Source organism: Schistocerca cancellata, chromosome 9 (assembly GCF_023864275.1).
Source record: "Schistocerca cancellata isolate TAMUIC-IGC-003103 chromosome 9, iqSchCanc2.1, whole genome shotgun sequence".
NCBI lineage: Eukaryota > Metazoa > Arthropoda > Insecta > Orthoptera > Acrididae > Schistocerca > Schistocerca cancellata.
The window spans coordinates 361,569,036-361,713,214 of record NC_064634.1 but is presented as its reverse complement, the minus strand read 5'-3'; the positions used below and the strand labels follow the sequence as shown (position 1 = coordinate 361,713,214).

Here is a 144,179-nt window from a genome sequence, read left to right as displayed (position 1 = left end):
ACTATATCTCATAAAAAATATTTTTCCCTTTATGGTCCGTCAGTGTGTCAGTCATTTAACACTCTTTTTTTCTCAGGAACGAGTGAAAGTATTAAACAAAAATTTGTGTTAAATACTGAACTCTACCATCCCTTATCGGGATAAAAAATATAAGTCAAAAGATACGTCCATTTGTCACTCGTTTTGATACTCCCTAACTCACACATAATAAAGCTATAAATTAACTAATTATATAAATAAAGGAAATGGAAATGAGCGTTTGGCGTCATTGGTGGGAAGGCCCTTTGCAGGGCAGGTCCGGCCGCCTTGATGCAGGTTTTATTACATTCGACGCCACATTGGGTGACCTGCGCGCAGGATGCGACTGAAATGATGATGAAGACAACGAAACACCCAGTCCCTGAGCAGAGACAATCTCGGACCCAGTCAGGAATTGAAGCCGGGCAATTCGTCACGCTGACCACTCAGCTATCGGGGCGGACATATAAGTGATGAAGTTTGTACGAAGCCCTCATAGCGCGAGTCCTCCTCACGTGTGCCCAGTTTTCTGTTGCAGTAAGTTGGCACTGAAGGAACAGAAAGACTGTTACACAACTGAAAATGGCAACGAATGCCGAAAAAGCACAAACCTTGCTCTTCAGTGAGGTTTCCATGCAGAGTGCCACAGATACTCTTCCGATACCAAGAGAATCAAGGCGAGGAAAAGAGCATTATAAAAGGTAGGATCTGTAGCTAAGAGGCGTGGTGTTGGACAATCAAGATCATCAGAGGAGACCGCCAATTTCATTTCAGGCCTACGAAAAGCGTTCGTATGGGTCAAGTTACACTAGTGTCCCAAAATCATCTATCCAGAATGGCACAAGCTACAAAGCGTATGAGGTGGATTCCGACAATAAACATAAACCCTTGCCGAAGACATTCTTCAGCACACCGAATTAGACAACAAGTTTCTGGCTAGGATTACGTTTCCGATGAGGAAATATGTCACTTCAGTGGAAAGATCAACGTTCAAAAGCGTGAATTTGGCGTAGTGAACTCCCTCATGCGGTCATGGAGTGTCAACGAGACATGTCAAAGGTCAACGTGTAGTGTGTCTTAAAGGAGCATGAAAGTATTTGACCACTTATCTTCGCAGAGAGGCCATTCATGGCCAAGAGTTTGTGTGTGATAAAGGTGTGATGAGGAACCAACAGATTTGCCGTTGATATAACGTGACATCCAGCTCGCCATTATGGCCCAAGATGGTTAGTACCACAGCCTCTAAGATCACCTGACTTCATTCATTTGGATTTCTTTGTCATCTCAGAAGTGTAGAGGATATGTAGGAATGAAGAACTGCAACACCGAGTGGTATAGTCTTGTCAAAATTTTCGAGATGATCCGGTGGTGGTGGAAAGAACTCGTAACTCACTACAGAGACGAGTGACTTTAAATGGTAAAAGTGTACTACACAGTGAGGGGGCAGAAGTCATGGGATAACTAAATGCACATGTACACATGGCTGTAGTATTACGTACACAAGGCATAAGAGGGCAGTGTATTGGCGGAGCTGTCGTTAATACACAGATGATTCATATGAAAATGTTTCCGACGTTGTTAAGACGGCACGACAGGAATTAACAGATTTTGAAAGCGGAATGGAGCTAGACGCAGTGGATATTCCACTTCGGAAGCCGTCAGGGAATTCAGTATTCCTGGCCGAGCGGTTCTAGGCGCTACAGTCTGGAACCGCACGACCACTACGGTCGCAGGTTCGAATCCTGCCTCGGGCATGGATGTGTGTGATGTCCTTAGGTTAGTTAGGTTTAAGTAGACCTCAGAAGTTAAGTCCCATAGTGCTCAGCGCCATTTGACCCATTTTGAAATAACAGTTTGTATAGAAGGATACCGCCAATTGTAAATTTACACTCACAGAAGAGCAATCATAAGCAGACGTCCAGCTTAGATAATAAATAGTCGATTGCCTCTTGGGTCGCCATTAGAAAATCCTGTGGGTCACCCTCGTATGCCCTTAGTGGGCATTCCTGCACGATGTGTTGACCGTCTGTCTCTCAGCGCCACAGTCGCAAGCGGCCGAAAGAAGTTTACCCCATCTGTGTAAGGAGTCGGCGCATCTCCCACAGTTGGTTCTGATGCGATTAAGAGTTGACCAAACTTTGCGAGGGCAATCAAATCATTTTGGTTTACTAAAGATGCATGGCATACTGTGGCAGTTTACTGCTGTTCTGCTCTCCCATTCCTCTTTCCATCGGTCATTTATTTTAAAGTTGGTTTGGTGCAGAGCCTGTGCGGTCTTTAGTGGAGGATGCCTACACCGGAGTCGGTTTCCTTGGATGTCGTGAGTATCTTCATGGATTTGTAATTGAAGGTTGGTCATGATTTTTTGAAATTCTCTAACCAGAGCGTGTTCACGGCACAGGTTAGGAGGGGCTATGTTACTGAGAACAGGCAGCCACACTGTAGGAGTTGGCCTGATTGTGACTGATATAATACGCATTGTTGCATTAAGTTGGCTATCTACCATGTGTGTGTGTTTGCTGTTGAGCCACACTGGGGCAATTCCAGAACTTGGACGTCTGCGTCAGAGCCTTGATGTGGTCATAAACCATTCATGTAATTGCGTCAGGCAATGTTTTGCTTCTACCGAAATGTTCAAATATGTGTGAACTCCTAAGGGACCAAACTGCTGACGTCATCGGTCCGTAAACTTACACACTACTTAAACTAACTGAATATAACTTATGCTACGAGGTGCATTCAAGTTCTAAGGCCTCCGATTGTTTTTCTAATTAACTACTCACCCGAAATTGATGAAACTGGCGTTACTTCTCGACGTAATCGCCCTGCAGACGTACACATTTTTCACAACGCTGACGCCATGATTCCATGGCAGGGGCGAAGGCTTCTTTAGGAGTCTGTTTTGACCACTGGAAAATCGCTGAGGCAATAGCAGCACGGCTGGTGAATGTGCGGCCATGGAGAGTGTCTTTCATTGTTGGAAAAAGCCAAAAGTCACTAGGAGCCAGGTCAGGTGAGTAGGGAGCATGAGGAATCACTTCAAAGTTGTTATCACGAAGAAACTGTTGCGTAACGTTAGCTCGATGTGCGGGTGCGTTGTCTTGGTGAAACAGCACACGTGCAGCCCTTCCCGGACTTTTTTGTTGCAGTGCAGAAAGGAATTTGTTCTTCAAAACATTTTCGTAGGATGCACCTGTTACCGTAGTGCCCTTTGGAACGCAATGGGTAAGGATTACGGCCTCGCCGTCCCAGAACATGGACACCATCATTTTTTCAGCACCGGCGGTTTCCCAAAATTTTTTTGGTGGCGGTGAATCTGTGTGCTTCCATTGAGCTGACTGGCGCTTTGTTTCTGGATTGAAAAATGGCATCCACGTCTCATCCATTGTCACAACCGACGAAGAGAAAGTCCCATTCATGCTGTCGTTGCGCGTCAACATTGCTTGGCAACATGCCACATGGGCAGCCATGTGGTCGTCCGTCAGCATTCGTGGCACCCACCTGGATGACACTTTTCGCATTTTCAGGGCGTCATGCAGGATTGTGTGCACAGAACCCACAGAAATGCCAACTCTGGAGGCGATCTGTTCAACAGTCATTCGGCGATCCCCCAAAACAATTCTTTCCACTTTCTCGATCATGTCGTCAGACCGGCTTGTGCGAGCCCGAGGTTGTTTCGGTTTGTTGTCACACGATGTTCTGCCTTCATTAAACTGTCGCACCCACGAACGCACTTTCGACACATCCATAACTCCATCACCACATGTCTCCTTCAACTGTCGATGAATTTCAATTGGTTTCACACTACGCAAATTCAGAAAACAAATGATTGCACGCTGTTCAAGTAAGGAAAACGTCGCCATTTTAAGTATTTAAAACAGTTCTCATTCTCGCCGCTCGCGGTAAAATTCCATCTGCCGTACGGTGCTGCCATCTCTGGGACGTATTGACAATGAACTCGGCCTCATTTTAAAACAATGCGCATGTTTGTGTGTCTTTCCAGTCCGGAGAAAAAAAATCGGAGGCCTTAGAACTTCAATGCACCTCGTAAGAACAACACACACACATGCCCGAGGGAGGACTCGAACCTTCGGTGGGAGGGGCCGCGCAATCCGTGACGTGGTACCTCGAACGGGGCGGCCACTCCCGGCGGCGCCGACTTGTATCTGTCGTACACTTACATTCGGTAATTCACCCATGAACTATTTAGACATACAGTAGACTGAAAGAAGCTGCAGAATCACATGCCACGACTTACTTCGTCGCGACACGATGTAACAAGTTTTATAGGTAGGTAAAGGTAATATCTATGGCGGAAGCAGGTGACCATGCTGCAGGCAGAGTGCAGCCCGTCTATTCTCCTTGGTATTAGGAGGGGGTGAGGTGGCGAGTACTCTGTCCTGGCAGCCTTTTACACCTGAGAAAGGACCGAGGTACTCGTACTGACAGCAGGTTGAGTGGACAGGGAGGGACTGGAACGTGGGAAAGTGGCCGCCCTAATCTGAGACTGAACCTGTGGCCTCCAGAGGCAGACTGTAGTGCGCTACCCGCTGAATGACCACGGCCACAGACGCAGCGTAGTTGTTTTCCCTTTAGTGCAGTTTACTTCATCATGAATGGGAATGACTTACGAATGGGACCTTAAAAACACGATATTAAAGTAGAAACGAAATCAAGTTAACTCTCTACTAGGTGTTCATTTTATCTGAAGGCACTGAAATACACTGAAGAGCAAAAGAAACAGGTTAACTTGCCTAATATCGAGTAGCGCTCCCGCGAGCACGCAGAAGTGACGCAAAACGACGTGGCGTGGACTCGACTAATGTCTGAAGTAGTGATGGAGGGAACTGACACCGTGAATCCAGCAGTGCTGTCCATAAATAGGTAAGAGTACAATCAATAGAGAGCTCTTCTGAACAGCACGTTGCAAGGCATCCCAGATATGCTCAATGATGTTCACGTCTAGGGAGTGTGGTGGCCAGCGGAAGTGTTTAAATTCAGAAGAGTGTTCCTGGAGCCAATCTGTAGCAACTCTGGACCTGTGGGGTGTCGCATAGTCCTGCTGTAATTGACCAGGTTCGTCAGAATCCACAATGAACAAGAATGAATGCAGGTGATTAGACAGGATGCTTATTTAGGTGTCACTTGTCAGAGTCGTATATAGACGTGTCAGGGGCCCCGTATCTCTCCAACAGAACACGCCCCACATCATTACAGAGCCTCCACCAGCTTGAATAGTCCCTCCCTGACTTGGAGGATTCATGGATTCATGGGGTTGTCGCCTTACCCGTATATGTTCATCCTGTCAACACAATTTGAAACGAGACTCGTCTGACCAGGCAATATGTGTCCAGACATCAACAGTCAAATGTCGATGTTGACGCGCCCAGACGAGGCGTAAAGCTTTGTGTCGTGGAGTCTGCTTCGAAAGCCCACATCGATGATGTTTCGATGAATGGTTCGCACGCTGATGTTCGTTGATGGTCCAGCATTGAAATCTGCAGCAATTTGCAGAAGGGTTGCACTTCTGTTACGTTGAACGGTTCTCTACAGTCTTCATGGGTCTCGTTCTTGCAGGATTTTTTTCCGGTCCCAGCGTTGTCAGAGATTTGACGTTTCACCAGATTTCTGAAATTCACGATACACTCGTGAAATGGTCATACGGGAAAATCCCGACTTCATCACTATGTCAGAGGTGCTGTGTCCCATCGGTTGCGCGTCGAATTTGGCATCATTTTCAAACTCACTTAAACCTTGACAACCTGCCATTGTATCAGCAGTAACAGAACTAACAACTGCGCCAGACACTTGTTGCCTTATATAGGCGTTGCCTAGCGCAACGCCGTATTCTGCCTGTATATATACTTCTGTATTTTAACACGCATGTCTATACCAGTTTCTCTGGCGCTTCAGTGTATTTCGAAAACTACACATCTGATCAAAAAAATTTATAATTCGAATTTATTTGCCTCGAAGAGCGATACCCAACGATACCACACTCTATCCGCCTCCCCATACCGTGCATGGGCAACTTTGAAATCTTCAATGGAACGACGGTTTTTTGCGGATTACGATACTACGGCAAATTTACATGCGTTTTATTTAAAGCAGCCGCGCGGGCTAGCCACGCGGTCTCAGGCACCTTGTCACGGTCCGTGCGGATCTCCCCGTTGGAGGATCGAGTCCTCCTTCGGGCGTGGGTGTGTATGTTGTCCATAGCATACGTTAGATTAAGTAGTGTGTCGGCTTAGGGACCAATGACTTAAGTAGTTTGGTCCCATAAGACCTTACCGCAACTTTCTAATTTTAAAGCATTTTGTTAGTTTCACCACAGATGGCGCTGTAATCGGAGGAGTACAAATGGGTACACAATAGTAATTTACGACATGCTACCGAACGGCCCCTGAATATCCATTGGCACGCGGGACAACACCTCCTTGCTGCGAAGTTGGGACATGACAGTATTTCATGACTCCTAATTGGAAACGCCGGTCGCAGAGTTGTACTCCTCGGATACATCGAACAGGGACCACATGCGCCACCATGGCCGTGTAGTGAGCTACGAAATAACATGACATGCAGTCCACTGTGACCAGAGCTCACCTATCGTAGAAACGTAGAACAAATAACGGCTGTTAACATTACAATACATGCGCAGTATGCAGTATGCATCTATCATTTCGAGAACAGACGTGGAAACTGACGATGAATGTTACTACCACAGAAAAAAAAATTGAAATGATCCTGATTTACGGAGAAAGTCGGAAATATCTTGAGGCTGCTGTTGCCTTTTATGCTGAGCGTTTTCCAAAGGAAGTTTGCTCTCGCTCGTTGTTTTACAAGGTTGTGAACGCCTTTATGTCCGATGGCACTGTTCAGACCGGCAAACGGTAACGAAGCAAATGTGTTACAGGAGAAGCTAATGAAATATCTGTACTAGAGGCAGTACTCCACAACCCACAGATACTTGCCCGACAATTACACCACGATTCAGGTATGTTCGTAGGTCGTATCGTCACAATATTGCATCGCCATATGTATCATCAATACCACGTGTCACTGCATCAACAGTGTCATGACGCCGGTTCCCATTACCGGGTAGTAGTTTGTCAATGAGCGCGTCAACAAATGCAAGCGACTCCTATGTTCTGTGCGGGAGTGCTGTATTCCGATGAGTCTACATTCACAAACCATGGTAGTGTTAACCGGTATAACATGCATTACTGGAGTATAGACAGTCCCACCTGGTTTCGGAAAGTAGACGGCTAACGTATTGTATGGCATCGTGGGGAACGAGTGTTCAGTGGACAGTATTTTATCGACGGCACGTTGAATGGACGCAAATATCGAACGTTTTTGAACAAGAATGACCAGTACTAGGGCAGGATGTTGCCCTAGACGTTCGGCAACGTATGTGATTTCAGCATCATGGTTGCCCGGCGCACTTCGCAACTGAAGCACGGGAGGTATTAGACCGTACCAGGAAGTACCAACAGACCATGAAGACTTAGTCGACCGCATCAGAAACGTCTGTGCTGACCTTCCCACAGATATGCTTCTGTCCAGTGTGAGGTTATTTAAAAAGCGGATCACTAAGTGTATTGAAGTTGGCGGTACTACGGTTGAACACTCACTCTAGTTGGAAATGTAGAGAAGCGTTCACTTTGAGCCACTGCCACATGGTGCGTCAAGTAGTCCCCTGTTCAAAATGGTTCAAATGGCTCTGAGCACTACGGGCCTTAACTTCTGAAGTCATCAGTCCCCTATAATTTAGAACGACTTAAACCTAACTAACCTAAGGACATCACACACAACCATGCCCGAGGCAGGATTCGAACCTGCGACCGTAGCGGTAACGTGGTTCGAGACTAGTGCTTAGAACCGCTCGGCCACCCCGGCCGGCAGCCCTCTGTTCGATGTGTAGGAGTGATACAACGTTGTGAATGGCGTTTCCAATTAGAAGTTATGAAATACTGGCCTGTCCTACCCTCGTTGCATGGAGGTGGGGGTCCTATGTGCTACTTGATATCCAAGAGCCATTGAGTACCATATCTTAAGTTACAACTGTGTACCCACTTCCATTCCTCCGATTGCATGCCATCTGTGGCGAAACTAAGAAAATGACTCAGAGAAAACGTATGTAGTTTCTGCCGTAGAATAGTAATCTGCAATAAAAAACGGGGGTTTCTATGGAAGATTTCAAAGTTGGACCCCACCACCCACGCACAGGGTGGGGTGGCGGCTCGAGCATGGTGTCGTCGGATGTCCCACTCCGAGACAGATAAATGAGAATTACAACTTCTTTTGATGTGGTGTGTAGTTTTAGAGATATTTTAGTGTCTTCAGCTGAAATGAATGCCATGCGTATACAGGGCGTTTCCGTAAGAGAGTGCAAAAGTTTAACAGGACATAGAGGATGCTCCAATGAACAATTTGAGGCAGGGAACCTGGGGTCGGATGAGCCAGCTTAAGGAGATAATAGGAATAAAATCACATTACTATATCCTTTTGTATTTACATTAGTTAATTGCAAATACCAACACTGACACAATGGCCGTGCTGTTTCTACTCTACCTTACAAAATACTCAAACTGACGGCTGTCAGCTAACATGACATCGGCGAACAAGTTTCTGACGCACCCTGGCAAATATCCTTGGCGTGTTTCGAGTCGTATCACAGGCAGCCACAATTCTGGCAACTACCTCCATCTTTGTATCTATTGGGGTCTCATACAGAAGTGACTTTAAATGGCCCCATAAGAAATAATCGGGGGCATTCAGGTCAGGTGACCTCGCAGACCATAGAATAGGACCGCCCCTTCCAATCTAGCGACTAGGAAATACTGTGCCGGTAGTGTTCCGTCGTATTGTACTGTAGTGTCTGAATAGCACTGAGTAATGAAAGGGTCTGTCCTCGATTCACAGCACGTACTGTCATGGGACAATTTAAATGCGATAAAACAGAGCCACCTTATGGACAAGTAAAGTAAACAAAGCCTGCGTCATGAATTCCTGGTAATTAGGCTCGTCCTACATGTTTCCTTCCAATAAATAAAGAATGTGCACGTAAATAAACAAGTAAGTAACTGCACAGTCCGTGTAAACCTTGTCCCATGATAGCTGTAAATCAGCCGAAAAACAGTAATGCTAGACAAAGCGGTAGACCAGTTTACTTCCATATCTCATTAAGCTGGCTTCTCCGACCCCAGGATCCGTATCTCACATTTTTTCATGGTGTTACATAAGCATCCTGTATAAGGGAATCTACTGAGTGATTCGCTGCCTGATAATCACCCCATCCCAACCGCTAAGGATAGAACCTTGAGATTTGGAGAGGGGGTGAAATCACACTGCGCCTTCCTGGTCAAATGTACGTAGCAAAACTATCGTGAATACAACAACGTAATTGAAAAGATCTATTATAAGAAGATAATGCTTTTACTACTGGGAAGTTTCCAGTTTACTACTACGATGCTGTGGTATTAAACTATGATATTCAGCTTACATATTACAATGTTCGCAGCTTGGTATCATGGCCAACAGTTATTTTACAGAATGTCTGCTAGAAGAACTTCGTTTTCATCTATATCACTAACGCAGGCTTAAAATATACACATCAAACGTGCTAGCAGGGACTGTATTGACTTGGTTTAGTTGTCTAGACATTAGTATCGTGAAGTTCTACGGACACTGCTTAATTAGCTGTGACGGTCATGCTCGCTAAGGAACTTCAAGGATTGTTACGACATTATCACGTTTCAGCAGAGACGCTAATGTCAGATATGAACCGCTGTTTCACAGACGACTCCGCTACGGACTCATGTGTACTGGAAAGCTTTTGCTCATAGGATCGGATACTGTTATACGTGTCAGAATTCTCTACTACACTGAAGCACCAAAGAAACTCATATAGGCATGCATATTCAAGTATGCAAACAGGCAGAATAGGGCGCTGCGGTAGGCAACACCAACACATAAGACAACAAGTTTCTGGCGCAATTGATATATCAGTTACTACTGCTACAATGCAAGGTTATCAAGATTCAAGTGAGTTTGGACGTGCTACTATAGTCGAAGCACGTACGATGCGACAGTATCTCCGAGGTGACATCGCTGCGGCCGCAATAAGATCCTGCAAGAACGGTACCAACAACGACTGAAGAGAATCTTTCAACTTTACGGAAGTGCAACACTTTTGCAAATTGCTGCAGATTTCAATGCTAGGCCATCAACGAATGTCAGAAAGCGAACCATTCAACGAAACATCATCGATACCGAAAGACTGAAGGGAGGTGGCCACCAACGTACATAAGAAGAAAGAGAAAAATCAGTGAAGAAAGAGTTGCCGCGCGGGATTAGCCGAGCGGTCTAGGCGCTACAGTCATAGACTGTGCGGCTAGTCCCGGCGGAGGTTCGAGTCCTCCCTCGGGCATGGGTGTGTGCTTGTCCTTAGGATAATTTAGGTTAAGTAGTGAGTAAGCTTAGGGACTGATGACCTTAGCAGTTAAGTCCCATAAGATTTCACACATATCTGAAGTGAAGAAAGAGAAAAGTCAGTGAAATATAACAGAGGCGCTCTGGCGCGTCCCTATGCTGTCTGGAGGCAGAAAACTATTGCTGGATCCAAAGGATGTCCGATCTGACGAGAAATGTAAAAAAGAGTGTCTGACTACAGTAACGAGACACAGTGGAGCTACACAAGGAAATATACTATCTAATTGCTCTCCAAGAGTCTGTAACCCTAACATTATCATAAATAAGTGGAGGAGAATTAGTAATAGTTTTTGCGTTAGTAACATAATTTTCAGTAATAGCTCTAATTCCTATGGAAAAACGATCGATGCCGTGGTTGTAGTAACTGTTATAGTCGGAATAGTTCAGCTGTTTATTATTGTAATGACTGTAGTAATGAACAACAATCGACACAAAACACGTCACTTTACAACATGTACCAAACTGAAAATTACCAACAGTTTGTTTTTTAGACTTATGTGTAGAGTAACGGGCTGTAGATAGAGTACTGGCCGTCATAGTCAACAGAAAGCTGGATGACTATTGCAAGATGTAAGAGAACATACATACATAGATCGTTTTCTGGTGACTGCAAAGACAAACACGATCACTAGATAGAAGAAAGAAACTATTACGAGGAGTGATCTGGAAGACGAAGTTTTTAAACTCTATCTTCCGCAATAAGTCAGTGTATGGAGTCTATTTCAACAGTGACCCGCGCATTGTTTGCAAAACAAATTGACAGAAAATTATGTAAATACAGAGTAGGAAAACGTAAAAGAATGAGTGAACGAAGTGGCGATTAGGCAGCAGGGAACAAAAATAAGTTTACGATGAAAAAAAGTGTGAAAATGTGGAATGAAGATGTAGCAAATGCTGGAGAGTACAGCGGAAAGACGAATTAATATATACATATTTGGAGGACATTTCTAGACAACGGTAACAATAAGTTAAATAAGGGAAAGGCTATACTCTTTGCTGAAGACCGAAAACTTTCACAAAGACCGTTCATGATCTAAAATCAGTTGGATATAATATTTTAAAAATACCAAACAATAAACCTAGTGCTATGGCTTTTAAGGGAAGATGCCATGCATGTTTTAGAATAGTGCTAAATTGAAAATCATTTGTACTGATATGTCACTTTCAGTTATTAGGACGTGATACAATGTACTAGTATGATAACTATCACCTTCAACAAGTTAAACAGGTTTCATATTATATTGAGCGCTATACATAGAACATTAACCAATAACACCAAGAAAGACACAAAGACAGAATTATTCAAAGTCATGGCAACACCTTTGCTCTCATACGGAATTGGTACCTGCACAATAACTACGAAAAACCAAAGAAGGATACAACCAGCTGAAACGAAAGTTTTAAGTAAAATGATGCACTCTGAAAGATCTAATAAAGAATTCTGAAATAAGGAAGTAAATAAATATATTTGTATAAATGAAAGAAAGGAATATGGGATAAGAAAATGGAAACGTATCTTGAACGAATGGGGAAGAGAGAATAATCAGACATATATTATAGACCTAAAGAAAAGAGAAATACAGTAACACCAAGGAAAAGTAGACTTTTTTTTGTAGAGGCAACAGGCTACAAATCTGGTTCTTGAAATTAAGAGAAAGAAGAATAGTAAATTCTCTTATAATTGTAATAATAACAGTAGGTACAAAGATGAATGTAAAATTAGTCATAGTAACTTGAATCCACTAAAACCTATGGTTCTTTCTCTGCCGCAGTAAAGGAACACCAAGCTGAGAGTGGAAACAGATGTCATAGGAAAAATACATGCAGCAGAGTAACACATAGTTAATCATCTACGTGTTAAAGCGGTAGCATAAGAAAGAATTAAAACAATAATATTGTAATAGGAACAATAATATTGTAATAGACACTGTAAATTTAATTTAGTGTTTAGAATGAAAAAAAAATGGCCAGGAGCGAGTATGACTCGCATATTGAGGATTCATGAGCCCACTCGAAGCGTAAATGGTTTGCGAAAGCATACTTGATCTCTTAGCAACAAATAATCCTGGACAAATAATCCAATAGTCATGACGAATACAAGGAAAGCGACCACAAGGCAATACCTGCTAGGCTGAATACCGTAACTCCTACAACCATCAAAAAGGAACGCGAAGTATATCTATTTTAAAAGGCTGATAAAAGTGCTCTTAACGCCTTTTTAAGAGACAGTCTGCACTCCTTCCGATATGGTCATGTAAGGGCAGAAAAGTTGTGAAATGAGTTAAAAGAGATAGTATCGACAGCAATTGAGAGGTATATAACACATAAATTAATAAGTGATGGTACTGATCACCCACGGTATACAAAATAGGCCAGATCGCTGTTGCAGAAGCAACGATAAAAGCATGTCAAATTTAAAAGAACGCAAAATCCCCAAGACTGGAAAAGTTTTGCAGAAGTTCGAAATATAGCGCGTACTTCAGTGGGAGATGCATTCAATAATTTCCACAAGGAAACTCTTTCTCGAAATCTGGCAGGAAACCCAAGGAGATTCTGGTCATACATAGAGAACACCAGAGGCAAGACGCAATCAATATATTTACTGCGCTATAACAACGGTGAAGTCATCGATGAAAGTGCCACTAAAGCAGAGTTATTCAACAGGATTTTTCGAAACTCATACACAAAAGAAGACGAAGTAAATATTCCTGAATTCCAATGAAGAACATCTACCAAGATGAGAAACATAGAAATACATATCCTCGGTGTCGGAAAGCAGCTTAAATCACTTAATAAAAGCAAGGCTTCCAGTCCAGATGGTATACCAGTCAGGTTCCTCTGATAGTATGCAGATGCAAAAGCTCCATATTTAGCAGTTATATACAACCGCTAGCTCACAGAAAGTTCCGTACTTACAGACTGGAAAGTTGCTCAAGTCACACCAATACCCAAAAAGGGAAATAGGAGTAATCCGCTGAATTACAGGCCCATATGACTAACGTCATTTGGAGTAGGGGTTTGGGACGTATACTGTATTCGAACATTATGAAGTACCTCGAAGAAAACTATTTATGAACACGTTGTCAGCACGGATTCAGAAAATATCGTTCTTGCGAAACACAGCCAGCTCTTTATACTCATGAAGTAATGAGTGCTATCGACAGGGAATGTAAAATTTATTCCATACTTTTAGATTTCCAGAAGGCTTTCGACACCGTTCCTCACAAGCTCTTCTAACCAAACTGCGTACCTATGGAATATCACCTCAGTTGTGCGACTGGATTCGTGATTTCCTGTCTGAAAGGTCACAGTTCGTGGTAATAGACAGAAGGTCATCGATACAACAGAAGTAATATCCGGCGTTTCCCAAGGAAGTGTTATAGGCCCTCTATTGTTCCTGATCTATATTAACGACATAGGAGACAATCTCAGTAGCCGTCTTAGATTGTTTGCAGATGATGCTGTCATTTACTATCTTGTAAAGTCATCAGATGACCAAAACGAATTGCAAAATGATTTAGATAAGATATCTGTATGTTGCGAAAAGTGGCAATTGTCCCTGAAAAAAGAAAACTGTGAAGTTATTCGCGTAAGTACTAAAAGGAATCTGCTAAATTTCGAGTACGCGATAAGCAACACAAATCTTTGTAAATTCAACTAAATACTTAGGGATTACTATTACTGTTAACCTAAATTGGAACAATCACATAAATAGTGTTTTGGGTAGAGCAAACCAAAGACTGCGATTCCTTGGCAGAACACTTTAGAAGGTGCAACAGGACTACTGAAGAGACTGCTTACACCACGCTTGTCCGCCCTATTCTGGAGAATTGCTGTATGGTGTGGGATCCGCATCAAATGGGACTGACGGATGACATCGAAAAAGTACAAAGAAGTGCAGCTCGTTTGGTATTATCGCGAAATAGGGGAGATAGTGCCACAGACATGATAGCTGAATTGGAGTGGCAATCATTAAAACAAAGGCGTTTTTCGTTGCACCGGGATCTTCTCATGAAATTTCAATCACCAGCTTTCTCCTCCGACTGCGAAAACATTCTGTCCGCCCCCCCCCCCCCCCCCACCATACATAGGGTGAAATGATCATCACGACAAACTAAGAGAAATAATTGCTCGCACGGAAAAATTTAATTGCTCGTTTTTGCCGCGCGCCCTTCGAGAGTGGAACGGTAGAGAGACAGCTTGATGGTGGTTCATTGAACCCTCTGCCAGGCACTTTATTGTGAATAGCAGAGTAATCACGTAGATGTAAATGTAACTTTATTAAGTATGTAGGCAGTTCTGCGAATCGTGGATCTCGATAATGTTTGCGTGTTTTCGACACTGATACCGGTAGGATACAGGCACCAGTGATTCAGAGAGTTCGTAGAATGTTTTAATTTTTCACGTTTGGAGACGGATAACAAATGCAAAAGAAATAATTTTTCCGTGTGACAAAATTAGAAATCAACTATTTTCTAACTTTTCCTTTATTTCTACAATGAAATAAACTTCATTGTCGCTAAATTTCATCATTTTACGCCAAGTTGAGGTACCCTACAGGTTTTAATTCGTGAATTTGAGAGTATCAAAATATATGACGTAAATGGTTATATCGTTTGACTGCAATGATTTAGAAGCTAACTTTTATTACACCGCCAAGAGACCACAGATCTTAGTATGTGACACAAATTTAAGTTGATACGTCTGTCTGTTCCTGAGAAAAGTAGTCTTAACACGTGGACGGACAGACAGGCAGTCTGACAGCAAATGACCAGAACATTATACTTCGTGTGATATAATTATAAACTGACCATTCTCGGTTTCTTTTACTTTGGCTGTAGTGTGAAACCTTGCTTTGTGACAAATTTCATGGTTTTAGGTCAATGGGAAGTACACTGCAGGGTTTGCTGAGTGAGTTTGGAAGTATCAAAATATTTGACATAAATGGCCATATCTTTCGATTGCATTACCTTACAGACTTCACTTTTCTACATTGCATAGGGACCGTAGACTTTAACATGTGACATAAAATTATATTTGATTACCCGTTGCTGAGAAACAGGATTTAAAACAATCGAACAGACAGACAGACCGACGGACGAACAATCAAGTGACGCTACAACGGTTCTGTTTTTACCGACTGAGTTACGGAAACCGAAAATGAAGGAAAAGTAACTAATCATAAAGAGTTACAGAAATGTAATTATTCTGAAACGGTTCATTGTTTTCATGAGCGAAGTGGATTATGACGAATACACATTTAAATAAAACACTCTCTCTATTGTTGAACCGGAAATGACTCTAATACAGTTTAGTGATTACCTCTGTGTTTTGCTAATAGTCCTTCCAATTTAGCGAATTCCGAGAAGTAATGTGTTTCTGCTATATGAAACTTACTTTCTCTGCCATGGGACTGAAGCAAAAAACATTCCTCTAAAAGAAAAAGGTAAGTGCTCCCTTTTTCAAAAAAAGGTAAATATTAGAGTAGACTATAATGTCTTTCTACCAAACTGAAGAAACACGACACAGTTTGTAAAGTTTCGACTTCGGATGAAGTTTATTGATCCCAAGGAGCTCAAACAAAAGTCATCTCGTTCCAAATGTCATTCACAACGAGAGTACATAGTTTTCTAGTGTGTGTAGTGGTCACTAATAATTGAAATGATCGTTCCGGTAATTCTATCACAATCTGTTTATGGCTTGCTAAGCAAAGTATCAACTAGCTGACTATTCCGTGAATAATATTCAAACAGTAAATCAACTTGCACTTGCTTTAGGCAGCAAAAACACTTACTATCCCTTCCGATAATTCTATGATACTTATTATTAAGTTAATGTCAATAAATCACAGTCTGTGTCACTTAATCCTTCACGCGACTATAACGCGCTATGGCCTACCGCGTATCTGATACTTCGCGCCGATTTGTTTGTAACAATGTTTGGCCGTGGTTCCATAGAATATTTTCTAAACTAACTCTAGGTTATGCATTATCAGTTATATGTCCATTCATAAAAATTACAGAGGACCCGCACTCGATTACAACTTGTCCGCGCACTCGAGCAACTCAGAAGGTATCATCCTCTTCAAAGAGAAAAAATATCGCGCATAACGCAGCATTGCGATCTGTTATGTCAAAACACATTTATATACCTCATAAAGACTCATTACATATTGATTATAAAACCCATTCTACTTAATTAAATTGTTTACTCCATAAATAACTAATAAAATTTACAAATGATTTACATGTATACTGTGTCAGTCACTCAGCAAAGATTTCACAACAAAAAAAATCTCGACTTGAGATGAAGTCATTGGTTACTACCTGTATTGACTCTCCTACTCTCACGTGACACAAGGCATTCACGACTGTAATGAACATCACCACAAGATTATTTCTTAAAGATTTCGAGGGCTATACGGCCGATTACCCGTTTAATGCTGCAATTGGACTGCGTAAAGGAATTGGTGTGTGAAAAAATTGGGACTTTGTATGGACTGTACTGTAGTTCCCTCTATAGATTGTCGCACAGATGACAAAATGGTAGATATCAAAATAGACGACAGAGGAACAGGGAAACAATTAAAATCGCCCAAAAGAGGAAAGGCCGCTGGATCTGATGGGATACCAGTTTGATTTTACACAGAGTGCGCGAAGGAACTTGGCCCTCTTCTTGCAGCGGTGTACCGTAGGTCTCTAGAAGAGCGTAGCGTTCCAAAGGATTGGAAAAGGGCACAGGTCATCCCGGTTCTCAAGGGACGTCGAACAGATGTGCAGAACTATAGAACTATATCTCTAACGTCGATCAGTTGTATAATTTTGGAACACGTATTATGTTCGAGTATAATGACTTTTCTGGAGAGTAGAAATTTACTCTGTAGGAATCAGCATGTCTTTCGAAAAAGACGATCGTGTGAAACCCAGCTCCCGCTATTCGTCCACGATACTCAGAGGGCCATAGACACGGGTTCTCAGGTAGATGTCGTGTTTCTTGACTTCCGCAATGAGTTCGATAGAGTTACCCACAGTTGTTTAACGGACAAAGTAACAGTATATGCACTATCAGACCAATTGTTTGATTGGATTGAAGAGTTCCTAGATAACAGAACGCAGCATGTCATTCTCAATGGAGAGAAGTCTTCCGAAGTAAGAGTAATTTCAGGTTTGCCGCAGGGGAGTGTCGTAGTACCGTTGCTATTCTCAATATTTATAAATGACCTTGTGGATAACATCGGTAGTTCACTGAGGCTTTTTGCGGATGATGTTGTAGTATATCGAGAGGTTGTAACAATGGAAAATTGTACTGGAATGCAGGAGGATCTGCAACGAATTGACGCATGGTGCAAAGGAATGGCAATTGAATTTCAATGTAGACATGTGTAATGTGCTGCGAATACATAGAAAGAAAGATCCTTTATCATTTAGCTACAATATAGCAGGTCAGCAACTGGAAGCAGTTAATTCCAGAAATTATCTGGGAGTACGCATTAGGAGTGATTTAATTTGGAATAATCATATAAAGTTGATCGTCGGTAAAGCAGATGCCAGACTGAGATTCATTGGAAGAATCCTAAGGAAATGCAATCCGAAAACAAAGGAAGTAGGTTACAGTACACCTGTTCGCCCACTGCTTGAATACTACTCAGCAGTGTGGGATCCGTACCAGATAGGCCGGCCACTGTGGCCGAGCGGTTCTAGGCGCTTCAGTCCAAAACCGCGCTGCTACTGCGGTCGCAGGTTCGAATCCTGCTTTGGGCATGGATGTGTGTGATGTCCTTAGGTTAGTTAGGTTTAAATAGTTCTAAGTCTAGGGGACTGATGACCTCAGATGTTAAGTCCCATAGTGCTTGGAGCTATTTGAGCCATTTTTGAACCAGATAGGGTTGATAGAAGAGATAGAGAAGATCCAACGGAGAGCAGCGCGCTTCGTTATATGATAATTTAGTAATCGCGAAAGCGTTACGGAGATGATACATAAACTCCAATGGAAGACTCTGCAGGAGAGACGCTCAGTAGCTCGGTACGGGCTTTTGTTGAAGTTTCGAGAGATACCTTCACCGAGGAGTCAAGCAGTATATTGCTCCCTCCTACGTATATCTCGCGAAGAGACCATGAGGATAAAATCAGACAGATTAGAGCCCACGCAGAGGCATACCGACAATCTTTCTTTACACGAACAATACGATACAGGAATAGAAGGGAGAACCGATAGAGGTACTCAAAGTACACTACGCCACACACCGTCAGGTGGCTTGCGGAGTATGGATGTAGATGTAGATGTAGACGCTGATGACCGCGCAGTTAACAGCCCCTCAAGCCGAACATCATCTTCATTATATGAAACTTGTATTTCAAAAAGATATACAAAGTGCTTGTTTATACCACAGTTTAATCCGCTATCGGAGCGGGCGCGATTTTTTGACAAGAAAATGATAGTTCCTCAAAGCGCTGTCGAAGTGACAAAGAGGAGCACACTCATTATCTCCAGAGCAGTGGACACGCATTCACTGCGGTTCGCGAATGCTGCAGGCGATGGGGACGCTATCCCGGTGATGAAGGAAACAGCAAGTATCGTTCCGGATTCACGTTTGCCTTTCAGTGTGTGGCCCCAGCAGAAATCAATACCGCGTGTCCGCCCAGACGCGGTCTCAGTGCATCACGTCCGCGGGGAAATCTGATTCGGGAAGGTCCGCAATGTATTTCTGATCTGCTTCATCCGCTCCGCGGGAAATCCATTTCCGGACGGCGATTCTTTCCACCTGGGAGAACAGCGGAAAGTCATGCGAGCCGCACTGGGACTGCACGGGATGTGCGACGGGCGTTTTATGGGCGGCGGCGCTGTCTGCCGGCTCCGTGAGCAGCTAACCGTGCCGGCGAGGACGGAAAACGCAATCATTTTAGGGCGCAGGTTTTGTTTCGCGTATCGTTGCTTGCACGAAGAATGGAATATCAGAGCGCAGTCTGCGTTTTCTTTTTTCTCGGTCCCTGTGATTCCGAATAGTCTGCCGTGTACGTTATAGGGAAGAATCGGTCGTCCAATTTCCATTTTCAGCTAATCCTTTGAATATTGAAGGATTACTTTGACAAGGTAGAGGAGGTGTCTGATAAAAAGTGTAACACAAGTAAATAATTATAATAGTTGTACGTTTCATACAAATGAATGTATGTGTGTGTGTGTGTGTGTGTGTGTGTGTGTGTGTGTGTGTGTGTGTGTAAGTTCTACTCCTCTTCCTAAACCACAGGACCAATGTCGCCCAAATTTGGTACACATATACGTTACTGTCAGGCAACCCGCAATGTAAGCCGAGAACGCTAATGCGCTTCTTCGTGGACTCGGGTAGGGGCGCCGGCCCCAGATCGAATCCGCCCGGCGGATTAACGACGACGGTCGGTGTGCCGGCCAGCCTGGATGTTGTTTTTAGGCGGTTTTCCACATCCCCCTAGGTGAATACCGGGCTGGTCCCCAAGTCTCGCCTCAGTTACATGGCTTGCAGACATCTGAACACTTTCGCATTATTCCATGGATTACACTAGTCGCAGTTGGGGTACACTAATTCCATCCTGGGGGGTATGGGTTGGCGGCAGGCAGGGTATCCGGCCACCCCTTAATCTAACAGTGCCAAATCCGATTAACCATGCTGACCCTGCATACCCGTGGGACAAAGGCACAAGCGAAAGAAAGAAGAAAGAAATGTACATTACTGTCTGGCGACCGTCGCTGTAGGTATAGGAACCACCTACTTCTCAGAGCGGTGGGGGTGAAGAAAAAGCGTAGATGGCAACACGTGAATCCCCAGACTTTATTCAGCATTTGTCAAAAAGAGCACTTAGCGACTTGCGGTAAACTTTAAACATAATCTCAAACCTTTACGAAACTATTTCTCACTGGCAACCCCTACAAAATAATGAAACTAAAAATGTTTTTCGCATGCTACATTTCCACCGTTCATGCGGTAAAAGCACCTTATTACTGCCTGCCAACAGCCTTGCCGCAGTGGTAATACCGGTTCTCGTCAGATCAGCAAAGCTAAGCGCTACCGGGCTGGGCTATGACTTGGATGGGTGACCATCCGGTTTGCTGAGCACTGTTGGCAAGCAGGGTGCACTCAACCCTTGTAATGCAAACTGAGGGACTACTCTATTGAGAAGTAGCGACTACGGTCTCGTCAGCTGACGGCCGGGAGATCAGCGTGCTGTCCACTCGCCCCTCCGTAGCCGCATCCAGTGACGTCAGTGGCCTGAGGATGACACGGCTGTCGGTCAGTACCCTTTGGCCTATTAGGGCGGAGTTAAGGTTTTTTTTTAATTATAAGACTCTCATTATGTGTAAAGATTATTGAAAGTCACTAAGTGCTCTTCCTGACAAATACTGAATAAAGTCTGGGGATTCACGTGTTGCCATCTACGCTTCTTCTTCACCACCACACCTTCGACAAGTAGGTGGTTCTTATACCCACAGTGACGGTCGCCTGACAGTAACGTATATGTGTACCAAATTTGGGTGACATCGGTCCGGTGGTTTAGGAAGAGGAGTAGAACTTAGACACACACACACACACACACACACACACACACACACACACAAAACATAGTTTAAGACATATGGCGTCATAAACAATAATATGTGTAAAAAACTGACGCATCATGCATGACGTTTCAGTTTATCCCATCTTTGAGACTATTTCTATTCGCAACACATTTCGCAGGCACTATCCACTTATACCACGGAATGTACCTACATAATGATATCATTGTACGACAAATATTTCAGGAGATGCGAGGTAGTAAACATTAAGCACATGGCCAGAGACTGTGTGGATCGGGCGTGGACACACAGTTATAAATAAATACCTGGGCAACGCTGGGTTCCTCCGCTAGTATAATAGTAAACCATCTACAGAGGCTGGACAACAATATGGAAAGACCGCGGGAAGCGCATGCTTAACATAAATGCAGATGGTGACCAAGACGGCAGATTATGCCGTGCTGTATGGTCGGTGTCTTCGTAACTCAGATAACCAAATTGCTTGGCTTTCCATGTGGCGCCACGTCAAATATTTATATCGCATACAGCGAAGGCGAAAAAACATCATCAGTCGTCTTACAACGCGGACGAAAATGTGTGTTGAATGATCGTGACAGACGGCGATAGACGGGGATTGTGATGAAAAATAAGATGACAAGTGAAAATGTCAAAAAATGGTTCAAATGGCTCTGAGCACTATGGGACTTAATATCTTAGGTCATCAGTCCCCTAGAACTTAGAACTACTTAAACCTAACTAACCTAAGGACATCACACACATCCATGCCCGAGGCAGGATTCGAACCTGCGACCGTAGCAGTCCCGCGGTTCCATACTGCGGCGCCTAGAACCGCACGGCCACCCCGGCCGGCAACTGAAAATGTCACTCAGCAACGAAATGTCGCACTCATGAACACTGCCTGCATGGAAATAACGCAAACCGTGCTCCTTAAGCAGGGAACTCCTGGGCGAGCTGGATTCCAAAGCCTCTGCCGGCCGGTGTGGTCGAGTGGTTGTAGGCGCTTCAATCTGGAGCCGCGCGACCGCTACGGTCTCAGGTTCGAATCCTGCCTCGGGCATGGATGTGTGTGATGTCCTTAGGTTAGTTAGGTTTAAGTAGTTCTAAGTTCTAGGGGACTGATGACCTCCGATGTTAAGTCCCATAGCGCTCAGAGCCATTTGAACCATCTGGACCAAAGCCTCTCATCAGTGACGCAAATGACCCAAAGAGGAAATTGTCTTGGCAAAGCCGTAAAACATTGATTATGGAGTAAAGGATAGCCTCAGGAGGACATCTAACAAATCTATCAACCAATGTCAAGCCGAATAACTGCTTGCATAAGTGCTAGTGGTGAACCATAGCATAACGGACTTACTCAATTTGAGAGATTCCTTCAGTTGAGAATCTCATTCCGGAAACATTCCCCAGGCGGAGCTAAGCCATGTCTCCGCATATCCTTTCTTCCAGGAGTGCTAATTCTGCTAGGTTCACAGAGGAGCTTCTGTGAAGTTTTGAAGGCAGGAGACGAGATACTGGCACAATTGAAGCTGTGAAGGCGGGTCGTGAGTCGTGCTTGGACAGCTCAAATGGTAGAGCACTTGCCCGCGAAAGGCAAAGTTTCGAAGTCTCGGTCCGGTACACAGTTTTAATCTGTCAAGAAGTTTCATTTATTTGTCTGTACATGTGACACATCATATCTACCGATTTCCATCCCATTCGGATAATTTCTTTACGGCGCATCGCTTTTTTCTCTTAAGAGTGTATTCAGGGTGTTTCATAAGTGACGATCAGTATTCAGGGTTATAACAGGAACGATCATTCGAAACAAAACATTCAAGTAAACAAGGGCTCTATAACGGATACCGTAAGAGCTATGATCTCTTCTACTGCAGGCTCTGTGCTTTCAATATTTTGGGCAGTAGTACTATGGACCAAAACAAGAAAAAATGTCCAGTAAACACGTGCTCTAAAACGCATACCTTAAAAGTTATGAGCACTCGTTCATAATAAGAGTTGTGCTTCGAAGTAGCGAAGATGAAAAAGTACTCATACCACTTAAGGTACGCATTTTTGAGCACATGTTTACTGGAAGCTTTTTTCTTGTTTTTCTCCGTACTACGACTCCCAAAATACGGAAAGAAAAGATCTTGGAGTGGAAGAGAGATGTTTCACAGTATACAAGATCAATAATTCCTCATAGTTCTTAAGGTATGGGTTTTACAGCCCATGTTTACCTAACATTTTTGTTTCGAATGATCATTCCTGCAATGTCCCTGAATATTGACTATCACTTCTGAAAGATCCTGTGAATTCCCGCCCATATGTATGAACCATATATATGTTAGTAGTACCTGACTTAGCTGCAAGTAGAACTAGTGAAAATATTTGCGTTTGTTTCATGTCTTAACCGTAGAACATTAAAGGGGTGGGGTGCTGATGTAACATTGCTGCTACATATTCATTATCGAATTATCAGTACTTCTATTGGTATGTTACATACGATATTAGTGCAAAAAGTCCTATTTCATACCCTACTGCAACTGTAAATTTTACCAGGGTTCAGTAACCTAGGGCTACTCTTCTCTGTCGTAGCTTCTTTAGATGGCCGCTGTAGATTGAAACCGGATATAATTTGTCATAAGTGATCCATGTTAAAAATTCTAAAAAGTCTTAAACTATTCAATTACGATCTCCTTAAATGGAAGGTAGTTCTTTCCAAAGTAATGCTTTCGTGGTGTCTCGAAATTTTAGTGCACTCAATGTATCCTTAATACAACTCATCATTCCTGGAAAATCTTATCCCCAAATCTGTACTAGTACGATCTTACCTTCATTTTGAGGTCAAAGTCTTGCTCATTATACACCGTCATTCACTCACTTCGTCAGAGAAGCAAATGCCAAGTTGCGGTATGCAACATGGAAATGAAACTTTATTACTACGGCGCTAACGTCAGCTGATAGTGTGTGAATATTACATTATGAAATAATGTGTGTATAGTGTGTGGAGTGACTGATGGTGAGACGTGAATGAACACTGTAGCATTAGTCTTTTACTATATTAAATAACTACTTTGCGAGACGGTATTGAACACTAGGATAAATTCAATGTAGAAGCACTATCAGCACACTTGATCAAAGGAAGTTGTAGGACCCCCCCACACCACACCACTCCACGTAAGCTCGCTGTGTGGCGGTAAGATGGTCTCTGAGTGTTGAGAGATTCTATTTCCTTTGTTCGAGAGGCGCGGCAGCTTCAGTTGGGCGTTAGTCTACCAGGGCATTTTAACTACCGTTATTGCTATCAGGTGGTTATAACTGATGTGCAGTTACTAACAGAGGCCCACAGTGGGTTGTTAGTATCGTATTGCAGCGAAACTTGGTACATTTACTATTGCAAAAATGTGGAACCGATTTACGCTGGAAAAAAATTAGTTACAGTTTTAGCCAGCAGGTGCAAATCTGGCGCTGTGAACGCCACAATGACGTATTTAAATGTTTCCATATGTAGGCAGAACAGGTCAACCAAGTGAGAAAGGCGTGATGTTGATTTTATTATTAAACACTCCTTACACAATTTGTCAACTAGATGCTGTACAGCGCCAGATTTGCACCTGGCGAACGATATTGGAACCATTTCTTTCCCCGAGTAAATCGGTTCCGCATTAGTGCATTAGCATATCCACCAAGCGTCTCTGCCATACGATAATTACAGACCACACCGGACCTCCTTAAATAGCTGCACTTTAATTATAACCACCTGGGAATCTACATTCGCCATGTACACTGAGACACCGCAGTCTCGAAACACTGTTCTGCAGAAAGACGCGAATGACGGAAATAAACTTGCTTTCCAGTGCTGGGTGGTCTCACGCGACGGAATGGCTCTGAGCACTACGGGACTTAACTTCTGAGGTCACCAGTCCTCTAGAACGTAGAACTACTTAAATCTAACTAACCTAAGGACATCACAAACATGCATGCCTGAGGCAGCATTCGAACCTGCGACCGTAACGGTCGCGCGGTTCCAGACTGTAGCGCCTAGAACCGCGCGGCCACTCCGGCCGTCCACACAACGGAATCCCCAGTACCTCTGCATCTCTCTCTCCCAGTCGCTTCGCAACTACGTGAAGAATTAACAAAACCCGCCATCTGCAGGGGCGATGTTATCACAGGCAGCGGAGAACCTCGAACTTATTAAGCAGTTAAGTGCTGCAGCTATCGCAAAATCAGTTTGAAAGTTCAAGTACGTAAGCTACTGACAAGTTTAACACATAAATAAAGTTGAATGAATGTTTTATGACGGTTACTTTGCCGTTAGAATAGATAAAGGTTGCATTTCCAGATGCAATAAAATGTTTCATATTATTACTTACCAAACTCAGAAATTTAAAATACTGCAATAATCTATTATTTAAGAGGTATAACTTCACTTTAAAGGCAATTAAGTCATGTATGTATATGTTTGGAGCTGTTTTATCCATGGAAGTTCGATTTTTTACAGAATCGTGCTGAGGTTGGGGTACGGGTGTACCGGTATTTATTAAACCAATACTAAGCCAACATGACGCTCGAAATTACAAACTACTCATTCAGTAGGCCGACTGCTGTTTTGATGGATTGAACGCCTTCGTGCTGTCACGGTTCGTACTTCATCTACACCGAGCTTTTGCTGTGGGCTAGCAGTTTCCCAATCAAATATGGCGTTTCATATGTCTTGATTTTCTGTAAATGTATTTCGTCCTAAAATAATGAGCATTACTTACGGTGTGTAGGTGAGGTATTTTACTGCTGCTATCCGCCATTTCCTGAAACTTGATCAGCCTTTCCCGTGCCTCCTCCACCAGTGGTCCAACTGTCTGAAACATCGGCCAGGAACACAATCAGACGCACGATCGACTTCTCCATTTTTTATTGCTGTACAGATAAATAAAACAGATCAAAGAAACAAAAAAGCGGTAACAAAAACAAAACTGTTGAACCATTAACTTTTAGCTTTTAAAGAAAAAGTTATGATAGTAAATATTAATTCATTAGAAAGACCTGTTGGTTCGTATCTTAAATAAGAGTATTTTTCACTCAAGATAGTAAGGAAAATTACATTCAACACTCAATTATGGCATGATGGAATTCTTTCAGCTTGCTGGTTGGACTGAGAAGACAAAATTGAAGCTATCATTGTTCCACTGGAGGTCTCTTTCTAAGTACTGTATGTCAACACCATTTCATATGAGCATGTGATACTTTTCCACCATGAACTGCGTCCATGAGCTACGACAAGCTCAGCTTCGGTGACAGTGGACAAGTACGCTGACTAGAAAAAAGAAATTAACATCCTCGGTGGGACGAGAGACCTAAATGAAATTTCACGGGGTGAGAGGATGTGTGACGTTGTTGGAATGATTACAAATTCAAGATAAATTTATGAAGAAGGTGGCAAAATCAGCCACCTTATCATTATCACGTGGAATACCCTCTGGACTGAATGCATACACTGACTCGGGTGGGAAGGGTGTCTCCTGATACAACATGACCTACAAATGTTGTAACTGGTCGTTGATATCCTGTATACTGGTTCTGGTATGCAGTTGACATCCGAGTTGTCTTCGCACATGTACCGGGTACAGGTATCGAGAGTTTGTTGACCATGTGAGTATAACACATTACCCAAACACTTTAGATACCATATGGGGACGAGCATTGTCCTGTACAAAAATTCACCAAGATGCTGCTACATGAGAGTGAGACATGCAGAATGTCTGTGATGTACCGTCGTGTCTTCATAGCTCCCTCAATCGCTACCAGTCGTTAATTGCACCCAGTAGCTCTCCACAGTATAACACCAGAAGCAACAACACCGTGCCGCTCCGAAACTTTGTGCTGCACCGTGAATAAGTACAGGTGTGGATTTGGGGTATTCTTGTAAATTTGGCACTGGTGTGGCTGGAAAACAGTAATTAGGGGACCAACTGACACTTCGGAGGGCAGGCACGAGCAATATTGACATTTAGCAAATGATTCTGCGAGGCAGCGCGAGAAGGCACGGTCCAGAGGGCACTGTATACAAGTGTGAAGTACTCAAGGCAGCACAGGGCACTAACATGTTGTGAAGAACCCGTACATTGCAATTAAAACAGCGCTTAGTGACCTGTGTGTAGGGGTCGAAGTGGACTGACAAGGGAATGGACCAATAAGACATTGCGAAACCAACCATGACATTTTTTACACGAGTAGAAGACAACTAAAAGAAATGCACCGTCAACATTTTAGCTGCCTGGAGGTACTGCAAGTATTTAAAAAATAGCTGAAAATTGACGAATTCGTAGCACCTCAGGCGGCGGTAGAAATGTACACCTCTGCTGGCGCTGTAGCAACTGCGTATGCGCAACTGGGCACACACACACACACACACACACACACACACACAGAGAGAGAGAGAGAGAGCTGAGGTCGATGGTACATTTGTAAATAGGAAACACGACGCAACCCAATCGTAATTTGTAAAGGACGTTTCAGGTTATCGTTCGTTGATACTTTCTCTGACACTATAGTACACAGTTACTATTCTCCCGAATTAGCCACTCAGATAACATCTATTACAAATTATCAATTGCTTTTTGCTGTGTTGGTAAGTATTGACAATACAGAAAAGCTGAATTAATATTTATTGTGCTTTCGTAAGGCATGGCTGCTAATAGTACCTTTTTTTCCGGTTTCACTGTAATGTATCCAATTAATGTTCTCAATTTAGCAATGTTGAAATATGAAGGCTATGGTTTCCAGCCGAAATCACCTACTTCTCCTGACGACGTACATATGTGTCATTTGTTTCTTGATTTCCTTGACCTTCATTCAATGATCCCGATATTTCGCTTGAAACTGTGCATACGTTAGAAGAAATATGAATTAACTGTGACGATTCTATGAATTGTGGTTCGGTTCTGATGACGTCAATTGTGCCAGTAAAATTCTGAAGAATATCTTCCAAGCTAAAAAAAGAAAAGGAAAAAGAAACACGTACTGCAACAGCTTTCAGCGACAAACAAAAGACAGTGAAATATTGGTTAAACGAAGGAGGGAAAAACGCTTGAATTTACGCATTGTGCACAGGCGTTTTCGTTGCGTAAAATCGGAGCATGAACTGTAGAGATGGAAGAATTAATTACATGAAGTGAGAGGTATGAGCCAAACGGAAACCCAAAACCATCTGAATGAAAAACTGTTCGAAAGATTTAGAACTGCTCGTGGGAGGCTATAAACCGTTACCGATGGAGATCTACGAGACTGGGCCCTCCGAATTGCATCTGAAACGAAAATTGCAAATTTCCAGGCTTCGTCGACATGGCTACGCATGTTCAAGAAATCATACACAATAGGTTCAAATGATTCAAGTGGCTCTAAGCACTATGGGAATTAACATCTGAGGTCATCAGTCCCCTAGACGTAGAACTACTTAAACCTAACTAACCTAAGGACATCACAGACATCGATTCAAACCTGCAACCGTAGCAGCAGTGCGATTCCAGACTGAAGCCATTAATGGGAAGTCACAAAATTACCAAGTTTACGTTACGTAAACGTGTAGACCAGTTGCCAGTGATAGACAATGTTAAAGAGAAATTCCTAACTATTCTCCCCGCAACTGCTGTTTGTAATACTGATCAGTCAGGTTTCGTGCACAACGCACTTTGTCGTATCGGGACGAAGAAGACGGGATCGGTTGCCCAGTCTATGAACGCAATGACACATTCATAGCTGATAATGCCAGTGATAAGTATGAGTGGTTTACTGCAGCTGGATATCTGTCTTCAGGAACCGCAAGGCAAATGAGGACCGAAAATAAAAAAAAAATGACTGTTTAGTTGCAAAAGTCTTGTAATCGACGTATTACAATCTGGAAACGTGGGAAAGAATAGTTTTCAAGATTTCGTTCTAATTGTATTCTTACCGTCTACAGAAACTACTCCATTACTTTTGGTGGATTCATGGTCTGGACATAACGAATCTCTGTTTTTGTGGAAGACGACGAAATATCAGTATATGTAAAGTGGATTCCGCCTGGAACTACTAGTGCGACTCAACCTCTCGATAAAGAATATTTTCGAGAGTGGAAAGCATTTTTCAGGAAATTATCAGACAACATAATTTCCGATACCTCTCTCATTTCAGGTTTATCAGCAGAACAGTATTCTGAAGCTCCAGTCATTTGTGCATTACCAGTTTTCTTCACCATGCTTTACGAATTTGATCAAGTATGCCTGGTATGCAGCGCAATATGCATAACATCGGCCGGGATCATTTCTGACCCCATCCCAGTTATGTCTAAATAAAACTGGTGGTTACTGCGAAGTGCTTGACTACATCAATTTTTCCTTTGTTCGGTGTGCTTGGTGCAAGCAAAATGTTCGCTTTTGTCGTTCTAGACACTGCATTTTTGTGACGCCTACAGGGAAAAAACAAAGAACTGTTCCACTGATGGTCAAATGTACAACATTCAAAAATTATCATAAGGAATGGCCAAGAGGAACTGTTATAAAATGTAGTACTGCAAGAAAAAATTTCATATCAACGCATTACAAGTCTGGATTGATAGAAGATATAAAGGAACTGAGAATTTTTTGTTGATAAATGTATAGATAATTATTCAACTCTAATACCAAAGACTCATTTAAAAAGACGGAGAAAGGAAGAAAAACGCTCTTCATTTGTTAGTTTTGGTAATAGTTACCTTTCGTTGTTCTCATGTCCTGGTGATAAGACGTGCTATTTAACTACTGGTGAAATTGTGCTAAATAATGAAAGCAACTGCTCAAACAAAGCGAGTTTCCCATTTACGATACCATGGATACCAGCTCCTGTAACTCTGGAAGATTATTATTATTTTAATTTCGTATAGAGAATTTAGATGGAGGCGACAATCTTCACGACGGCGCTGCCCAACAGTATAGGTACGTGAATGTGTTCATCTCTTTCCCATGGTGGCCGCCAATATTGATTTCAATGTTTAGGCCATATTTTCCGCGACATTCAGAACCTGCAATCTTTCTTTTCATTTAACTACGAAGTCCGATTATTTTCTTTCTTAGATGAATAAGGGCAATTTTTCCACAATTCTTTTTACCCAGGCCACAGGGAATGATATTACTTAGAACATACGGCCTCTATCCCGATCGTACGTTCTTATACATTTGAGTGCATACCAAGGTAAGTATACTTACGACCCTTTTCCTTTATAGTATTAATTCTTTTTTGAACCAATCATTCGCGAATATACGTGCACTCTTATTTTGTGTAGTCAGTCGGGTGTATCCCTTAATAACATTACTTTTAATATGCAGTGGCTTAGTTTCCACAATTGACCTTTGCCTGTGTCGCAAAGGTGCTTCACGCGAAATATTTATTTCGTGACATTCATACTATCTCTCATTTCAAAATTACAACACCGACTGACTAAGCTTCTAATAATTTAACGAGGGCGGTTACAATGGTGACCGAGTGACTGCGCCTTTGTTTAAAAAATAGAACAAATTTGAAGTTGAAATATTTATTAATTTTTTCCATCCATTATTGTGACTACAAACAACTGTTTCCGTTACATGTTACTCCAACTGCGTACCAGATAAGAAAATTACTACAGAAACCAGTCCATAATTTTTTGAAATATCTATCCTAAAAATTTGAAAGAGAAGGAAGTTTTGGAATGTTAAACGTTAAACCAACTACCAAGAAATCCGACCACGCTTTTAGTTGATCGTAAATGTGGAATAGAATTGCATTTTTGCTACACCCACTGCGTAGCACGCATTTTTTCCAAAATTTCTTTTTCAGTTAGTTTTGTAGACTTTTTTAAAATATATTATACGTGAGTGTATCACAAAATGGCGGATAATTTTCATGGATTGCGCTCGTAGTAGTCACTTATTAGTCCAGAGACATATTTTAGTACATTGAATTTCACGAACGAGCGCGACGTCATCTGTGTCATTCATATAATCTTATGCAAACCGTATTCTTTCCAACGAGAGTGCAAGGGAACAGTAGAACAACCATAGACAATATTTTTGTTCATTCGTCATTACTAGAAGGGCATTCTGTTAGCAGAATTGTGAATGGCCTTTCAGATCATGATGCACAAATTTTAAGTCTAAAAGATTTTTGTGCTGCAACACAGGTTAAATATAGTTACCAACGTTTTAGGAAAGCTGATCCAGTTGCTGTAGAGGCTTTTGTAAACCTTATCAAGGAACAAGAGTGGCAAGATGTTTATAGCGCTGATACAGTAGACGATAAATATAATGCTTTCCTCAAGACTTTTCTCGTGCTCTTTGAAAGTTGCTTTCCGTTAGAACGTTCAAAACAGGGTACTAGCACAAACAGGCAGCCTGGGTGGCTGACTAAAGGTATGAGAATATCTTGTAGAACAAAGTGGCAATTATATCAAAACGTTAGAAACAGTCACAATCTAAATGCAGTAGCCCATTACAAACAGTATTGTAAGGTGCTTAAAAAAGTTATTAGGAAGGCAAAAAGTATGTCGTATGCAGATAGTATAGCTAAGTCTCAGGATAAAATTAAAACCATATGGTCAGTCGTAAAGGAAGTGGCTGGTCTGCAGAGACAGGTCGAGGATATAGAATCAGTGCGTAGTGGGAATGTCCGTGTTACTGATAAGTCGCATATATGTACAGTATTTAATAATCACTTTCTGAATATAGCAGGTGAACTAAACAGAAACCTAGTCCCAACAGGGAATCATATAGCGCTCGTAGAAAAAAGTGTTCCGAGACTGTTACCTGAAATGCTCCTCCATGATACTGACAAGAGGGAGATTGAGTTAATAATTAAATCACTAAAGACCAAGAACTCTCATGGATATGACGGGGTATCTAGCAGAATACTAAAGTATTGTTCCATGTATGTTAGCCCAGTACTTAGCCATATCTGTAACTTTTCCTTCAGGAGTGATCGGTTTCCTGACCGATTAAAGTACTCGGTAGTGAAGCCACTTTATAAAAAGGGAGACAGGGATAATGTTGATAATTATAGACCTATTTCTATGCCATTGGTGTTTGCTAATGTTATCGAGAGGGTTGTATATACAAGGTTACTGCAGCATTTAAATTCACATTATTTGCTGTCAAATGTACAGTTTGGTTTTAGAAATGGCATAACAACTGAAAATGCTATAGTCTCTTTTCTCTGTGAGGTTTTGGACGGATTAAATAAAAGGTTGCGAACGTTAGGTGTTTTCTTTGATTTAACGAAGGCTTTTGACTGTGTTGACCACAAAATATTACTGCAGAATTTGGAACATTATGGAGTAAGAGGAGTAGCTTACAATTGGTTCGCCTCTTACTTTAAGAACAGAAAGCAGAAGGTAATTCTCCGCAATATTGAGAGTGGTAATGATGTTGAGTCCCAATGGGGCACTGTTAAATGGGGCGTTCCACAAGGATCGGTGCTGGGGCCACTGCTGTTTCTTATTTATATAAATGATATGCCTTCTAGTATTACAGGTGGTTCAAAAATATTTATGTTTGCTGATGACACCAGCTTGGTAGTGAAGGATTTTGTGTGTAATATTGAAACATTATCAAATAATGTAGTTCATAAAATAAGTTCGTGGCTTGTGGAAAATAATTTGATGCTAAATCACAGTAAGACTCAGTTTTTACAGTTTCTAACTCACAATTCAACAAGAACTGATATTTTAATCAGACAGAATGGGCATGTTATAAGCGAGACGGAACAGTTCAAGTTCCTAGGCGTACGGATAGATAGTAAGCTGTTGTGGAAAGCCCATGTTCAGGACCTTGTACAGAAACTAAATGCCACTTTATTTACCATTAGAACAGTATCTGAAATAAGTGACATTTCAACACGAAAAGTAGTCTACTTCGCATATTTTCATACGCTTATGTCATATGGTATTATTGTTTAGGGTAATTCTTCTGATTCAAAAAGGGTATTCTTGGCTCAAAAACGGGCTGTTCGAGCTATGTGTGGTGTAAGTTCTAGAACCTCTTGTCGACCCCTATTCAATAGTGTGGGAATTCTGACATTGCCCTCACAGTATATACACTCCTGGAAATTGAAATAAGAACACCGTGAATTCATTGTCCCAGGAAGGGGAAACTTTATTGACACATTCCTGGGGTCACATACATCACATGATCACACTGACAGAACCACAGGCACATAGACACAGGCAACAGAGCATGCACAATGTCGGCACTAGTACAGTGTATATCCACCTTCCGCAGCAATGCAGGCTGCTATTCTCCCATGGAGACGATCGTAGAGATGCTGGATGTAGTCCTGTGGAACGGCTTACCATGCCATTTCCACCTGGCGCCTCAGTTGGACCAGCGTTCGTGCTGGACGTGCAGACCGCGTGAGACGACGCTTCATCCAGTCCCAAACATGCTCAATGGGGGACAGATCCGGAGATCTTGCTGGCCAGGGTAGTTGACTTACACCTTCTAGAGCACGTTGGGTGACACAGGATACATGCGGACGTGCATTGTCCTGTTGGAACAGCAAGTTCCCTTGCCGGTCTAGGAATGGTAGAACGATGGGTTCGATGACGGTTTGGATGTACCGTGCACTATTCAGTGTCCCCTCGACGATCACCAGTGGTGTACGGCCAGTGTAGGAGATCGCTCCCCACACCATGATGCCGGGTGTTGGCCCTGTGTGCCTCGGTCGTATGCAGTCCTGATTGTGGCGCTCACCTGCACGGCGCCAAACACGCATACGACCATCATTGGCACCAAGGCAGAAGCGACTCTCATCGCTGAAGACGACACGTCTCCATTCGTCCCTCCATTCACGCCTGTCGCGACACCACTGGAGGCGGGCTGCACGATGTTGGGGCGTGAGCGGAAGACGGCCTAACGGTGTGCGGGACCGTAGCCCAGCTTCATGGAGACGGTTGCGAATGGTCCTCGCCGATACCCCAGGAGCAACAGTGTCCCTAATTTGCTGGGAAGTGGCGGTGCGGTCCCCTACGGCACTGCGTAGGATCCTACGGTCTTGGCGTGCATCCGTGCGTCGCTGCGGTCCGGTCCCAGGTCGACGGGCACGTGCACCTTCCGCCGACCACTGGCGACAACATCGATGTACTGTGGAGACCTCACGCCCCACGTGTTGAGCATTTCGGCGGTACGTTCACCCGGCCTCCCGCATGCCCACTATACGCCCTCGCTCAAAGTCCGTCAACTGCACATACTGTTCACGTCCACGCTGTCGCGGCATGCTACCAGTGTTAAAGACTGCGATGGAGCTCCGTATGCCACGGCAAACTGGCTGACACTGACGGCGGCGGTGCACAAATGCTGCGCAGCTAGCGCCATTCGACGGCCAACACCGCGGTTCCTGGTGTGTCCGCTGTGCCGTGCGTGTGATCATTGCTTGTACAGCCCTCTCGCAGTGTCCGGAGCAAGTATGGTGGGTCTGACACACCGATGTCAATGTGTTCTTTTTTCCATTTCCAGGAGTGTATTTTCTTTAATGTCGTTTGCTGTTAGCAATATTAACTTATTCCCAAGAGTTAGCAGCTTTCACTGAGTTAATACTAGGCAGAAATCAAATCTGCATGTGGAATGTACTTCCTTGACTCTTGTGCAGAAAGGAGTGCAGTATTCTGCTGCATCCATTTTCAATAAGCTACCACAAGAACTCAAAAATCTTAGCAGTAGCCCAAACGCTTTTAAGTCTAAACTGAAGAATTTCCTCATGGCTCACTCCTTCTATTCTGTCGAGGAACTCCTGGAAGAGCTAAAAAATTAAGCAAATTCCAGTGTTACATTCTTGATTTTCTTTATTTAAACTAATGACCGTGTTATAATTTCATGTATTGACTCGTTCCATGACCATGGAGACTTCTCCTTAATGTGGTCTCACGGATCAATAAATAAATAAAGAAATAAATAAATTTACGTGTAGTACGAGCCGCAATAGTACTGAAGTTCGGCTGCGCGCTGATTTACAGCTATATACAGTTGTAGTGAAATTAAGTTCACAAACCAAAACGATACATAATTCATACGATGAGGAATCAGTTGCTCAACCTATGTCTAACACAGAAGTAGAAAGCATTGCAGATACTGATAACGCAGTCGCAACAACTACTGGTACTCAATCGTAAGCGATAGACGATAATATGTCATGACTCCATAAAAATGTTGAAACTGGAGATATGAGTACACCTTAGTTCAGTCAAAGTATCGCTTTCATTGGATAATTTGCGGTTGCTTTCAGAATCTCTTAGAATGGTCGGCTAAGCTTGGAAAGCCGATGTCATTCAGTTTATGTCATCCAACTTTGAAAAATTGAAGGCATGACAATAACTCAGTAAGTCCATTACCATTATCTGATGTGAAGTTCCGTAAACAACCAAAGAATGGCACCTGATATCAAAGTTCGGTAATCAATCACAGGCTTTCTGCTAGTTAATTTTTTAGTAACCAACATGATTCTCTTATACTTTTGGATTTTTTTATTTCAGATTTTGATCTAACTAGCATTATTAATATTTGAACAAAATTACCTTTACCGAATATTTCTATCTTTATTATCTCACTAGTCGTACGCATTATATTTAATCATATAGGGATACAATGTTGAATGTAAAAGTAGGAATCTATATTCATATTGATAAGACAACAAGATGAACGTAATTTTATGTTGTTAAATCGGAAGGTCGGTATCTATTTCCTTATTGGTAATAAACAAAGAGATGATTTGCATACACTAATGAAACATTTTCACTTTTTAGGTATCAAATTAATCTACCGGGAAATCGATTAAAAAGCAGACCCAGTCTCGTTGTTAATCAACCCGCAGTATTCGATTCGGGGCCGGCAGTTCTCCGCGAATCTCCGAGGAGGAGGAGGAGGAGCAGGAGATTTGCGTTTAACGTCCCATCGATAACGAGGTCATTAGAGACGGAGCAGAAGCTCAGGTTAAGGGAGGATATAGAAGGAAAGCGGCCGTACCCTTTCGAAGGAACCATGCCAGGGTTTGCCTTAAGTGATTTAGGGAAATGAAGGAAAACCTAAATCAGGATGGCCAGACGCGTATTTGAGCCGTCGTCCTCCAGAATGCGAGTCCAGTGTGCTAACCACTGTGCCACGTCGCTCGGTAGAAACTTGGAAGTGTCGAGCTAACACGAGTGTCTGACTGGGTGAGTTTCAGAATATAATGAGTCAGACCTGTGACACTCAATACGTTTGGTAAATTTTGTATCAAATTTAGTTTTTAAACTTACATGTAAATATGGCAACCTCAAAAACTCGCCACCACTCGAATAAATTTCTATGGACGCTGATGCACTTGTTTGTCAATTTTTCCTGCGGTACAACGAAGACCGTAGTGTGTAGTATTCGTATGACATCAGACGAATACTTTATCACAGGAATCTAGGTGCAGATGAAATACTGATTGCATAGCCATAGTTTTCTCATTACTAACGTCTGTCACTAAACTTAAGATGTACAGAGTTCAGCCTGGTTTCAATACAGTGCCTCAAATTCGTGTTGTAATGTAGGGTCGGGCCGGCCGCGGTGGTCTAGCGGTTCTGGCGCTGCAGTCCGGAACTGCGGGACTGCTACGGTCGCAGGTTCGCATCCTGCCTCGGGCATGGGTGTGTGTGATGTCCTTAGGTTACTTAGGTTTAAGTAGTTCTAAGTTCTAGGGGACTTACGACCTAAGATGTTGAGTCCCATAGTGCTCAGAGCCATTTTTTTGTAGGGTCGGTGTTTATTAAAGAAATGAAAAATACAAACATTTCAACATATCCTAGTCACTGTCTAACCCTTAAGCTCGACATAATCGAAACATAAGTTTCTAAACATTAATTCTGGGTTGAAAATGGCTACTTTATCATCCTCACGAACTCAGTAAGCTTTTCACAGGCACAGTCCATGCGGTCACTTTACACTTATGGCTAATCAGGATCCCAAATACAAACTGCACAAACCTGAAGCCATCATTTCCAAAATACGATGCCTATCACCACTTATACTATCCGTTTCCGAACTGGGGTACCTTAAAAAATTCCCAGTTTGATATCCCACGAATCATACTAACCATTGCTTGGTGTTTTTCTTGAATCAAGGTATATGCGGTTATAAGTATCATAGCTGAATATTCTAACAGGCAGCATAAGTACTATCAGTTTGGTGTTTACACTGTATCATTGCGCATCATAAAAGTTCTTTAAGTATTAACAACTGTTACATGTACTTAAACTCGATTTTCGAGGTCAAAATGCGGGTCAAATAAATTTTCACATTTCTATACTGTAGAAACAAATTTTTAATGAGCACCAATCTCACTGCTGATGCTTTACCAGCTTGGGCAGCCCTGGTGCTACAACGACCATACTTGGATGAGCAACAACCATGGCATGAAGGATTTGGTGACTGCCTGGCGTCTGCAGGTATCGTGTATACTAAGTGACCTGCTCCCTTTTGTGGTGTTGCCGTCTTGGTCATCACAACTACAGGTTTGGAGCAGCTTCTACTGGCAGTTCTGTTTCTGAAAAGCAAGCACCCTGCTGAGGCATAACTCCACTTGGTGGCCTGGAACACGCACAGCGCCAGCTGGTACCCTGTTTCATAAGTGGTAAATGTGTACTTTCTATCACGTCCCTATTTAGACGTTACCAAGGTGGGCAGCATCTATGCCACAGTGGCGTGGAGCATAAGCATTGCTTTCAGGTAGTCTGGTTGCAGAGAAAAATCTCTCTGCTGGTGAGGCCTTAATTAAGTGGGCAGTCACTACAGCTCAGTGGCTTTCTCTCTGAGCAACAGTGCCAACAATCTACTTACTAAGTGACCAGTTCCTGTTCAGGCACTACCCGTGTAAGGAACCCCTGTCCATAGTTGCTTACTATCAACCTGCTTTCCCAGTGATTAGCTGCCTACTGAGGAGTTCCGTTTGTTGGCGGTGAACGATGCTGCAACAACCTAGCGTGTGAGTAACACCTGACAGAAACTTGCTTACCAGGTGGTAAGCTCTCTTTTGAGATACTAACTGCACCAGCAGTGCCTCCACCGGGTGCATTGGCAGCAGTGTCAGCAGTCTCCTTATTAACTGACTAGTTTCCCAGTGAGCCGTTGTCTCTTTGAACAGCCCCTACACCGTGCCTGCGCAATGCCTGCAGGCTGCCTTCTCACTAAGGAAACAGCTCGTTATTTAGATTAAATATGGTCGATTCCACATACAGCTGTCACTTAGAATTTCAATTTTTATGTATTGCGATTTCTGTTTGGAGTATTAGTGACTTCCAAACAGCTGCAAGGTTTTTGGAATGCCACTGGCAGAGATATTACAGTCTGAACTATGAACATTTGCCAAGTTAACAATGAGACGCCTGATGTACTTCGTATGCATGTTGCTATTCATGTTACGGAAGTACACAGTGCTCTTTTAGTACTGTGCCTGTCGCCATTCAGACACTAAAGTTCTTGTGGTGCTACCATTGTACTGAGCGATTATACCGCCTCTGACATTACCTGATTGTTTTAAGGTGCCATGTGTTTGTTTACTAAGTAGTCAGTTCCCTGTTGAGTCGTTACATACATAGGCATTCCCTGAGATTTCACCACCTTCACGCCTGAGCAGCACCTTGTAGTGGATTGCCTCTGGAGCCCATTATTATTTTAATCAGTAAGTACATGATTTAATTATGAATACGTTTATATAATATTACTGTTGAGAGGTCAACAATCCACTGGTATTATTTTTATCTATCCTAATATATATTAAAATGTTGTGGAATTCTGTCACTTGCGTGAGTTGTACTGTCATCAATGCAGATGACAGACTTATAGCATTGGGCTATTGGCAGTGTGCTCTCTGACATCTACAAAGGATCACCTGATTTTATTTTCTCAAGAAATGGAATACATCATATTATTATAAGACAGTCCAGTACTGAACTTTACAATGGAAATGCATATGCGTCACAGCAGATACATACACTCCTGGAAATGGAAAAAAGAACACATTGACACCGGTCTGTCAGACCCACCATACTTGCTCCGGACACTGCGAGAGGGCTGTACAAGCAATGATCACACGCACGGCACAGCGGACACACCAGGAACCGCGGTGTTGTCCGTCGAATGGCGCTAGCTGCGCAGCATTTGTGCACCGCCGCCGTCAGTGTCAGCCAGTTTGCCGTGGCATACGGAGCTCCATCGCAGTCTTTAACACTGGTAGCATGCCGCGACAGCGTGGACGTGAACCGTATGTGCAGTTGACGGACTTTGAGCGAGGGCGTATAGTGGGCATGCAGGAGGCCGGGTGGACGTACCGCCGAATTGCTCAACACGTGGGGCGTGAGGTCTCCACAGTACATCGATGTTGTCGCCAGTGGTCGGCGGAAGGTGCACGTGCCCGTCGACCTGGGACCGGACCGCAGCGACGCACGGATGCACGCCAAGACCGTAGGATCCTACGCAGTGCCGTAGGGGACCGCACCGCCACTTCCCAGCAAATTAGGGACACTGCTGCTCCTGGGGTATCGGCGAGGACCATTCGCAACCGTCTCCATGAAGCTGGGCTACGGTCCCGCACACCGTTAGGCCGTCTTCCGCTCACGCCCCAACATCGTGCAGCCCGCCTCCAGTGGTGTTGTGACAGGCGTGAATGGAGGGACGAATGGAGACGTGTCGTCTTCAGCGATGAGAGTCGCTTCTGCCTTGGTGCCAATGATGGTCGTATGCGTGTTTGGCGCCGTGCAGGTGAGCGCCACAATCAGGACTGCATACGACCGAGGCACACAGGGCCAACACCCGGCATCATGGTGTGGGGAGCGATCTCCTACACTGGCCGTACACCACTGGTGATCGTCGAGGGGACACTGAATAGTGCACGGTACATCCAAACCGTCATCGAACCCATCGTTCTATCATTCCTAGACCGGCAAGGGAACTTGCTGTTCCAACAGGACAATGCACGTCCGCATGTATCCCGTGCCACCCAACGTGCTCTAGAAGGTTTAAGTCAACTACCCTGGCCAGCAAGATCTCCGGATCTGTCCCCCATTGAGCATGTTTGGGACTGGATGAAGCGTCGTCTCACGCGGTCTGCACGTCCAGCACGAACGCTGGTCCAACTGAGGCGCCAGGTGGAAATGGCATGGCAAGCCATTCCACAGGACTACATCCAGCATCTCTACGATCGTCTCCATGGGAGAATAGCAGCCTGCATTGCTGCGAAAGGTGGATATACACTGTACTAGTGCCGACATTGTGCATGCTCTGTTGCCTGTGTCTATGTGCCTGTGGTTCTGTCAGTGTGATCATGTGATGTATCTGACCCCAGGAATGTGTCAATAAAGTTTCCCCTTCCTGGGACAATGAATTCACGGTGTTCTTATTTCAATTTCCAGGAGTGTACTTTATGCTGAGTGTAAGTGAATTCAGATTAATCAGGGAACAGTCTGATGCACAGTCTGTGCAAGAGAATATCAGAATATGCAAAATATTATGTGGCAATAGTGATCTTCTAATTTGTAGTTTGGAGACGACAGAATTTTAATTGTGATTAATGCATTTGGAATTTAAAACTGGGCAATTTCATTTTATTTGAGTGAAGTTTCTTAGGTGAATTCACTGTGAGGAAGTTGTTCCTTGGAAAAGCTGTATATTCTATGTGAACTGAAAATATAGCAGTCAAATGTAGTCACAGTCTCTCTACTCTGATCCTTTACTGTTAGAAACATTAAACATTTCAGGGCTTGTTAGCTACAGTAAATGGCGATTGTGAGGGGATACTGTATACATCCCTTGTGTCTGGTATTTGACTTGGGTCAATAACAAACTGTTAGTACACATGCGCTCATGTAGGCCATTTGGTGGACTCTAGATGAATCACCAAGAATAATTAAGGAATGCTTGAGACAAAATTTGCCACAACCTGTTTACTAAGTGGTCAGTTCCTTGTCCAGTCATTAATTGTGCTGGGAGATACCCCTTCACTTGAGTGGTCAGATACCTGATCATAGCCTTTTTAATGAGTATTTAGCTCCCTGGAGTGCTATTATCTGCCTGGTTAAGTCCTGCACTTGGTGGCTGGGTGACTAAGCAATTTTTTTGTTACTGAGTGTTCAAGTCCTTGCAATACAATTACCTTTGTTGGCAGCACCTGCAACTAGGTGGCCTGGGGCCTGATCAGCTCCTGGTTATGGAGTAGTCTAATCCCTGCTGAGCAATTACCTGTGTCGGCAGCTTCTGCACAGTGTCTGAGCAGCACCTGTTTACTAATTGGTCATCTTCCTGTTGCGCAATTACCTGTGTTGGCAGCTCCTTCTCCTGTTTACTAAGTGGTGAGCTCTCTGCTGCAATGTTAGCTGTGCTGGCAGCTCCTGTACCTGAGTGGCGTGGTACCTGAGAAGCACTTGTTTACTAAATCCTCAGCTCCCTGCTGCACCATTACCTGTGTTGGCAGTTCCGTCGCCTGTTTACTAAGTGTTCAGCTCCCTGCTGCGCCATTACCTGTGTCAGCAGCCCCTGCAGCTGGGCAGCGCGGTGCCTGAGCAGCGCTTGTTTACTAAGTGGTCAGCTCCCTGCTGCGCCATTACCTGTGTCAGCAGGCCCTGCACCTGTGCAGCGCGGTGCCTGAGCAGCGCTTGTTTACTAAGTGGTCAGCTCCCTGCTGCACCATTACCTGTGTTGGCAGTTCCTTCGCCTGTTTAGTAAGTGGCCAGCTCCCTGCAGCGCCATTACCTGTGTCAGCAGCCCCTGCAGCTGGGCAGCGCGGTGCCTGAGCAGCGCTTGTTTACTAAGTGGTCAGCTCCCTGCTGCGCCATTACCTGTGTCAGCAGGCCCTGCACCTGTGCAGCGCGGTGCCTGAGCAGCGCTTGTTTACTAAGTGGTCAGCTCCCTGCTGCACCATTACCTGTGTTGGCAGTTCCTTCGCCTGTTTACTAAGTGTTCAGCTCCCTGCTGCGCCATTACCTGTGTCAGCAGCCCCTGCAGCTGGGCAGCGCGGTGCCTGAGCAGCGCTTGTTTACTAAGTGGTCAGCTCCCTGCTGCGCCATTACCTGTGTCAGCAGGCCCTGCACCTGTGCAGCGCGGTGCCTGAGCAGCGCTTGTTTACTAAGTGGTCAGCTCCCTGCTGCACCATTACCTGTGTTGGCAGTTCCTTCGCCTGTTTAGTAAGTGGCCAGCTCCCTGCAGCGCCATTACCTGTGTCAGCAGCCCCTGCAGCTGGGCAGCGCGGTGCCTGAGCAGCGCTTGTTTACTAAGTGGTCAGCTCCCTGCTGCGCCATTACCTGTGTCAGCAGGCCCTGCACCTGTGCAGCGCGGTGCCTGAGCAGCGCTTGTTTACTAAGTGGTCAGCTCCCTGCTGCACCATTACCTGTGTTGGCAGTTCCTTCGCCTGTTTAGTAAGTGGCCAGCTCCCTGCAGCGCCATTACCTGTGTCAGCAGGCCCTGCACCTGTGCAGCGCGGTGCCTGAGCAGCGCTTGTTTACTAAGTGGTCAGCTCCCTGCTGCACCATTACCTGTGTTGGCAGTTCCTTCGCCTGTTTAGTAAGTGGCCAGCTCCCTGCAGCGCCATTACCTGTGTCAGCAGCCCCTGCATCTGGGCAGCGTGGTGCCTGAGCAGCGCTTGTTTACTAAGTGGTCAGCTCCCTGCTGCGCCATTACCTGCGTCAGCAGGCCCTGCACCTGTGCAGCGCGGTGCCTGAGCAGCGCCTGCCTGCAGGTGTCGGCCGCCGCCTGCCAGTCGCCCAGCTGGGCCCGCAGGCGGGCCAGCCTCAGCAGAGCCCTGAGGGTGTCCTGCAGGTGCGCCGCCGGGTCCCGCAACCGCTCGCCGTCCAGCTGCGTGCCGTCCTCGTACACCTGCGACGCCTCCCGAAGCCGACCCCGTGCCTCCAGCAGCTGCCCCAGCGACACGTACGCCGCTGTCACACCATCAGGTTACAAAGTCTTACTACCTGCTCACTGAAAAGTCCTATATGTATGAATATACTAACTATGGATGCTCTGACAAAATGTGGCCTAACATATACACCTATATGCACACATGCCACACTGACGACCACGTGTCAGCCATGTGGATGGTGCTCTTATCCCATATGGACATAACTTTTCCATTTATTGAAACATGTTTTCCCATATGCTACACGAGTGCCAGCTGTAGGATAGCCGTAGGAGTTCATATTTTATCCACTCGATGCAGCAGAAGTTGTCTTACAATTTTGCCTTCATTGAAAATGTTAGAGTAACATCAAATACTAGCTGTCGGAACTATCATGAAGAACAGAATGGGTCCATCAGGCTTCAAAAAAGGAAGTTAGACTGCACAAATTTTTCTTCTTTTAGAGGAAGGGAAATGTGTTGTACTCTACTGGCCATTAAAATTGCTACACCAAGAAAAATGCGGATGATAAACGGGTATTAATTGGACAAATATATTATACTAGAACTGACTTGTGATTACATTTTCACGCAATTTGGTTGAATAGATCCTGAGAAATCAGTACCCAGAACAACCACCTCTGGACATAATAACGGCCTTGATACGCCTGGGCATTGGGTCAAACAGAGCTTGGATGGCGTGTACAGGTACAGCTGCCCATGCAGCTTCAACACGATACCACAGTTCATCACTAGTAGTGACTGGCGTATTGTGACGAGCCAATTGCTCAGCCACCATTGTCCAGGCGTTGTTATTGGTGAGAGATCTGGAGAATGTGCTGGCCAGGGCAGCAGTCGAACATTTTCTGTATCCAGAAATGCCCGTACAGGACCTGCGATATGCGGTCGTACATTATGCTGCTAAAATGTAGGGTTTCTCAGGGATCGAATGAAGGGTAGAGCCACAGGTCGTAACACAGCTGAAATGTAACGTCCACTGTTCAAAGTGCTGTCAATGCGAACAAGAGGTGACCGAAACGTGTATCCAATGGCACCCCATACCATCACGCCGGCTGATACGCCAGTATGGCGATGACGAATACACGCTTCCAATGTCCGTTCAGCGCGATGACGCCAAACATGGATGCAACCATCGTCATGCTGTAAAGAGAACCTGGATTCATCCGAAAAAATGACGTTTTGCCATTCGTGCACTCAGGTTCGTCGTTGAGTGCACCATCGCAGGCGCTCCTGTCTGTGATGCAGCGTCAAGGGTAACCGCAGCCATGGTTTCCGAGCTGATAGTCCATACTGCTGCAAATTTCGTCGAACTGTTCGTGCACATGGTTGTTGTCTTGCTAATGTCCCCATCTGTTGACTCAGGGATCGAGACGTGGCTGCACGATCCGTTACAGCCATGCGGATAAGATGCCTTTCATCTCGACTGCTAGTGATACGAGGCCTTTGGGATCCAGCACGGCGTTCCGTATTACCCTCCTGAACCCACCGATTTCATATTCTGCTGACAGTTATTGGATCTCGACCAACGCGAGCAGCAATGTCGCGATATGATAAACCGCAATCGCGATAGGCTACAATCCGACCTTTATCAAAGTCGGAAACGTGATGATACGCATTTCTCCTCCTTACAAGAGGCATCACAACAACGTTTCACCAGGCAACGCCGGTCAACTGCTGTTTGTGTATGAGAAATCGGTTGTAAACTTTCCTCATGTCAGCAAGTTGTAGGTGTCGCCACCGGCGCCAACGATGTGTGAATGCTCTGAAAAGCTAATCATTTGCATATCACAGGATCTTCTTCCTGTCGGTTAAATTTCGCGTCTGTAGCACGTCATCTTGGTGGTGTAGCTATTTTAATGGCTAGTAGTGTATATTGCCACTCCACAAAACATCAGCCAACTACTACAGAAGTTTCTGTATGTTCAAAAGGAGGTTTTATGAGAATTATAAATCCAGACTATTAAGGACTATGCCAATCAGCTTTACAGCTCCACCCATTAACAAGAAAAGCAATCAAGTGTTGGAGAAATTCTTCTTTCCCGTTTTCCTATTATCTGCCGTGAATGATTTATTTTGTACATGTATACCATCAAGCAGAAGATATCTCTAGTGGAATTTATAAATGAAGTTGGAATGGACTTGGTAGCTGCAGGAGCAGATATTCGATCATTGGAACCAACCCCAAACACTAGGCTAGGTAGAAATTTTGGTCGCCATTTTATAGAAAAGGAGCCACAAACTGTCAACAATGTGAATGTCACGCACTTCTGTAAATTTTGCTCTGACTAAGGAAAGAAAGAAACTGGCAAGAGGATAAAGAAAGGAAGCAAATTGTATTAGCAATACTGCGATGTTGAACTTTGTGTACCACAGTATTTTGAAGACTAATATTTGGAAGTAAATTATGTGTAAATTACATGTACTCAATTTTTGTTATAAAATTAATCTGCACTTGTGAAGTTACTTTTTGTTTTAATTTCTACTTGAAATCTTTGAGGCGAAGCGTAAGACCTTTACCAGGAGAGAGTTCATCCATGTTTTTGGCAACACTAATACACCGGTACTAATGAGAACATATGGGTATGCAAGGATATCTCATAATCTATGAGTATGGGCCTTGAAATGATGCTAGAGTTGGACCTCTAAGGCCCTAGACTATTGAGTAATTATACTTTAAAACTGATATAAAATCGCCAGTTCACCTACGAAATCAAAGGGGAGAGGTAGCAGTGTTGAATGTGTTAAATTCAATGAAGTAGTGTCCACAGCAAGTGAGAGATTTATACCAAGTAAATTAATAAGAGGCAGAACAGATTCACATGGCCCCAAAAACAAGTTAGCTTGCTATTGTTTACAACGAAAACATTATGTCGTATTTAGAAGATTATATGTCCTCTACGACTGACAACGTTTTACCTAAGTTCCAAATTTAGTGTGGACATCTATGCGAGATGTCTGTAATAGTTTCCGCAGCCAACCTCTGTCTCAGAATCTGGTACAAGAGCCGAAAAGATTTTTTTTTTGGTCATATGTAAAGTATACGTAAACTGCAAACAGATCAGGAATCGTCGTAAGTGTCACACTGAAAGTGTACCATTAGCGAAAGCTAGACAGTCTGGAAACACAGCAGTGTCGCTGTATGCGTAGCGATATGGTGAGATACTCAGCACTTCATACAGCACGGAATAATGATTACTTACCGCCTGGCTGGTCTATATCCGTGTAAGAGGCGTGGAGCGCATGGCATGTCAGTTCCTCCTCTTGCAGCAGGAGGCGACGGCTGTCGTAACGATGTTTTACATCTGTGGCTAACTATGGTTACGCTCTGTGGGTGAAGATACTAAACGTTTTGTACTGAGACGCGGCTGGATGCCTGCACTAAATCCTGAGACACGACTGAATGCCTGCAGTAATATCACAACAAGATGTGAAGCTAAGATGAAATCATCTAAATTGTTTACCATGACCCTTGATTCATCATAAAGTGCATTGAGATGGATCGAGCTAAATTTTGCACTCTCTACTGTTAACATAAAACTTTCTTAGCGTGGTCAACTTAGTAATTCAGTTGTAAATTATTTGCGATTTTGAATATTTATCCGACAAATAACTTGGGATCCTTGCTTAGGTACAGCCACGTTCCAGTTGAAAGCAGCATGCCTCGCTAGCTCGCAATGCGAGCAAAGAAATTGAACTCGCAATATATCACGTGGACAGCCGAAACAACTAGCTGTTAATGGCACTAAATGAGAAAAGAATGACACAAGGCCCACGAGAAAGGCAGGCCGTGGCACGTACGTCACAGCACGTGACACTGTACGTCTTACAGCAGCCACCTCCGGCGGGGAGCGAATAATTATTTCAGTCGAGTTTAAAAATACTTGACTGCGTTTTTAAATACATGCAAGTTCTGGACAACACACGAGAAAATTAAGACCTTAAGTCGGTATCTATTCAGTGAAATTTTGATTTCACGTGGGTACAGCACGGAGCCGAGCGTTCACGAAGTGTGGCGGACAAGCCGGACTAGTGTGACGTCACAAGTTCACTGCAGGACCAGTATATCTCGTTGGCCGCGCGACTTATAGTGCTGAAGGATAAGGTGAACGAATGAAACAAAATTTTAGTGTTGAATAAGTCGATGGTATGTAAATTACTCGAGTAGCCACTAAAGTATCCGCCACAAAGAGAGAGAAGGAAAGTGACAACAATAAATATCCATTTAAAGATATGGACCATGAAAATGCTTTTTCAAATGGTTCAAATGCCTCTAAGCACTATGGGACTTAACATCTGAGGTCATCAGTCCTCTAGAACTTAGAACTACTTAAACCTAAGTAACCTACGGACATCACACACATCGATGCCCGATGCAGGATTCGAACCTGTGACCGTGGCAGCAGCGCGGTTCCGGACTGTAGTGCCTAGAACCGCTCGGCCACAACGGTCGGCAAAGCGCTATTTCTGGGGCATTATAAACAGTACAAAGAAATATCAGTTTTGTCAAAATTTCACAGCTTTGTCTCACAGAACTGGCCTTCAAGGCAAGCGAGAAAATTCTGAAAAATTAATGTGTATGATATTTAGATTAAAAATATTCGGGAATAAACTTGTCATTATGTGTAAACGAGACTAAATTGGATGGCTTCGAAAAACTGAAGCATTTGAAATAAAAAGAGTAGTTATTTATTCAGACGAAACATGGATTCATAGACATAACACCGTCAATAACTTTTGTGACAGTATATCGTGCGAACCGTGATTTCTAAGAGAAATAACCTGTCGGTGCTTACGTCTTGAGCTAAACAGTTCAAAATGGTTCAAATGGCTCTGAGCACTATGGGACTTAACATCTGAAGTCATCAGTCCCCTGGAACTTAGAACTACTTAAACCTAACTAACCTAAGGACATCACATACATCCAAACCCGAGGCAGGATTCGAACCTGCGATCGTAGCGGTCGCGCGGTTCCAGACTGAAGTGCCTAGAACAGGCTCGGCCACACCGGCCGGCAGCTAAACAGTGCACCGTGTACAGATAAACAGCGCGCACGTACTCCACTTGTACAAATACTGGAGTGTGTAATATTACTTTCTTTTCTGTTTCGTGGCAAAATGTTTGAGCGGAAACAAGTCTTCCTAGGGATGATGCAGTGGAATTTTGTCAGACGTTTCATAGCCAAGCGAAGAGTGGGAAATAAATTGGCCATTAAAAAGACCACCCTGATGTCTAAGTTTGCAAAAAAAGTGTTCAGTAGCTTGAAATTTAATTAGTGAACAGATGTAAATCTTTGTAAGAATTTTCAGTACCAAAGATAGAATGGCAGTGCCCAGAAGGGGTGTGAAATCGACGAAGTGATGTCTAGTCTTACCGAAATACATCGTGTTCAAAAAAATTGTCGAATTCTTTAAGAGGTGGTAGTACTCATCGAAACAAGAAAAATAAGTTCAGTAAAAGTTGGTCCGGAAATGCATACTTTCTGCGATTAACACGTGTTTACATGAGGTGTTCAATGTGGCGACCATTCATGACAATGCATTCCTCTGCCCTTCGGCATAAGAAATGTCGCGCCCTTCGAAGTACACCATTTGTTATTACACCTGCTGCTACGCGTTAAAGACACGACCATGTAGCGCCTGCACATCGTTCATTGGTGTGTTGTAGACCAGTTCCTTCAAGTGTCCTCAGAAACAAAAGTCTAGGGGCTTCAGGCCCGCAGAACGAGCAGGCAAACCAGATGTGCCCCTCCCTCCCTCCCTCGACCCTCAACCAATTCTACGGTCCTGAAATGTCTGCGTCAGATGTCCGCACGCCTTGTGACGAAAGTGTGCTGGTGCACCATCAGGCGTGAACCACATTTGCATTCGAAAGTCCAGATAATGCCACCCAGTTAACCTTCATATTACCACGTACCAACCTATTAATCTACCGCCACGTACACTGATTGAGAATCGGTGTTGATACTCTCTTCCTGAATTGCTTGGGGTTTTACATATGTCCATACATGCTGGTAATGGAAATTCACAACACCAATTCTTGTGAAGAATTGTAAAGTCTTCGATCTGAACAGTGGATCTGCGGCACACTTTTGAGATCTAGCTATTTTCACCTTAAAAAGGGACACTGACGTAGGGATTGTGAAATTCTTTTTTTAATGTTGAAGAAATAAAATAGAAATCAAACTACAGATTACACTGAAGCTTCTTTGCTTTCTCTTGATGTATGTAGCTTTAATAATAATAGCATACTTACAGATAGTTAAATATATTATGTTTTATGCTTTTATATCTTTATAAAAAAACTCTAAACTTAAGAAAATCTAAAAACGTAACGGTCAGTAATTCTGTGAAATGATCTTTCTTAAAGTAAGAAATAAAATAGCTTATAGAAACTTTAGGGACACCTGATTTGCTGTACATGACTTCGAATATAATTTAAAGTCGTATGAAAAGTTTCTTATACTTATTTTATTACTTAGTTGTAGAAAACCATTTCATAAAGTACACTGAACTGCCAGAGAAACTGGTATACCTGTCTAATTTCGTGTAGGACTACCCCCCCCCCCCCTCCCCACTCCCGAGCACGCATAAGTGCTGCAACAAGACGTGGCATGCACTCGACTAATGTCTTAAGTAGTGCTGGAGGGAAGTGACAACATAAATCTTGCAGGACTGTCCATAGATCCGTAAGCGTCCGAGGGGTAGAGATCTCTTCCGAACAGCACGTTGCAAGGCATCCCAGATATGCTCAATAATATTCATGTATGGGGCATTTGCCGAAGAGTTTAAACTCAGAAGATTGTTCCTGGAGCCATTCTGTAGCAATTCTGGAAGTGTGGGGTGTCGCGTTGCCCAAGTCAGTCGGAACGCACAATGGACGTGAATGGATGCAGGTGATCAGACTGGATGCTTACGTACGTGTCATCCATTAGAGTCGTATCAGGGGTCCCATATCACTTCAACTGCACATGCCCCACACCATTACAAAGCCTCCACACCCGTACACGTCCATCAGCTCGATACAATTTGAAACGAGACTTGTCTGACTTGTCTGACCAGGCAACATGTGTCCAGTCATCAACAGTCCAACGTCGGTGTCGAAGGGCCCAGGCGAGGCGTAAAGCTTTGTGTCGCGCGGTCATCAAGGGTACACCATTAGGCCTTCGGTTTCGAAAGCCCATATCAATGACGCTTAGTTGAATGGTTCGCACGCTGACACTTGTTGATGGTCCATCACTCAAATATGCAGCAATTTGCAGAAGGGCTGCCCTTCTGCCACGTTCAACCATTCTCTTCAGTCATCGTTGGTCCCGTTGTTGCAGAATCTTTTTCCGGTGGCAGCGATGTCGGAGATTTGATGTTTTACCGGGTTCCTGATGTTCGCGGTACACTCGTGAAATGGTCGTATGGAAAAATTTCCACTTCATCGCTACCTCGGAGATGCTGAGTCACATCGCTCGTGCGCCGACTATGACACCACGTGCAAACTCACTTAAATCTTGATAAGCTGCTATTCTAGAAACAGTAATGGATGTAACAACTACACCAGCAGTTGCCGTCTTATGTAGGCGTTGCCGACCACAGACCCATATTCTGCCTGCTTACATATCTCTGTATTTGAACACGCATGCCTATATCAGTTTCTTTGGCGCTTCGGTGTATTTGACTTTTTTTTGTGCTTGAAGATAACGAAGGTGCCACCCCGGCCCGGTCTTCTGTTTGCTTGCCGGTAATACTTGGCCAGTCTGTTCGTGTACTGTAATCGCTTCGTATACGTATAGGATTGTCGCTGTACCTGCGAGAGAGGGCCGGTAGTGGATCGCGTGCCGGTAGCTGCGCTCCGCCTCCTCCGGGCGGCCTCTAGCCTGCAGTAGGTTGCCCCTGTAACACAGATAAACAAAGGGGAAAGTAATGGCTGGAAATAGAGAGAAGCTAGCTGATCGACACTGTGTATACTTCTGGATAGCGGCAGAAATCCCTGCCCAGTTGATTACGTCAAAGTTTTCGCAGCTGCAGTGACAAACTACACCATACGAGACATTTCCAGTATGTTATCGTACTACTAATGCTATCAGCAATTCCCTCTGTAATTTATTAGTGCTAAGACGGCATATGTATATCACAAAGTTACTGAACAACCTAGTTGGGGTGTGCAATAATTATTAATTATTTAATATGTCATAAGTTTGTTGGTTCACCCTCAGCTCGCCAATACGCGTTCGATGCTTGCTGCAGAACTTACAAGAGCACAGGAACAAACGGCAAAACGGTATGGGTAACTAAAATATTCATGCTAGCACCAAAATTTACTGAGCACAATGTGGATGATGAGGCAGGACTCTAATGCGAAACAAGGTTTTTTATCAAATTATTTATGTATTCTTCTACAGAAGGCACCATTTCTCAGTCGTAACATCCGACTGTAAAATCCACGAAAATCCTAACATCCACTCAGGTGAAGAATGAAACTCCGTAAAAGTTTATAAACTGTATGCTCGCCATAAAACACTAATGCTCATAATCGTCTGAAATGTGTTAGTGTCAGCACATGGTTTATATACACTCCTGGAAATGGAAAAAAAAAACACATTGACACCTGTGTGTCAGACCCACCATACTTGCTCCGGACACAGCGAGAGGGCTGTACAAGCAATGATCACACGCACGGCACAGCGGACACACCAGGAACCGCGGTGTTGGCCGTCGAATGGCGCCAGCTGCGCAGCATTTGTGCACCGCCGCCGTCAGTGTCAGCCAGTTTGCCGTGGCATACGGAGCTCCATCGCAGTCTTTAACACTGGTAGCATGCCGCGACAGCGTGGACGTGAACCGTATGTGCAGTTGACGGACTTTGAGCGAGGGCGTATAGTGGGCATGCGGGAGGCCGGGTGGACGTACCGCCGAATTGCTCAACACGTGGGGCGTGAGGTCTCCACAGTACATCGATGTTGTCGCCAGTGATCGGCGGAAGGTGCACGTGCCCGTCGACCTGGGACCGGACCGCAGCGACGCACGGATGCACGCCAAGACCGTAGGATCCTACACAGTACCGTAGGGGACCGCACCGCCACTTCCCAGCAAATTAGGGACACTGTTGCTCCTGGGGTATCGGCGAGGACCATTCGCAACCGTCTCCATGAAGCTGGGCTACGGTCCCGCACACCGTTAGGCCGTCTTCCGCTCACGCCCCAACATCGTGCAGCCCGCCTCCAGTGGTGTCGCGACAGGCGTGAATGGAGGGACGAATGGAGACGTGTCGTCTTCAGCGATGAGAGTCGCTTCTGCCTTGGTGCCAATGATGGTCGTATGCGTGTTTGGCGCCGTGCAGGTGAGCGCCACAATCAGGACTGCATACGACCGAGGCACACAGGGCCAACACCCGGCATCATGGTGTGGGGAGCGATCTCCTACACTGGCCGTACACCACTGGTGATCGTCGAGGGGACACTGAATAGTGCACGGTACATCCAAACCGTCATCGAACCCATCGTTCTACCATTCCTAGACCGTCAAGGGAACTTGCTGTTCCAACAGGACAATGCACGTCCGCATGTATCCCGTGCCATCCAACGTGCTCTAGAAGGTGTAAGTCAACTACCCTGGCCAGCAAGATCTCCGGATCTGTCCCCCATTGAGCATGTTTGGGACTGTATGAAGCGTCGTCTCACGCGGTCTGCACGTCCAGCACGAACGCTGGTCCAACTGAGGCGCCAGGTGGAAATGGCATGGCAAGCCGTTCCACAGGACTACATCCAGCATCTCTGCGATCGTCTCCATGGGAGAATAGCAGCCTGCATTGCTGCGAAAGGTGGATATACACTGTACTAGTGCCGACATTGTGCATGCTCTGTTGCCTGTGTCTATGTGCCTGTGGTTCTGTCAGTGTGATCATGTGATGTATCTGACCCCAGGAATGTGTCTTTATTGTTTCCCCTTCCTGGGACAATGAATTCACTGTGTTCTTATTTCAATTTCCCGGAGTGTATCACCGAACTCAATACATACCATGATACTGAGAGTGCCACAAATATCTGATGCAAAGAAACAGAAATCAGTTCTATATGCTTTATAAGCAATAATAAGACGTAGGTAGTAAAAGATAAGTGTTTATTACGACCACAGTAGAGAGATGTAAAAAGAAAGGAAAAACACCTATCAATAAAAAATAATATAACCTTTCAGACACTAAGTGACTTACGGCTGGAACACACAGTGAGTAGTGGGACGCGAAGACTATGCCACTGATAATCCCTAACAACAGAGGTTGAACGTTCGGCGTAGTTGGCCTACAGGTACGTCTCGGGATATCGCTGGACAGTCGTAGGTCCCGCTGAGGCGACTCCCGTCTGGGCTCTGACTGATGGGCTCCTAAGAACCGGCGTATTAATTTTCCCAGAGATTCGGCGGAGCGAACTGCCGATGTTTTTTTTTTTTCTTTATTGTGATTTTGGCACCTTATAGAAATGGTGGGCTGGGAGCGGCAATATTACGCCGCTCTTCAGCCACAGTCAGTACAAAGAGGAAACAATGAAGACACAGGAAAACATAACATAACGGTGGACAAAAAACAGTAGACATATTAATTAAAAAACACGAAGCCTTTCACAGGTGGAGTAAAAGATAAAAGAACGGTCAGCACTGTACACAAACACTGACGACTGAGAGAACACACGTGAATGATGCAGCATAGGTCGGTGAAAACACTGAAACACTAACATGACGGCACACACACAGAACCGATGACGATGATCTCCGGCGCGCGAATGTTCACTGTGACATGTGCGAGTCCGGGGACCTGCCAAAAGAGGAAAAGGTGGGGGAGAGGGGGAGGGGAGAGCGTAGATGCCAGTGGCAGTGGAGATGGGAGGGGGAGGAAAGAAGGTACGGGAATAGGTGAAGCCGGGGGGAGGAGGGAGGGAGGAAGGGAGGAGGGAGAGAAGGGAGAGAGGGTGCCCTAAGGAACCAAAGGGAGGGGAGAGGGAGGACCAAAGTTGATAGGATGGGTATATGGAGGGGATGAGAGCATCATCAGGGAGTGGGAGTCGGTGGAAGCCACCTTGGGCGAGGGTATGGAGAGTGGAGAGATGGAGAGCAGGTGGGACGTGGGAATACAGGCGCGGCAGTGGACGGGGGTGGGAGGGGATGGGAGAGACAAGCGGGTGAGGGGGATCGTTTACGGGAGGTGTAGAGGATCCGTATCCGTTCGAGGAAAAGGAGGACGTGTAGGAATGGAATAAGGTCATACAGGATCCGCGTGGGGGAGGGGAGACGGATTCGATAGGCAAATCAGAGAGCATGGCGTTCTAGGATTTGAAGGGATTTGTAAAAGGTAGGAGGGGTGGAGATCCAGGTAGGGTGGGCGTAGCAGAGAATAGGGCGGCTGAGGGATTTATGGGTATGGAGGATGGTGGAGGGGTCCAGACCCCATGTGCGGCCAGAAAGGAGCTTGAGGAGACGTAGTCGGGACTTTGCCTTGGCTTGGATTCTCCAGAGATAGGGGGATCCAGGAGAGGCGACGGTCAAGGGTGACGCCTAGATACCTAAGGGTGGGGGCGAGGGCTATAGAACGGCCATAAATGGTGATATAGAAATCAAGGAGACGGAAGGAAGGGGTGGTTTCGCCTACAATGATCGCCTGGATCTTTTGGCTTGCACCGCTCTGTATAGCTGGGACGCAGAGGAATTCGTGCAGATCCAGTACCGCACACGTGACACGTGACATGACGGAGGAGGTAGGTCCCTGGCGAGGAGGCCCTCTGGTGGTGTTTCCTGTGCCGTGTGTCGTCCTGTTGTGGCCGACGCAATCCGGGGAAGCAACGCCTTGTGCTTATGCAACCCAGTTATGCTTCAGCGCCTAAGCGGTTGCTGACTCCTGCATGCGAACGTCGAATACATGGGACAAAGTCTACCACATGTATGAAGGTTAAAGCTGGCCAAAATAATTCGCAACCACGTTACGGGATTACTCTGAAGTGTTTAACGGTGCAACTCTCCTGAGACAGACTCCTAACCTGGCCGTAAAATTTTTAAAGCACGTACTTAAAACGTCGCTCTGTGGTCGCAAAATATTCTGTGTCTGTAACCCTCCACGCATCAGAGAGTCGAGAGCAGTGTACTCGGCAAGGATTCGCTGCCGATTTACTGTACAAGTAACGTAAGCTGACACTGGTCGCGGTGGCCGGAGGGTGAGACCGAAAAGGTACTTCCCATTTATTGTCGCTCCCATCAGCCGGCGCGAAAATTGTGAGCTTAGTTTGCCGGATTAGCAGTCTTGTGCCCAGATGCCTGCACTCTGTATATACTCTGTATATATGACTGGAGCACACCGCATAAATACACTACTGGCCATTAAAATTGCTACACCAAGAAGAAATCCAGATGATAAACGGGTGTTCATTGGACAAATATATTATACTAGACCTGACATGTGATTACATTTTCACGCAATTTGGGTGCATAGATCCTGAGAAATCAGTACCGAGAACAACCACCTCTGGCCGTAATAACTGCCTTGATACGCCTGGGCATTGAGTAAAACACAGCTTGGATGGCGTGTACAGGTACAGCTTCAACACGATACCACAATTCATCAAGAGCAGTGACTGGAGTATTGTGACGAGTCAGTTGCTTGACCACCATTGACCAGACGTTTTCAATTGGTGAGAGATCTGGAGAATGTGCTGGCAAGGACAGCAGTTGAACATTGTTCAAAAATGGTTCAAATGGCTCTGAGCACTATGGGACTTAACTTCTAAGGTCATCAGTCCCCTAGAACTACTTAAACCTAACTTCACCCACAAACATCCATGCCCGAGGCAGGATTAGAACCTGCGACCGTAGCAGTCGCGCGGTTCCAGACTGTAGCGCCTAGAACCGCTCGGCCGGCTGAACATTGTCTGTATCCAGAAAGGCCCGTACAGGACCTACAACTTGCGATCGTGCATTATGCTGCTGAAATGTAGGGTTTCGCAGGGATTGAATGAAAGTTAGAGCCATGGCACCCCATACCATCACGCCGAGTGATACACTAGTATGGCGATTACGAATACACGCTTTCAACGTGCGTTCACCACGATGTCGCCAAACACCGATGCGACGATCATGATGCTGTAAACAGACCCTGGATTCATCCGAAAAAAATGACGTTTTGCCATTCTTGCACCCAGGTTGATCGTTGAGTACACCATCGCAGGCGCTCCTGTCTGTGATACAGTGTCAAGGGTAACCGAAGTCATGGTCTCCGAGCTGATAGTCCATGCTGCTGCAAACGTCGTCGAACTGTTCGTGCAGATGTTTGTTGTCTTGCAAACGGCCCCATGTGTTGACTCAGGGATCGAGACGGGGCTGTAGGGCTGCACGATCCGTTACAGCCATGCGGATTAGAAGCCTGTCATCTCGACTGCTAGTGATACGAGGCCGTTGGAATCCACCACGGCGTTCCGTATTACCCTCCTGAACCCACCGATTCCATTATCTGCTAACAGTCATTGGATCTCGACCAACGCGAGCAGGAATGTCGCGATACGATAAACCGCAATCTAGATAGGCTACAGTCAGACCTTTATCAAAGTCGGAAACGTGATTGCACGCATTTCTCCTCCTTACACGAGGCATCACAACAACGTTTCACCCGACAACGCCGGTCAACTGCTGTTTGTATATGAGAAATCGGTTGGAAACTTTCCTCAGGTCAGCACGTTGTAGGCGTCGCCACCGGCGCCAACCTTGTGTGAATGCTCTGAAAGCTAATAATTTTCATCTCACAGTATCTTCTTCCTGTCGGTTAAATTTCCCGTCTGTAGCACATCATCTTAGTGGTGTAGCAATTTTAATGGCCAGTACTGTACTTGTTGATTTTTAGTTCTGCAAAGACCTCGTAATGATTAACCGTTATTCTGATGAAACATCTAACTACTGACAGGGTGCATAAGGTGCTGCATGCGTGCGATACGTTACTCGGCTTGTCCAGCCATTACCCTTTAGATCTTGGCTCCCTTAAAATCGGCTCGGCTTTTCTCGGTCCTTCCCTGCACCACGCGGCACAATGTGACTGTTGATGTAGTTGTGCCGTGCGACACTGCTCCCTCTGTCATTTGGTGCGGCATTTTTCGCTCTGGGCAGTGCTGTTTGTCCCTAGCTATTTGCCCGTAATACAAAGGAAGTTCCAAGGTCCAGTGACCGTTACTCATAAGGAGGCAATCTAGCTCTCTGTTGTCTCTAAACTTTAAAACTTAACGGTAATCACAGCATTTTTTCGAGGAGAGGTTGAGATTTATCAGTATCTATTACGCAGTCACATAAACCGCGGGCACCGTAAGTTTACTATAGGATCGCATTATAACACTATGGACAAAGATTTTAGAGATGTAGTTGATGATGAAATAGATGAAAATTACAACACCAACACATGATTTATACGGGATTCATTGTTTGGTACATCAAGCAGTACTCCGTGTTAATGACGAAATTGGTGATATGAATACTAAATTTTTTGAAATTGCGTGCGTTATTATGCCGTCAGATTCAACTGTTTTTGTTGGAAACGAACGAAGAGTATGGAAACGTACATATTGGTACGAAGTGCTTTGGTTAAGTTGAATATCATCCTTGGAAATATTTTTTCTCTTTAAGACCAATTTTTATAGAATTTCAAGAAAGCAAGGACAAAAATTAGAACCAGAATAGAGTAGACCTCGCATTTTCCAGTAGGCTTGAGTGCAGACTTGAGCGCTTCAAATTTGATGATGAAAGTTGATACACTATGGGAGGGACAGCTACTGAAATAAAACACCGTCCATTTTACTAATCTCTCTCGTATTAAAGAAATCATTGCGACGCTGAAGACATTTCAGAAGCAATTTTCTAAGCGTTTTAAAGACAATGTCATCTCACATTCGGTTTTGAGCTGTTTGAGAGGCCAATTACCACTTCAGTTGAACGCAGCTCTGCGCATGTACAGATGGGACCGACAGGTCAGTAATGTAATTCCCTTTTAAAAGACAAATTGTTTTACATTAGAACTGTCAAAGAATTCTATGAACATTCCCTTGGGAAGAGTTTCCACTCCCCACAATGTGGCTGCTAATATGACATCTCAACAAAAATATATCTGCGAAAGACCTTTCCTCAGTTACGAAACTTAAGAATTCACGATTACATACCATCATGAGTGAGAAAACTCTGCAAAGCTATTTGTGACTGTCCATGAGCTGTTAGTTTCTGTCATAATAACAGAATCTTCCGTTGCTTCTTGGTAGAACAACATTACAATAATAAATGAAAAGCACCAGTTTGCTTTTGTTCTACAATATGGCCTTGTAAGCCGAAAACCGGTTAGCAATAAAAGTAATATTGTAGAACAAAAGCAAACTGGTGCTTTTCATTTATTGTTAGTTCCTGCGTAATATAAATTTTATTATGTTTTCAGCGAACCAAAAACAGTTTACTGCAGAGAAAATTAGTATATTTGCGATGTATGTTGTAGAGAAATATGAAAAAGAGCCACGTGTAAGGTGTTCAATGTTTCTCGATCGACTGCATTGCCATCTTATGGTATGTGTTTGCAGTTTCGCCCACTCTGCATAGCTTGGTAGTGGGGGAAGAAGCAATCAGCCGAGAGAGATCCACACACGAGCGAGAGCTCTGCATACAGAGTTCTTAGCGATACGCGACCTAGCGAAATCTCGCGTGGTCAGCCAATGTGTCTGGCTAACTGTGTGTAACATCTAACGTGCACTTGTGAAAGGACAAGACAGCAGGCGTCCGAGTGTCCTACAGCACAGACGCAGGGTAAAATGCAATGACTCCTCACAATTTGTGATGGTCTGCACATCACAATGTTAACGTCTCGTAGAACATTTCTACCTGACCGACCTGTGTCGCTATCAAATACGACATGAATGCTTCCAAACAGCCACACAGTTTCGCTCATTATATCTTCAATATACACTCCTGGAAATGGAAAAAATAACACATTGAAACCGGTGTGTCAGACCCACCATACTTGCTCCGGACACTGCGAGAGGGCTGTACAAGCAATGATCACACGCACGGCACAGCGGACACACCAGGAACCGCGGTGTTGGCCGTCGAATGGCGCTAGCTGCGCAGCATTTGTGCACCGCCGCCGTCAGTGTCAGCCAGTTTGCCGTGGCACACGGAGCTCCATCGCAGTCTTTAACACTGGTAGCATGCCGCGACAGCGTGGACGTGAACCGTATGTGCAGTTGACGGACTTTGAGCGAGGGCGTATAGTGGGCATGCGGGAGGCCGGGTGGACGTACCGCCGAATTGCTCAACACGTGGGGCGTGAGGTCTCCACAGTACATCGATGTTGTCGCCAGTGGTCGGCGGAAGGTGCACGTGCCCGTCGACCTGGGACCGGACCGCAGCGACGCACGGATGCACGCCAAGACCGTAGGATCCTACGCAGTGCCGTAGGGGACCGCACCGCCACTTCCCAGCAAATTAGGGACACTGTTGCTCCTGGGGTATCGGCGAGGACCATTCGCAACCGTCTCCATGAAGCTGGGCTACGGTCCCGCACACCGTTAGGCCGTCTTCCGCTCACGCCCCAACATCGTGCAGCCCGCCTCCAGTGGTGTCGCGACAGGCGTGAATGGAGGGACGAATGGAGACGTGTCGTCTTCAGCGATGAGAGTCGCTTCTGCCTTGGTGCCAATGATGGTCGTATGCGTGTTTGGCGCCGTGCAGGTGAGCGCCACAATCAGGACTGCATACGACCGAGGCACACAGGGCCAACACCCGGCATCATGGTGTGGGGAGCGATCTCCTACACTGGCCGTACACCACTGGTGATCGTCGAGGGGACACTGAATAGTGCACGGTACATCCAAACCGTCATCGAACCCATCGTTCTACCATTCCTAGACCGGCAAGGGACCTTGCTGTTCTAACAGGACAATGCACGTCCGCATGTATCCCGTGCCATCCAACGTGCTCTAGAAGGTGTAAGTCAACTACCCTGGCCAGCAAGATCTCCGGATCTGTCCCCCATTGAGCATGTTTGGGACTGGATGAAGCGTCGTCTCACGCGGTCTGCACGTCCAGCACGAACGCTGGTCCAACTGAGGCGCCAGGTGGAAATGGCATGGCAAGCCGTTCCACAGGACTACATCCAGCATCTGTACGATCGTCTCCATGGGAGAATGGCAGCCTGCATTGCTGCGAAAGGTGGATATACACTGTACTAGTGCCGACATTGTGCATGCTCTGTTGCCTGTGTCTATGTGCCTGTGGTTCTGTCAGTGTGATCATGTGATGTATCTGACCTCAGGAATGTGTCAATAAAGTTTCCCCTTCCTGGGACAATGAATTCACGGTGTTCTTATTTCAATTTCCAGGAGTGTACTTTAAATCTCCAAACTTAATATACACATGAATATTCGTATTGCCTCCGAAAATTTACCTTCCCTTGCTTATGCAGAGCTTTTGCGCATTAAAATCTCTCTTACAACGCCCTGCAAAGAGTTCCTTACGATCGAAGAAATGAGCGTCGACAATAATCAGAAACTCTCGCTCTTTTTGTTACGTCCTTTTGTCTGCAATGATGCAGCTTCGCACGGATCTGTTGTGTCAAGGAGATTGGGATTTCCGCACCTGCATCTTCCAAAGAAAATTGAACCGACTTCCTCTGGCAGACAATGCTTCTCCAATATTAATTCATCCTTTCAATTGGAACGCATCCCATTCTGAATGGGACGTACGTTTAAAATCAGAATCAAGATGTTTACTGGGTGTTGCATCTTTACAACAGCGTGTAGTTGCGTAGTGCGGTTCCCTCACAGCTAGGCTACCGCACGCTACAGGCAGTCTCTCTTGTGTGACTTGGCCTAACAGGGATTTTTCTTGAGTAAAAAATATGGTAATCATTTGACTGCCTCGGTGGTGGAATATATCATGAGAACATTAATGGCGGCGTTCTCAATAACCGACGCAGAAAACTCAAGTGCTAGTATTTCACTGATGCCCGAGGTAAGGTCACCTACGAGTAATTGTAATGTGCAAAAGATGCGCTATAATGGAACAACCTGTAGTCAAAAGAAAGTTTCCGAAAGCCAGGCACATATTACAATGTGTTGCAAAAGATGCTGTGCAGGAGCTCAGAACGGAGAACGTTACTCAACTGTATCGAACTAGATCACTGCTGATCAGCATCTTCTTCGATAGAAAAGGAATATCAGAGATTACGATGTAGTCTGGGCCACGACCCGAAGAGGATCAGAAGAGGATAGGAAATCGACTATGTCATTTCAAACGTACCATCGTTTGGGAAAACATGTGAAACAAATCACGTGGTTCGCATATGAACACCACATATGAACACCACATATTTCGAATACCTGGTGTTATCACTCGCGACCTCTCTAGGTACGACAAATGGATGTTATCCTATGCAGCAGAAAGAATTGTGCACAGGATATTATATGCGTCACTGCGTGGTTGAAATTAGAAAGAGACTACGAGTGCAAGCTTAGTAAATTTTTATTAGCCAGATGGTTCGTAGTATACGAATCTTTGTTTGCGCTGTGTGCCCCTCGGTTATACTATAATGTACCCGCGTGCAGATATATATCACCGACATTTTGCTACTCGGTTTCGTGATACCGGCGATCGGTTGGAGACCCTGTAAAGGAATGTAATAATGGAAGTTTATGGGACGTGAAGCGGTCCTACAGCATCTTGGCGACGAATATCAATAAAAAACTAGCGAACGTCAAAACGAGAAGAAGAGATGACCTTATCATGATAACGCGCAGTGTCAAAATTCCAACTTAAATGTTGGACTACATGAGGAATAGAGGAGGAAACGAAGATTTTGTTAGATACGGAAAGAGAGAGACATTTCTTTATTTCGCTTACATAATATGTTCTGTAGGCCAAGAGTAACTGGAGCTGCTTGTCATGGAACGAATCAGTACATAGATAACAGAATGCTGTCTAGAGAGTTTATGAACGAAAGAACCAAAGGAAATATGAAACACGAAAAAGAGTGAGAGATTGTACGAATACATAACACAACAAGTGCGAGAAATTTTTGTACGGAACAGAAGCAGTGTGACTTAGGTTTTATCAGACTATTTCTTCTGTTTTGCTAAAAGCCCACTGAAAATGACATGTGTTTAATACCGCATAGTACTTAGGGAAGTATTATCCAAGTGCATATCGTTTTTTCCGTCTAATACTCACAAGGGAACCTCCCCATCCCACCCCCCTCAGATTTAGTTATAAGTTGGCTCAGTGGATAGGCCTTGAAAAACTGTACACACATCAATCGAGGAAACAGGAAGAAGTTGTGTGGAACTATGAAAAAATAAGTAAAATATACAAACTGAATAGTCCATGCGCAAGATAGGCAACATAACAGGAAGTTGTGAGCTCAGGAGCGCCGTGGTCCCGTGGTTTGCGTGACCAACTGCGGTACGAGAGGTCCGTGGTTGAAGTCTTCCCTCGAGTGAAAAGTTTAATTTTTTTATTTTCAGACAATTATCAAAGTTCAGGCACTCACACATAATCAGCTTCGCTCTCCAAAATTCCAGGACATGTTCAGATTTGCTTGGCAATATGCAGGATTTGACGGTCTACGCACGGAAAAATATGAAAACGTTAAAAACATATGTTTTGACAGAACACAGGGAAAACTGTGCGACTGTGAAACTGTTGCATTCATTTGTTGAAGTTTATGTGACAAACTCTTATGTTTTCATCACTTTTTTGGGAGTGATTATCACATCCACAAGAAATCCTAAATCGGGAAAGGTAGAAGAATCTTTTTACCCATTCGCCAAGTGTACAACTTAGGTGGGTCGACAACATATTCCTGTCATGTGACGCACACGCGTCACCTGTGTCGTATAGAATATATCAGACGTGTTTTCCCGTGGAGGAATCGGTTGACCTATGACCTTGCGATCAAATGTTTTCGGTTCCCATTGGAGAGGCACGTCCTTTCGTCTACTAATCGTGCGGTTTTGCGGTGCGGTCGCAAAACACAGACACTAAACTCATTACAGTGAACGGAGACGTCAATAAACGAACGGACAGACCCTAACTTTGCGAAAATAAAGAAAGAATGAAAAACTTTTCACTCAAGGGAAGACTTGAACCAAAGCAGTTGCTGACGCTATCCACGGGACCACGGCGCTCCTGAGCTCACAGTATCCTGTTATGTTGCCTATCTTGCGCATGGACTACTCAGTTTGTATATTTTACCTATTTTTTTCATAGTTCCACACAACTTCTTCGTGTTTTCTCGATTAATGTGTGTTCAGTTTTTCAAAGCCTATGCACTGTGCCAACTTATAACGATGGGTGCGATGGGGAGGTTCCCTTGTCAGATGAATGTTGTAGTTTCTTCTGAACGAGTCAATCTGTCGACTAAACCCCATAATGGAATAAATATATGAACAGGGACAGCAGAATTAGAATTCAAAGGCACCTGAAGAACAGCCCACACGAAGTTCGCGAGCTCACGACGTATATCAGTCTGGCCGCCCCTTTCTCGTCATCGCATTCGGGAGGACGACGGTTCAATCCCGTCTCCGGTCATCCTGATTTAGGTTTTCCGTGATTTCCCTAAATCGCTTCAGGCAAATGCCGGGATGGTTCCTTTCAAAGGGCACGGCCGATTTCCTTCCCCATCCTTCCCTCACCCGAGCTTGCGCTCCGTCTCTAATTACCTCGTTGTCGACGGGACGTTAAACACCAATCTCCTCCTCCTTTCTGGTCAAAGACAGCAGAATTAGAAGTCAAAGGCACCTGAACAACAGCCCACACGAAGTTCGCAAGCTCACAACGTATATCAGTCTGACCGCCCATTTCTGGTCAAAGAATACTTTTGGTCAGTGAACAGAATTTCCCAAAAATACAACTCCATTCGAGACTAACAGAGGGACAATTCCAAGATTCTTTGCAACCAAGTAAGGCACACGTGCAGCTGCCGACCATCTACACAGCGGAACGGCCACGATAGATATATCAAAAACATCTGTATTTTATGGAAATAAAACTGGTATTTCTACGTCGACATAATTCTGACGCTACGATTTTCTGGGTTACCAACGTTTCAGAATGGCTACATACACTGACGGGAAAAGTTTGCAACGCCAAAAAGGACTTGGGCGACATAAATGGAAGTTGGTACGTGCATTTATACACCTGAAGGACGATGTCTCTTCAAATTTCGAGCTAGTCACATTAAAATGGCGCTAGCAGCACCACTTTGAGAAGGCAAATCAAGTCTTTTTTTTCAAAAACAGTCTGTAACGGTCGTGAGCGTTAGTTACCGTTGACACTGGACCTGGACAGCTTATATTAGTCTTAGGATGCCTCTAAGGCGACAAAGAACGACGTATTGTAATAGGGCTACGAAAAACTGGATGTTCCTTCTGCGGTATTGCAGAAAGACTTGGCAAGAATGTAGCCACTGTAAATGATTGCTAGCAATGCTCGTTTCCAGAAATGTACAATTCCAAGAAGACCGGGTTCAGGACGGCTACATGGCACTACCCGGAGGGAAGACCATAGTGTTCTGGCGCACTGTACTGCATCTGCAGAAGTAATTTTAGCAGAATTTGGCACTACACTGACACAACGAAGTTACAAGTCGGTTGCTTCAAAGACAACTCGGAGCCAGACTCCCTGTACCGTACATTCCACTGACCCATTTGCCACTTCAGTGGTGTCAGGCGAGAGCTAATTGGAGTACAGGATGGAGGTCTGTTGTGTTTTATGATGAAAGCTGATTCTGTCTCGGTGCCAGTGATGACGGTGTGTTGGTCAGAAGGAGGTCAGTTAAAGGTCTGCAATGAACGTGTCTGCGTGCTAGACGCATTGGACAACTGGAGTCTTGATCTGCGATGCGACTTGGTTTGACAGCAGGGAGACTTGTGTGATTGTCTTGACTATAAATTTGTACGTCCGTCTGTTGATTCGACCCGCTGTTCTGCCATTCATGAACAACATTCTAGGGGGTGATTTGTAACAGGATAGCGCTCGCCTACGTACCGCTGTTGTAACCAATATACTCTACGGAATGTCGACATGTTGTCTTGGCCTGGTCTATCACCAGTTCTGTCTCGAATCGATAACATATGGGACATATATATCAGACGGCATTTCCAGCATCGTCCACAACCAGCATTAACCTTCCTCTATTGACCGACGAAGTGGTACAGGCATGGAACTCCACCTCACAAACTAACATCCACCAACTGTACAACACAATAAATGCGGGTTTGTGTGCTTTCATTCAACATTCTGGCTGTTTCACTTGTTATTAAACTACCAGCGTATCACATTTGCAATAGTTTTCTGGCGCTTACATTCCATTTATTCGTTCGGCATATACAAGGCAAATATTACAGTGTCATTACAATCCACCAGGAAATTGCAACACTACACAATACTACTTATAGTTTTGAGCCAATCTATGGCTAGGTCAGGCAGGTAATGTATGTCCTTCAGTTCACCACTATATCCTACCACTTCACACACCAGTAGGTGGTCCATTGTCTGGATTTCACCACATTCACACACGGGACTCTCCGCAAGTCCCCGCTTATTCATTAGATGTTTGCATCTTCCCACGCTTGTTCTAAGGCGATTTAAGGCAACCCAGAACTTCCGAGGGAGATCAAAACCATTTATCTTCTTGCTGGGGTCATCGATAAGCTTTTGGTTCTTGTGTGTCCCTTTGCGCCATGATTCCCCCCAGGCTAGCTTTGGGTCGAAGTCCTGTAATTCCCTGCCAATCTTCCAAAAGGGGACCTAGATTTTAGCCTGCTGATGGGTGATAAGTCTTGGTGTATAGGTAGTTGTGGATTGTGTACGATCTTCCTATATATTCTTGAGGTCGCCATGGAGCGCCTTATATCAAGGGGTTCTATGTTGGCAAGGACTGGGAGCCAGTCACATGGGGTAGCCCTAAGTGTGCCTGAGATAATTCTCATCGTCTCTTTCAATTGGGTGTCTACTTTATTTACATGCGCACTTTTCGCCCAGACTGGTGAACGATATTCAGCCACGCTGTACACGAGGGGTAATGCTGACGTCCTTAGTGTATTAGCTCCGCACCCCCATGATGTTCCGGCCAGTTTAGACATAATGGCATTTCGAGATTTTAATTTCTGTTTGGTGTCTACCAAATGGGAGTTAAACGTTAGTGTGCGGTCTAATTTTACTCCCAGATATTTGGGCTTATCTTCATATCTGATATGCCGGTCATTCAGGGAAAGCTGTAGTTTCCTGCTTGAAGCTCTGTTATTAAGGTGCATTATGGTACTGGTCGTTTTATTGGGGTTGGGATGCAAATGCCACTTAAGGTAGTAGGTGTTCAGCGCTTCAAGGTCCGCATTCAATGTTTTTTCAAGATCTTCGAAATTTTTGCTTTGGTATGCGATGGCCAGATCATCCGCATACGCAAATTTACGCGACCTGGTGCTCGGCATATCAGATATGTATAAATTAAAAAGGGTCGGCGCCAGGGCTGACCCCTGCGGCAGGCCATTGTTTATGACCGTGCTTTTGCTGCTCTTTCCATGGAGATGCCTGTCAGCATATTTTTTAGTAATGTGTACGTCTGATTGCATTTGATAATTCGAGTAAGCTTGAGCAGTAGTCCTTCGGTCCAGACAGTGTCATAGGCTGATGTAAGATGTATTAACTTCTGATCTTGCAATCTTAATCACTTAAATTTGTTAACTAGGCAAATATATTCCCGAAAGTTAATTACTTTGCAATAATTATGTTTTGGTGTTGTGGATTTTTCCGTCAGTGTATTTTTACTGGATACTGAACGCACGACATCACAAAATCCTATAAAATAATGTACAAACCTCGTAAATTCTTTATTCATTATATTTATGTCGACTACAAACATCTTAAAAATATGAAAGCAATTAGAAAAGCGATTCGAGATTCAGCCTCTAATTATCCGTCTGTCCATTTATAGATAATTAAGCAAAACAGCAATCACTATAATACCACTTAAACAAAAAGTTCTCGTCTCACGTAGTAGACACGAAATAAAATGACTAAGGTGAACATTTACATTTATGTTTGTCCACTTCCGTCCTTCCAGGTACATCAAGCTAACGATCGACTTGTATAGTGTGATGTACTGGAAGGGGGCACAAGTGGGCGTACGTGGCTGTGTGCCAAATACGAGGGTTGGAACTTAAATAGTGGCAGTTATTTATTCACAATCGATAGAAAAGAGTTACATGTTCGCACCTGTTACTGTCCTGTAGTCACCAGCGTTGTATAGAACCCGTTACCAGCGATGTGGAAGGCGTAGTATACCGTTAACAGAGCCTGTTCTGTTGATGGTGTGAATGGAGCGGTCTACTGCCTGTCGAATCTCTAGAACAGTTGTGAAGCGAATGCCATGAAGTGGTTCCTTCATCTTCGTAATCAAATCAAAGTCACAAGGACTTAGGTCTGGGGAGCGTGGTGGATGGTACAGTACTGCCCATTCCCATCGACTGAACAGAGCAGCCACAGCCTGCGCTGTATGCGCCCTCGCATTGTCGTGCAAAATGATGCGTGGGTTGCGCAGAAAGTGTTGCCGCTTCTTTCGCAAAGCTAGTCGCAGGTGATGCTCCAACAAAGAACAGTAATACTGTGCACTGACGGTCTGCTGTGGAGGAACGCAATGCTTTAGTATAACAGCATCACATTCGTACACGAGAATCACCATAACTTTAGACCGCTCCATTCGCGCCACCAACAGAACAGGCTCTATTAACGGTATACTGCGCCTTCCACGCAGCCACACACAATTGATATCATCAAGGTGTACGGGCCTGAAGATGAAGGTGACGCATCGTCGAAACTAGTAGCCAAGTACATATGAAATCTTAAATACAGCTGGAGGAGTTTCATTTTCAATATACAACCAAAAAAAAAGAAAAGCTTTAAGTATGCAGAGGGTTTGTGATGACATTACAGTGATTACAAAACCGAGACAAATCTTGTCTAGAACTTTGCAGTATGAGCCGGTTTATCAGTACGAATTTGCACCCTTCTAGCCAGGATCCATGGACTGATTCGGCTGAGAACGGTGTCTCAAAGCCATTGTGTCTTCTTCCGAGACAAGCTGGCTCGCAGTTGTGTCTTGTTCCATGATATCCTGGATATTGGCACTGGGACGGCGTTGCCATTCGATCTGCGACACACATGTCCAATCGTCGACATTCTGTGGATCTTTCTGGTCATGCAGACGTTGACAGACAGATATCCATTGTCCTGTCGAAAAGTTGAAATACAATATCATTGCAAGCCCTCCGGGATCATTTGGTAATTATTATCCAAGTCTCTTTATGCTCTCGGGAAAAGTGCACGTTCAGTGATCTTCATCTGGATCCCAGGATATGTCGGGATACTCGCCAATGAACTTGCTGACAGCCTGGTCACAGAAGCTACCGGTAAACCAACTCTGGACATCGGCCTGCTGGAGACTGATCTCCGATCGGTCTTCCGCTGTAAAGTTTTCGTGATCTGGGATACTGAATGGCGCACCCTCAGTACCCCAAATCAACTCCGTGTTATCAAGGAGACAACGAATGTGTGGCATTCATGCATGCGAGCCACTAAGATGGACTGTGTAGTCCTTCGCCAGCTCCGCATTGGCCATACATGGCTAACACTTGGTGACCTCCTCCATTGCGAGGATCCACCTCGGTGTCGCTTTAGCTCCTGTACGACTGTCGTCCACCTCTTGTTGGATTGCCCCATTTCAGTCGCTCTGCGGCGGACTTTTAACCTTCCCATCTCCCTACCTACGTTGTTGGGATACAATGCCTCAACGGCCGATTTAGTTTTACGTTTTATTCGTGAGGGGGATTTTTGTCGTGCAATATAAGGTTGGGTGTCTGACGTTCTCCCCCAGAGCCCCACACTTCGTCCCTTTTATCTCTTCGCCACTCGTTCTTTGCATTTTGTTTGGCTTGGTGTCGGTCTTTTCCCTATATGTGTTCTTCTCGCCTTCTATTTTAGGCTGGCGATTTTAGTGTGCTCCATAGTGGCTGGCTCATCCTTTTTTTTAATCGTTGTGATCAACCAGCCCATGAAATCTGCGATATGATTTTAATACCTTCCTCTACCTTTCCTTTTGGTGTACGTTTCCCCCATTGGTTCGCTTCTTTCGTTTTCTCTTTCGGTGTGGTTCCTCGTTCATTTTACGCCCTTTTAGTTCCCCCAGCTCTGTTATTTTTAATTGTTTTACCTTGAGACTTGTTTGCTTGGGGAATAAGGAACTGATGGCCCTGTAGTTTGGTCTCTTAATAACCAAAACCAACCAATCAACCACTATTATCGCTTGCGAGGTAACACGTTGAGGACACAGAGTGTCCGTGACGTGGCGTTGAGCCATCGGAGTCACAACTAGCCATGATCTGAAGCCATACCTGACACCTCCACATACGATGATGACAAGAGTAACAGTACTGTTCCTCTTCAAAACATTCAAAGCAAGAGACCTTCCCCCAAGCCGTCGCATAGTCGTTGCAGATGGCCATTTGGCGCTGTGCAGGAGCGCAGTTCAACACTGAACATAATGCGACGCCATTCATCAACAGTCTGTGCTTCTCACTCCAAACGCAGCCGACTGTCTTATGGTGCTAACGGCAGCTTACGTATGGGACGATAACTCTCTAGTCCTGCTGCTATTAGTCTCTGACCAGTTGTACCCGAAGATCTAGGACATTGCAGGAAGTCCTTTATTTGTTCTTGGATGGCAGGCGCAGATGTGAATGGGTTACAGTGTGGTGTTGCTCCCTTGTGGTGGACCGACATGGTGCATTCCTTTAAGTTCCAATGCAGTCCAATATCAAGCCACTGTCACATCCGAACGTCCCACGAATCTCGATACTGCATAATTCGACCAGTCCCCCAAATGGTCACTCTGTCAGGTACTGAAACACTGTTTCACACGAGTACTTTGCATGTCCGTGTCCCTCATAGTGATGACTCAATATCTGATGCTGTTTATGCCCGTTATTTACGTTATTAGGCCTGGTAACAACACTAAACATGAACATCACTATTACTATCTGGAGACCGTTCATCATGTCACAGAGAACTTCATCTTTAATCAGTTACAACCTGCCAGTGATGTGTAATTGAACGAAGTCACAGTGCGGAACTTTATTTTGGCAGGGAGTGTAAAACGTCACGAACGCCTGGAAGGTAGGGAACAGCCACCGACTTTATATGCGGAGCGTAAATCCGCTAGTCCCACTTCCGTCTCGTGTTTGTGCTGAAATGCTAATTATTTGCATATCGACTCGCGTTGCACACTTTCACCCAGTAATTGCATACCGTCTTCACATGGTGTTGCAGTTTCAATAGTAAGCAGTGAATGTATGCGGTGATGTGGGAATAAGATGATGTAACACTCATTGGCGTTCAGTCGCTGGTGTCGATGACCGTCGGCCGGAGTGGCCGTGCGGTTCTAGGTGCTGCAGTCTGGAGCCGAGCGACCGCTCCGGTCGCAGGTTCGAATCCTGCCTCGGGCATGGATGTGTGTGATGTCCTTAGGTTAGTTAGGTTTAATTAGTTCTAAGTTCTAGGCCGCTGATGACCTCAGAAGTCGCATAGTGCTCAGAGCCATTTTTGTCGATGACCTGTTGACACCTTCAGGACTCGACATTTCACAATCAGCCCATATGGAGACCATCCAAGGGAATGCCCCGAGGAACTCACTTCACAATCGAATGGTGCACATATGGGAACATCGCACTTGGTTTGGCCACTGCGTGCAACATCATCCATAAACACTTCAACAGCTGTGGGATGCAGTACAGTCAACATGGACACCGAACAGGCGACTCTGTCGCTTCCAGTTCTTAAAGCTGCCTTACGTACTTCAAATGATGTTTACTATCGATAATTGCAGCTATTCATACGAATGCCTCTCTATAGAATTACACTATTTAATGAATGGAAAATGGAGTATCAGTACGTGAAACGGTGCTGCGCCCGCTGTGGTACTCACAGGTTGTAGTGGACGTCCGCCATGTTGGGCCTGTGCTTGAGCGCCTGCCTCAGCGCCCACTCCGCCTCCTCCAGGCGGCCCGCAGAGCTCAGCACGCAACCCAGGTTGCCGTACGCTGCAAAACATCACAAATGTTCATCGTCAGCAACCAATAACTCAAAGTCTTTCTACTACACGTGTCTCAGACTCACGCCACTCAAATGATATTTTGGAAATTAGTGGTAAGGTATTACGAGACCAAACTGCTGACGTCATCGGTTCCTAAGCTTACGAACTACTTAATCTAATTTAAACTGACTTAGCCGCGCGGGCCGTGACAAGGCGCCTCAGACCACGCGGCTAGTCCGCGCGGCTGTCAAATGGTATCATTACTGGTTCAGAACATCACTTCATAGACGGATGCTCTGTTTCAAAAGAAAGAAAAATAGTAGGACACATTGCAACGTTGGTGGTAACAAAACAGCGTTAGGTTATAACTGTAAAAAGAAAATACGGACAAAAAGTCTAATGCCAAGATAATCATATTGATGCTTGGAATTATGTTCCTAAAGGATGCCATTAGGGTGAGATTGGACGGCCACCCCTCATTACAAAAAAAAATGGTTCATATGGCTCTGAGCACTATGGGACTTAACATCTAAGGTCATCAGTCCCCTAGAACTTAGAACTACTTAAACCTAACTAACCTAAGGACATCATCCATGCCCGAGGCAGGATTCGAACCTGCGACCGTAGCGGTCTCGCGGTTCCAGACTGAAGCGCCTAGAACCGCACGGCCACTGCGGCCGGCCCCTTCATTACACATGCCGGACGACGTAGGCTGGGCAGACTGATAAAACAGGACAGGGGGCAACCTGTGGCGGGACTAACATTAGGATTTAATGCTGGGCAGAGCACAAGTGTGTCTGAACACAGAGTGCACCGAATACTCGTAACGATGGGCCTCCGCAACCGACGACCCACGTATGTGCCAATGTGTACACCAGGACATCGGCAAGTACGACTGAAATCGGCACTGCTGTGCGTTGGCACTCCAGCAGAGTTTTGCATGGTCTGATGAATGTCGATATATTCTTCATCATGCCGATGGGAGGGCGCGAACGCGTAGTCTTCCAGGGGAACAGCTCCTTGACACCTGTGCGGCGGGACGGAGACAAGCTGCCGGCGGCTCCATTTTGCTCTGGGAAACATTCGCATGGGCATCCGTGGATCCAGTGAGGCTCGTGCAAGGCACCACGACGGCCAAGGAGTGTCTTACTCTGTTCGCAGAACACTTACATCCTTTCAGGACAATCATTTTTGCCGATGGCAGTGGCATTTTTCAATGAGGTAATGCGCCATGCAGAAAGCCAGGAGTGTGGTGAAGTGAGTCCAGGAACACAGTGGAGAATTCCATTTGATGTGCTGCCCCCCCCCCCCCCCAACTTGCCAGATCTGAATACGCTCGAACACATCGCACACTTCCCCGGACTTTATTGGAAATACACTCCTGGAAATGGAAAAAAGAACACATTGACACCGGTGTGTCAGACCCACCATACTTGCTCCGGACACTGCGAGAGGCCTGTACAAGCAATGATCACACGCACGGCACAGAGGACACACCAGGAACCGCGGTGTTGGCCGTCGAATGGCGCTAGCTGCGCAGCATTTGTGCACGGCCGCCGTCAGTGTCAGCCAGTTTGCCGTGGCATACGGAGCTCCATCGCAGTCTTTAACACTGGTAGCATGCCGCGACAGCGTGGGCGTGAACCATATGTGCAGTTGACGGACTTTGAGCGAGGGCGTATAGTGGGCATGCGGGAGGCCGGGTGGACGTACCGCCGAATTGCTCAACACGTGGGGCGTGAGGTCTCCACAGTACATCGATGTTGTCGCCAGTGGTCGGCGGAAGGTGCACGTGCCCGTCGACCTGGGACCGGACCGCAGAGACGCACGGATGCACGCCAAGACCGTAGGATCCTACGCAGTGCCGTAGGGGACCGCACCGCCACTTCCCAGCAAATTAGGGACACTGTTGCTCCTGGGGTATCGGCGAGGACCATTCGCAACCGTCTCCATGAAGCTGGGCTACGGTCCCGCACACCGTTAGGCCGTCTTCCGCTCACGCCCCAACATCGTGCAGCCCGCCTCGCGCCCGTGTCGCGACAGGCGTGAATGGAGGGACGAATGGAGACGTGTCGTCTTCAGCGATGAGAGTCGCTTCTGCCTTGGTGCCAATGATGGTCGTATGCGTGTTTGGCGCCGTGCAGGTGAGCGCCACAATCAGGACTGCATACGACCGAGGCACACAGGGCCAACACCCGGCATCATGGTGTGGGGAGCGATCTCCTACACTGGCCGTACACCACTGGTGATCGTCGAGGGGACACTGAATAGTGCACGGTACATCCAAACCGTCATCGAACCCATCGTTCTACCATTCCTAGACCGGCAAGGGAACTTGCTGTTCCAACAGGACAATGCACGTCCGCATGTATCCCGTGCCACCCAACGTGCTCTAGAAGGTGTAAGTCAACTACCCTGGCCAGCAAGATCTCCGGATCTGTCCCCCATTGAGCATGTTTGGGACTGGATGAAGCGTCGTCTCACGCGGTCTGCACGTCCAGCACGAACGCTGGTCCAACTGAGGCGCCAGGTGGAAATGGCATGGCAAGCCGTTCCACAGGACTACATCCAGCATCTCTACGATCGTCTCCATGGGAGAATAGCAGCCTGCATTGCTGCGAAAGGTGGATATACACTGTACTAGTGCCGACATTGTGCATGCTCTGTTGTCTGTGTCTATGTGCCTGTGGTTCTGTCAGTGTGATCATGTGATGTATCTGACCCCAGGAATGTGTCAATAAAGTTTCCCCTTCCTGGGACAATGAATTCACGGTGTTATTATTTCAATTTCCAGGAGTGTAGATTAGTTATGAATGCAGATGTGGTGCCAACTCCCTGCAGTGACCTACCAAGGCCTGAATGCTTCCATGCCACAACGCGGAGCCGCTGGTATCCATGCCAAAGGTGGACATACCGGTTACCAGGTAGGTGGTTATAATTTTCTGGCTGATCAGTGTACATGCAAATACCTGTATTTACGGTATATACCTTGGGTAGTCAAATATTCAATTTAGTTAGACTTTAAAATTGTACCATTTTCTGTATGGAGTAGTTGCCTCTCGTTTACTCCATATACTTTCAAGTTTGCTGAAAATAGATTCTCGCAGTGTATGCATATATGATGCCTTGTATTTCTGATATCGATTGCAATTAAAGTGGAAAGCATTAAACACAGGAGTTTGGATATGAAATCAAACAGGGATTGAATAGAAATTGTTTTTACCTTCTTTTTATTCATAACAGAAACAAACAATGATGAAAATAATAATTGCACTGTATAAGCGTACTTAATGACAAAACATATAAACTATATCAAGTAGTGTCTGCCCAGAATTCGCCTAATCATGGGGGTTAGATGTTGCTGCCAGCATGCTGTACATAGAGCACCTCAAGGTGCACTTACTGCAGTTCATGAAATGGGCTGTCGTTTTAACTTTGTCACAGTCACAGAGCTGCAACGTACTCATTCTGTAGGTGTCAGCACCAGTGTGAAGTCTGTCTAACAATTTCCATATAGACCCATGTTCTTCATGTCCTGGGAGAAGATGTTCGATTGGCTGCATCCAGCCAGCATAGTGAGTATTTCTCGTACTCCTTAAATCTTCTTTTAGATTTTCGGTTGTATGAACGGAACTTCTCTTAGATCTCTTTCGTTGGTGGACAGGTTGATATCCGTACAATGGGTGCTCATGTGAGACAAACACTTTAGATGTCTCCTTCATGGACGAGTCGACAAGCTTAATTCATAGAAGTATCAACTTGTTTAGCGTGACTGGATCTGTACCTAACAGGGCAAGCATATCCTGCAGCAGAATTGCACAGAGCCAGGCTACTAGTTCTCAACGTCTCTGGCTGTGTACCCAATACGTTCTTCTTTAAGACAAAACGCAAATAGAACTGGGTGTAAATCAAAGAAATGTAGTAGGACTGCAACGACATACGTAAAAAACCTGCTAAACATTCGTTTTAGTTTCACTTACAGCATCGTGCAAAAAAGAAGAATAATTAAACCCACTGAAGATAGTACAGGAAGTTCTCAACCACGTTTGAGTCATCTAAGGTAATCAAAAGATGTCCCAGATAAGTCGAAATTTCCCTCCGTTTTTTCGCTAAAGCTGTTCGCAGACTACTCAGCTGCCTAAGTGTAGACTGTGTGATTTGATAATTGTTACCAAATACAGAACGTGATTAAGGTCACCAGTTGGTACAATGACATAAATAAAAAAAAAATGCAACGCTCATAAATTTATGCAGGATGCAACAACGTTCGACAAGATGCTCTGCGAAACGTCACCAGTATCAGTCACGCCAGTTTAATATCTAGGAGCATCTTCCCAGAATGGTCTGAGCTACAATGACTATGGTTGTTTGTGTTCGCTAGCCTGGCGCTCAGCAGCGTTCCAGATGTGTTCCATCAGCTTCAGACTGGGTCAATATGATGACCAAAACAAGAATATGAGTTCCATATCAAACATCTCAAACCAGTGTCGCACAATGCTGTCACTGTGACATGGACAGTTATCCTACTGGAAGACACCGTGACTGCTGGGGAAGATATGAAGTATGATGAATTCTACAATATTGTTCACGTACTCCACAGTCATAATGGTGCACTGGATCACTATAAAAGGTTCTATGGATGCTCAGGTGAATACCTCCATACCATAATACTGCCGCCACTAGCCATATGCCATGGCTTCATGCCTGTTTCAAACAGGATGATAATGTATCCAGATATGTCTGCCTACCTTGTGTAACAAGAAATGTGATTCATCCGACCAGATGACACGTTTCCATTGATTCACTGTCCACTCTCCATGGTCGCATTCCCACTGCAGATGTAAGTGGTGATATCATTAGGTCAAAACTGGAACAAGAGGTATAATCTACTGCAGAGGCTCGTGTTAAACGATGTGTGCTAAACATGTGCTCTGAAACATTTCTGCCACTGCTAGAAGTTGCTGCTGTTGGCAGATCCGGAGATCGTCACCTACTTTGATTTACAGAGATGCTATTTTCATCGAACTTGAGTTTTCTCACTGTTTCGCCAAGTGTGACACTGCATCAGCGGAAGTGATATTGGTACTGATTGATACGAAGATCCTGTGTCGGTATGTACATTGAAGTACTTACGATATGAAACAGTGACACTGACAGCTTCGAGTTTGATATCAATACCAATGAGCCTGTCTGCTCTGCTATACCACATATGGCATCCTGCACACCCACGTATACTGGAATGGAGATCACAAAGGCGAGTCTCATTTTACACAGGACATATTGAGATTCCACACAGAGTGATATAGAAGCACCTGATTCTTGTATCCTGTGGTCAGTGCAATGACTTTATGTAGCAGATCTTTTGTGGCTACTTTCCTGTGTAAGCCGGCTGCTGTGGCCGAGCGGTTCTAGGCGCTTCAGTCCGGAACCGCACTGCTGCTGCGGTTGCAGGTTCGAATCCTGCCTTGGGCATGGATCTGTGTAATGTCCTTATGTAGTTAGGTTTAAGTAGTTCTAAGTCTAGTCTAAGTCTAAGTGTAGACTTAGAGAAAGCTTTTGACAATGTTGACTGGAATACTCTCTTTCAAATTCTAAAGGTGGCAGGGGTAAAATACAGGGAGCGAAAGGCTATTTACAATTTGTACAGAAACCAGATGGCAGTTATAAGAGTCGAGGGGCATGAGAGGGAAGCAGCGGTTGGGAATGGAGTGAGACAGGGTTGCAACCTCTCCCCAATGTTATTCAATCTGTATATTGAGCAAGCAGTAAAGGAAACAAAAGAAAAATTTGGAGTAGGTATTAAAATCCATGGAGAAGAAATAAAAACTTTGAGGTTCGCCGATGACATTGTAATTCTGTCAGAGACAGCAAAGGACTTGGAAGAGCAGTTGAAAGGAATGGATGGTGTCTTGAAGGGAGGATATAAGATGAACATCAACAAAAGCAAAACGAGGATAATGGAATGTAGTCGAATTAAGTCGGGTGATGCTGAGGGTATTAGATTAGGAAATGAGACACTTAAAGTAGTAAAGGAGTTTTGCTATTTGGTGAGCAAAATAACTGATGATGGTCGAAGTAGAGAGGATATAAAATGTAGACTGGCAATGGCAAGGAAAGCGTTTTTGAAGAAGAGAAATTTGTTAACATCGAGTATAGATTTTAACGTCAGGAAGTTGTTTCTGAAAGTATTTGTATGGAGTGTAGCCATGTATGGAAGTGAAACATGGACGGTAAATAGTTTGGACAAGAAGAGAATAGAAGCTTTTGAAATGTGGTGCTACAGAAGAATGCTGAAGATTAGATGGGTAGATCACATAACTAATGAGGAAGTATTGAATAGGATTGGGGACAAGAGAAGTTTGTGGCACAACTTGACCAGAAGAAGGGATCGGTTGGTAGGACATGTTCTGAGGCATCAAGGGATCACCAATTTAGTATTGGAAGGCAGCGTGGAGGGTAAAAATCGTAGGGGGAGACCAAGAGATGAATACACTAAGCAGATTCAGAAGGATGTAGGTTGCAGTAGGTACTGGGAGATGAAGAAGCTTGCACAGGATAGAGTAGCATGGAGAACTGCATCAAACCAGTCTCAGGACTGAAGACAACAACAACAACAGCAAGTCTAGGGGACTGATGACCTCAGATATTAAGTCCCATAGTTCTTAGAGCCATTTCCTTTGTACTTGTATCATGATTTGTGTTTCATCAAATTAAATTGTAGTTTTTATATTAGATGGTTGCTTATGGACTAGTTTTTATACTATTGAGTGTAATAATTGTGATGTACCTTGATGAACACAGATGATCGGCGGTAACATCCTATTTGATCTGTATCCCAAAACATGTAGTTCATCCACATACACGTATGTCACATAAATTCTGTTGTGGGATATCTGTTAAATGTGACAGGAGGCTACAGTGAAGTGAAAGTGCGTCTGTTTAACTGCTGTGTAACAATAAAATGGGGCGGGCCTGGAAGGAGACTCACCTTTGGGTGGGTTGATGTGAAGTGCAGAGCGGAAAAGGCTCTCTTCATCGTACCAGTCCCTGTTGCGGAGTACGGTACGTGCTCCGAGACTGGCCAGTGTGGCAGCCAGCGCAAACCCTGACAGCCACCCCCAGTGGTGGTGGTGGTGGTGGTGGTGCTCGTGTTGGTGGTGGTGGTGCGACCTGCGGTTGAGGCGCTGCCAGCCCAGGCCGAGCAGCAGGCAGTGCCCGGCGCTGGGCAGGTAGAGAACGCGCTCCGCTGCCACGAAGCCCACATACCGCGCCACGTTGCTGGCCGGCAGGAACGGCACCACCAGCAGCGACAGGCTCACCAGCAGCGCACCTCTGCCACAGGGGCCACTGCCGCTGTGCCAGAACACGACAAGTCTCACTACTCCCACACTACCTGAGGCTGGCGACTGCATTCGCTGTATCTTTGCATAGAAAAAATGCAGATTATTTCATAAAGATTTATCTGAGTTCATGAAACTATTTTTCTACGTGAATGGACATAAAAATTTGGGAAGAATTGTAAGATACACATGTGGCTACAATTTTTTTATTTTTCAAAGCTCCATCCGAAATTGTAAGGGTTATACCTTTTAAGTGGACTCACATACAACATTGGCCTTGTGGCTGATAAAGTGAAGAAGTGCGGCCTGTAAACTGAAAGGATAGAACCCCAGTTGGTCCAGAGATTTTGTCAGTCTGTCTCAAAGCTATCATTCACTACATCTTTTTAATGATAGAAAGATTTGCTGGAAACGATATTTCATGCATACTATAGGCCCCCTTAAAAAAATTGTGTGAAATCCTATGGGATTTAACTGCTAAGGTCATTAGCCCCTAAGCTTACACACTACTTAACCTAAATTATCCTAAGGACAAACACACACACCCATGCCCGAGGGAGGACTCGAACCTCCGCCAGGACATAGGCCCCCTTATCTCGGTTGTATAACTGTGGTACTTTAGGGACATGCAAGCTGCCTACTTGAACCTGGCCACTGAACAACATGATATTACACTGATGAGAGAAAGGAACTGGTCCACCTGCCTAATATCATGTATGGAACCCACGAGCACGCAGGAGTGCCGCAACATGACGTGGAATGCACTTGACTAAGTAGTGCTGAAGGGACTTGACTCCATGAATCCTGCAGGACTGTGCATAAATCCGTAAGAGGAGGAGAGTCTGGACATCTCCCCTGAACAGCACATTGCAAGGCATACAAGATATGCTCAATGTTCATGTGTGTGGAGTTTGGTGGCCAGCTGAATTGTTTAAAATCAGAAGAGTATTGCTGGATCCACTCTGTATCAACTCCGGACGTGTGGGGTGTCGCATGGTCCTGCTAGAATTGCCCAAGTCACTCGGAGTGCACAGTGGATATGAATGGATGCAGGTGACCAGACAGTATGCTTATGAACGTGTCACCTGTCACAATCGAATCTAGATGTATCATGGGTCCCATATCACTCCAACTGCACATCCCCCCCCCACAATTACAGAGCATCCACCTGCTTGAACAGTCACCTGGTGACATGTACGGTCAATGGATTCATGAGCTTGTCTCGGCTCCGAAAGCCTATATTGATATTTCTTAGAATGGTTCACACGCTGACATTTGTTGATGGCCCAGCATTGAAATCTGCAGCAATGTGAGGAAGGGGTACACTTGTGTCACGTGGAACGATTCTCTTCAGTCGTCGTTGGTGCCGTCCTTTCCGTTCTTTTAGGATCTTTTTCCAGCCGTAGCGATGTCGGAGACTTGATGCTTTACCGGATTTCTGGTATTCATAGTACATTCGTGAAGTGATCGTACGAGAAAATTTCCACTCCATCGATACCTCGGAGAAGCTGTGTCTCCTCGCTCGTGTTCAAACTCATTTAAATCTTGATGGCCAACCACGGTAGGAGCAGTAACCGATCTAACAACTGCGCCAGACATTTGTTGTCTTATACTGGCGTTTCTGACCGCTGCGTCGTATTCTGCCTGTTTACATGTCTCTGTGAAGCCATTCCGCCAGACACGTTGTCAAAGGTTTCGGGTAATTTCATTCAGAGACTACGCCATATTATTGCTACGCATGGTGGATATGTGGAAAATATCGTACTATAGAGTTTCCCAGACCGCAGCGCCATCTGTTGTTGACAATTGTAACTACTGTAATTTCGAAAGTTTGTCTGCCTGAAAATGTACTGTTGTCCCAAGCATATTGCAACAAACGGTGTATTTCTATCGCTGCTCGTTTAGTTTGTATTGCCGTTTCAAATATACCGGTCATTTTTGAAACACCCTGTATTTATCAGAAACATAAAGTCCAACTCGCAGCTACTCTAGCACCTGAAGTCAGACGTACCCTACCTGATGAGTGTCGAAGGGGTTGCCTAACCGTCAGGTGTTAGAGCAGGTGCGAGGCTGGTGTCGAAGTTCAGAGGCGGGCTGCTAGATTTGTTACTGGTAGGTTTGATCATCACGCGAGTGTTACGGAAATGCTTCAGGAACTCGGGTGGGAGTCTCTAGAGGAAAGGAGGTGTTCTTTTCGTGAATCGCTACTGAGGAAATTTAGAGAACCAGCATTTGAGGCTGACTGCAGTACAATTTTACTGCTGCCAACTTACATTTCGCGCACAGACCACAAATATAAGAGATTAGGGCTCGTACAGAGGCATATAGGCAGTCATTTTTCCCTCGTTCTGTTTGGGAGTGGAACAGGGAGAGAAGATGCTAGTTGTGGTACGAGGTACCCTCCGCCACGCACCGTATGGTGGATTGCGGAGTATGTATGTAGATGTAGATGTAAAAGTTTCTCACAGACGCAGTTTTAAAGTGCTGAATAAAGGTGAGTAGGTGGCACCGGTGGTATTGCTGAGTTGGTGGGTCTTAGATGAACCCTTTGGCGCTTTGTTTACGAATACGTTAATGTTGCACCCCCACCCCCTTCCATGATCACGCCACTGAAGGACTGGAACAGGAGACCCGGAAAAGTAGGTACACCCTTTTCTGGTTCGGATAACGTTCAAACTTAACCGAATTATTTTGAATGGTACCTAGTGTTCTTAGAGTAGGGCTGAAACGCCGGGGGGGGGGGGGGGAGTGAGGGGGTGGAGAGCAACAACGTCGAACGTTGTCAAGAACGCTGTCCTATTGTTCTTCGCACTGTGAACTATAGTTTTGGTCTGCGAAATGTGAGAGAATCACGCCTCAAAGGAAGGAGTGGTGGGAAGGATACTTACGTCTTTGCACCAGTTGTCGGGAAATTTTGTGATCTTCAAATTAACGGCCCATTTTGGCGACGTTCCTCTTATTATGAAGGTTGTTCGGAAAGTACGGAACGATCGGTCGCGATATAGAAACCACAGTGGAAATCCGATGAAGTTTTGCACAGGTGTGTTGGGCAGTGTCTCTACTATGCCCGTCGATCGCGTTACGTCGTTATTTTTAGTTCTGAGCGCAGAGGAAGCACATAAAGATACCCAGAACAATAGTATCTCCCGCCAAGTCCGAGGGCATGCTAAGAGATTTCACCTGAAGCTATGCAGCCAACATTACATAACTGTCTTACGTTTTCTTCTTCAAGACAATTATCAGTCGCATTCTGCAGGGGTAATGAAGATGCTTCTGCACCGTTTTCAATTGGAAATGTTTGATTACCCACAATACAACCCATTATTATCTCCCTGAGTTTCATCTCTGCTCAAATGAAGCGCTGGCTATGAAGACATTTTGGCACAGACAACGAGCTGTAGGCCAGCGTAAAGAATAGAAATTATTTGGAGTGATGAGTCACACTATATCCTGTAGCAGTCCGATGGAAGGGGTTGGGTTGACGAATATCAGGAGAACGTTAAGTCCCGTCATTTGTAGTGCCAACACTGAAGTGAAGAGGAGAGTATCTTTCTCGTGGTTAGGGTATGGCCCCCTTATTGCGCTTAAAACAACGCTAATTACGGAAGGACGTGAACATATTTTACATCATTGACTACTGCCTATAGTAGAGGGACAGTTCGGAGACGATGATTTTACCAGCATGACAATGCACGCTGTAATGAAGCAGCTTAAGTGAGAGAATAGTTTAAGGACAATAATACTTCAGAAATGGACTTGCCTGCCCAGAGTCTCGATATGAACCAAATGGCACACTTTTCAGAAGAGTTAGAACGTAGATCCCCCGTCCAGCATCATTATCTTTTAAACTTTCTGGCAGATTAGAACTGTGTGCCACGCCCAGACTCGAATTCGGGACCTTTGCCTTTCGCGGGCAAGTGCTCTAACAGTTGTGAGGACGGGGCGTGAGTCGTGCTTTGGTAGCTCAGATGGTAGAGCACATACCCGCGAATGGCAAAGGTCCCGAGTTCGAGTCTCGGTCCGACACAGTTTTAATCTGTCAGGAAGTTTCATATGAGCGCACACTCCGCTCTCATTCTGGAATCATTATCTTTCTTGATCTCTGCTCTTGAAGAAGAATGGTCTGCCACACCTTCACAGACATGCAGACAACTCACCAGTGCAGTGTCCACATCATAGTTGAGGCCGTCATAAAAGCGAAGGGTAGACACACCTAATATTAATGTCCACTGATAATTGTTTTGATACTTTTCATCAAATAGTGTGTATGAGACAGCCATTCACATTAACAGAAGCAGCATACATCACCCTTTCATTCCTATATTCCACATTATAATCCTTTATTCGCCTGCTTTTTCAATTTCTTTGCATTGTACGATGGAATAATAACGCCATAGCAAAGCCTGAAGTTCACTTTTCTTCTCCGTGAACTTTAAATTCCCTTCCCAAGCTCCATTTGCTCTCGTTTATTGCTTGCTCATTGCACAGATTGAGTAACATTGAAGATACTTCTGTCCTGCTCTAATTTTAAGCACTGCATCCCTATCATGCAGACCTTAGTAGTTTGGTCCCATAGCCCTTACCACAAATTTCCAATTTTTTTCCTATCATGTGCTTTGACCCGTGTACCTGCAGACTGGCTCTTGCATGTCACAACCATCTCAAATATGGGACTGAGGGTTTCAGTCCAACCGTTTGATTAAGAAAAAATTTATATCTTTATGTGTTCCGCGTATCATTAAATATCCTTACCTCGCTCGCAACGCATTTTTGAGGGACGGACGCTGAATGTGTCTTAGGAAGGCATGTTTACGGAAAGTGATGAGTAAGTTCTCGTTTCTCAGCGAAAACACACGTCTCTAATCATAATATTTCTTTCGTCCGTCCTAACAGATACCATGGAACCGTGGCTAAAATTCACACCCTACTAGCAACGTGCGGTGCTCGAGAGAAATGAACAATGTTTTGTTCCCCAAATTATCTGCAAAACGTTTTTTGAGCAATCCTGATTAATCAATCTGCACTGACGAAATACACTACTGGCCATTAAAATTGCTACACCACGAAGATGACGTGCTACAGACACAAAATTTAACCGGCAGGAAGAAGATGCTATGATATGCAAATGATTAGCTTTCCTGAGCGTTCGCACAAGGTTGGCGCCGGTGGCGACACATACAACGTGCTGACATGAGGAAATTTCGAACCGATTTGTCATACACAAACAGCAGTTGACTGGTGTTGCCTGGTGAAACGTTGTTGTGGTGCCTCGTGTAAGGAGGAGAAAGGTGTACCATCACGTTTCTGACTTTGATAAAGGTCGGATTGTAGCCTATCGCGATTGTGGTTTATCGTGTCGCGACATTGCTGCTCGCGTTGGTCGAGATCCAATGACTGTTTGCAGAATACGGAATCGGTGGGCTCAGAAGGGTAATACGGAACGCCGTGCTGGATCCCAACGGCCTCGTATCACTAGCAGTCGAGATGACAGGCATCTTATCCGCACTGGCTCTAACGGATCGTGCAGCCACGTCTCGATCCCTGACTCAACAGATGGGGACGTTTAGAAGACAACAACGATCTACAACAACAGTTCGTCGACATTTGGAGCAGCATGGACTATCAGCTCGGAGACCATGGCTGCGGTTACCCTTGACGCTACATCACAGACAGGAGCGCCTGCGATAGTGTACTCAACGACGAACCTGGGTGCACGAATGGCAGAACGTCATTTTTCCGGATGAATCCATGTTCTGTTTACAGCATCATGATGGTCGCATCCGTGTTTGGCGACATCGTGGTGAACGCACACTGGAAGCGTGTATTCGTCGTCGCCATACTGGCGTATCACTCGACGTGATGGTATAGGGTGCCATGGCTCTAACTTTCACTCGATCCCTGCGAAAGCCTACATTTCAGTAGAATAATGCACGACCGCATGTTGCAGTTCCTGTACGGGCCTTTCTGAATACAGAAAATGTTCGACTGCTGTCCTGGCCAGGACAGATCTCTCACCAATTGAAAACATCTGGTCAATGGCGGCCGAGCAACTGGCTCGTCACAATACGCCAGTCACTACTCCGGATGAACTGTGGTATCGTGTTGAAATTACATGGGCAGCTGTACCTGTACACGCCATCCAAGCTCTGTTTGACTCAATGCCCAGGCGCATCGAGGCCGTTATTATGGCCAGAGGTGGTTGTTCTGGGTATGATTTCTCAGGATCTATGCACCCATATTGCTTGATAATGTAATCACATGTCAGATCTAGTATATTTGTCCAATGAATATCCGTTTATCATCTGCATTTCTTGTTGGTGTAGCAATTTTGATGGCAAGTAGTGTATTAAAATCAGATTAAATAAGGGTCGCCATCCTCTCATCGACCTCTGAGACAGTGTTGTAGCAGTTATTGCTTGTAAAACCGAATACATTTTCCACTCACATTAATGCAACCACCTGTCAGAAGCCTGAGAAACCATCTTTTGTGGCGGGCATGTGCAGGAAAGGAGTCAGTCAGGTTGTGGAAAGTACTGACAGAGATGTGGAGCCACTACCGATCACAGTGTATCGGTCAGGTGTGCTGACTGTCTCTGTTGACGATCCATGGCGCGAACAGTGCGGTAGAGATGGTCCCACAGTTTTTGAACTGTATTGAAATTCGGGGACTTTGGTGACCAAGGAAGTCCGGCAAAGTCATCTTTGTGTTCATCCAGCCGCACAAGTACGCTGTGAGCTGTGTGACATGCTGCATTATGCTCCTGGTAGAGGTCCTCGCGCAGGAGGGATGGACATGGTAAGCTAGGACTGATGTGTGTTTGTGTCGATCCGGTGTGCCTTTGAGAATGATGAGATCACGGAAAGAATGCCACGACATCATTTCTGAGACTATAACCCTCCTCGGGCCAGTACCACTCAGACGGTCGTTGCTGGCCCATACACGCCGAAGTCCGTCTGTCCGATAGAGCATAAAACGTGATCCATATGGAGAGGCTACCTGTCGTCGCTCAGTGCATGTCTTCCTCTGGTAGTGGCGTGTAGAGATGGAGGATCCGCTCTTGAACTAATTCATAGAGTTCAATCTTTCAAAGGAGTGAACAATCAGTGATTCAGAAAAAAATAACGGTAGCTCCAAACGTTTCCCACGGCAGAGAGAGAGAGAGAGAGAGAGAGAGACAGAGAGACGGAGCATATCAGCAGCGCCTCTGCTGGTCAGAGCACAGTGCATGCCACACAACACAGCCAGCGCAGGCCTCTGCCCTGCTTCTACCTTGGCTGCCTGCATTGTGCAGTGCCCCATTGGATTTTGTGTTTCACATATGCCGTGCCGTCACTGTGCGTCGTCTGCCGTGTGCACTGTGCAGTGTCTGGCGCAGCTTAACTTCACATCACACTCTGTCGGCGATCGTTTCAGTCGCACGTCCTGCCCTCTGCGCAGTTGATGCGAGCAACAGGACAGAGAGCCACCTAGCGGATAACATAGGAACTACTTGCAAAAACCTGCTCGCAAGGGAACGGACGATTTGTCTCGGAGCGGGTGAGTTCACCGCTCCCCCCCACCCTCGGAACTCGCCCGCTCAACACTCACCCCACCGTCTCGACTCTAGCCAGAGTGTCGAGCAAAGCGTCACTCTGGTCTCTGCGGTCTCAGCTCACACAGTAATACAGCTCGCGGATCGACCTGCTTGACTCAGCGCCTCTGCATTGGAGTTCGTCCCCACTGGATATTGTTCTTCGTAGTAATACCGCTATGTATATTACATTATTATGTTATGTATACAGCAATTGTTTTTATTTTATTTTTATTTGTTTAAACTGATTAGATTAGGTTCCTGATGACTCCTCTTACTATAGGATTTTTATTATGGACACTCGAATTTACGCTTTAATTACGAGCGAACCGATAAACGTATCGCAAAATGTGATACACCAATATTTTCCTTGTTTTATTCTGCGTAAGGCTATATGCAGCACTTTCGTTTTACAGTCAAATTTATATATTTTTTTCTTATTCTGGTACGGATTTTGCGATTTTAGGCGTCTTCGAAAGGAAATGTTCACTTTAAAAATATATGGCTTGCGATGTATTTGTATGAGGTTAATGAAATTTTAATACATTATAGCCAAATATATTGTTAATGTAAATCTCAAGTTACAACATTTTCCGATCACCCAAAAAACCACGATAGTGCAAAATAAATCAATAATCAAAAACTTTGTCATATCGTGGAAATTTCAATAAACAATACAAAATTCTTACTCATTATCTGTGTTACTTCAAAATAGGATCAAATAAGATCAAAATACAGGTATAGTACTGGAATAAACCAAGTTTAAAGGGCAATGTGCCTTCCATTTATTTTCTATTGTAAATGAGTGGTGAGTCATGAAAAAGAGCTAATTCATTTCAGGGAGTGAACAGTTCTGATCCAATCTCTGAAAAGAACAGTTTTGCCCATCTCTAGTGGCGTGCAGGATTCAGTCTTTGTGGCTAGCGAACAGCTGTCAGCAAGGGCGCAAATGCCAGACCCACGCATGCAGCAACGTTCGCTGAACGGTCGTTGAGTGGATGGTGCTGCTAGCCCCTAGGATCACTCGGCCGGCCAGTTGCTCAAAAACTGCACGTCTATCGTACGTACACATCCCCGGAGCCGTCGCTCACCCCTGTCACCTGTGGGCCCTGGTGCACGGAAGTAGGCTCCGCGCCGGTTAATCACAGTGGCACGAGAGCAGTTTACAAACTTAGCTGTGTCGGAAATGCTTCCACACTCAGCCCGCAAGCCATTAATGGCGCTCCTTTGGAAATCAGATATTCCTCTCCGTTTCGGCATTAAGACGACTGCAGTGATTCCTATATACTCTGTGATCAAAAGTATCCGGACACCCCCAAAAACGTACGTTTTTGATATTAGGTGCATTGTGCTGCTACCTACTGCCAGGCACTCCTTATCAGCGACCTCAGTAGTCATTGGACATCGTGAGAGAGCAGAATGGGGCGCTCCGTGGAAGTCACGGATTTCGAACGTGGTCGTCTGATTGGGTGTCACTTGTGTCATACTTCTGTAAGGGAGATTCCCACACTCCTAAACGTACCTAGGTCCACTGCTCCCGATGTGACAGTGAAGTGGAAACGTGAAGGAACATGTACAGCACCAAAACGCACATGCCGACCTCGTCTGTTGACTGACAGAGACCGCTGACAGTTGAAGAGGGTCGTAATCTGTAATAGGCAGACATCTATACAGATCATCACACAGGAATTCCAATACTGTATCAGGATCCACTGCACGTACTACGACGGTTACGCGGGAGGTGAAAAAACTTGGATTTGATGGTCGAGCCGCGGCTCGTAAGCCACATATCACGCCGGTAAATGCATAACGACGCCTCGCTTGCTGTAAGGAGCGTAAACATCGGACGATTGAACAGTGGAAAAACGGTATGTGGATTCACGAATCACGGTACAGAATGTGGCGATCCGATGGCAGGGTGTGGGTATGGCGAATGCCCGGTGAACGTCATCTGCCAGCGCGTTTAGTGCCAACAGTAAAATTCGGAGGCAGTGGTGTTACGGTGTGGTCGCATTTTTCATTGAGGGGGCATGCACCCCTTGTTGTTTTGCTTGGCACTATCACACCACAGACCTGCGCCGATGTTTTAAGCACCTTGTTGCTTCCCATTGTTGAATACCAATTCGGGATGGCGATTGCATCTTTCAACACGATCGAGCACCTGTTCATAACGCATGGCCTGTGGCGGAGTGGTTGTACTACAATAACGTCCCTGTAATTACCGATGGAGGGCGCCACGAACGTCATTTTCAGCCAGTTGTATGGATACTTTGGATCACATAGCGTATACCCTGCACTACTACAGCTGCCACCTGCGATTTGCGAATGGTTGACGTCGAGCATAGGCGATGGTCACATTAATGTGACTGGACCGGGTAGTTGCAGGGTATTTTGTAAGGTTCACCAAAGGAACGGAGAAATGCATATGATCTACGGTTATTATCATCAGGCATTGAGTATGAGAAAAAAATTGTGGTCGTACATGCTACAGCTTATAATGAAGTAGCACTGGGAGGGAAGACAACTGGCAGTCTGTGGTGTGCGCTCACCTGTTGTCGGCGCAGCCGCCGAGCAGGCAGCAGCGGTTGCCCTTGGCTCGGCTGGAGGGGCAGGCCGCGGGCCGCCTCTGGCTCTCCACAGGCGACACCTGTTGCGCCAGCCGGCGGCGTTCGATCGCTCGCTGCAACAGCAAGCAGGCACAGTATTCAGCGCGAGAAGGCGGGCCCGCTACTCCATGGCTTCTCACTGTCCATCTCTGTAGCCACCCCCGTAAATCACTTTTTCCTCTTAGTCAAAATGGCTAATCGTTACAAAGGTACAAGTTCGTAAGCTTTCGCGAACTCACTCACATTCCATAAAATTCTTCTGGTCTTTACATGGAAAAAATACGTAAAATGATATACCAACAATTGGGTGCTATGGCAAGTAACATTCATCAGAGTATACAGGTGGTCCATTGATAGTGACCGGGCCAAATATCTCACGAAATAAGCGTCAAACGAAAAAACTACAAAGAACGAAACTCGCCTGCCTTGCAGGAGAAAACCACATGGCGCTATGGTTGGCCCGCTAGATGGCGCTGCCACAGGTCAAACGGATATTAACTGCGATTTTTTATATAGGAACCCCCATTTTTATTACATATTCGTGTAGTACGTAAAGAAATATGAATGTTTTAGTTGGACCACTTTTTTTGCTTCGTGATAGATGGCGCTGTAATAGTCACAAAAATATGGCTTACAATTTTAGACAAACAGTTGGACACAGGCATGTTTTTTAAATTAAAATACTGAACGTAGGTATGTTTGAACATTTTATTTCGGTTGTTCCAATGTGATACAGGTACCATTGTGAACTTATCATTTCTGAGAACGCATGCTGTTACAGCGTGATTACCTGTAAATACCACATTAATGCAATAAATGCTCGCCCGCATCTCGTGGTCGTGCGGTAGCGTTCTCGCTTCCGACACCCGGGTTCCCGGTTTCGATTCCCGGCGGGGTCAGGGATTTTCTCTGCCTCGTGATGGCTGGGTGTTGTGTGCTGTCCTTAGGTTAGTTAGGTTTAAGTAGTTCTAAGTTCTAGGGGACTGATGACCATAGCTGTTAAGTCCCATAGTGCTCAGAGCCATTTGAACCAATAAATGCTCAAAATGATGTCCGTCAACCTCAATGCATTTGACAGTGCATGTAACGACATTCCTCTCAACAGAGAGTAGTTCGCCTTCCGTAACGTTCGCAGATGCACTGACAATGCACTGACGCATGTTGTCAGGCGTTGTCGGTGGATCACGATAGCAAATATCCTTCAACTTTCCCCACAGAGAAAAAGCCGGGGATGTCAGGTCCGGTGACGTGCGGGCCATGGTATGGTGCTTCGACGACCAATCCACCTGTCATGAAATATGTTATTCAATACCGCTTCAACCGCACGCGACCTATTTGCCGGACATCCATCATGTTGGAAGTTCTAATGGTTCTAACGGCTCTGAGCACTATGGGACTTATCATCTGAGGTCATCAGCCCCGTATAACTTAGAACTACTTAAACCTAACTAACCGAAGGACATCACATACATCCATGCCCGAGGCAGGATTCGAAGCTGCAACCGTAGCGGTCGCGCGGTTCCAGACTGAAGCGCCTAGAACCCCTCGACCACACCGGCCGGCCACACTCAGGAAGATGTCGTCGTCAGGAGAAACAAAGCTGGAGTTCTAGGGGTCGGAGTGTATCTTAGAGAATTTAAAAAGTTAATTGGGTAGTCGAAGACATACAGGGCGCTGTAAATTCCCCTTAAAAGCTTCTATGCCTTGTAGAGATGACTGAGTAGACAATATTTTGAATTGGAAGTCTTCTTCCGGAAACGTACGGTTTCGGGGCTGAAGCCGTTTGAAAACATGTTTGTTAGGTCGTTATGAAGAGGATAGTCATGCTTTGGGTTGCTTATATGGGATCGGCTGATGCCATTTGACGTCTATCCCGCCTCTCTGACCTAGTTCGATCCCTTATTCACGTGTCTCTGAGTGTTACATAAACATGGCTAAGTACACCGCCATTATGCTTCTGTACGGCTAAGCGCAGACTGCAGAGACACCAGGTGTGATAGAATGTGTGTATCGCAACATCATTCTCAGGTACAACGTAAGCGCCGAACTTGGTGGTCACCACATATAACATTGCTAGTAGTGGATCAGAATGCTAAACCTCTTTTGAGAAGGATAAAAACGGTTTAACTGTAAACAACAATGTTTTTGGAAACTGATTTACATTTCGTTTTTGTTCGTTTGCTTATTAATGAGTGGAGTTGTAGAACAAGTGATGTAATGAGTCACGCCTAATAAATCGCTTCTAAAAGTGGTTACGTTTCCATGTTACCAACATGTTCTCAAATGGTTGTTGCACCAAAAGATACTTTTCTGGACATGGATTCCAACACAAAATATTATCTAGTCAGGGCCCTGTACAAATCCTAGCAGTTTGTAATGAAATTCTTAGAGCACCATGTGTGAAGCTGGAATTGGTGAAGCGAAGTGACAAGGAAAACAGGACTTTTGGCAAGAACAGTACAGTGTTTTCAATACAGAATGCGATAGCTTTGGTACAGGAATAGATCTAAAAATTAATAAGAAAATAAGGACGTGGGTAGGCTTCTGTGAATTACATAGTGAACGTAGACAGGACAGCCACAATTCCCACTATCTAAATAGTTAAGTGAGACGAAAGTTTAATTGTGACAGCAGACTATAAATCGCTAGTAGGAGCAAGAGCAGAAGACAAAATGATGGAACGTGGACCGGCGGAAGTTGTCTGGTAGGATTTTGCAACCAGCAGAAATGTGCCTGGTTACTAAACAGTTATCACCGGAATAGTAGACAACACTCGATCACTCAAGAAAATCCATGTAGATAGGAAATCAGAGCACACGTACAAAATGAAGATACAAAATATTTAATTGCGCGAAAACGAGACAAGCATTGTCTAATGAACATACATCACAGTATGACGTGTCATATTTCCTTGAAGCGGAGTGGAGATATCGGTGGTGCGAATGCACTCGTAATTATGAGCTGCCGCTGTAATTCCGGGTGGTCTGATTGTCGCTACTAGCGAGATCAATAACTGTTTTCCCGACTTATCGCCTTTGTGGTGTCTGTAGAGCACAGTTAACGGTCGCAACAGGGCGCCTAAACGCTAGGATCATTTAGCCTGCATGCCGTACTGGCCTCGGGAAGACTCCTTGACGCCAGATGAACTCGGGTTCCGATGAGGTTGAGATCTTGCTGTACAGGCTATTTAAGTCTCGCGTTTCGAAGAAAACAACCGACTGCGTAAAAGAGGACCGTATCTCTGGTGCCTCTCTCGTGTATTCATGCGCGAAGGGCCGTTCAAATTCGGCATAAAAGGCTGCCTTTACGTCATCTTGGAGAGAATTACTGTGTTCTGAACTACACTCCTGGAAATGGAAAAAAGAACACATTGACACCGGTGTGTCAGACCCACCATACTTGCTCCGGACACTGCGAGAGGGCTGTACGAGCAATGATCACACGCACGGCAAAGCGGACACACCAGGAACCGCGGTGTTGGCCGTCGAATGGCGCTAGCTGCGCAGCATTTGTGCACCGCCGCCGTCAGTGTCAGCCAGTTTGCCGTGGCATACGGAGCTCCATCGCAGTCTTTAACACTGGTAGCATGCCGCGACAGCGTGGACGTGAACCGTATGTGCAGTTGACGGACTTTGAGCGAGGGCGTATAGTGGGCATGCGGGAGGCCGGGTGGACGTACCGCCGAATTGCTCAACACGTGGGGCGTGAGGTCTCCACAGTATATCGATGTTGTCGCCAGTGGTCGGCGGAAGGTGCACGTGCCCGTCGACCTGGGACCGGACCGCAGCGACGCACGGATGCACGCCAAGACCGTAGGATCCTACGCAGTGCCGTAGGGGACCGCACCGCCACTTCCCAGCAAATTAGGGACACTGTTGCTCCTGGGGTATCGGCGAGGACCATACGCAACCGTCTCCATGAAGCTGGGCTACGGTGCCGCACACCGTTAGGCCGTCTTCCGCTCACGCCCCAACATCGTGCAGCCCGCCGCCAGTGGTGTCGCGACAGGCGTGAATGGAGGGACGAATGGAGACGTGTCGTCTTCAGCGATGAGAGTCGCTTCTGCCTTGGTGCCAATGATGGTCGTATGCGTGTTTGGCGCCGTGCAGGTGAGCGCCACAATCAGGACTGCATACGACCGAGGCACACAGGGCCAACACCCGGCATCATGGTGTGGGGAGCGATCTCCTACACTGGCCGTACACCACTGGTGATCGTCGAGGGGACACGGTACATCCAAACCGTCATCGAACCCATCGTTCTACCATTCCTAGACCGGCAAGGGAACTTGCTGTTCCAACAGGACAATGCACGTCCGCATGTATCCCGTGCCACCCAACGTGCTCTAGAATGTGTAAGTCAACTACCCTGGCCAGCAAGATCTCCGGATCTGTCCCCCATTGAGCATGTTTGGGACTGGATGAAGCGTCGTCTCACGCGGTCTGCACGTCCAGCACGAACGCTGGTCCAACTGAGGCGCCAAGTGGAAATGGCATGGCAAGCCGTTCCACAGGACTACATCCAGCATCTCTACGATCGTCTCTATGGGAGAATAGCAGCCTGCATTGCTGCGAAAGGTGGATATACACTGTACTAGTGCCGACATTGTGCATGCCCTGTTGCCTGTGTCTATTTGCCTGTGGTTCTGTCAGTGTGATCATGTGATGTATCTGACCCCAGGAATGTGTCAATAAAGTTTCCCCTTCCTGGGACAATGAATTCACGGTGTTCTTATTTCAATTTCCAGGAGTGTAATTGCAATTACAGCCAGCAAAAATAATGGGGCATCATTAGTGTCTGTTAGCTAGGTCTCGCCCGCTCACGCATCAAATTAATGTCAAAATCAATTCGTGTCGTACTGTCATTGCTAACCTCAAAGGTTCCTTAATCTCTAATTAACGTAATTCTGACGTGACGATAATAATTTGCCATCCCTATAGAAGGTTCACAGAAGAGATTCAGTGAAGTTTGGAAGGTAGGAGACGAGGTACTGGCAGAACTAAAGCTGTGAGGGTGGGTAGTGAGTCGTGCTTTGTTAGCTCAGTTGGTAGAGCACATGCCCGCGAAATGGCAAAGGTCCCGAGTTCGAGTCTCAGTCCGGAACACAGTTTTAATCTGCCAGGAAGTTTCAGGCCACAGCAGTCGACTCACCCCAACGCCGCCACACACTGAACCCATGGTTATTGTGCGGTTCGGCCTCCAGTGAACCCCACGGGAATGTCTCACACCAGACGAATGTTACACCAATGTTTGCGTGGTGGAGTAGTTATGGTGTACGCGTAGGTAGAGAAAATGTGTGCGAAACAATCGCCGACATAGGATAACTGAAGCCGAATAAGGGGAACCAGACCGCATTCGCCGAGGCAGATGGAAAACAGCCTTAAAACCCATCGACAAACTGGCCGGCACACCGGACCTCGACACTAATCCGCCGGGCGGATTCGTACCGGGGACCGGCACGCCTTCCTGCCCGGAAGGAAGTTAGACCGTCCACTTCCCTGTACTCCGCCTACGTAATTTCCAGACCAAATCCTGTGGCCACAATGCCAACAGGCGGTATTCAGTAACGTGGTAGGCGGTGACGGTAATGATTTTGATCAGCAGTGTATACTTCTTCATATTGGCGTCGACTTTCATCCGGAAAGTAGCTATCAGTGTAGATATATGTACGTATACGCACCCGCGCGGATCTCTACGTTTCGATAAGGGGCCCACGGGCTGGCAGGGCGGGTGTGCTGCCACAGACGAGCTTACCTGCGCGATGCGGTGCGGCAGACAGGCCCGGAAGGCGAGGGCGAGAGCGACGTAGAAGGCGGCGGCGACGGCGGCGCGCGGCTCCAGCGGCGAGTGCAGCAGCGGCACGGCCGCCATGCCCCAGTCGAAGCAGAGCGCCGTGGGGCACAGCAGCAGGTGCAGCCAGCTGAAGGCGGGCAGGTAGGACAGCGAGAGCGCGCGCGTCACCAGCCGCGGCGCGCGCGACGCCGGGTTGTCCGCCGCCGACCACGGCACGCCGCCCCCGCCGCCCCCGCAGGCCGCCGCCAGCGCCAGCCGCGCCGCCGCCAGCGCCGCCAGCGACGCCGACGCCACGCACAGCGACCGCAGCGCCCGACGCCCGCGGCGCTGTGGGCCGGGTCACGGAAATCGTCACACCAGCCACTCCCGTCTACGTCTACATCTACAGGGGTTGGACAGAAATACGGAAACACCACGAGAAATGCATGCTGGAACATAAATGCAGATAAATAAATAAATCTTCTGCTACCAGTCACGATTATTCTTTATTTTACTATTCGCATTCGAGAAATAATTCCCATTTTCAAGTGCATTTTTTGTGTGTAGTAAGCAATTTCTTTTGATGTTGTCAGTGTGTAGCAGAAGAATTATTTATTTATAAACAAACCTATTGTTTTACAGTCGCAGGATTTCAGAAACCATTTATAATGGATCAAATCAGATAAATGCAGATGCTAATGAAAACCAGTTGCGCAGTTGAACTCGACCACGAACGGCCCCTGTACGATGTCCTCCATACGCTGCAAGTGTCAGTCGTGGTGAGAACAATGTTGACCGAATTACGTTCTAGGTCAGTGAATTATGAGCAAATAATTGCTGCTAATTCGGTGGATGCTTCCATAACCAAGGCAGCCCACGTGCTTGGTGTTTCAAGAGGCATCGTACCGAAGATTTATAGTGGCTACAGGGAATGTGAACAAACAACACGGACGAAAGTGTGTCTTGAGTAACCGTGACAGACGGTCACTGAACAGAACTGTGACGAAAAGGTAAGAGGACAATAGCTGCAAAAGTCACTGCAGAATTGAATGTCGCACTCTAGAACCCTGTCAGAAGCTAAAACAAGAAGGGAGCTCCATAAGAAAGAATTGAAATTCCCAGACCATTCATCGGTACTAAAAATGACAGCAGTCTGGAAACCTCGTGCCGCACCCAATCCTGGACTATGGCGCAATGGAAGAAAGATACTTTGTCGGATGAATCTTCATCCACACCGTTGCCAACTAGACACGGAACCACGCCATAGTGTGGTATTCCATGGTCCCAAGTGGTTTGCTAGGTCCTATTCCTGCCAAGTATTACGCTGAGAACATTTTCGCTGATGAGGTCCTCCCTTGTTGCGATGTTTCTCTCCCAATAATTATGCTGTGCTTCAAGATAACAATGCTTCTGTTCACGCAACTCTCATCGTCCAGGACTGGTCTCCTCAACACGAGGATGAACTGCCGCACCACACCTGGCCATCAGCGTCACCAGATCTCAACATCATTGAGCCTTTGGTGTCTACTTTGGAAGCAAGGCTGCTTCGTCGTGTCCACCTCCACGTTCGTTACCTGAACGTGACTCTACTTTGCCGGAACAACGGTATAAAACTCCTTTGAGAACCATGTCGCGCCTGTATTTAGAAATTCCGAGACCACTGGAAGCTCTTTCGAATGTTAACAAGTTTGCTACACTGCGTTAGGCATGGTAATGTGTTGATGTTTTGGTGTTTCCATAGTGTTGCCGTTCCCCTGTACATCTGTAATGTGCGAACCACTGTAGCTTGTGTGCCAGGAGGTACTTCCGAATGTGCCGTTTATTAGAAACTCTTTACTGTTCAGTCACGTATGGAGCGCGCGAAGACTGAATGATTAAACGACTCTGTGCGTTCTCTAACTGGCCTCATACGATGGCCATTGTAATAAATAACTGCAGAGATCGCTTAATGCTGGTTTTTGTTCCCGCTGGGTCCCTCGTTGTCTAACCGAACACCATAAAGAGCAAAGGAGAACCATCTGTGCGGAATTGCTTGCTCGTCATGTGGCTGAGGGTGACAATTTCTTGTCAAAGATTGTTACAGGCGATGAAACATGGGTTCATCACTTCGAACCTGAAACAAAACGGCAATCAATGGAGTGGCGCCACACCCACTCCCCTACCAAGAAAAAGTTTAAAGCCATACCCTCAGCCGGTAAAGTCATGGTTACAGTCTTCTGGGACGCTGAAGGGGTTATTCTGTTCGATGTCCTTCCCCATGGTCAAACGATTAACTCTGAAGTGTATTGTGCTACTCTTCAGAAATTGAAGAAACGACTTCAGCGTGTTCGTAGGCACAAAAATCTGAACGAACTTCTCCTTCTTCATGACAACGCAAGACCTCACACAAGTCTTCGCACCCGAGAGGAGCTCACAAAACTTCAGTGGACTGCTCTTCCTCATGCACCCTACAGCCCCGATCTCGCACCGTCGGATTTCCATATGTTTGGCCCAATGAAGGACGCAATCCGTGGGAGGCACTACGCGGATGATGAAGAAGTTATTGGTGCAGTACGACGTTGGCTCCGACATCGACCAGTGGAACGGTACCGTGCAGGCATACAGGCCCTCATTTCAAGGTGGCGTAAGGCCGTAGCATTGAATGGAGATTACGTTGAAAAATAGTGTTGTGTAGCTAAAAGATTGGGGAATAACCTGGTGTATTTCAATGCTGAATAAAACAACCCCTGTTTCAGAAAAAAAATGTGTTGCATTACTTATTGAACTGCCCTCGTACATAGAGATTAGGGTGAATACAAGAATATCCTCAGAGGTTCTTAGAAGCTTTGAGAAAGGCCGCCTGGAATGACTGTGGAATACCTCGCAAAAATAAGATTCAGATAGTATTGACGAACAGTTTGTTAGGTGACTGACACATAATTCCCACATGACACACGTTAAGACTTGTAAGCATCGTTTTCTGTTACGCTACGTTCCTTAGCAGTGTTTTGTTGTACGAGATTTTCTTCTGGAAGCACGTGGTCGGACTTGTTTTGCATGACTGATTATTAGTTGTGTGTCTATTAGTTTTCGACAACGGCCTTGCCGCAGTGGATGCACCGGTTCCCGTGAGATCACCGAAGTTAAGCGCTATCGGGCGTGGTCGGCGCTTGGATGGGTGACCATCCAGGCCACATGCGCTGTTGCCATTTTTCGGAATGCACTCAGCCTCGTGATGCCAATTGAGGAGCTACTCGACCGAACAGTAGCGGCTTCGGTCAAGAATCCCATCTTACGACTGGGAGAGCGGTGTGCTGACCCCACGCCCCTCCTGTCCGCATCCTCCATCGAGGATGACACGGCGCTCGGATGGTCCTGGTAGGCCACTCGTGGCCTGACGGCGGAGTGCTTTTTATTTTCGGTACTTTAGACGGAAACAATTGACTTGACATACGAGCTGTGGTTATTAAATAACGTGACTGATGCTGTCACAGAGTAAGTACGCATGAGCCAAAGACGAGCAACCAATAGCTGTGAGGCGTGGAGCCTTCTCAGTCGAAGATACTAGCGTATCTGGTGTCTGTAGACGAATTAGTGTGGTGGTCGCCTTCGTTTGTGTAAGGGCTGTTATTCTGATTTGCCGGAAACATGATACGTACAGAGCAACGAATTCCCATAAAGTTTCACACGAAATTGCTCCTGCAATTTATCTTGTACTAAAATATGGCAAAGACTGTTTATCACGTACGCGTGTTTTTCCGTGGTTCGAGGTTTCCATAACGGCCGAGAAGTCGTTGTAGATGACTCACGCCCGTGGCGCCCCTCAGCATCAAGCACAGATGAAAACGTACGTAATCTCATTAGGTCTGATCGTCGGTTGAGTATTCGGTCACTTTCTGAAATTTTAGGAATTGAAAAAGAGTGCATAACGCAAATTTTACATAACCAATTTAACATGACAAAAGTGTACTCTGCCGAGAATTATGAGGAGCGAACAAAAAGAAGCTCGTGAAGATCTTTCTACTGTCACTTTCAATACAACTGAAAATGATCCTAATTTTCTAGAAAGAGTGATAACATGCGAAGATTTTTGGGTTTTTCACTTATGATCCAGAAACTAAGCGACAGTCCACGAAGGAAGGGCACAGTTTCACCGAGAGCGAAAAAAGCTGGTATGTGCAAATCGAGATCCAAAACGATGATGATTCTTTTTTCTGCATTCATAGAATTGTGTATCTCCACTGGGTTCCTAAAGATCAAACTGTTGACGTTACTACTTTAAGGTTCTTGCTCAAGTTCGCTAGAAAATGCGAAATGAATGACCCGAATTGTGGAAGAAGTCATGGGTCCTGCATCAAGACAACACACAGGCTCATACCGTATTGTCTGTTAATGGGCTCCTAGCGAAGTACGGCATCCAGTTGTTAGACAGTCGTCATTCGTCTGCCCTAGAACCTTGCGACTTTTGTCTACACCACAAGGTTAAATCTGCTTTAAAAGGAAGAAGATTTCTGTCTGTTGAAGCAGTGAAATAAAAAGCGGCATGGGACATAAAGCAGCTCCATGAGAAAGACTTCCAGCAGTGTAACATCAATGGAAAATTCGTATGGAGTGTTGCTGAGATAGAGGAGGGGAGTATATTCAGGGCGACAACTACTAAATAGATATGTTTTTGAAATAAAACATTTTACACCAATAATCTCGTTATTTTGTAGCCTCTCCTCGTAATCCGTTAGTAGGATCGTTTGCAGACTCGTTAGCTGTAGTCTACAAGTAGTACGGGTTACCCGATTGCTCAAAGGCGTCGGCTGTCGCAGTACAATTCCCCTACCATGTGGTGGCCGTCCACTGCATTCAGTTGACTTCTGATGTTCACGACATATATGTGTGACTCCGTACTCTGTATGAAGACTTTTATTTCTGGGCTGTGTCTGAAACGCGTCAACAAATTAGAAGTTTCGAAACAGCAAGTGACCTGTTACTCTAGAGACCTATTCAGCAGTGGGAGAAGTCTGTCAAGTTACATCATGGTTATAGGGATCCTGCACGACTTCATGTCGCATATTAAGGCAATAAACGAAAAGTATCTTTCACTTCAAATCGGTTTTTTTGTTACTCAAAATGTTCGCCTTTAAAATTTATGCACTTTTGCCTGCATTCCAGCCAGATCTGGAAACGTTGTTTATACTCTGCTCTTGGAGCCCAAAAATATGATTTTGGAAGAAAATTGTCCGCACATATTCTGTTTCACATAAGGGAAAAGAAAGACGCAGTCAGATAGTTGGCATAGCTGCATTGTCATAATGCAGGCTGGTGAGATGGCTGCGGTTGCTTTTGTTGATATCATCGATGACTTCAGCCAAGCAGTTCGATACCGTTCTTCATTTCCCTTTCTTAGATCAGTGTCAAATGAATGGGTCATGCCCATTGTAATTAAAGAAACAAACAGCCAATTTCTGGGATGTTCCTCATTGACGAACTACATTTGTTGCTTATGGTTCATCTTCGACCACGCAAGCACATAATAGCTGCTTATTTTCCAGTTCGTACGAGTATATAAAAGTGTACGATGTGATATACGGAATTTGCACTTCTCCAGTGTAATTGTTTTGAGAATTCCCGTACAGCAGTTGACCTGAGATAGTTTTTGAGCCTTGAGCAAGTTATGCAAAAGCCATTGGAAACAGAACTTTGTTGCAGCTGAATGTTTGTGTATAACTGACTGCACTACAATTTTCTATAGGCCTGAGGATGCCTTTTATGTTACGGTAAGTCTCTTGCAGGAACGACTGAAATATCAATGTTTTGCAATCTAAACTTTCGCAAACATTCAAAATTTAATGGAATCAATAACGCACATTACATATTCAACATATAACAAGAAAGTAATAATGTAATTTGTTGTTGTTGTTGTTGTTGTTGTTGTTGTGGTCTTCACTCCTGAGTCTGGTTTGATGCATCTCTAAATGCTACCCTATCCTGTGCAAGCTTGTTCATCTCCCAGTACCTACAGCAACTTACATCCTTCTGAATCTGCTTAGTGTATTCATCTCTTGGTCCCCCTCTACGACTTTTACCCTCCACACTGCTCTCCAACACTAAATTGGTGATCCCTTGATGCCTCAGAACATGCCCTACCAACCGATCCCTTCTTCTAGTCAAGTCGAGCCACAAATTCCTCGCCAATTCTATTCAATACCTCCTCATTAGTTATGCGATCCACCCATCCAATCTTCAGCATTCTTCTGTAGCACCACATTTCGAAAGCTTCTATTCTCTTCTTGTCCAAACAATTTATCGTCTGTTTCACTTCCATACATGGCTGCACTCCATACAAATACTTTCAGAAACGAATCTCTTACACTTAAATCTACACTCGATGTTAACGAATTTCTCTTCTTCAGAAACGCCTTCCTTGCCATTGCCAGTCTACATTTTATATCCTCTCTACTTCGCCCATAATCAGTTATTTTGCTCCCCAAATAGCAAAACTCCTTTACTACTTTAAGCGTCTCATTTCCTAATCTAATTCCCTCAGCATCGCCCGACTTAATTCGACTACATTCCATTATCCTCGTTTTACTTTTATTGATGTTTATCTTATATCGTCTGGAACCGCACGACAGCTACGGTCGCAGGTTCGAATCCTGCCTCGGGCATGGATGTGTTTGATGTCCTTAGGTTAGTGAGGTTTAAGTAGTTCTAAGTTCTAGGGGACTGATGACCTTAGAAGTTAAGTCCCATAGTGCTCAGAGCCATTTGAATAATTTTTTGATCCATCTTATATCCTCCTTTCAAGACACTGTCCATTGCGTTCAACTGCTCTTCCGAGTCCTTTGCTGTCTCTGACAGAACTACAATGTCATCAGCAAACCTCAAAGATGTTATTCCTCCTCAATGGATTTTAATTCCTACTCCGAATTTTTCTTTTGTTTCCTTTACTAATTGCTCAATATACAGATTGAATAACATCGGGGATAGTCTACAACCTTGTCTCACTCCCTTCCCAACCACTGCTTCTCTTTAATGCCCCTTCTTATAACTGCCATCTGATTTCTGTACAAATTGTAAGTACCCTTTTGCTCCCTGTATTTTACCCCTGCCACCTTCAGAATTTTAAAGAGAGTATTCCAGTCAACATTATCAAAAGCTTTCTCTAAGTCAACAAATGCTAGAAACGTAGGTTTACCTTTCCTTAACCTATCTTCTAAGATAAGTCGTAGGGTCAGTATTGCCTCCCGTGTTCCAATACTTCTACGGAATCCAAACTAATTCCCACTATATCTAACTTTGACCTATATCTAACTCGGACCTTGCGGTTGGTGGGGAGCCTTGCGTGCCTTAGCGATACAGATAACCGTACTGTAGGTGCAAGCACGAAGGAGGGATATCTGTTGAGACGCCAGACAAACGTGTGGTTCCTGAAGAGCTGCGGCAGCCTTTTCAGTAGTTGCAGGGGCACCACTCTGGATGATTGACAGATCTGGCCCTGTAACACTAACCAAAACAGCCTTGCTGTGCTGGTACTGCAAGCAAGCTGAAAGCAAGCGGAAACTAGACCCGTAATTTTTCCCGAGGGCATGAAGATTTATTCTATGCTTAAATAATGATGGCATCCTCTTGGGTAAAATATTCCGGAGGTAAAATAGTCACCCATTCAGATCTCCGGGCGGGGACTACTCAAGAGGACGTCGTTATCAGGATAAAGAAAACTGACGTTCTACGGATCGGAGCGTTGAATATCAGCTCACTTAATCGGGCAGGTAGGTTAGAAAATTTAAAAAGGCAAATGGATAGGTCAAAGTTAGATATAGTGGGAATTATCGAAGTTCGGTGGCAGGAAGAACAAAACTTTTGGTCAGGTGAATACAGGGTTATAAATACAAAATAAAATAGGGATAATGCAGGAGTAGGTTTAATAATGAATAAAAAATAGGAGTTCGGGTAAGCTACTACAAACAGCATAGTGAACGCATTATTGTGGCCAAGATAGACACGAATCCCACGCCTACTACAGTAGTACAAGTTTATATGCCAACTAGCTCTGCAGATGATGAAGAAATTGATGAAATGTATGATGAGATAAAAGAAATTCTTGAGATAGTGAAGGGAGATGAAAATTTAATAATCATGGGTGAGTGGAATTCGATAGTAGGAAAAGGGAGAGAGGGAAACGTAGTAGGTGGATATGGATTGGAGTAAGAAATGAAAGAGGAAGCCGCCTGGTAGAATTTTGCACACAGCATAACTTAATCATAGCTAACACTTGGTTCAAGAATCATAAAAGAAGGTTGTATACATGTAAGAAGCCTGAAGATACTAGAAGGTATCAGATAGATTACATAATGGTAAGACAGAGATTTAGGAACCAGGTTTTAAATTGTAAGATATTTCCAGGGGCAGATGTGAACTCTGACTACAATCTATTGATTATGAACTGTAGATTAAAACTGAAGAAACTGCAAAAAGGTGGGAATTTAAGGAGATTGGACCTGGATAAACTGACTAAACCAGAGGTTGTACAGAGTTTCAGGGAGAGCATGGGGGAACAATTGACAGGAATGGGGGAAAGAAATACAGTATAAGAAGAATGGGTAGCTTTGAGGGATGAAGTAGTGAAGGCAGCTGAGAATCAAGTACGTACAAAGACGAGAACTAGCAGATATCCTTGGGTAACAGAAGAAATATTGAATTTAATTGATGAAAGGTGAAAATATAAAAATGCAGTAAATGAAGCAGGTAAAAGGGAATACAAACATCTCAAAAATGATATCGACAGGAAGTGCGAAATGGCTAAGCGGGTATGGATAGAAGACAAATGTAAGGATGTAGAGACTTGTCTCAGGAGGGGTAAGATAGATACTGTATGTACTTGTATGAATATCAAGAGCTCAGATGGAAACCTAGTTCTAAGCAAAGAAGGGAAAGCAGAAAGGTGGAAGGAGTATATAGAGGGTCTATACAAAGGCGATGTATTTGAGGACAATATTCTGGAAATGGAAGAGAATGTAGATGAAGATGGAATGGGAGGTATGATACTGCGTGAAGAGTTGGACAGAGCACCGAAAGACCTAAGTCGAAACAAGGCCCCTGGAGTAGACAACATTCCATTAGAACTACTGACAGCCTTGGGAGAGCCAGCCCTGACAAAACGCTACCATCTGGTGAGCAAGATGTATGTGACAGGTGAAATACCCTCAGAATTGAAGAAGAATATAATAATTCCAATTCCAAAGAAAGCAGATGTTGACAGATGTGAAAATTACCAAACTATCAGCTTAATAAGTCACTGCTGCCAAATACTATCGCGAATTCTTTACAGACGTATGGAAAAACTGGTAGAAGCCGACCTCGGAGAAGATCAGTTTGGATTCCGTAGAAGTATTGGAACACCTGAGGCAATCCTGACCCTACGACTTATCTTAGAAGATAGGTTAAGGAAAGGTAAACCTACGTTTCTAGCATTTGTTGACTTAGAGAAAGCTTTTGATAATGTTGACTGGAATACTCTCTTTAAAATTCTGAAGGTGGCAGGGGTAAAATACAGGGAGCAAAAGGCTACTTACAATTTGTACAGAAATCAGATGGCAGTTATAAGAAGGGGCATTAAAGGGAAGCAGTGGTTGGGAAGGGAGTGAGACAAGGTTGTAACCTATCCCCGATGTTATTCAATCTGTATATTGAGCAATTAGTAAAGGAACTGAAAGGCAAAGGTCCCGAGTTCGAGTCTCGGTCGGGCACACAGTTTTAATCTGCCAGGAAGTTTCATATCAGCGCACACTCCGCTGCAGAGTGAAAATCTCATTCTGGAAACATCCCTCAGGCTGTGGCTAAGCCATGTCTCCGCAATATCCTTTCTTTGAGGAGTGCTATTTCTGCAAGGTTTGCAGGAGAGCTTGGAAGGCAGGAGACGAGGTACTGTCAGAAGTAAAGCTGTGAGTACCGGGCGTGAGTCGTGCTTCGGTAGCTCAGTTGGTAGAACACTTGCCCGCGAAAGGCAAAGGTCCGAGTTCGAGTCTCGATCGGGTACACAGTTTTAATCTGCCAGGAAGATTCATATCAGCGCACACTCCGCTGCAGAGTGAAAATCTCATTCTGGAAATTTCTGTATACAAGTCGGCCCTGGTGGTCTAGCGGCAAAGCCCTTGCCTGGAAACCGGGAGACTGGACACGGATGTTTGTCTTAGTTATAATCTAACATTTACCTCTCAACGATGTCAGGAGGCACCAGAAACAACGCGTGGTTTCGAATTCCACGTTAAACATTAGGTTCCCCATCCCTGGTCGCATAACTGGGATAGGTTACCGACACGAAAGTCGCTGAAGTGGCGTCCAGTAGAAAGATCTGCACCAGGCTACTACGCCACACAAACATATTCCTATTAACTATGTACATAAACTTTCGTGTGGAACCTTCGGATCGTGAGTTCTACTCACACTTGTCCTGTGTATATGATTAACACTGCAGCGCGCATCGAAGATCGGCGGTGTTGGGAGCTCGCGGAGCGATGACATATTCGGCGAATGACTGACCTGCTGGTTTCCATGGCATTAATTCCATCGAGCACGTGTGGGGTGGATTGGGTATACTGCAGCACGTCCACATAAACGGACGACCATCCAACAGCTGTCAACCGCACTGGTGGAGGAATGGAAATACCGCATCACAAGAACGGCTTATCAGCTATGTGGCCAGTATTTGAGCACGTTGCAGAGCACGCACTGCTGTATGTGACCAACACCCACCGTGTTAAGGACCGTGTACCGCCTCGCCTTTAGTAGTGTGCAGGGAACGATCATAAATCGCTGTGACTTCAGATTAAGTATCGTTTCTGAATGTGAGTGCCACTTCTGTAAGACTTACTGCATATTTAATTGAGATACCTTCTGTAGTGCACTGTAACAATTCTTCCTACGTATGATGCAATGTTCATCGAGTTATGTTACTTGGCTGTGATACGTCATGTGAAAATAACTTTCGTCGTCAAGGTTTGCACACCAGTATACATACCATTATTTCCTCGAGGTCATGTTGCCATACGATTAAGGCAAATAAAAAGCTAGTATGTTCCATAATTAGTAGTGATCAACGGCATCAGTGGCAAAAGATTCCGGCTTCCTCCCTAACTCGAACCTCTGGGAGGAGACCATGAGGAAAAGCTTGAATAACCAACGGCAGGATAATATTCTACGAGGCGGAGCATAGAATGTAAGAAGTTCGTACGCAGTAGGAAAGGTAAAAAATCTGTAAAGGGAAATGAAAAGATCCTACGTAGTTGTTCATGGAGTCAGTGAAGTGAAATAGAAAGAAGACAAGACGAATGCAGGGTAATATCAAAAGTAGCAGAAACTCGCGTAACGGGAGTAGCATTCGTTACAAATAGGAAAGCAGGCCAGAGAGTCAGCTACTGTGAACAGGTCAGTGACTGGATTGTTCTCATCAAACTCGACATTAAGCCAACGTCAACAACAATTGTTCAGGTATACTTGGAAAAGGTATAAATAGCAGATGAAGAAATAGAGAAAGTTTAGGAGTGTATGAAACCAGTAATACAATACGTAAACAGTGATGAAAATCGATTAGTCATGGGGCATAGCAACGTTACTGTAGGGGAAAGCATAGAATAAATTGTTACACGACGTATGGGTTTCGCAGTAGAAATGAGAGGGGAGAAATAATAATTGAGTTCTAGAATAAATTTCGGATAGTAGTAGTGAATATTCTGTTCAAAAATCGCAAGAGGAGGAGGTGTACTAGGAAAAGATGGAGACACGGGAAGGTTCCCGATGTATAATATCATAGACAGAGATTCCGAAATCTGAAGCCACTGACAAGAATAATACAAAGATGAATGGAAAAGCAAAGTGAGGATTGCAACGCGAGGAAAAGTCAAGACAAGCTCTTAAGATTTGTCGACCTGGAAAAAGTGATCAACGGCTTAAAATTACGCAAAATGTTTGAAATTCTGAGGAAAATAGGGTTAAGCTGAAGGGCAAGACGGATAATATGAAATATGCAGAAGAACCAAGAGGGAAAATCAAGAACAAAATTCTCAGATTTAAAAAAAGTCTAAGACAGGGATGTAGTCTTCCGCCCTAACTGTTCAGTCTATACATCGAAGAAGCAATAATGAAACCCAATGATCAGATTCGTTGATGACATTGCTATTCTCAGTGAATGTGAAGATGAACTACTTGAAATGTTGGATGGTATGAATAGTATAATGAGTGCAGAATACGGACTAAGAGTAAACCTGAAAAAGACAAAGATAATAAAATGCAGCAGAAATATAAATAGAAGGATACTTAATATGAAAATTGATGGTCAAGAAATAGACGAAGGAGTTCTGCTACTTTGAATGCAAAATTACCTGTAATGGAAAAAGCAAGGAGAACATAAAAAGCAAACTACAAAGGATGAGAGGGTATTTCTGTCACTGTATGTTTGTGAATCATGGACAATTAAAAAACCAGAACAGAAGTGAGTCGAAGAGTTTGATGTGCGGTTCTACAGAATATTGTTGAAAATTTAGTGGACTGATAAAGAAAGAGAAGGGTCTCCACAGAATCGACGAAGACAGGAACATGTGGAAAATACTGACAAGAAGAAGAGATAGGATGAGAGGATGTGCGCTAAGACACCAGGAAACAATCTCGATGGCACTAGATAGAGCCGTAGAGGGTAAAAACTGTAAAGCAAGACAGAGATTGAAATTCATCCAGCCAATAGTCGAGAACGTAGGTTGCATGTGGTTCTCTGAGACGAAAAGGTTTTACGCGGGAGAGGAATTCGTGGCCAGGCCAGTCACGAGGCTGATGATTCAAAAGTATGAGATTTCATCATATTTCAGTCCCCAGTAATCTCCACGAAATACAAGTTCGAGATAACCCTGTTTGGGAAGGTGAGATGTCCATCAGATTAATTTCAAATGTATGTTGTGTGCAAACCAGCAAACTAATTTCATGCAACTAGGTAACCATATCTCATCAACCATTGCTAGCTAGTGTAATAGCTCTCTTTCATTAAAAGAGCATACTGAGAATGCTGTTTATACGCTCACTCGTCAAATAGAACAAGCTTTAAATAATAATCAGAATGAAAAAGGTTGTGCTGAATAAGTCAGGCAGTGTTGGAAAGGCAGAAAATTTTAGTGTCTGGGGAAACAATTATTAAGGGAGCCACACGTTTCTATTTTCGGTCCACTACTGCTTCCTATATATTTGGATGACCTTTTATTTAACATTCAACAAGCAAAATTGGTACTTTTAGTAGACGAAACTAGTGTTATAATAAATCTCATAAGAGGGAAAGTAACAGTAGCAATGGAAAATGATATTTTCGAAAGAATCACTAAGCGAATCTCTGAAAATGGGCTCTCCCTAAATTTTGAAACAACACACTACAGTTAGTTCTGTACAACAAATAGAATCATACCAACAACTGATGAAGTACATGCGCAGGAGTCAGTATATAGGGTAGAAACTCCAAATTTTTGGGTGTACATATCGATGAAAACTTGAACTGGAAGAAACATATTACTCAGCTTCTCAGACAATTAAGTTTAGCTTCCTTTGCTCTTCGTATAATTACTAAAGTTGAAAACAGACCTATCAACCTCCTGACATATTTAGCAATATTGCTGTGCGGAGTCATTTTCTAGCGAAACTCGTCACTTAGAAAGAAAGTATTGATTGCACATAAGCGAGCAGAAATAAAAATACATGGTTTTCATCCACGTTCGTCATGTAGGTACCTGTTCAGGGAGCTAGACATTTTAATTGCACCGTCGCAGTGCTTATATTCACTAATAAAATTCGTCGTATATAATCCATCGCATTTTGAGAAGAACAGAGTTGTCCACATCTACAACACTAGAGGGTGAAATGAGCTTTGTTAATCACTATTGAAGCTGCCAGTGGCACAGAAAGGAGTTCAATATGCAGCAACGAAATATTTTGACCATTTGCCCAATAAAATAAGATTCCTGACAGGTAGCGAAGCAAATTTTAAATCTTATTTTAAAAACATTTCTGCTAGCTGCTTCTATTCAGTGACGAATTTCTACTTTAAAACTAGTAGCCAGTAAAAAGAAAAAGTATGGCCCTATCAGTAGGGTTAAAATTGGTAATGTGTTCATTAATGTTGACACTAATCATATATACGTATCCTGCGAACTGACTCGTTCCGCACCATTTTCATAAAAAGAGTCGTTCAGATTATCTATTAAGGAAAGCCAAAGCCAAGAAAAGAAGACTCGCTAAGGTGGCGACTTTGTTTAACAGATGAGTGTCGAGTACTGACAGTGGCGAGCAGCTGCCGCGGCCCGGCGATTCCCCTCTCTGCCAGCAGCGCCACGTCGTAGGCGACGCAGATGGCGAGCGCCGCGATGCCCGTCTCCTTGAAGAGCAGCGCGCATGCGCTCAGCAGAACGCTCGCCACCAGCTGGAGCAGCGGGCCGCCGCTGACGCTGTTCCTGCCGGCAACAAGTGGCGCACGCACAGTAGCCTGGCGTCACTACATCACCAACGTGTTTTGTCCACTACTGGGTTAATGAGTTTGGTTATCAACTGTAAACTTATCTTCAGTCCAAACTTCAACAAAATATTAAGCGACTTCAATTAAAAATACAGCAGGCTTAAGGGAATAGAGACGTATACAGTATGGGACTGTTAGGAAGTGCAAAATGGTCAAGCAGAAGTGACTAGGCGAGAAGTGAAACGGTGTATAAGTATACATGACTAGCGAAAAAACAATACAAAGGTGTTTGGAGACAACAGAGGCAGGCACAGGGTGATATTATTGAACTACATGAAAAAAAGGTAAGTTACACTACTGGCCATTAAAATTGCTACACCAGGAAGAAATGCAGATGATAAAGGGGTATTCATTGGACGAATATATTATACTAGAACTGACATGTGATTACATTTTCACGCAATTTGGGTGCATAGATCCTGAGAAATCAGTACCCAGAAGAGCCACCTCTGGCCGTAATAACGGCCTTGATACGCCTGGGCATTGAGTCAAACAGAGCTTGGATGGCGTGTACAGGTACAGCTGCCCTCGCAGCTTCAACACCATACCACAGTTCATCAAGAGTAGTGATTGGCGTATTGTGACGAGCCAGTTGCTCGGCCACCATTGACCAGACGTTTTCAATTGGTGAGACATCTGGAGAATGTGCTGGCCATGGCAGCAGTCGAACATTTTCAGTATCCATAAAGGCCAGTACAAGACCTGCAACATGCGGTCGTGCATTATCCTGCTGAAATGTAGGGTTTCGCAGGGATCGAATGAAGGGTAGAGCCACGGGTCGTGACACATCTGAAATGTAACGTCCACAGTTCAAAGTGCCGTCATTGCGAACAAGGGGTGACCGAGACGTGTAACCAATGGCACCCCATACCATCACGCCGGGTGATACGTCAGTATGGCGATGACGAACACACGCTTCCAATGTGCGTTCACCACGATGTCGCCAAACACGGATGCGACCATCATGATGGATGGATTCATTGGAAAAAAATGACGTTTTGCCATTCGTGCACCCAGGTTCGTCGTTGCGTACACTATCGCAGGCGCTCCTGTCTGTGATGCAGCGTCAAGGGTAACCGCAGCCATGGTCTCCGAGCTGATAGTCCATGCTGCTGCAAACGTCGTCGAACTGTTCGTGCATATGGTTGTTGTCTTGGAAACGTCCCCACCTGTTGACTCAGTGATCGAGACGTGGCTGCACGATCCGTTACAGCCATGCGGATAAGATGCCTGTCATCTCGACTGCTAGTGATACGAGGCCGTTGGAATCCAGCATGGCGTTCCGTATTACCCTCCTGAACCCACCGGTTCCGTATTCTGATAACGGTCATTGTATCTCGACCAACGCGAGCAGCAATGTCGCGATACGATAAACCGCAATCACGATAGGCTACAATCCGATATTTACCAAAGTCGGGAACGGGATGGTACGCATTTCTCCTTCTTACACGAAGCATCACCACAACGTTTCACCAGGCGAAGCCGGTCAACTGCTGTTTGTGTATGAGAAATCGGTTGTAAACTTTCCTTATGTCAGCACGTTGTAGGTGTCGCCACCGGCGCCAACCTTGTGTGAATGCTCTGAAAAGATAATCATTTGCATATCACAGCATCTAATTACTGTCGGTTAAATTTCGCGTCTGTAGCACGTCAACTTCGTGGTGTAGCAGTTTTAATGGCCAGTAGTGTAGTTTCAAACTACGGGGTGCACACACTTTATTCAACATGTAAACGTCACTACAGATGTACGGATTTCGGTTGTGACATGTCCGATACGACTGCCATGAGTGGCGATAATGTCGAGCAGACGAATAGCGAATGAAGAGTCAGAATCAGAAATGGTTTTGGAGTTATTGCTGAACACCTCGTCTTTAATATAGCCCCCAAAAAGGAGTCGCACGTGTTCAGATCCGGAGAAATGACCGTCAATCGAAGCTCATGCCAGTGGTCTCTGGATACCCCAGAGCCAGAATGCGCTCTCTAAACTGCTCCTCCATGACGTCAAATACTCTCCTGCTTCGGTGGGGTCTAGCTCCGTCTTGCATGAACCACATATTGTCGAAATCAGCACAGTGTCGGTAAGGAATATCACACCGATTATTCCGTGACTGGACAATGCGCACCACACCGTCACCCGTTGCGGGTGAAGAGACTTCTCGATCGCGAATTGCTGATTCTCAGTCCCTTAAATGCGCCAATTCTGCTTACTGACGAACCCATCGAAATGAAAGTGGGTTTCGTCGCTAAAACGAAGCCATGCATGCGCACATATTAATGCATAACACGCACCGCGGCCAACTACGCAGTTTGAACGTCCTAGCGCAAATCGTTCAGAAGTTAAAACGATTTTATTCCACACAGTTCAGTAATCGTCGCCCTGTATATGAATATTAAGAGCTCACACTGGAAGCTCTTGCCATCAAGAACAAGTCCCCAGCAGTGGGATCGACTTTTGGAAACTATCTACACGGTGATACAGGTTACGTGGGCTGCTTCTGTGTTGGCAGCGCTGTGTAGCGCTCTGCAGTGGATCTCTGACTGCGCGTTCTTTGTAAGGAACGCTGTGGCTGCTCAGACTCGTTGTTGGAAGTTAATCGCCAGTAGTATTGGGCAGCTGGCAGTTAGTCGCCAGCACTGACGAAAGCAGTGTTGGGCAGTTGGAGGCGAACAACCAGCAGTGTTGGATGTCAGATGTGAGAAGTTAGCACTGATGCAGGGTAGAGGTCTGAAGTGTTAGCGTGGGCTAACGATCTGTATACGTTCGACTTGGAGACTGAATATTATTCACGATGTCAAGACGATTTATATTCGTGTTTGAACTGGATGCCACATTAACCTTTGCCTTTCGCGGGCAAGTGCTCTACCATCTGAGCTACCCAAGCGCGACTCACGCCCCCTCCCCTCAGCTTTACTTCCGCCAGTACCTCGTCTCCTACTTTCCAAACTTCACAGAAGCTCTCCTGCGAATCTTGCAGAACTAGCACTCCTGGAAGAAAGGATATTACGGAGACATGACTAAGGGCTGTGGCTAAGCACCACTGTCAATGTAGTTTACCGTACGTTTAGTTTTTTAATGTCAACAGACATCGTTCCATTTAAAAAAGTGTGTGTTTGCCCGAAAGTGCTCCCTGCCGCCGTTGGATAAGCAGCTGCAGCAGCAAGTCGTATACTCCTAGCTCACTCATTTGTTACATAGTTTAATTCTTAATTTCTTTGCGTGTTTTTCGTACTTGCATTGTTTAATTCATAAATTTCGGGCGTATTATAGTATTTGAGAGTTGTAGCATCGCGTTTTAGTACCTGAATAGTGTAAAATCGCGTAGTCTCCTTCCGCCGCCGAGCAGTGTGTCAGCAGTGCACAAGTGGCAGCATTACTGCATTTACTAGGCAATCTTGTATTTTAATAACTGTTTAAATTTTGTGTCGATTTGTTTGCGCTCTCTGTAGATTAGTTCAGAAGTTCTTTGCACAACAGTTTTTACCATGGATAGGGACTGCAACTGCTGTGTTCGGATGCAGGCTGAGTTGGCATTCCTTCGCTCCCAGCTTCAGGCAGTGTTGGCTTCGGTCACACAGCTTGAGGCTGTTGCCAATGGGCATCACTGTGGGGGTCCGGATGGAGGTTTGTCGCACGCATCCCCCGATCGGACTACAACTGTGGTTGCCCGGGATACTGCCCACATTGAGGCTGATTCCTCACCTGTGGTAAAGTAGGAGGTCGTCTCAAGGTGTGGCAGGGGGCGAAAGACATTCCGGAGGGATGAACGGAAGGCCTGTCTGACGAACCGGTTTCAGGCTCTGTCTCAGGCTGATACTGATCTTCGGCCTGACATGGCTGCTTGTCCTGTTCCAGTGGTTGCCCCTCAGTCTGCAAGATCCGGGCGGTCGCAGAGAGTGGGCTTACTGGTAGTTGGGAGCTCCAACGTCAGGCGCGTAATGGGGCCCCTTAGGGATATGGCAGCAAGGGAGGGGAAGAAAACCAAAGTGCACTCCGTGTGCATACCGGGGGGAGTCATTCCAGATGTGGAAAGGGTCCTTCCGGATGCCATGAAGGGTACAGGGTGCACCCATCTGCAGGTGGTCGCTCATGTCGGCACCAATGATGTGTGTCGCTATGGATCGGAGGAAATCCTATCTGGCTTCCGGCGGCTATCTGATTTGGTGAAGACTGCCAGTCTCGCTAGCGGGATGAAAGCAGAGCTCACCATCTGCAGCATCGTCGACAGGGCTGACTGCGGACCTTTGGTACAGAGCCGAGTGGAGGGTCTGAATCAGAGGCTGAGACGGTTCTGCGACCGTGTGGGCTGCAGATTCCTCGACTTGCGCCATAGGGTGGTGGGGTTTCGGGTTCCGCTGGATAGGTCAGGAGTCCACTACACGCGACAAGCGGCTACACGGGTAGCAGGGATTGTGTGGCGTGGGCTGGGCGGTTTTTTAGGTTAGATGGCCTCGGACAAGTACAGAAAGGGCAACAGCCTCAACGGGTGCGGGGCAAAGTCAGGACATGCGGGGACCAAGCAGCAATCGGTATTGTAATTGTAAACTGTCGAAGCTGCGTTGGTAAAGTACCGGAACTTCAAGCGCTGATAGAAAGCACCGAAGCTGAAATCGTTATAGGTACAGAAAGCTGGCTGAAGCCAGAGATAAATTCTGCCGAAATTTTTACAAAGGTACAGACGGTGTTTAGAAAGGATAGATTGCATGCAATCGGTGGTGGAGTGTACGTCGCTGTTAGTAGTAGATTATCCTGTAGTGAAGTAGAAGTGGATAGTTCCTGTGAATTATTATGGGTGGAGGTTACACTCAACAACCGAGCTAGGTTAATAATTGGCTCCTTTTACCGACCCCCCGACTCAGCAGCATTAGTGGCAGAACAACTGAGAGAAAATTTGGAATACATTTCACATAAATTTTCTCAGCATGTTATAGTCTTAGGTGGAGATTTCAATTTACCAGATATAGACTGGGACACTGAGATGTTTAGGACGGGTGGTAGGGACAGAGCATCGAGTGACATTATACTGATTGCACTATCCGAAAATTACCTCGAGCAATTAAACAGAGAACCGACTCGTGGAGATAACATCTTGGATCTACTGATAACAAACAACCCGAACTTTTCGACTCTGTAAGTGCAGAACAGGGAATCACTGATCATAAGGCCGTTGCAGCATCCCTGAATATGGAAGTTAATAGGAATATAAAAAAAGGGAGGAAGATTTATCTGTTTAGCAAGAGTAATAGAAGGCAGATATCAGACCACCTAACAGATCAAAACGAAAATTTCTGTTCCGACACTGACAATGTTGAGTGTTTATGGAAAAAGTTCAAGGCAATTGTAAAATGCGTTTTAGACAGGTACGTGCCGAGTAAAACTGTGAAGGACGGGAAAAACCCACCGTGGTACAACAACAAAGTTAGGAAACTAGTGCGAAAGCAAAGGGAGCTTCACTCCAAGTTTAAACGCAGCCGAAACCTCTCAGACAAACAAAAGCTAAACGATGTCAAAGTTAGCGTAAGGAGGGCTATGCGTGAAGCGTTCAGTGAATTCGAAAGTAAAATTCTATGTACCGACTTGACAGAAAACCCTAGGAAGTTCTGGTCTTACGTTAAATCAGTAAGTGGATCGAAATAGCATATCCAGACACTCTGGGACGATGACGGCACTGAAACAGAGGACGACACGCGTAAAGCTGAAATACTAAACACCTTTTTCCAAAGCTGTTTCACAGAGGAAAACCGCACTGCAGTTCCTTCTCTAAATCCTCGCACAAACGAAAAAATGGCTGACATCGAAATAAGTGTCCAAGGAATAGAAAAGCAACTGGAATAACTCAACAGAGGAAAGTCCACTGGACCTGACGGGATACCAATTCGATTCTACACAGAGTACGCGAAAGAACTTGCCCCCTTCTAACAGCCGTGTACCGCAAGTCTCTAGAGGAACGGAAGGTTCCAAATGATTGGAAAAGAGCACAGGTAGTCCCAGTCTTCAAGAAGGGTCGTCGAGCAGATGCGAAAAACTATAGACCTATATCTCTGACGTCGATGTGTTGGAGAATTTTAGAACATGTTTTTTGCTCGAGTATCATGTCGTTTTTGGAAACTCAGAATCTACTATGTAGGAATCAACATGGATTCCGGAAACAGCGATCGTGTGAGACCCAACTCGCTTTATTTGTTCATGAGACCCAGAAAATATTAGATACAGGCTCCCAGGTAGATGCTGTTTTTCGTGACTTCCGGAAGGCGTTCGATACAGTTCCGCACTGTCGCCTGATAAACAAAGTAAGAGCCTACAGAATATCAGACCAGCTGTGTGGCTGGATTGAAGAGTTTTTAGCAAACAGAACACAGCATGTTGTTATCAACGGAGAGACGTCTACAGAAGTTAAAGTAACCTCTGTCGTGCCACAGGGGAGTGTTATGGGACCATTGCTTTTCTCAATATATATAAATGACCTAGTAGATAGTGTCGGAAGTTCCATGCGGCTTTTCGCGGATGATGCTGTAGTATACAGAGAAGTTGCAGCATTAGAAAATTGTAGCGAAATGCAGGAAGATCTGCAGCGGATAGGCACTTGGTGCAGGGAGTGGCAACTGACCCTTAACATAGACAAATGTAATGTATTGCGAATACATAGAAAGAAGGATCCTTTCTTGTATGATTATATGATAGCGGAACAAACACTGGTAGCAGTTACTTCTGTAAAATATCTGGGAGTATGCGTGCGGAACGATTTGAAGTGGAATGATCATATAAAATTAATTGTTGGTAAGGCGGGTACCAGGTTGAGATTCATTGGGAGAGTCCTTAGAAAATGTAGTCCATCAACAAAGGAGGTGGCTTACAAAACACTCGTTCGACCTATACTTGAGTATTGCTCATCAGTGTGGAATCCGTACCAGATCGGGTTGACGGAGGAGATAGAGAAGATCCAAAGGAGAGCGGCGCGTTTCGTCACAGGGTTATTTGGTAACCGTGATAGCGTTACGGAGATGTTTAACCAACTCAAGTGGCAGACTCTGCGAGAGAGGCGCTCTGCATCGCGGTGTAGCTTGCTCGCCAGGTTTGGAGAGGGTGCGTTTCTGGATGAGGTATCGAATATATTGCTTCCCCCTACTTATACCTCCAGAGGAGATCACGAATGTAAAATTAGAGAGATTCGAGCGCGCACGGAGGCTTTCAGACAGTCGTTCTTCCCGCGAACCATACGCGACTGGAACAGGAAAGGGAGGTAATGACAGTGGCACGTAAAGTGCCCTCCGCCACACACCGTTGGGTGGCTTGCGGAGTATAAATGTAGATGTAGATGTATGTATTACCGGAAATTGTTTATGGGCTAACAAATCGAGCGCCAGACTACCAATCACTTCTGTGAAAAGCACTCATTTTCCATTTCCGCAATATCTGCGGTGCAAGGTTTAGTTGGTTCATCTTGTTTATTGCTTATTTAGCTCGATCAGACACAGAAAATGATGTGTAAAATATGGCAGCTAGGTGATGGTACAGAGAGAATTTTATTTTGTTGAGAACGAGTATTTTTGCTGTGCTATTCAGACAGCAGAGAGCTGAAGAGAAAAAAGAGGGGGTACAATGAGAATATGATACCGGAAACATGGAGTTCGATTGTCCCTACGCTTGTCGGCGCCTAACCATGAAAACTGGTCGTAGACTTGTGTGATATGGTCGAGAAAGCGTACGTCGCAGATGTATCATACACAAGCATCCATCTCCAGTTCTTGCCTGCGTGTGTTTTCGTGCGGAAGTGCTTGAGGAAAGGGGAATATTAGTGTATCTACGAACTTCTTAGTAATAATCATCTTCTCTTCTAAGAGTCCATTAACACTGTGTAGGGTAATAATAAAATTTCTCATAGTTCTGATCATTCAAGATTTTTCCTGCGCTCCTTCTGGACGCTAGGCAGCAGGTGAGAGTGTAAGACACGGCGAGGATTTTCCGTACATCTGGTAACCATAATGACACGTGATTGTAGTTTGCGTTCAATGTATCTAGACTACCGTTAATACCGATTTGAGGGCGTCTAACTCCAATGCTTTCATATACGTAAAGTTTCCCTGTAAATTGACATAAAATGGCAAAATACTTCATGTTTCTGCGCGAAATGGAATGGACTGTTTAAGCTAGTTATGACAATTTGTTAGAGACGGTAAGTGAACGTGCAGACGGTGTTGCATCCTTGTCAACAAAGCTACAAAAAATCTGAAAAATACGAAGAGCGTAAGTAGTGTGACACGTTTTATGTGCCTAGTCTCACATTTTCCAGGAGGACCAATATACATTGTATCTTGTTTTTTACGTAGCTTATTTGTATTCAAAACACTGATGAGGTATTCATACACCAGAGAATTCCTGATCAACTCATCGCTGCAGGAAATAATAAGATAAATTAAAAAGAAGAATTAAATTATTATGGAAGTTCTAAGTGCCATACCACTGAACTGACTGCTTCTAACATCCAACCCTCCAGATGTCAGACACTCAGGTCAGTACCAAACGTCGTATTTTGATTCAGTATCAATCAAAACACCGATTTACTTCGTACTGTGTGTTGTCGTCTAGTAGAACATCGTAAACGGTAGTTAAACGTATCACCAGAGCTACGGAGCACAGGAAAAGCGAATCTGTGAATGACAGTGTTGTAGATATCGCCTGGGTGAGGTAGTAGAGCATACAGACCTCACTGACGACAGTTCTCTTTAACTTTATACTCTTAAAACTGTTATATGGGAGAACATTTTCCTCACATGCAAAAAGACTATTCGGATTTTGTAGCAATGCCCTTTTGGTAGTGTGCTTTTGCTTCCTTAATTCAACGTTATGTATGTACTTATTATTGATGTTATTATTTTGTTTATTATGATTATTATTACTTCCACATGTGTGATGCAATTAATTGTTTCTTTGTATTTATGTTACGATTGTCTATACCGTGAAACTACAAACGTACCTCATAGATTTACTACTTCCAAAGAAACAAAGCGGAAACAGATTGCCAAGAGAACATTGCTGTAAATTCCAAACAGCCCTTTTATATGTCATAAACACGTTGTCCCACGTAACACTTTAACCCATAATACAGTTAAAAGATTTGACGGCAATAGGGTTTGAACGGAGAACCCAAGGTAAGAATGTGTAAAGCTGTTAGAAACATTTGCTAAATCCTCACAGTTACACTTTTAATGTGCTTCGTAGTTCTCGTGTTACTTTTAATTAGCGTTTACGCCCTTTACGCTGGACGACAGCACATAATACGAACTAAATAGGAGTTTTGGTTGATACTTATCAGCATACAACGTTTGGTACCGATCTCAGTGTTTAACATTTGGGTGGAAGTGCCAGTAAGAAAGAATTTGTTCCTATGGCAATAATACTGAATTTTCGATGAATCGTAATACACTCCTGGAAATTGAAATAAGAACACCGTGAATTCATTGACCCAGGAAGGGGAAACTTTATTGACACATTACTGGGGTCAGATACATCACATGATCACACTGACAGAACCACAGGCACATAGACACAGGCAACAGAGCATGCACAATGTCGGCACTAGTACAGTGTATATCCACCTTTCACAGCAATGCACGCTGCTATTCGCCCATGGAGACGATCGTAGAGATGCTGGATGTAGTCCTGTGGAACGGCTTGCCATGCCATTTCCACCTGGCGCCTCAGTTGGACCAGCGTTCGTGCTGGACGTGCAGACCGCGTGAGACGACGCTTCATCCAGTCCCAAACATGCTCAATGGGGGACAGATCCGGAGATCTTGCTGGCAGGGTAGTTGACTTACACCTTCTAGAGCACGCTGGGTGGCACGGGATACATGCGGACGTGCATTATCCTGTTGGAACAGCAAGTTCCCTTGCCGGTCTAGGAATGGTAGAACGATGGGTTCGATGACGGTTTGGATGTACCGTGCACTATTCAGTGTTCCCTCGACGATCACCAGTGGTGTACGGCCAGTGTAGGAGATCGCTCCCCACACCATGAGGCCGGGTGTTGGCCCTGTGTGCCTTGGTCGTATGCAGTCCTGATTGTGGCGCTCACCTGCACGGCGCCAAACACGCATACGACCATCATTGGCACCAAGGCAGAAGCGACTCTCATCGCTGAAGACGACACGTCTCCATTCGTCCCTCCATTCACGCCTGTCGCGACACCACTGGAGGCGGGCTGCACGATGTTGGGGCGTGAGCGGAAGACGGCCTAACGGTGTGCGGGACCGTAGCCCAGCTTCATGGAGACGGTTGCGAATGGTCCTCGCCGATACCCCAGGAGCAACAGTGTCCCTAATTTGCTGGGAAGTGGCGGTGCGGTCCCCTACGGCACTGCGTAGGATCCTACGGTCTTGGCGTGCATCCGTGCGTCGCTGCGGTCCGGTCCCAGGTCGACGGGCACGTGCACCTTCCGCCAACCACTGGCGACAACATCGATGTACTGTGGAGACCTCACGCCCCACGTGTTGAGCAATTCGGCGGTACGTCCACCCGGCCTCCCGCATGCCCACTATACGCCCTCGCTCAAAGTCCGTCAACTGCACATACGGTTCACGTCCACGCTGTCGCGGCATGCTACCAGTGTTAAAGACTGCGATGGAGCTCCGTATGCCACGGCAAACTGGCTGACACTGACGGCGGCGGTGCACAAATGCTGCGCAGCTAGCGCCATTCGACGGCCAACACCGCGGTTCCTGGTGTGCCCGCTGTGCCGTGCGTGTGATCATTGCTTGTACAGCCCTCTCGCAGTGTCCGGAGCAAGTATGGTGGGTCTGACACACCGGTGTCAATGTGTTCTTTTTTCCATTTCCAGGAGTGTATGTTCATAGATTACCTACTGTCAGGACCCTTGAGTTTCAACACATGATACCGTCTGTAAGGGTCCTCGATCCTCGCAATTGTTATTTGTAGTTCGAGGAGCGAGAATAGGAAAGTACGGTGTCTTCCGAAACTGTTCGTTCAAATTAATACTGGAGGTGTTATTCCGGAGCCAAGGTAGTCCCTGAGGGCCGGAAACCCAAATTACACTACAGACGACGCCGTTGTCTAAGTCCAAGGCGTAGCAAAAGCACCATCGTAAACACCAGCTATTTACATACAAGATAATGGAAACAGACATTCCGAGCACTACTTCCTGCAGGGGAAGTTCGAGCCACGGCATGATAGGCTGGAGACAGCTATGTAGGGGCTGGAACCAGCCCGGAAGTTCAGTTTAGTCCAGATGCCGACCTCACCTACTTCCCTCCAAAACCCAGGCAATCATCGTAGGCCGCACCACTCGCTCCTTTCGCCTCCATGATTTCTACCTCACCCTTTATGGTCGTCCCATCCAGCTCACTCCCACATTGAAATACCTTGGCCTCACCCTCGACCGACACCTCACCTGGACCCCTGATCTCCAGACCGTCAAGCAGAAAGCCCATTCCCGCCTCCGCCTTCTGAAACTCCTGTCTGGCCGGACATGGGGATTGCATCCTTCTACCATCCTCCACACCTACAAATCCCTCATCCATCCTATCCTCTGTTATGCCAGCATTGCCTGGATCTCCGCTCCCACCCGCTTTTACAAGGCCCTCTAAATCCTTGAACGCCATGTGCTGCAACTTGCCTTCCGTATCCACCGTCCTTCCCCCACACGGCTCCTGGGTGAACTGATCCCCTTCCCCCACCTCTTCCTATTCCTCCTACACCTCCACATTCTTTACATTATCCACAAGCTTGATCCCCCCCACCCTCTGGTTTCCTTCTTCCTCTCCACCCCCCCGCCCGTTGCCGCGCCTCTATCGCTGTATCCCTCCCTCTCTCCATCTCCACACCCTCCATCTCCTTCATCAGGGCAATTTCCAACGCCTCCCCCTCCTGGATGACGAACTTCGCCGTGACATCTACTCTTCCTTCCAACTATAACCTGGCCTTGTTCCCCCCCCCCCTCCCCAGGGCCCCCTTTTTCCTCTCCCTTCCTTCTCCCACAGCGGATTTTCCTCCTTCCCCCCTCCCCTGAGACCCTGCACCCCGTACTTGCCTCTTTCCTTCGCACATACCTCCCTACCTGGCCCTCTTCAGCGCGCCCCCCGCTCATCTCCCCCCTCTCTTCCCCTCCCTCCCTTCTTCCGGTCTCCCTCATCTCCTAGCGCCTGGCAGATCCTCCATTTTGATCATCATCAGTGTGCCACATCAGTGTTGTGTTTAGTGCTGTTTCTCCTGTGCATCAAGAGGTGTGATTTTAATTGTGTACTGTCTTGAGGTTCGCCGTCAGTGTTTGTTCTGTGCTACGCCATCCGTCGATACCTTTTATGCTCCAGTCGTACTGTGCCTTGTGTTCTTTTAATTGTCGCAGTGTGTGGCCTTTTGTGTGTGCTACTTTTAAACAGTTTTTTATCTCCATTTTATAGTGGCCCCGTTTTTTATCTATTGCCTTCCGTGATGTTCCCCCTTTTTTATATCTATGTTCACCATATTCTCTCCTTTGTTATTTTTAAATGTCTTCTATTGTTTGTCCTATGTCTTTCGGCTGATGAGCAGCGCATATGCTGCTGCCAGCCCGCCCTGATGGGGAATTGAAACACAATAAAGAAAAAAAAATCGCCTACTTTGACCACTGAATATTACGTCTTCGTCTTTGAATTGGACTCTTGCTAGCGTGTGTGTGTGATGCCACGAAACTTTGTGGAAAATGAGACGTGAACTTTTGTTTGCCTAAATTAGGAGACTTTTACGGCCATCGTTATTGTTACCTTTTCGTTTCTTGTTCAGTCATCAATCTTGTGAACTTACCTTAATAAAAGTTGTGTTGGTGAAAAATTGCGAACAGGAGGTACAGAAAAAAGAAGATATATTTTGATAAGAGACACATGATCTCTGAAGTCGATTTGCAATGTTGGGAAACACATTGTTAGTGGTGCTGACGTGAGCTGTTGTGTTGGCGTCACTCACTGGGAGTGGGTAGTGACATTCAGAACTACTCTATGTTCGGAACAGGCGTTGACAGAATTTCTGAGGTATGTACCCTCTCAATGTTAAGTAAGGGATGTACTTCCAGCACGATGGAGCGACAGGCAATTTCAGCATTGTTGTCAGGAATGATCTGATCGGCACGTTCGGGAATCAATGAATGGGCAGAAGAGGCCCTGATAAGTGGCCACTGAGCTCGACTGCCCTCACGTGCCCGTATTTCTTCCGCTCGGTTGTTATGAAGCAGCTGGTACGCGAAAGCGCCGTAAGAACAGAAGAAGATCTAGTCTGTAGAATTGCCGTCGGACGTGACAATCAATGGTGGAACGATTTACTGTGTGCATTCGAGCAGTACCTATGAATGCCACTTCTGTAATTAGCATGCTAAACTAAAGCGTCCCCTTGCATCATAAACTGCCGTGAGGGGCCATATGTACGATAACTAACTATATTTGTTTTGATGTTGTCCACCTCCAGTATTAATGGCGCTAGGCAGTATGGGACTTAACATCTGAGGTCATCAGTACGTTAGAACTAATCAAACCTAACTGACGTAAGGACATCACACACATCCAAGGCCGAGGCAGAATTCGAACCTACGACCGTAGCAGCAGCTCGGTTCGGGACTGAAGCGCCTAGAACCGCTCGGCCACTGCGGCCGGCTGTATTAATTTGAACGAATAGTTCCGGAACACTCTATATTTAATGATATTCGTAAAGTATGGGAAGCATTGAAAAACGAAAAGGCGGATTTCTGTGCAAGTGTTAAGAGGAGAACTGATAACAGTATAGTATAGTACGTATATTCTGCAGGTAGTCACTTACCGACAGGAGTGGGACTCTTCTTTGTTGCAGCCCTCCGCGGCGCAACAAGTGTTCCTCTCTGCTGTCTTCAGAAGCCGTTTCTGATCTTCACCGCTGTCTGTGATTATATTTTTGTCCTTGAAACACTTCTTCCACCTCTTCCTCAACACATTACTTCCGAGCCTGCTGGACGCCTCCCTTTTGGCTCTGAAGAGACTGCGTCTCACAATCTTTTCTTCCAGATGAGGATGGTCGAAGGCGTTCTGATACCGCCACTGGCTCACTGAAAACAACGGCGCTGAAGTGACGAACTCAGTGTTGTGATTAGCGTCTCGTGTGACATCGCTGCTTTCCTCGTTTTCCGTCCGTTCGGTCGAAGGCCAAGAGGCGAGAGGAACAGTTCCATCGTAGAGTTGCGATGAAGTGCGAGGTTGTTTGCAACATGTGGTGTGAGGGGCGCTAATGCGAGTGATTTCTGCCGTGATCGCTTTCGAGTTAGACGGCGGTGTATCGAAGTCAACGGATGTTTTCAGCGGAGCCTGTTGACACACATGTGCGTTCATGCTGGTGTTGTTGTTGGCGTCATTGGATTCACTGACGATATCGTCTCGAGCTGACTTAGAGCTCTGTCCCAACCAGGCGCTGGACTTATAAGCAGTACCGTTCGTCGTGACTGTGCCGGTGGCAGTGGGGTGAGAGGAGCTACGGGTCCGGCAAGAGAGGCGGTCGCTCGCCGAGCAGAGCGCGGTGCCGAGGAGGCCCTTGGCGGCGGCGAGAGCCCGGCGGAGGGAGCAGCCCTGCGGCCGGTGGACGGGGCCCCCGCAGCCGCGGCAGCGCCGGCGGCGGGCGTCGGCGGCGTCGCGCAGGTCGGCGTGCCGCGCGTAGCAGAGCAGCGCCAGCAGGGAGCAGGCGGCGGCGGCGACGTCGGCGCGGCCCACCAGCCCGGCCACGGCCTCGCAGTGCGCCGGGTGCAGCGCGAACGCAGCCCCCGCGACGCCGGGGGCGGCCCGGAGGCGGCGCGCGACGCGCACCAGCAGCGCGGCGCAGAGCGCGTGCAGCGCGGCGTTGGCGGCGTGCCAGCCCCCGCCCAGCAGGTGGTTGGCGCGGAAGCTGAGCACCGCCAGCGGCCGCCACGAGCCGTGCGACCCGGCCAGCCGCAGCGGCGTGCCCCAGAAGTCCGACGTCGCCAGCCGCCACAGCGACGTCTCGTTGCCCGTCACGTCCGGGTTGCCGAGGATGGCCCGTCTGTGTGGTGGCGAAACGGCTTTGTTCAAATGGCTCTGAGCACTATGGGACTTAACTTCTGATGTCATCAGTCCCCTACTACTTAAACCTAAGGACATCGCACACATCCATGCCCGAGGCAGGATTCGAACCTGCGACCGTAGCGGTCGCGCGGTTCCAGACTGTAGCGCCTAGAACCGCTCGGCCAGTAACGCAATGTTTTTCCGCTTAAAATATATTTCTTTTGCCAGAAGAGTTTACCTCAGTTTATTAAGTGGCCTCATGTAGAGGAAGGCGGGGCAAGACGGGGAGGTGGGGTAAGACGGGGAAGGGCTATAAGCTACAGTTAGAGTATTGCCATCTGTGGATAGCTACGTCAACATCATCAATACACAGGTCCCAGTGTGTTGACATTGCTGAACCTTAGTTTCGCGGTGGTTTCTGTGTGCTTTTCACGGTACGTACAACTCTTATACTGATTTGCCATGTTTTACACCTTTCGAGATCCTAAAACATGTATTTAGTGAACATTTGTCCAGACTGTATATATATCACTGAATAGTACGTCTTATTAACAGTAAACTGCTGTGTCAGTAGTCAATGTACACTACATAGTGTTCATGTAGGCGTAATATAACCTGACAGGGTGGTAGGGGGCAAGACGGGGTAGGGCAAGATGGGGAGCTTCCCCGTCTTCAAAAAATGGTTCGAATGGCTCTGAGCACTATGGGACTTAACATCTATGGTCATCAGTCCCCTAGAACTTAGAACTACTTAAACCTAACTAACCTAAGGACATCACACAACACCAAGGCATCACGAGGCAGATAAAATCCCTGATCCCGCCGGGAATCGAACCCGGGAGCCCGGGCGCTGGAAGCGAGAACGCTACCGCACGACCACGAGCTGCGGCCTCCCCGTCTTCCCCATACTATTTGTCCCACCATTACGTTCTTATCGTCTCATGTGTTTACCTCGCTGCGGGTTTTGAACACGTACATTATACGTTGAATGCAATTGTAAATAGAATGGTATTCGTTATTCCAACACTTTCCTAATTAATTACAAAGTATGCCTTAGGCTACATGGTGAATAAAAATAAGTCAGTATTCTTGCCATGCTTTAGCGACTGACTATTGGAAATATGGTATTTACTGTGTAATATAGATTACCAGGAATGATCTGACTCAATAGTACGTTCCACGTGTTTTATTTCAGATCGTTCGCAAGTATCGGCGACAAACGTCTAGGCAAGATTGGTCATTGGAGTCAATGGAAGGCGCTGTAAATGCTGTTATGGCAGGTCATATGGGTTATTTCAGGGCTGCTCGACAGTTCAACGTGCCACAAAAATATGTATTTCAGCGTCGGGGTGCCCACGACACTTGTGCAGGGACAGAAAGTGATGATGACGAGGCTGTCCACATTTGTGTACTTTGTGAAAGTAAGAGGCCTAAATAAAACGTAATACCTGATTCTACAATTGGCAGAACCATGTTTCGAAACCTTATCGTCAGATGATTTCGTTAATCCAGTCCTTATTTAAGCTTTAGAGATGAATTCATGCTAGTTCCCCATCTTGCCCCGCATATGGGGCAAGATGGGGAATTGGTAGTTTATGTTTCAAATCGAGATATTTCGAACTAAATGTAACAAGTCTGCAGGTTTCTTTGCATGCTATTGTAATTCAATGGTTAAATAAACAAATGATAATCAAACCTACTTGAATTTGTTTCTTTTTGTCCCTTTTGTAAGGGTTTAAAGTTAGCTTCTCCATCTTGCCCCGCCTTCCCCTACATTTGTATTTTCGTTTGATTCCAGCACTTACAAGGTACATTTTCTGATTTTATACACATAAGTTACGTTGGGAGGATATGAAGGTTGGAAGTACACATTATACAGGTGATACTAATAGTGGCCGTTGTCGTGCAGAATGTTCCACGTCATTGCCTGGCTTACCGCATGATGGCGCTACATACCTGGTGATAGTACCGGGATCACTGTCAAAAATCTTTTATCTCCATCTTCAAATGGGTGTACCTCTCTTGGATCGCATTTCTGACCATATTTCCATATGACCTTCTATGCACCTTCTATGCATTGTTTGCTCCCATTTAGCAAATTCACCCTATATAATGAACGATTTTAAATACAACCTTTCTGCTTTTCAGGCACAAAAGACATACTGAAGTAATCTACGTCTTGACGAACACGGCTCTTCACGTTTATGTTCCACAGTAGTTTCCACAAGACATCGCTTCTAGTAACAGAAACCCATCTCCCCTTAGCATACATCTATCACATTTCTGGTATCGCTAAGTGCATTGCACAGAGGTGTTCAAAAATCGTTCAGATGGCTCTGAGCACTATGGGACTTAACAGCTGTGGTCATGAGTCCCCTAGAACTTAGAACTACTTAAACCTAACTAACCTAAGGACATCCCACACATCCATGCCCGAGGCGTAGCGGTCGCTCGGTTCCAGACTGTTGCGCCTAGAACCGGAAACGGCTCTGTAATGCCCACGTAGCTTTTCTTGTGGTCAGATGTTGCAACAGAGCGAAAATAAGACTCCTTACGAACTACACAATGCGTTTTCGTGCGCATTATCATAGCCAAACGAAAACGTGAAAGGTACAAATCTGGTATCAAATTGACCAGCGCGAGCCTGGTATAATAAAAAGAGGTTCATTTGCATCAGTAAATAAGAAAAATATAATTATTGAATGTAGGTTAATTCTTACAAAGAAGAAAACAGCCACCAGCCACTATTAATACTGCTATTTATTTAGGTAAATAGCGCCGTTACCGGTTTCGAACTGGCAAGTTCATCATCAGACGGCTGTTCACATGATTTTCAAGATACACTTTACATTATTGTCCGTTTTCGGTTTTTATTATTCCACTGTGGCGAAGTATTATTGGTGTGTTGTTGCCGACGAAAATTCGGCGCGATTTAGTTGTGAAGTTGCAGGATTGTATTTTTCGCATATTCCTAAATATATCCAGCACTTAACTAACTTGTACATCACCATATTGTGCAATGCACCACACACACACACACACACACCAAAAAGAATTGGCCACATGTGAAGTTATTACATAGACTGTAGATTTACAAATTATAGTGATTTAGCGGAAAATTTTTCTCCCAATTCCTGGAGCCAAACAAAGAGCAGAAAATGGACAAGTAATCTGTCTAACTGATCAACATGATCTCTACTACCACATAAATACGAGGGCTGTTCGGAAGGTAAAGTCTGATCGATCGAGAAATGGAAAGCACAGTGAAAATCAAAAAAATTTTATTCGCAGCAGTTAGCCACATGTTCCGGCTACCTCTCTAAATAGTCGCTGCTACGACTTAGGTCGTGTCCTACGTAAGCGTCAGAAGCGACCGACGGCGAGCGACGTCTGGATACGCTACACTCAAGCGACAACCAGCAGCACCGGTCGGAAAGCTTGGGTGTCCTGCATGCGAGTGACCATGTCGAGCTACAAGATGGCTGCTTAGAGCCGACCAGCTGTTTCTATAAAACGACACCCCCTACACTGTAAAATACTGTAGTTGGGGAGTAAGGCTACAGAATTACCTTTACTTAGGAAAATAAAGCGCAAAGGAATGCTGCGCATGAAATTTACAAAGACAGGAATCTTCATGGCGAATTTGATAATTTATATCATCAACTGTGAAGATCACCAGAGAAACTCTTAGAATACTCGTGAATGAGCAGAGGAGCACTCGGTTATCTCATCACTAAATTAAATACGAATATTTTTTACATGATCAAGAACTTTTAACAGCCGATAGAAACGGAAGAATGACTGACTATCGTAAATATAAAGAAAGCGCACACAAAAGAAGAGTGTTGTAACGGTAGCGTACAAAATTTGAGATTATGTTTACGAAAGGGTCCTGGGTTCATTTCGAGGTACTTTCTATATCTTAACTGACTCATCTACAATTCTGTATACTAAGTTTTATGTATACTGTTTACACTGCATCGATAAGTATATTTTTAAGTTGTCAAAGTCTTGATCTTTAAGTGTATACACACCTATCACATTTTATTACATGCATTAAATCCCTAATAAAAGACAATGAACAACCATGAAACTTCACAGATATCTGATGTTGCAAACTCAGTTCATCAGCATACAAATTTTTTGATACGACAGCCAGATGCTTCGTGAAATGATTTGTCTAAAAGTATGAAAAAAAAATTAGGGAAATGCTTGACGCATCTGATTTTCATTTCATGATTTCGAGCACCATTAAAAAGCAGATACAACGTCTCTCTGATCTATTTCTTTCTTTTACACACGTCATTTCACATAATATTTCACCGATTGCTGTCATTTTTTATTTTCAAGTTTTTTTCAGAATTCATGATGTTACAGACTCCTCGTTTGCCTTCAAAAATGGTTCAATTGGCTCTGAGCACTTAACTTCTGAGGTCATCAGTCGCCTAGAACTTACAACTAATTAATCCTAACCTACCTAAGGACATCTTACACATCCATACACGAGGCAGGATTCGAACCTGCGACCGTAGCGGTCGCTCGGTTCCAGACTGTAGCGCCTAGAACCGCTCGGCAACTCTGGCCGGCTCGTCTGCCTTCCTAATGTCTTCTGTTCTCGAAAATTCTAAGTTTTGTACATGATGAACAACGAAAATAAATTCAGACCTTTATCCAGCAAATATACCATACTATGAGATGCGGAATAATCAAATTTTTTAACCGAATGCTTTTCTTAAAATCGGTTGATAAGTATTTCATAGCTGCTGTCGCGTTCGCTCCACTGCTTTGCCCAGAAGAACGCGGCTGTCGCCCTCACTGCCGCGTGTGCTGCAGCGACAAGATTCAAACACGTGCGAATTCATATCTCGCTAGTTGTAGCAGGGGACAGCAGCACCACTGACGTCACCCACGTAGGATACTTCCGTAACCATGCCTACGGTGGTGTTTCGTCTTCTAGAGCCGTCGCGCGCTGTAGGTCGCTCTCGTCTCTTACATGGGACACTGCTTTAGACATTTGTCGTGACATTGTACAAACTTTCCAGTATCTTCGTCGCAGAAAACAGCCGCCTGTGCTTTCCCGCCAATTCTCAATGCTAGTCTATCTTTCGTTGTTTCTGCCAAAATGTTGTCTTCGTAACCTGCGGTTCATGTGAGCAGAGATGAACAACGGAGGGAGCCAACACTTCTCACCGAAAAAGCTGCAGGACAGTCTTCATTGCCCCGGCAGAATGCAGCTGAAAATTGTGTTGAAGAAAGAAATGCATGACATTTATGTTATGTGGGCTGCATAGCTTCAGGCGAAATTCACACCAGATCCACATACTGTTGGTTTAGACATTTCTACGTGATCGCTTTGATCTCTTAACTGAAAAGAGTGATTTGAAGCGATCGACAGACACACTAAAGACACTGCCCAACACATCTGCGCAAAGTTCCATCGGATTTTCACAGTCGTTTCCATTTCGCGCCAAACTGGACCTTACGTTCCGAATACACCTCGTATATTTAATTTTTAGTGTTGTGTGCCTCAATCTGTAAACCAGAAGTCCTTAACACAGCGCTTTGTTGTCTGTCTGTCAGTATGTCTGTCTGTTCGATTGATAAGAACCGATTTTCTACATCTGCATCCATATTTACATCTACACCCCTGGAAATTGAAATAAGAACACCGTGAATTCATTGTCCCAGGAAGGGGAAACTTTATTGACACATTCCTGGGGTCAGATACATCACATGATCACACTGACAGAACCACAGGCACATAGACACAGGCAACAGAGCATGCACAATGTCGGCACTAGTACAGTGTATATCCACCTTTCGCAGCAATGCAGGCTGCTATTCTCCCATGGAGACGATCGTAGAGATGCTGGATGTAGTCCTGTGGAACGGCTTGCCATGCCATTTCCACCTGGCGCCTCATTTGGACCAGCGTTCGTGCTGGACGTGCAGACCGCGTGAGACGACGCTTCATCCAGTCCCAAACATGCTCAATGGTGGACAGATCCGGAGATCTTGCTGGCCAGGGGAGTTGACTTACACCTTCTAGAGTACGTTGGGTGGCACGGGATACATGCGGACGTGCATTGTCCTGTTGGAACAGCAAGTTCCCTTGCCGGTCTAGGAATGGTAGAACGATGGGTTCGATGACGATTTGGATGTACCGTGCACTATTCAGTGTCCCCTCGACGATCACCAGTGGTGTACGACCAGTGTAGGAGATCACTCCCCACACCATGATGCCGGGTGTTGGCCCTGTGTGCCTCGGTCGTATGCAGTCCTGATTGTGGCGCTCACCTGCACGGCGCCAAGCACGCATACCAAGGCAGAAGCGACTCTCATCGCTGAAGGCGACACGTCTCCATTCGTCCCTCCATTCACGCCTGTCGCGACACCACTGGAGGCGGGCTGCACGATGTTGGGGCGTGAGCGGAAGACGTCCTAACGGTGTGCGGGACCGTAGCCCAGCTTCATGGAGACGGTTGCGAATGGTCCTCGCCGATACCCCAGGAGCAACAGTGTCCCTAATTTGCTGGGAAGTGGCGGTGCGGTCCCCTACGGCACTGCGTAGGATCCTACGGTCTTGGCGTGCATCCGTGCGTCGCTGCGGTCCGGTCCCACATCGACGGGCACGTGCACCTTCCGCCGACCACTGGCGACAACATCGATGTACTGTGGAGACCTCACGCCCCACGTGTTGAGCAATTCGGCGGTACGTCCACCCGGCCTCCCGCATGCCCACTATACGCCCTCGCTCAAAGTGCGTCAACTGCACATACGGTTCACGTCCACGCTGTCGCGGCATGCTACCAGTGTTAAAGACTGCGATGGAGCTCCGTATGCCACGGCAAACTGGCTGACACTGACGGCGGCGGTGCACAAATGCTGCGCAGCTAGCGCCATTCGACGGCCAACACCGCGGTTCCTGGTGTGTCCGCTGTGCCGTGCGTGTGGTCATTGCTTGTACAGCCCTCTCGCAGTGTCCGGAGCAAGTATGGTGGGTCTGACACACCGGTGTCAATGTGTTCTTTTTTCCATTTCCAGGAGTGTACATCTACATACATATATGCTCTTCAAGCCACAGTACGTTACGTGTCGGAGGGTACCCTGTACCACGACCAGTCGTTTCCCTTCCTGTTCCAATCTCAGATAGCGCGAGGAAAAAAACGAGTGTCCGTATGAGCTCTAATTTCTCGTATCGTATCTTCGTGGTCCCTACGCGAAACGTATGTTGGCGGCAGTAGGATCTTCCTATTGTCAGCTTCAAACGTCGGTTCTCAGAACTTTCTCGGTAGTTCCATAATATTTTGGGCGTGCTGCCGCATAAATTCTTCTTCTAATATTTCTGTTGTATACCGTCCAGCAGTTTCTCAGTAGTGTTCTTCGAAATGAATGTCTTCTTCCCTCAAGGGATTCCCACTTGAACTCCCAAAGCATATCCGTAACATTTGCATGCTGATCGAACCTACCTGTAACATATCTAACAGCTTGCCTCTGAATCGCTTCGATGTTAACAGCTTGCCTCTGAATCGCTTCGATGTCTTCGTTCAATCCAATTTGGTACGGATCCCAACCATTTGGGCATTACTCCAGAACAGGCTGCACTGGCGTCCTATATGCAGTCCCTTTACAGAAAAACTACATTTTCCTTAAGTTCTCCCAATAAACCGAAGTCGACCATTCGCCTTCTCTACCACAATCCTCACTTGTTTGTTCGATTTCATATCGCTTCGCAACGTTACGCACAGATATTAAAACAGAGTGACTTTCGCAAACAGGACACTACGAATGCTGTGTCCGAACATCACGTGTTGGTTTTCCCTCCTCATCAACATTAACTTACATTTTTCTGCATTAAGAGCCACCTGCCACTCATCACACTAACTAGAAATTTTCTCTACAGTATCTTGCACCAACCTACAGTCACTTATCGTCGACACCTCACCGTACACCACACCATCATCACAAAACAACTGCAGACTACTGCCCACTCTCTCTGTCAGATCATTTATCATAAAGAAATAGCAACGGTCTTATCATATTTCCCTGGGGCAAACATGATGTTACTGCTGTCTCCCATGGATACTTGCCGTCGAGGACAATATACTGGGTTCTATTACTTAGGAAGTTTCCTAGCCAGTCACATATCTGGGAGCCTATTCCGTGAGGACGTACCTTCGTCAACAGTCCGCTGTGGGGTACCGTGTCAAATGCTGTACGAAAATCTAGAAATATCGAATCTGCCTGTCCCCTTCATCCATAGTTTGCAGTATATCATGTGAGAAAAGAATAAGCTGGATTTCACACTAGCGATGCTTTCTAAAGCCGTGCTCATTCTGTTCTCAGGAACAGTTTCATGTATTAGATTCAAATTTATGTCACGTACTAACGTCTATGGTTCCTTGTCGGCGTAAAAAATTGTAATCTCCTAAATCAGTGCAGTCAAAAGACACGGTACTTTCTGTTACACATTTTGATACTCGAAAACTCACTCATCCAAACATATAGGTTGGTTGCCGTTGACTAAGAACCATAAAATTCGGCAAAAAGCAATGTTCTACTGTCCAAGTAAAGTAAAAAACAATTGAAACTTGTTAAATTGTAATTATATCACTTGAAAAGTATTTTTTGACATTTGAAAATACACTGCATTCACCATCAATCAAAAGCATAAAAGACAAACATTACTGCATACGAACATAAGACGTAAGCTGTAGTCATGTTTTAGTGACTAAATAAAAATGTTTTACTAAATCTTCTCTCTCTATGTATATAAACTAAAGTCACTTGCTAGCTTCTATTTTATGTCTGGGCTAGTCTGGGGAACTGCTGTATAACTTTTGATACGATAATGGAATTCCAGGGAGCAATACCTTCCCAGTATCCGATTCCCAGGGTGGACTATATATATATATATATATATATATATATATATATATATATATATATACAGGGTGTTTCAAAAAAGACCGGTATATTTGAACCGGCAATAAAAACTAAACGAGCAGCGATAGAAATACACGGTTTGTTGCAATATGCTTGGGACAACAGTACATTTTCAGGCAGACAAACTTTCGAAATTACAGTAGTTACAATTTTCAACAACAGATGGCGCTGCAAGTGATGTGAAAGATATAGAAGACAACGCAGTCTGTGGGTGCGCCATTCTGTACGTCGTCTTTCTGCTGTAAGCGTGTGCTGTTCACAACGTGCAAGTGTGCTGTAGACAACATGGTTTATTCCTTAGAACAGAGGATTTTTCTGGTGTTGGAATTCCACCGCCTAGAACACAGTGTTGTTGCAACAAGACGAAGTTTTCAACGGAGGTTTAATGTAACCAAAGGACCGAAAAGCGATACAATAAAGGATCTGTTTGAAAAATTTCAACGGACAGGGAACGTGACAGATGAACGTGCTGGAAAGGTAGGGCGACCGCGTACGGCAACCACAGAGGGCAACGCACAGCTAGTGCAGCAGGTGATCCAACAGCGGCCTCGGGTTTCCGTTCACCGTGTTGCAGCTGCGGTCCAAATGACGCCAACGTCCACGTATCGTCTCATGCGCCAGAGTTTACACCTCTATCCATACAAAATTCAAACGCAGCAACCCCTCAGCGCCGCTACCATTGTTGCACGAGAGACATTCGCTAACGATATAGTGCACAGGATTGATGACGGCGATATGCATGTGGGCAGCATTTGGTTTACGGACGAAGCTTATTTTTACCTGGACGGCTTCGTCAATAAACAGAACTGGTGCATATGGGGAACCGAAAATCCCCATGTTGCAGTCCCATCGTCCCTGCATCCTCAAAAAGTACTGGTCTGGGCCGCCACTTTTCAGATCCGAAACGATTACTGCATCACGCTATCTGGACATTCTTCGTGAATTTGTGGCGGTACAAACTGCCTTAGACGACACTGCGAACACCTCGTGGTTTATGCAAGATGGTGCCCGGACACATCGCACGGCCGACGTCTTTAATTTCCTGAATGAATATTTCGATGATCGTGTGATTGCTTTGGGCTATCCGAAACATACAGGAGGCGGCGTGGATTGGCCTCCCTATTCGCCAGACATGAACCCCTGTGACTTCTTTCTGTGGGGACACTTGAAAGACCAGGTGTACCGCCAGAATCCAGAAACAATTGGACAGCTGAAGCAGTACATCTCATCTGCATGTGAAGCCATTCCGCCAGACACGTTGTCAAAGGTTTCGGGTAATTTCATTCAGAGACTACGCCATATTATTGCTACGCATGGTGGATATGTGGAAAATATCGTACTATAGTGTTTCCCAGACCGCAGCGCCATCTGTTGTTGAAAATTGTAACTACTGTAATTTCGAAAGTTTGTCTGCCTGAAAATGTACTGTTGTCCCAAGCATATTGCAACAAACGGTGTATTTCTATCGCTGCTCGTTTAGTTTTTATTGCCGTTTCAAATATACCGGTCATTTTTGAAACACCCTGTATATATATAAGAAACCACAGGGCGCGAGTCTTACTCGCACTTGACAAATTTTAAAGTGATTACGGTACTTAGGACTAACTTAATTAATGATGAGAGGAGAAACAACACAATTAAAGTTTCGGTTTCGTAGCCAAACTAAGAGTGGGGAATGGGAAAATAGTGTACCAAAAGGACCAGCGTAAGCTCTACCTTTGCAAAAAAGAATATCTAATTGTCTCAAGGTAATCAGAGTAGCTGAAAGAGCATAATTAACGATTTGAAAGATTGGAATATATTACGAACAGAAGTTCATATGTTTAAGACTTAGCTATTATGCGCATAAAAAGTTAGATTAGTGTAACATTTGACTGCGAAAATGGTTCCCTTCGAATCAAGTAGTACATTTAGGAGATTCCGTTCAAAACATGTTAGGAAAGCAAATGAGATGTTAATCAGATTATGATACCTGAACAAAACTTGAATATATAGAAGATGCTGAGAAAGCAAATGAGACGATAATAAGATCATGCCGTCTGAACATAACTTGAAAATACACATTTCAAAAAAAGTTTTGTATCACGTAGGTTCCGAGAGTTCCGAAACCTGTACAGAAAATTTGAATAGAGATCAACATAAACATCATTTCTGCCCTTTTTATTACTCATGGAAATCACAAGTTGCATGTTGTACCACCATACAGCGAGACCTTCAGAGGTGGTGGTCCAGATTGCTGTACACACCGGTACCGCTAATACTCAGTAGCACGTCCTCTTGTATTGATGCATGCCTGTATTCGTCGTGGCACACTGCCCACAAGTTCATCAAGGCACTGTTGGTCCAGATTGTTCCACTACTCAACGGTGATACGGCGTAGATCCCTCAGAGTGGTTGGTGTGTCACGTTGTCCATAAACAGCCCTTTTCAATCTATCCCAGGCATGATCGATAGGGTTGATGTCTGGAGAACATGCTGGCTACTCTAGTCGAGCAGTGTCGTTATCCTGAAGGAAGTCATTCACAATACGTGCACCATGCGGGCGCGAATTGTCGTCCATGAAGACGAATGCCTCCCCAATATGGTTGCACTATCGATCGTAGGATAGCATTCACGTACTGCGCCTTCCACGACCACCAGCGGCATACGTCGGCCCCACGTTATGCCATCCCAAAACAGCAGGGAACCTTCACCTTGCTGCACTCGCTGGACAGCGTGTCTAAGGCATTGAGCCTGACCGGGTTGCCTCCAAACACGTCTCCGTCTGCGACACTCATCGGTGAAGAGAACGTGATGCCAATCCTGAGCGGTCCATTCGACATGTTGTTGTACACATCTGTACCGTGCTGCATGCTGTCATGTTTGTAAAGATGGACCTCGCCATGGACATCGGGAGTGAAATTGTGCATCATGCAGCTTATTGCGCACAGTTTGAGCCATAAGACTATGTCCTGTGGTTGCGCGAAAAGCTGAGCCATAATCCGCAGTAGCGGTCATCCACTGGGTGGCCTGAGCGAGGCATGTTATCTACATTTCCTGTCTCTCTGTATCTCCTCCATGTCCGAACAACATCGCTTTGGTTCACTGTGAGACGCCTGGAGACTTCCCTTGCTGAGAGCCTTTCCTGGCACAAAATAAGAATGCGGACGCGATCGAACAGCGGTATTGAACGTCTAGGCATGGTTGAACTACAGACAGCATGAGCTGTGTACCTCCTTCCTGGTGGAATGACTGGAACTGATCGGCTGTCGGACCCCTCTGTCTAATAGGCGCTGCTCATGCATGACTTTTTACATCTTTGGGTAGGTTTAGTGACATCTGTGAACAGTCAAAAGGACTGTGTCTGTGATACAATATCCACAGTCAACATCTATCTTCAGGAGCTTTGGGAACTGGGGTGATGCAAAATTTTTTTGATATAAGTATATGAAAAGAGGAAAGTTTTAAAAGGTGTTTCAGATTTTTCTCTAAACTATTTTTGTTCTTACTTTTAGACAAATCTTTTTTAAATATATGACTGATTTATTTTCAGTTTGTTTTTTCTTTGGAACTACTAGTGAAAAACTATGGAATCATCACGAGGCCCTTACTGGATAACGCCACTACATTCAAGGTGTATCACAATTAACAGGAATGGAGGGGTAGAGGGGATTTATTTACGGAGAATCTTTCATAAAGCTTAGTTTGTTTCAATGTACACAACTTTTCTAATATTCTGTTTTAAATTACAACTTGTAATGAGGCTTAGCTTTTGAGAACTTTCGTACACATTTGTATACCTGTGTCACACAGTAAATAAATTATGGTTAGCTTCTACTGTTTCGTATTATATGATACTTAAAACAACGATAAAGCAGTTAATGATTTTAGATTGTCTGATCACGCGATTAGGTTAAAAAATACGGGAAGGAGTAAAAAGTACAAGGATTCTTTAACCGTCGTTGAAGGCGCGTGATTAGTGATTCTTCCTCAAGTTATTTCTTCTATACACTGTACTTAAGAAATAGCTGACCAAATGCCATCAATGCGACAGAAACTAGGTCTAAATGCTCGCTTCCTTAAACACTGTTTCATGTGATTCTAGCTGCGGACACAACAGAACAACATGTTAACATAATACATTTGTCAAAATTCATTACAGTCAGGCCGAGAGAGAGAGAGAGAGAGAGAGAGAGAGAGAGAGAGAGAGAGATGAAGGGAAGGGGACGGAAAACCATCAGATCCTTTCATCTGTAGCCTGTAGTGATTTTTGACAAATACATTATTTAAGCATATTGTTCTGTTATATCCGCATGTGGAAACACATGACACACTTTTCCCTCGCATCTTACATACACACCGATTCGCGTGACACCGTAACATTAATGGTAGTTGGTCAGCTCTTTGTTAAACACAGTGATCAGTAAGAGCTATTCGAGTAATAACACGTAAGCAAACCCGTTCACCTACACGAAAAGTATGTTTTGGAAACATGAAAAACGTGCGTGGATCCTGACTGGCACATGATCGGAGCTCAGAACAGTGTTTCCTTCTTCACTACATCCAATCATCCTTCATGACAATGCACGATGCCAGGCGGAGAATCCCGTGCAAAAGCTGCTGCGTACGTGGAGGTGGAAGGTACTGGAATATCCACTGTATTCATCCGACATCAGTTGATGCTATTACGAGCTGTTCGTCATGATGAAGGTAACTCTTCGTAGCATACGCAACAACACAAGAGAGGACATCGCCTGTGTCATAGGGTGATCCTTAATGAATGTGTTGATGGTGTACGGTGTCTTCCATCCGAGTGCGGGAAGCTGATCGAGGCGATTATATTGAGGGGACGTAATACCGTGAATGTATGTCAGTGAAGTCTGGTATGAATTATAACTGTGTTGCCGCTACTTTTTATCCAACTCATAGACTTTTGAGTGTTCTGTACGCGGTCTCTTACATGGATGTGTGTCACTTTCCTCGAATCCACCAAATAAACTGAAGCCATCCATTCACCATCCTAAAACCTACCAAGCGTGTTCGTTCCGCTTCATGTCACTTCGCAACATTACGCCTAGATATTTGGTCGCCATCACTGTGTAGAGCGGCACAACGCTAATATTGTATTCGAGCATTGCAGAAATGTTTTCCTTACTCGTTTGCATTTTTTATTGCCTGTCAATTTGTAGAGAATTCTGCCATTCATCACGCCAAATAGAAATTCAGTTTCAGTCATGCTGCGTCCTCGAACACTCAGCCACAACGCTTTCCCGAGCACTACAGTGTCATCAGCAAACAGGCTGCTCACAATATCTGTCAAACGATTGATGTGTATGGAGAACAAGAGTAGTCCTGTCTCACTTCCCTGGGGCACTCCTGTCGATATCTTTGTCTCTGATGGTCAGTTACTTTTACTATCATCTACCCTCGGGTGGTCGAAGTTTAGAGAACTTTGACTCAGTGGACGGACTATCAGAACATCTTAAGCTGTTAAGCTAAAATTTACTTGCAAAAGTTTTTTAAATAAGGCTGTGTTTTTGAAAGAAAGTTCTTGTCGCATACACACCTACATACATATTTCCTACAGTTTTGATTCGCCATGTAATCTGGTGATACTCTATGACTTACAACGCACTGCGTTTCTGTACCTGTACCATCTGTGGACTGTTGCAGCTTTGTATTTCTGTATGTCACTCAGTAATAGAAATGCGAAGGCCGTTCAATAAATAATGTAACACATGTTTTCCCTCCAATTTTCTGTGGAAATATTGCAGACTTTGATGTGGGGCAGTGTGGAATATACCCGATTCAGCGCCTATAGTTTCATGAATTTTCAATAGGTGCGGCACCATTCGTAGCTTTAAAAATGACCTGTGTACCAGAGGTGTGTTCGAAGCAGAGAGCTGCCATTGAATTTCTTTTGGTGGAAAACCACAGCATCGAAGATATTCATAGGCACTTGCAGAATGTCTACGGAGACCTAGCAGTGAACTAAAGCACGGTGAGTTGTTGGACGCGGAGTCTGGCATCACCACAACAAGGTCGTGCAAATCTGGCCTGCCGCTCATAGCTGTGACTCTGGCAGTACTGGAACGTGCGGACACTCTCATTCGAGGCGATCGACGGGTCACAAACACCTCGCTGGTCAGTCGGAAGTCTCTCTCGGTTGTGCTGACACACACGTCCATCACTTGGGTTAGTCAAAGGTGTGTGCCCGATGTTGCACCTCCGACTTCCATCAGTTTATTCCAATGAACGATGCATTCCGTGGGAAGCGGTATTTGGATGAAGGGGAGGCTCCTGATGCAGCAAGACGTCGGCTGCGACGTCGACCTGTTGGGTGTTACCATATGGGCAAACAGGCCCGTCCAGTAAGGTGGCGTAACGCCGCGGTATTCAACGGATATTGTATTAAGAAATAGATTTTTGTAGCCAAAAGAGCGGGGAAGAGTATGGAGCATTGGAATCCTGAATAAAACGATGTAATTTCAGAAAAAAATCTATTGCGTTACTCATTGGACGTCCCTCGTATCTCATATGTATAGCGACATGAGTGTGATTCAAAATGGTTCAAATGGCTCTGAGCACAAAGGGACTTAATATCTGAGTTCATCAGTCCCCTAGAACTTAGAACTACTTAAGGGGGGTAGGACGTTAAACGGGCCGTCTTGGAGCAGGAGAGACACCACAGGACTTTTTAATTCCCATTGTCTATACTTTTACGAATAAATTCATAAAACTTTGTCAGCATGACCAGGAAGGATTCGGGATTCACACTCATAGCAGTGGAAGTTCAAAAACATAACAAAATTAATTTTGTTGTACATGTCAAAGTTTACCATTTTTTCGCTTACTATTGGCTGCGTTTGTTGCTATAGGTACACGTTTCTTCATAAGTAAGAAAGATTCTTCGATGAATTTTGCACAGTATACAAACCGTACTTACAGGTGTATGAAACTCTAGAAATTATTTAATTTATGAAAAAATGAAGGTGCTGTTACATTTTAAACTTCACGTTTAGAAAAAACTCAAATTTTATATGCAATTTTTACCACAGTTTCCAATAGATTTGGAAAATTCTAGAGTTTGATACACCTGTAAGTATGGTTTGTATGCTGTGCAAAATTCATCGAAGAATCTCCCTTACTTATGAAGAAAAGTGTACCTATAGCAACAAATGCAGCCAATGGTAAGTGAAAAAAAATCAAATTTCAAATGCAAAAAAAATTCTTATATTTTACAACTTCCACTGCTATGAGTGTAAATCCTGAATCCTTTCTGGTCATTTGGACAAAGTTTTATGAATTTATTCGTAAAAGTATAGACAGTGAAATTAAAATGTCCTCTGGTGCCTCTCCTGCTCCAAGTCGTCCCGTTTGACGTCCTACACCCCTTAAACCTAAGGACATCACACACATCCATGCCCGAGGCAGGATTCGAACCTGCGACCGTAGCGGTCGCGCGGTTCCGGACTGAAGCGCCTAGAACCGCTCGGCCACATCGGCCAGCGACATGAGTATGCTTGTTGCTTGAAACAATTCGACGTTGGTTGGTTGATTGGTTGATTGATTTGGGGGAGGGGAAAATAAACAGCGAGGTCATCGGTTCCATCGGATTAGGGAAGGATGGAGAAGGAAATCGGCCGTGACCTTTCAAAGGAACCATCTCGGCACTTGCGTGAAGCGATTTAGGGAAATCACGAAAAACTGTACAAGCCCACGTCCCTCCGAATGAGTGTGGTAACCACTGCGCCACCTCGCTCGGTACTTGTATGTCGCTTTATTATCGCTTATAATGCACGATTTCAGTGAAATATTATGGAAACGAGTGATACAGACTTTCTGTCTGTACCACATGTCACTTTTTCGCAACAAACTGTGTACACGTGGGTAGACTACACCAGGTGGTGAAGCGACGTACCTGTCGTCGTAGACGAAGCCGGCGTCCAGCGTGTTGTAGTAGGCGGCGGCGGCGAGCAGCGCGCACGCCACGGCCGTGCCGTCCATCCAGATAAGGGCGGCCGCGTCGCACCAGCAGACTACCTGTTGCCTCTCGCTCCCACACTTGTTGGCTGCAGAAACCCCGCCAAGGGCAGCGGGGCGACAGGCGCGCTCACAGGGACGGACGACTGCCGACAAGCACACAAAATGTGATAGCACTCTCAGCAAATGCGTTTGTTGGTAAATCCAATTAAAAAAAAATAGAACAAATCGCTCTAAGCACTATGGGACTGAACAGCTGAGGGCATCAGTCCCCTATACTTTTTTCTTTTCTTCTACGGGGTTCAAACCTGAGGTTGGGTTGCAGTAGAGCGCCATTCCTCTTTTCTTTTTCCCTGCCTCTTCGTTTCCACGTACGTGTTACATCCAACGTCATTCACGACCTGTTGCACGTATGATATCCTTGGTCGCCCCTGCCGATTCCTTCCCTCAATAGCTCCTTCTGCTATTGTTTCAATGATGTTGTTGTGTCGTAGCATGTGCCCTACAAGTTTGTCTCTTCTTGTTTGGATGTGCCTCCATAGAGATCTGGTTTCCTGTACTCTTCTAAGCACCTCTTCATTTGTTACTTTGTCTCTTTAGGTGATCTTCATCATCCTTCTATAGCAAGACATCTCCGAGGCCTCTAGCCGTCTCCTCTCTTCTCTTCCAGTTGTCAAAATTTCACATCCGTATAGGGCCACACTACAAACGAAATCTTTCATGATACGTTTCCTTATTTTCAGACTGATGTTGTTGCTGGTGACTAAGTTCCTTCTCCGATTAAATGCAATTTTGGTCTTTTGTATTCTGGTCGCAATTTCTTTCCGGCTTCTACCATCTCTTGTGATTTTGGTTCCCAGGTAAGTAAATTCCTAGACTTAGAACTACTTAAACCTATCCAACCTAAGGACATCACACACAGCCATGTCCAGGATTCGAACCTGCGACCGTAGCAGCAGCGCGGTTCCGAACTGAAGCGCCTAGAACCACTCGGCCACACCGACCGGATAAATCCAATTTTCTTAAGTAGTTTTGTATAATTATGACGGGTAATATACAAGGTGTCTATAAATCCCTATAGCATTTCTAAAATTCATAATTTGGAAAGTGATAGAGACAGAGTCCGCGGTTTGTTGCAAAGCGTTTAGCATATCTCATAGTTTTTTTCCTCTGTTGCAGTGCATCACAATGGCTACAGGCCAGGAGAAGGTGCCGTGTATATCACCCACTTCAGAGTCCGTTTTTATCAGATCTGTTGATCTACTTACTCTTCTCATCATCGCTGAAAGTTTGTAACGTCATCACGGAATCACCGTATACAAGCGATTACGCCTTTTGCGACCGAAGTGCGCATGGTCTAAGCATAACAGCCGAACGATTGTCCTGTGTAGTATGCACTGGCGTGTTCCTAGTTGGCCTCCATAGATGCTGTTACTGACTACCTGAAAAAGTATATGACTTCAAATAAAGCAATTTTCCACGTTGTGGGACACATTTGAACCTCCAAGAATCCACACAACACACGTGAGTGCATCCGTGATTGTCCAAAGATTAGTCTTTGGTTTTGCACAATACGCGATAGGGTCTCAGACCTATATTTTCTTCGCAGAGGAAACCATAACGGTAAATGTATACCTGGACGTGCTCAGAACAGTTCTCGCTAGCACCCTGACCCTGAATAAGGAAAAGTTTGAAGTTATTCACATGAGTACTAAAAGAAATCAGCTAAATTTCTATTACGCGATAAGTCACACAAATCTGAAGGCTGTAAATTCAACTAAATACCTATGGATTACAGTTACAAATGCCCTAAATTGGAACTATCAGCTAGTTAATATTGTGGGTAGAGCAAACACTTAGAAGGTGCAACAGGTCCATTGAAGATACCTCTCACACCACGCTTGTGCGCCCTATTCTGGAGTATTGCTGTGCGGTGTGGGATCTGGATCAGGTGGGACTGGCGGATGACATCGAAAAAGTACAAAGAAGGGCAGCTCGTTTCGTATTATCGCGAAATAGGGGACATAGTGCCACAGACAAGATACGAGAATTGGAGAGGCAATCATTAAAACATAGGCGTTTTTCGTTGCGCCGGTATCTTCTCAAGAAATTTCAATCACCAGTTTTTTCCTCCAATTGCGAAAACATTCTGTTGGCATCCACCTACATAGGGAGAAATGATCATCACGATAAAATAAGAGAAATCAGGGCTCGCACAGAAATATTTATGCGCTCGTTTTTTCCGTGTGCCGTTCGACAGTGGACCAGTAGAGAGACAGCTTCAAGGTGGTTCATTGAACCCTCTGGCAGGCACTTTATTGTGAATAGCTATCACGTAGACGTAGATGTAGATGTAGATCCGAAGAGCTGCAGCCGTCCACTGCCTTTCCGCATTATACTGTATCACCACATTGAAAATGCAGGATATGCTGAACGACAATTTCCTGCGAGGTGGATGGGTCGTGACAATTCCATCTAATATCACACATTGCCACGCTATCGGACACCTCAAGATGAGCGCGTACACACCACCAATGAATCATCCTTCGTGCACGAATCAATGAAGCAATCATATCTGTTGATCCAGCAATGCTGGCCGCACGTGAGCAGTATTCGAATATCTGCCTTTATGTTCTACGAGCTACGAGTGGGGCACACGCTGACATTCGGGCATACAAGGAAAAAAATAGAGATCTGCTGTAGGTTTCACAGCAAATCACGATGCTCCATCTCCTATGGTCTCCAAGTTATGAGTTATCGATGTGGTAGTGGACTTTATGGATATCGAGTACAATATGTAAAGGAATCTAGATGGAATGACAAGAATTCCAAAAAAGATTAAGAAAGAAATACTCGACATGAACAAGGGTGCAGTATCCTTCGGCCCAGTTGTTCAGTTTGCATATAGAGGAAGGAATAGCGGAAATAATAGATTGTTTCAGGGTAGATCAAAATTCAGCGTAAAAATTCGCTGATGACCTTCCTATTGTCAGTGAAACTGAGGATTAATTGCAGCAACTGTTGAATTGAATGAACAGTATAATGAACACACACTTTGGATTGCGATTGAACTGAAGAAATACTTAAGTAACGAACAGTAGCAGAAATATAATTAGTGACAAATTTACCAGCATTGGGACAACGAAGTAGACGTCGTGAAATACCTCCCCTACTTTGAAAGTAAAATAACACACGAGGAATTAAGCAATAGGGACGTAAACAGTGGACTGATACAGGCAAAGAGTACATTCCTCGTCAAAAGAAATTTCGGCACTGCAGAAGAAATTTCTTAGAATTTGCGTTTAAACGACACAATTACATGGGGCGTTCAGATCACGGGGGAACCAAGTTCATTTTTGGTCAATTTGGACTTATTTCGCTTTTCG

The 144,179-nt window shown here is 45.2% G+C and overlaps 1 protein-coding gene across 1 annotated transcript; it reads right to left on the bottom strand.

The window, feature by feature from the left end:
• Positions 1-42,620: 42,620 nt before the first annotated feature.
• LOC126101415 (protein O-mannosyl-transferase TMTC2-like) lies at positions 42,621-140,925 on the bottom strand. The gene is made up of 10 exons (XM_049912077.1): positions 140,732-140,925; positions 122,660-123,883; positions 108,628-108,799; positions 97,830-97,850; positions 94,329-94,592; positions 88,518-88,648; positions 78,046-78,410; positions 70,950-71,064; positions 50,730-50,815; positions 42,621-42,958 (listed from the first exon to the last, which is right to left on the bottom strand). Exons 1-10 carry the CDS (start codon positions 140,815-140,817, stop codon positions 42,621-42,623), a joined length of 2,802 nt encoding a protein of 933 aa, XP_049768034.1. The 5' UTR covers positions 140,818-140,925.
• Positions 140,926-144,179: the final 3,254 nt, after the last annotated feature.

Bases quoted from the DNA above. Each gene is read 5' to 3' on its own strand.
- LOC126101415 (XM_049912077.1), bottom strand. From the start codon at position 140,817: ATGGACGGCACGGCCGTGGCGTGCGCGCTGCTCGCCGCCGCCGCCTAC. The intron at 94,593-97,829 runs CGTACTTACTCT...TGCGGGGGCGGC, and splicing joins TTGCTCGTCTTTGGCTCATG to GGGGGCGGCGTGCCGTGGTC. The intron at 50,816-70,949 runs GTGAGTACCACA...TCTGTGTTACAG, and splicing joins GCGGACGTCCACTACAACCT to GGGCAACCTACTGCAGGCTA.